This window comes from Nyctereutes procyonoides, unplaced genomic scaffold (genome assembly GCF_905146905.1).
Source record: "Nyctereutes procyonoides isolate TBG_1078 unplaced genomic scaffold, NYPRO_anot_genome, whole genome shotgun sequence".
Classification (NCBI taxonomy): Eukaryota; Metazoa; Chordata; class Mammalia; order Carnivora; family Canidae; genus Nyctereutes; species Nyctereutes procyonoides.
The window spans coordinates 16011270-16129949 of record NW_026575144.1 but is presented as its reverse complement, the minus strand read 5'-3'; the positions used below and the strand labels follow the sequence as shown (position 1 = coordinate 16129949).

General features: G+C 42.0%; 1 protein-coding gene and 1 non-coding gene across 6 annotated transcripts; one reads left to right on the top strand and one right to left on the bottom strand.

Annotated features, from left to right (window-relative positions):
* Nucleotides 1-484: 484 nt before the first annotated feature.
* On the bottom strand, nt 485-107936 carry MTR (5-methyltetrahydrofolate-homocysteine methyltransferase). 5 transcript variants are annotated; one of them, XM_055308781.1, is made up of 34 exons: nt 107839-107936; nt 104419-104633; nt 100104-100193; nt 98450-98519; nt 96585-96677; nt 95095-95201; nt 93557-93616; nt 92709-92803; nt 76675-76775; nt 75286-75347; nt 73624-73691; nt 70653-70732; nt 67041-67153; nt 63545-63685; nt 60566-60751; nt 46245-46424; nt 44276-44392; nt 43850-43990; nt 38075-38164; nt 36612-36764; nt 34121-34228; nt 32922-33022; nt 28143-28210; nt 27461-27581; nt 20638-20719; nt 15885-15983; nt 14784-14859; nt 12170-12325; nt 10535-10731; nt 6642-6842; nt 5666-5858; nt 4444-4556; nt 3731-3813; nt 485-2363 (listed from the first exon to the last, which is right to left on the bottom strand). In XM_055308781.1, exons 1-34 carry the CDS (start codon nt 107870-107872, stop codon nt 2186-2188), a joined length of 3972 nt encoding a protein of 1323 aa, XP_055164756.1. In that variant the 5' UTR covers nt 107873-107936; the 3' UTR covers nt 485-2185. The 5 variants fall into 5 exon arrangements, with proteins under 5 accessions (XP_055164756.1, XP_055164755.1, XP_055164757.1 ...); XM_055308780.1 differs by having other exon boundaries at nt 104419-104629; nt 107814-107934; XM_055308782.1 differs by having other exon boundaries at nt 2226-3813; nt 104419-104629; nt 107814-107934.
* On the top strand, nt 88424-88535 carry LOC129499283 (U6 spliceosomal RNA). The gene has a single exon (XR_008662333.1). It is a non-coding gene; the product is annotated as a U6 spliceosomal RNA (small nuclear RNA).
* Nucleotides 107937-118680: the final 10744 nt, after the last annotated feature.

Here is a 118680-nt window from a genome sequence, read left to right as displayed (position 1 = left end):
AAGGCATGCAAGAGCTCAACTTTGGGAGGTGGAGTTGTTTTCTGAAGCAGAGGTGTCTATTCACATGCCCGTATCATGCAAGTCCTCATAGACTTCTTTGGGATCCATCTCGTCAAGCTCCTTAATTTCTGCAAAACTTACAGATGTAAAATAGGATCTCACTGTGGTCTCAATTCATATTTCCCTGATTGCCAATGCTGTCAAACACCTTTTTTATAAGCCATGTGTATTTCCTCTTCTGTGAAATGCCTTTTCCGGTGTAATTCTGTCCAGAATTATTTTTTCTTAAACCTATTCTGCTTACTAACCCTTTGTCAATTAAGTGTATTACAAATATCTCAAGTCATGGCTTGTATTTTTGCTGCCTTAAATTGTTTATTAGCTTAACATCAGTCTTAAAAAACAGCTGGTCTAATCATCTTTTCTTTTATGATTAGTCCTTTCTGTCTTGAGGGATTCTTTCCTGCTCTAAGGCTTGTCCATGAGGGGAATGATTTTTTTTTTTTTTTGTATTTAAGAACTTAATATATTTGGAACTGACTGTTGGATTAACACATGAGGCAGAAATCAAATTTCACCTTTTCCCTTCGAATACACATTGTTCCGGCACCACATATGGGGTCACCTTGCCCGTCCTCCTGGATGCACCATGCCACCTCTGCCGTTCTTAAAGGTCAACGCATGCACTGGTTATTCTGCAGGCTCCTCGTTTCATGGCACTGCTCAGAATTCCCACCTCTGTACCACATACAACAGAAATTACTACCTTGTAACCTCTTCACATTTGGAAGCACTCAGTCATTCCCAGTCCTTTGCTTTTCCATATAAATTTAAATATCTGCTTGTCACATTGAACAAAACCTCTATTGTAATTTCTGTTGGAAATGGCACTGAATCTATATATCAATTTGGGGAGGTACGATCCTTAATATTCTTGTTCATGAACAAAAATAGCTCTTCATTTGTTCTTATCTTGCTTCTTCACCTTAATCCTCAAGTCCCAAGTCAGGCCTTCATCTAAGCATTGCCTTCCTGAAATATCTCTACTACCATCCCAACTATAGTAGGTTAAGTGTGTCTTTCATATGCTAACTTTTCAGGTAACCGTAAGAATCTAAACCAAAGATGATCCAGGCTGAGTGTGAGGTCTGATGCTGGCATGGTGGCACCATTCATCATGACTGAATTTCACGATTTGAGAGGAATGAGACGAGATATACTAGGTCTGAGATGTTCATCTGTCTTCCTGGCAGGGGCTGCTGGGTGTATGCTGTGCTCCTCAAGACATAGTTGAGATGGGGATATTGGCTCAGTGAGATTGCCCACTGAAATGACAGACACTAAGGAGGCCACTAATGACAGGCCCTTGAGGACACCAGGATTTTTTTTTTTAAGATTTTATTTATTTATTCATGAGAGAGAGAGAGAGAGAGAGAGAGAGAGAGAGAGAGAGAGGCAGAGACACAGGCAGAGGAAGAAGCAGGCTCCCTGCCTGGAGCCTGGTGCAGGACTCGATCTGGGGTCTCCAGGATCACACCCTGGGCTGAAGGCGGCACTAAACCGCTGAGCCACCGGGGCTGCCCGAGAACACCAGGATCTAAATGGGAGGAGGGAGATAAAAATCTATGAAAATGGCTGAGAAATTATCAAAAACACAGGACAGCCAGAGAGTGATGCCAAGAGGGAAGCAGGGAAATGAGAGTTTCAAAGAAGTGGTCTATTTTGTCCAAGCCCATGCAGATGACGATCCCTGGACCTAACCTCGAGAGGTCACTGACGTCAGAAGAGGCAGGTAAAAAACTAACTTCACAGGGTTCAGGATAGTACAGGGGAGAAGGTGTAGGACACAGCAGATACCTGGTATCTGCAAAGGCATGCCAGAGAGAAACAAAAACAGACTATGTGAGTTCAGCTGAGTGCAGGGAGGACATAATTATGGTTAAGGAAGCCACTCTATCACGTACTCAGCTGAGGGAAGAGATAGTGAATACTTAATGAAATCAGGAGACTCTTAGCAACTGTAATCCTGACAAGATACACTCAAATATTTAGAGAAGGTTACTCTTTCTCACAGAAGAATGTACCACCTGCTATAGAACATAAGTCTTCTAAGTATCTTGGGAAATCGAGTCCCATTCTTACGCATACATGAGCTAACTGTACCTCACAAAGCACATGGCTGTCTTCACTCCGACGGCAAGCGATGGCTGAACAGGTGCATTACTCGGTACGTCCACTGCAAATGCAGATGGTTCTTTTTCTGAATGTTTTCTCCCTCTGCCTCCAAGGCACCTGAATGTTCATCTGCTACAACTGCTTTGAAAAGCAAGGCCAGCTTACACCACGGGAGCCGAGGGCGAGGCCTGTCACGCAGATGAGCACTAATGGTTCAGATGACACAAGTAGCTTCCCTGCCCAGTCAGAGGGTAAATGGGGGTCTACTCCAGAAAGAGCGCCTCGTGCAGTTGATCCAGTCATCACCTGCATTTCCCTGGTATCTTCTCACAGTCTCCATTCATCTCTTCCCTTGCCAGGAAGGCTTCCCATGTGCTGAGCTGCAGGCACTACCCACTGAGCTCCACAGAAGCTACCATTTAGCAAGCATGTCCTGTGCACCAGATCCTATACTACGTGCCCTACATGCAACTCTTATTTATCTGCCCTTCAGGTCCATGGCAGAGGAACTGGTATCACTGCCCCCATTTCACAGACGGGAAGATAGTGTTGGAGAGTGTAAGTGATCTGCCCGTGTCACACAGCAAGTAAGTGGCAAAGGTGAAATGTAAATCCAGGTAGGTTTGACCTCAAAGCCCATGTTCTTAACCATTTCCCCCAAAATAACTAAAAGCAAGTCAATGTGCCATTCCTACACTGTAGGAGTTGGGTTGGTGCAGAAATAGGAGAATTAAGTGGAATCAATGCTGCTCATCTGCCCAACTCTGCACAGGACACCACAGCTCATTTGAGAGTTGCTCAACTCCAGAAAACAGCTAAACAATGGTAACTATCCTCAGCAGCCACTTTCTCACCCCACCTCCTTGCTTCCGCTCAGGGCAGGGAATGTGAAAACTAGAACACCACTGTGTTCTACCACACTAGGGCAAACAGCTTGGGCATTTATGAACCATCAACAGTGAGAGCAGGTCTTCTGCAACCATGTGATGGAGACTTTAGAAAATGAGGTCTTCCAGAGGGACAGTAGAGTTATACTTTCTTCCCTGGCAGAGTCTGCTGTTGTAACCATTTAGATGAAAATGCCCCATTTTGCACAGTGTGACTTTTGCCACAGGGCCACATTTTTCGATACATCTCTCTATTCAGCTAAGTTCCAGGCCTTTTTCTAAGGGAGCAAGAGAAAGAAAAAAAAAATAATAGGTGACCTCCTGGACCAGAAGTAAAAATGAAAAACGCAAGTCGACTTGCTTTGAAATGCAAAAGACCTTCATCTCCACCTTGTCCCATCCAGGAAAACCACGAGAGTGGGGGTTACTGCTCTTCATTTGAGGTTCTCTGGAAAGGAGCCACTTGCTTTCCAAGGACATAGGAAAGCCCTGCTCCTGTACAGGGTTCCACTGGACAGTCTTCCAAAGCCTGACACAGAGCAAATGTCAACCAGGTACGGCCGGGCTTGCATGTTGCTGTCACTGCTGTTAATTTTAAAAGGCACTCTAGACTATATTTTTTCAGGGATCCTTGAGGATAACAGAAAGGGATTAAAACAAAGAGTTACTCTGTATCATATCCCAGAATGGGTCCCAGCCATTTCTCAACCTCAGCCACAGACATGTTCTTCCTCAGAGCATAATCTTCAATCTGTAAAAGATTAAAAGCAGCATATCAAACCAAAATGATAAGACTTTCTGAAGTGAAGTTTCCACAGGATTTGCCAGGAAACATTAAAAGCCTTCCATTTCTTGTCTTAATAGCAATCTATTGAGTTACATGGAGATGGATATTTATCTATTCGCCAAGTTGCCTTATTCTCTGGGCAGAAAACAACAAGCAGTAAGTATCTGGTGCTTAGATGCTGGCTGGAGTGTGTGAATGTTGGGGGCTTAGAGGTGTAAATGGGAGGAAAGAATCAGGGTAACAAGCTGAAATCAAATTAAGACATTAACCATTAACTGGGGGTAAATTTCGTCATGCTTTCCCTTTGTTTTTATTCTCATTCACATGTAAAATAAATTAGGTTCTACAGTTCTACTTAAAACAAGACAGGCATTGGGGCGCCTGGGTGGCTCAGTCTGTTAAGTGTCTGCCTTCAGCTCAGGTCATGATCCCAGGGTCCTGGGAATCAGACTCCTGGCTCAGTGGGCAGCCTGCTTCTCCCTCTGCCCCTCCGCCATTCATGCATGAGTGAAAAATAAAATCTTAAAAAAAAAGCAAACAGACAAACAATATAGGCGTCTAGGGAAGCCATAAACAATGAAACCGCTAACTTACCTGGTCCTTGGAAATCTTCCCCACTGCAAAGTATTTGGACTTCAAATTGGAGAAGTAAAGGCCGGATACTGCTGAAGCAGGTGCCATTGCTAAGGATTCTGTTAACCTAATGCCTGGAGACAGCAACATGGGGGAAAAACGCAGATTCATCCCATGCCTAGCAGAGGGCCTGGTGGTTGGTAGCACCCAATAAACTCTTGTTTAGGAGGTAACAGGTGAATGAAAATGAGCTGACACCTTCTAGGTGGACACCCGACAGAAATTCAGGCCAGTGTCCTCTAATCCAGGGGGACAGGCCTGGCAAAGCCTGTCTGTCTGCCCCCACCACAAGACTCCAATACCAGTTACAGAGGTCTCCACATGCTCTGCAGTGCAGGCCTCTCAAGTAAGGAGCACCAGCCCTGGGAGGTGAGCACCATCTGGACCCCAGGCTTGTGCCACTAGGGATGACTGATAGTCGGGCCCTGAGAACGAGCCCACAGCAGTACTCAGAGGAAACACCGAGGCCAGCCAGTCCAAGCCATCCACCTCACGGACAGGGAACAGAGTGGTGCAAGGGTTAAACCTTTGCCGAAGATCACCAGGTAGTCTGTGGCAGGGAAGGACTCTAATCTGCATCTGACGGGCCTAGGAGTCCACACCATTCCTGCCAACTGCATCCGAACGCCCCAGTCTCTCACTGAGACATATGTTCCTGCCACCTCATGGGCACAGACAGCATGCTTCTGATGAGTTCCATGGAAACAGTTAATTGTGCTAATAAAGAGTAAAGGCCAAGACAGCGAAGAGCAGAGGGGTGTGGTGGGTGTTGCACAGAAGCAGTGTCGGGAGACATGGTCTGTGAGCAGAAGGAGGAGGTGACGTGACCTATGTCACTAAAGGCTGCAAAGGTCACTGATGGAGAAATTAAAGCAGCGTGCAGCAGGAGATGAGGGGCAGGGAGGGAGATGTGTGGGCAATATGATGTGCTAACTTCTCATCTGTTGCAGGTTAAGAGAAACTGTTCATTGCAACTGATTGATCTAAACATGGGCATGTGAGACTACCATTCAGTCACATGGATGTGAACTACCATGATCAACAGCTAGAAGGAGAGACAGTGGGATGTCATTCTAAGCCTGTCCCTATTTTAAAATGCTTAGCTCGGGTGCACTGTTGTGAGAGGAGCAGGCCTAGGAACCGCACAGGGGAGGACAAGGGCTCCCCAGCTCCTGGTACACACCTGTGCACTGTTCCACGTTGGCGAGCTTCCACATGGTGAGCTTCTCGCTGTGGTCAGGCTGGCTGGGGTAGCCGGGGGCTGGGCGGATGCCTTCATAGCGCAGCCTCCGCAGGTCCACGACATCCAGCTGCTCACAGCTGCAGTATGCCCACAGCTCCCTGCGGACCCGCTCGTGGAGCTCCTCCGCAAAGGCCTGCAGCCCAGGACAAGGTGTGCGTGGGCCACGGCGCTCCCCCAACCCAAACCCCACTGGCCATCAGACCCCGCTGGAGCACCCCCCTCGCCTGAACCACAGCCAGGAGGAACTGGGCACAAGGGGTCGGACTGGGTTCCTGACTCGCCTGTGGCTCTGTTGGCTGCTCTCTGCCCACTTGTGGCCTCACAGCCTGGGCTATGATGTGGCCTACTCAATGATCTGAGGACTTGAGGGCTGTGAACCGAAACAGTTCCCTGCTCGTGGCCATGAGGAGAAGCTGGGATGATTATAGCTGCCAGCTCCTCCTGCTTGGCCTCAGGAAAAGGAGAGGTGATCTCCCCATGGCTTAGATGACCCTGGCCACGACACAGGAAGATGAGCAATCTATGGAGGACAGCAAATGAGAACAAGGAGCCTGGACATAGAAATATGCTCTGATTTTTCTAGGTTCTTCAGGAAAAAATCACAACAAGCAAAGGGAGAAATCAGAACTGCAGCGAAGGGGTCATGGTTCTAAGGACAGCTACAAACTATAGCAAAGGCTTTCCTTTGCCCAAAAGATGACGTGTGAGAGCAACTCAAGAAGAGCTGATTTACAATTGTGTGTTATGAAGAAAATAAATAAATAAAAATTTAAAAAACAAAGTAAAATTGTGTGTGATGCTAAAGCCAGTCCCATCTGATTCGGTAAAAACAATAGCAGGACATGGATTCCAAGGGCTGCTTAGCATCTGGCACCGTCATGGGCTCCCCGCTCTACCCCCAGCGCCACTGCTTTACCTCAGCCAGCCGGTCTCCCAGAGCCTTGACCATGATGCTGCTGTAGTCATCACACTCCTGCTCGTAGGCCTTGCTCAGCTCTTCCACCCCAAAGCAGGCAACGGCAAAGAGGCCCAGGTAGTCGCGGACGCCCGAATGCAGGGGAGCAATGAAGTCGGAGAGGCAGTGGTAGGGGTCTGTGCTGGCAGAGTCCTTCTCGGCCTTAAAACCCAGGAGGGCACAGATGGACCATTAGCATGAACATGGTAACAACACACAGGGGACAGCAATCTAGGCTCTTTGGACAGATATAAGCTTCAAACAGAGATGTCTGTTTTGTTCACTGTTATACCCAGTACTTGGAAGAGCGCCTGATACGTAGCAAGTATTCGATAAATATTTGTTGAATCAACAAATGAAGTAAGATTCTAAAAAAATACATATGACATAACAGTCAAGAAACCACTGAATTTGCTCCTGCACACACTGAGTGAACATTTCCTGCATGCCTATAGGCTCTGTGCTAGCAACTGGAACCCCAAACATTCATATATAAAAAAAAATTTCCCCTGAAAGGTTTTTCACAATTTAAGATCAACATTAAATCCTGAAGTTATGGCCAAAAGGGATCCACCAAATGCATAAACCTCTACTTAGCATCATAGAAGCAGTTCAACAGAATTGTGGTGAGCAGCCCCGGGTCTGGTGCTGCCTGCCACAGTGGTGGCTCGGGAGACAGCTGGGGACACCCCTGGTCTGGCCTGATACCACAAGGAGAATCCAGCAGGTCCAGCTTCCGAGCGTCACCTCCAGGAGCCTGTCCTTGTCGGCTTCTCACTCCCAGCTGGTGACAGACTCTCTCCTGCCACCAAACTGACAAATAAGGTCACATACATATTTCACCATTGACAAATACTTGCTGAGCAGATAAAGAGCTAATGACTACTATTTACTGAGGGCTTACTATATGTCAGGCACTATTCTTGGGGCTTTACATGAATTTGCTAATTTCATGCTGTCAACAATGCTGTGATGTAAGTGATCCCATCAGCTCCATTTCACAGATGGAAAACCTGAGACAGCGCTCGATCTGCAAGCTCAGAGTCAGACAGTGGAAGGTCTGGGGGTAGGACACCACAACCCCCACTCTTGACTGCTGTATGGCCCAGAACTGATCAATTTATTGATAAGTGCCACACCCTGGAGGCTTTGGAGTTATTATCTACTTGCTGACTCTAGAAACAAGCATAGCCTGACCAACCGCAGGCAGAACGTGGTTAAGTGGCCAGGAGGTATTTGATAATGGACCCCAGAAAGGTCACAGAGCTCAGGGACAGCTATGCAGGGAGGAGCGGCTTTCAAGCTGTACTCTGTCCATCAACCATCCTCCACTGACAAAAGCCAGAGGGAGACACAAAGCTTCCAAGCACCACAAGGAGAGATGGGTCACAGAGCCCCACACAAAAGAGATGGCCACGACAGTGAGACAGAAGACTCCCAGAGCAATGAGAGGCTGCAGCGGAATCTTCCAGAGCACTGGAAGAAAGCACCTCCTCGGCAAGAGCTACCTGAATGTGCAATATATGCACATAGAGACGTCATCCTACTAGATGTCCTAACATAGTTGGCCACAGCCTGCCTGGTCATGAATGGTATTGGACGTAAAAACCAGGCCAGGGGGGCACCTGGGTAGCTCAGTGGTTGAGTGTCTTGTCTTCTTCGGCTCAGATCATGATCCTGGGGTCCTGGGATTGAGTCCTGCTTCAGGCTCCCCACAGGGAGCCTGCTTCTCTCTCTGCCTGTGTCTCTGCCCCTCTATGTCTCTCATGATCAAATGAATAAAAAAAGAAAAAGAAAAAGAAAAAGGAAGGAAGGAAGGAAGGAAGGAAGGAAGGAAGGAAGGAAGGAAGGAAGGAAGGAAGGAAGAAAAGGGAAAGGAAAGGGAAAGGGAAAGGAAAGGAAAAGGAAAAGGAAAAGGAAAAGGAAAAGGAAAAGGAAAAGGAGCCAGGGCAGAAGTCTGACACCTGAATTACACTTGCAGAAGAAAAGTCACCAACTCCTACAGATGCAGTAAAACGTCGGGACACCTGCACCCCGATGTTTATAGCAGCAATGTCCACAATAGCCAAACTGTGGAAGGAGCCTCGGTGTCCATCGACAGATGAATGGATAAAGAAGATGTGGTCTATGTATCCAATGGAATATTCCTCAGCCATTAGAAACGACAAATACCCACCATTTGCTTCAAGGTGGATGGAACTGGAGGGTATTATGCTGAGTGAAGTGAGTCAATTGGAGAAGGACAAACATTATATGTTCTCATTCATTTGGGGAATATGAGTAATAGTGAAAGGGGATATAAGGGAAGGGAGAAGAAATGTGTGGGAAATATCAGAAAGGGAGACAGAACATGAAGACTCCTAACTCTGGGAAACGAACTAGGGGTGGTGGAAGGGGAGGAGGGCGGGGGGTGTGGGTGAATGGGTGACGGGCACTGAGGGGTACACTTGACGGGATGAGCACTGGGTGTTATTCTGTATGTTGGCAAATTGAACACCAATAAAAAATAAATTTATTATTAAAAAAAAAAAAGAAAAGTCACCAACTCACTAGTGAGGAGGGAATGTTAACATTGGAGCCGGCTGCCTTGTGTTCTGTGGGGTCGGAGCCTGGGTGCAGATGGAGTGATGTAGCCGTCCTCCCTGGTCTTATGATGATATTATTGAATGTCCTCAAGTTAAGAAACCCTTCAGATGCTGTTACAGTTCAACTCTGTCATTACAAATTACTTGTTGGGCATGACTAAAAGCAACATTATTGGGTTTTTTTTTTTGTGTGTGTGTGTGTGTGTATGTTTTAAGATTTTATTTATTTATTCATGAGAGACACACACACACACAGAGAGAGAGAGTAGAAACACAGGCAGAGGGAGGAGCAGGCTCCCTGCGGGGAGCCCAATGGGGGACTCAATCCTGGGACTCCAGGATCACACCCTGAGCCGAAGGTAGACGCTTAACCACTGAGCCTCCCAGGCATCCCAACACTATTGCTTTTGAATGACCAAAATCGGTCACAGAATTTTGCAGGGGAATTTACTACAACTCTTTGTTAATGGCTCTGGTGAGTTCTGGCTCCAATTCTGGATGAGGACAGCTATTTTTCATCGTGACTATAGAGACCCGCACATGCTCTTTGCATTCTCCCAGGAAGGGCCACAGGACAGGCAGCCATGTGAAGTGCCTGTTCTCACCACACCGACGGAAGCCCGGGTGGTGAAGGAACAGCCACCAGGTGTGGACAGGCTGGCCTCTCCCCAGCTCCATCAGCCTTCAGTTCCCCTGCCCTGCAGAATGGACACACAAACTGCCTACGACAAAGCTGTGTGGAAAGTCAACAAGACAATCCATCTAGTACCCAACTAAGCATCTGGCACCTCAGACTTTCAGGAAAGGTGCATTCCCACCTGTCTTCCCCTTGAGAGAAGGAGCCACTGGCCTATTTTAATCATAGGTGTATTCACAAACCCATTATTTTTGATCAAGGAAATGTCCATCTGTGTGTGACCACCGATGTAGTAACACCATTTACCACTCACCTGTCCAACACCCATCAAACAGCCCTCTCCTGCTGGTGCCCCAGGACCCAGCCTCTCAACCCAGACTAGCTTCTTCTCTCTGTTGTCCTCACAAATGCATCAGCCTTGGGCCTCCTGTGAGTGGTCATTTGGGGTGAGGTGGGACAGACCTAGCATTTATACATAGCTGTGACTTAACTTAATTCTTATATATATATTTACATATATATTTATATTTATATATATATATACATACATATATATATATATATATATATATATATATATTTTTTTTTTTTTTTTTTTGTAGCACAGTCACTGTCAGCATGGCTCTCTATACCTGCTGCCTTAGCCCATGGAAGGTGGCTATGGGCTCTGTGGCCTGCGGCGCTGCATCCTCTGCGTACAGGTGAATGTCGTCTTGCACACTCTGCGCTGGCCAAAACCCTACCACGCCCCTGGCTTGCAGCTTCTTCTGACTGATGAGCACTTTCAGCATGTTTTGGGCATCATCATAGACTTTTTTGGCCTCTTCGCCTATTAGGAAAACATGGTAAGAACTCACTAAAAACTGGCAATGATAGAAGTGCCTGGGTCGCTCAGTGAGTTAAGTGTGTGTCTTCAGCTCAGGTCATGGTCCCAGGGTCCTGGGATCGAGTCCTGCATCGGGCCCCCTGCTCAGTAGGGAGCCTGCTTCTCCCTCTGCCTCTACCCCCACTTGTGCTCCCTCTCTCTTTTTTTCTCTCTCACAAATAAAATCTTTAAAAATACCAATGATAGCCAGCAAGAAACATTTCTTTCTGAAGCTACTACCCCTCCTCAGCTATCCTCTCCTGTCCCCCTCTTTCCCCTCAAATACGTCACTGGTGCTTGTGAGCACTGAGTATTAAGGGTTTGGGCTGACTGCAGTGCCCCTAAATGCCTCTGTTCAACAGAAGGCAGAGAGCCCAGCCTGGAGATTCCAACACAGTCTGTCAGAGAATGAAACAAAGCTGGCCAATCCTCCCATCACCAACCTTGCTCGTGCACCCATCACTCCACTACCCTCTCATGGCCTTGGGGGCTGTGGAACAGGTGGAGGGAAGTGTGGCCCAGCTCCCATTACGTGGCTTCAGTGTTGCATCTGGGTGGTTGTCACTGCATGGCGGGTGTCAGGCTCCTCTCAGCCCTAATCCCATGTTCCTAGCAGCCCACCCCTCCACCTTGCTCTTCTCTGGCTCTTTTCTAACCCACTGTGACCCCATGGCTCTGGGAGTAGGTAGTGGGGGTGGGGCTTGCAGTTTATCAGCTCGCTCAGTACTCTAGCTTCTCACCTCCCCCAACCAGTGCTCCCGACACAGTGGACTCCTGGGCTTTCCCCAAATAGGCGCAGGTGACTGTGCCTTCCCATCCTGTGTCCGCTGCCCGGGATGCCCTTTTCTCCAATCCCATCTCACATCTCATATCCCCAGTCCCAGTGCTTCCCACTTAATCTTCAAAAAGCACTTCAAACACCACCTCCCTCAGGAAGCCTCTCTTGACCTCCCATTCTGAGGCCTCATGTCTCCTGTCCACAAAAGCCCTGGGCTCAGCCCTGCAGCAGGAGCTTGGTGGGCTCTACAGGAACTGCCCATCGCTGGCAGCTGTACATGCCAGGAGCCATGCACCAGAGGGCAGGGTCACACCATTACCTTCTGTTAATCCCTGGTGTCCAACACAGAGCCTGCCTTGTGACTGAGGTCAATCTGCATTTATCGCAGAAGAAATAAACAAAATGCCAAATTATCCCATAAATAAAGGACCAATCTAGCAGCTTATAACCACTGAAGAGCTGAATAGGTAAACAATACTCTAGTTACACATGAGATGATAACAATACAGTACATCCTACAGAATCCAAACCCTTTGCTTACCACCCATCCTCATTTTCAAAGTCCCAACACTGTCTCGAATAGCCAAGCAGAAAGGAAGGGCTGAGTGAAGGGTTAGTTCTAACCTACAGCTTTGTCCTTAAATATCTTGGGAAAGCTTCGATTTGGGTATTTGCCCCGGAGCTGCCAGACATCAAAGAAGGGTTTCCAGTCGATGTAGGCCACCAGCTTTTGCAGGTCGTAGTCTTCAAAGACTCGAGTCCCAAGGAACGTGGGCTTCACTGTAAAAAGAAGTACTGATGTAGCTGCCAGTGCTAGTAGGGGGGCCTAGTACACACTTGCTCGATGCCTTCCCGCCAGCTCTTCCCTGCTCTGGGGCTCCCACACACTCCCTCCCACCTGTTCTACAAAGTGCAGAATTTTAAATTATCACAGAGAAGGAATAATTCCTGTAGCAAATCTTAAATCAAACCACTCTTCCCAGGCAGCTGACTTCTCTACACCACCCCTTGGAAATTCTTCCCTCAGCCCTTTTTCTAAGAGAAAAGACTTGGGTTCCTCTTCGCTTGCACAAATGAAGACAATAGTACCATAGATGCCACTACAGAAAAACACAAATATAAGGAAAATGCATGGAAACAAAGCATCAAATTCAGGATCCTGCATGGGATGGAGAGGCACTCAGGCAACTTCCACTATGTTTGTGTTGCTTCGTATTTTTTAAAAAATGGGCACCAGGTTATTTCCCAGGTGGCTAGGGGTATACATGGGTGTTTAATATACTGTGTTTACACCCCTTTGTGAATCTAAAATAGATCAGGAGTGAATTAATGACAAAGAATTCAGAAGACAGATGGTTCCCCGGGGCCCTCTGTGACACCACAAGCTGCACTACTTCACCCCGCCCCTCCCAAGCCCACAGTGGGGTCAGGCTGAGTCCAAGATGATGACCACTCCACCAGCTTCCTGGACCCCATGTCCCCAGTTCCCTGCTCTGTAAATAGGATCAGAGAACTTACACTCTCCTACTCACCTCAGGTGCTCTGGGATAACACCAGAGTCTCGAGAGTATTTTTGTGTCACAAGATAGTAAGAGGTAGACGTGAGAGGGAGACACAGGGAAAGTATGAGCTGCTTCTTAACTTTTGCCTAGAAATCTCTATCCTTTCACACATGCTCATAGTAGTGCTTCTCATTTGTGGCTGGCCATCTTTTTACTATGCAGAACAAACTCTTCTGCATAATATCCTATCGCGTTGATTTGTTTGACAATTAAGAAAAAACTACCGATTTCTGCTGATGAATGCTCCTCTTGCCTGGAAGGGCAGGAGAAATGCTCCACTGTCGTCACTGAAGGATGCTATTCTAGAATTCTACCACCAAGGACTTTGAGAGAAGAGCCCTTTTTTCTTCCCTTTACTGATTTCCTGCGACTACTCTAAGAACAGGTCATCCTCTGAAACATCTACCGCAGGGGCCTCACTGCTCCTCAGGCAGCGGCCTCACACTGGGGACAGATGGCTATTTGAACAGTATCAACACTGCTGCCCTGCGCCATGAGCCTTTGGAACACTGTCTCTGCTGAAGCGTGTTGGATGTTCGACTTAGTTAAAATGGGACTTTCCCTTGTGCTATTTTTCTAATTTCATAAGTGAAAGGTAAAGGGAAAATAATAGTTGGACTATACAGTGACTTACATTTTTCAAAAGTTGATCATCTTTTATCCTCACAACCTACATAGGGTAGTTCTTTTTTACACATCAGGAACTGTCAAACATGGACATAAGACACTCAAGGTCATTCAGTGACAGGAGTAGAACATGGACCTCTGGACTTCTGATGTGGGGTTTCCTACTAAACCACACTGAACTCAGTAGGCCTGAAATTAGAACCAAGCTCTCCCACATTTCTAACCTAATGCCCTCAGCTCTGCTGAGCATGTACAGAACACAGATGTTGCGAGCACTGAGAGCAGATTTGAGCTATTACCTTGGAAATACAGATTCAGTGACTACAACCCCTGTTCACCCTGTGGCAGTCCTGCATTTGTACCTTATGCTTCTCTGAGCATGTCAAAATATCTTCTGTATTTGGCTCCCTCATGAACACCTCAGTAAGGCAAGAGAGGTGGCTGGAAATAAGAAAGGGAAAATATAGAATAGAGGGAAGCATTCTGAGAGAGAATGGGAGTGAATAAGAAACAGGAGCTTTTGCTTTGCGGTAATGTTCTCCAGGTCTGTTCAGGGTGAGGGCATCTTTAATCTCAGACACTCCCTGTCTGCACCAGGGCCTGCCCTGTGACCCAGGCCACCCAGGGACAGCACTGCCCAGGCAGGTCTCCAGGGCTCATGTCAAGCTGCAGGGGGCCACTCAAGCCCCACATAGAGAAAGGACAGAGTGTGGATCAGAGGTCAGACCAGAGATAGGATCCCAGTGACCTTTCAAGCTCTTACCTGAAACTCAGGATCTTCACATGTGAGTGGGGCTAATAGCACATTCACTACAGACCCATGTCAAGCTCTCAGAACTGCTGTGGTCAGTCTCGGGACCCCGTCTGGTCCTCCACAAATGGTACCCATGTACTTTTATTTTCAGTCACCACTGTCCTGCATCACTATTATCAGACACAATGAAGAGTCTCTAGCTGCCTATGTGATTCTGTAGCCAAGTCAATGCAAACACCTCTCCAGCTCACATTATCACACATGCCCTCTCTCTCTAACCCACAGCCAGACCAACCTGGAGGCGGCTCTGACAGCCAGTCAATATGGAAACCATTTTTTCTAGCTTGACTTAAGGTTAAATATCTTCTCTCCTATGAGAAAAAGAAAAGTTATTTTAGTCAGAGACTCTTAGCTTTTCAGCTGCTATATGAAAGTATGTCCAAAAACCTAGTATATGACTTTTGTAAAAAAAATAAAAATAAAAAAACAACAACCCACAAATGCTTTAATTAATTTAAATTCATATCATCAAAAGCTCTTCCTTTTCCACCCAATATGGCTTTACATCAGCACCAGAATAGAGAGTGAAGATTCAGCAAATACCCATTAAACATTGATACACAGACACAAGGCTGGCCTGAACCCTTCACCAGGTGGGTAAAGCCTGGCAAGGGACCAGGGTCCTGCCCGGGCTTTTGGAGCACCTGAAGCCAGGGTTAACGGGCCCTGCTGCCAACCAGCCCAAGGACCTGAAGGCAGAACTAAGAAACTGTCAACTATGGATGGACCTCAGGAGACCCAGAAAGCCAAGCATAGCATCTTGCACTAGTCAACACCTCAGAAATACCTGTTCTCTTCATGATGCTTGTCGTCTCCTTTTGTGCACCTAGCCACCCCCAAAATGTACCCCGTACCCCACCACGGACAAGGTCCAACAGGCAAATGGACTGGGAAGAATGGACTTCTCAGGAGTAATTAAGCCTGCTCTCTAAGGATTCCCTGCAGCTTCTGTAGAGAGTGTCAGTTCCTGAAACACTGCTCTGCACAGTCTACATTACGCTGGAGGGAGACAGGCTGACAATGGTCCCCATATGCCATTTCAGTTTCTGTGTTCCTGCTGGGTATGTTTTACATGTTCTCATAATTCTGCTATGTGGCACAGCACCTAACACCTACTGTGTACCCCATAAATGTTTAGTAGAATAAATGGAATTAATTTTAGTATCACCCCACATTACTGGAAACTTAGACACCAGAGAATTCCAACTTGAACTAGAAAACAGGGCTTCTCTAAAATGATCCTAAACCTTTGCCCTCCTTAAAACAATAAAGTCACATAAAAAAATGCAGGACCGTTTTAACGCCCAAACTAGCAGGGACCTGTTTTGTCACTTACCTTGAGAGATTCGTAATGGTCCTGTCTAATATCTTCATATTCTTCCATGATCTCCTCAAAATATTCATCCTTCAGATTCTCATCTAATAGTTGCGAGCACTGAAAATGCAAGATGAAGTTCAAGAACCACAGAGGAGTAAAAAGAGACAAACAAAACATGAGCAACCCTGGTCATTTCTAGTGATGCCTCCTTCAGGAAGCTTTCCCTAGTTAACACCACTCACTCTCTCTTCTCTAGCTCCATTTATTCCCACTGGGCTGTGCATCAGTAGACCAACAATGTCCAACTCTCATACACCCCAAGAAAGGCCTGGCTCTGGATGGCTCCTGAGAGAGAAGCTCTAAGCCCTTGTAACATCCTGCCTGATAAGAAAGTCTTTGTCTACTTGGAGCCCTGGGCCACCCCAGATAGTTTATGCTAACAATGTGATCCTGGCGGGGGGACGTGGCTTATGTTATATCTATCTGACCTCTAGAGTAACTAAGGCCAGTCAGGTGCTTAAAGCATTCCATTCTTCCAGGACCGACTGCCTGTAAAAGCCTGGATACCAAGGCTTGGGTGAGCTTCTCTAGTCAGTGATGCTCCGTACATGGTGTCCTACAGTGCAAGGGTCACGTACTGTCCGTAGGACTCCACTAGGGCAGGACAGCTGGAAGCTGGTTCTTGGTCTTTCTTGGATTCCACCCTTTGTATCTTCTGCCTTTGGTGATTTTAAATCTGTATCCTTTCATGGCAAGACAGCATGATTGTGTGTATAACAATGTTTCTGAGTTCTGTGAGTTCTTTTGGCAAATCGCTGAAACTGAGGGTGGTCCTGGGGACCCACACAACACACTAGTTAGGTACTGCTCTCTTGTGTTTCAAAGATGCTCAGTGCATCTCTCCATCACTGCATTCCCCAGCAACTTGTAGTATCTGTGTATCTACTTGTCTCTATAGAGGACAAGCCCTTGGAGGGCAGGACTATACCTAAACCACCTTTGTGCCCCCCGTTTCTAGCTCTGTGTCTGGCTCATACAAGGTGCCTCCTTCCTAAATGTCTGCTGAAGGAATGAGGTAAACAATCTTCACGGTCAACTATGAGCTTCTGCTAAGAAAAGAAAAGAAAAGAAAAGAAAAGAAAAGAAAAGAAAAGAAAAGAAAAGAAAAAGAAAAGAAAAAGAAAAGAAAAGAAAAGAAAAGAAAAGAAAAGAAAAGAAAAGAAACGAAACCCATCATCTGAGAAATGTGAGGTGACTCAGTAAACTGTAAAATGAGGATCAGCTAAATATCATTTAAGAGTGGGATTATCAAGGTAGTGGAAGAACAGCCATCACCAAAGCGCAAAATACAATTCTAAAGAAAGAAGAAATGGTTGCTGATCACCATCAGTTCAAAGCACTGAGATGCCCCATCTCTGCAGCCTCTAGCTGGATCTTCCAATACAAGTGTTCGGAAGTTCAGTATCATTATATGAAACTGACCAGGTTAGACTGGACGATGGCTGAAGTGCCCACTGGCTTGACACATCCATAATTCTACATGAATGTCGAAGTATCTCTAATAGCCATCCAATCCCCTAAGAGTTCGTATAAAGTCAAATCACTTGAAGGAACTTAGTCAGAGAAGACCACCATGGCAAGCCTAAAAATAGGCTCCTGAATGGTATTCACACCACGAAGTACTTCCCAGCCTTACATCAACATGAGCTCAATGGAGACCTCATTTAGGAAAGCCTGCGAAACCAAATGAAGACAGGGAGGGGATGCAGACCCTTGAGCTCCCTAAAGTACATGGAACCAGCGTTTTAAAATATTGTTTAAAATACCACATTCTGCTAGATTTTAGACTCTGAGAAAGCAATACCCTGTTTTTCTAAACATCCAAGGAACTTTTAACAGTATTTGACACAGCTCCCATTGGGTAGACAGAGCACACCATGGTCTGTGGCACTGTCTACACCCCATGAGGCCCTAGTTGCCAGAGCCACAGTGACCAGCCCATCCCTGTCCATTAAATCTTGCTTGATGTAAACAAGCTCATGGCCTATTATCTGGGCTGATCTTCGTGATGTTTCCACCACAAAATCAGAGCTCATCGTGGGTTTCCACGTCAATCATTCAGACATGTTTTATTCTTTTATTCTTCGTGACAATGACAGCACAATGAGAGGGAATAAGGTGAAAATATATTTTATAATTTAGAAAGAACTAAATATTGGCACCTCAGTTTCTACTTAAAAAGAAAGGAAAGGGGCATCTGGGTGGCTCAGTGGTTGAGCATCTGCCTCAGGCTCAGGTTGTGATCCCAGAGCTGAAGATCTCAGGTATTGTGACTGAGTCCCACATCAGGCTCCCCACATGGAGCCTGCTTCTTGCTCTGCCTATCTCTCTCTGTGTCTCTCGTGAATAAATAAATAAATCTTTAAAAAAATGAAAAGAGGACAGTCCCGGTGGCACAGCGGTTTAGCGCTGCCTACAGCCTGAGGTGTGATCCTGGAGACCCAGGATCGAGTCCCACGTCGGGCTCCCTACATGGAGCCTGCTTCTCTCTCTGCCTGTGTCTCTGCCTCTCTCTTTCTCTATGAATAAATAAATAAAATCTTTTAAAAAAATAAATAAAAAGAAAGGAAAGAAAGCTGGGGCATCCTGAGATCTAAAGCTCCAACGGTCACATAGTTGCCACATTTTGGAATTTTCAAATGCTTGACCCAATGGTCCAGAGCATGGGCCTTTGCCATACCCACTGGAGTTGGATCAAAAAATTCTGAACCAGGGCACCTGAGTGGCTCAGTTGGTTAAGCATCTGCCTTCAGCTCAGGTCATCATCCTGGGTCCTGGGATGAAGCCCCACATTGGGCTCCCTGTTCAGTGGGGAGTCTGCTTCTACCTCTCCCTCTGCCTCTCCCCCAGCTTGTGCGCACTCTCTCCCTCAAATGAATAAAAAAACAAGTAATTTGAAAAAATTTAAGACTCTGAACCAACAATCAACCTAAATGAATTATACTACTGACTCCTGAAAAGTGTCATCAGCCATCACCCAAATGACTTATCATTGCACTTACATTTGAGTCATTTCAGAAGGTGGCCATTTCTTTGTATATGAGAAGAGCCAACCACTGCTGGCTGTCCAGCTAGACCAACTGGAAAGAGCACAAGTGTCCATGTCTCATCTGGCTTTCGGGTGGGCCCTTACTGCTTTAGCTCTGCATGACAGTGAAGGAGTGCCCTCAAAATGGAATCCAGAGGCCAGTTCCTTCCCAGCCAAAGTCCTCCACCTGCCCATGGGGGCAACGCTACCAGTGTATACTTGATGAGGGCCAATGGCCTGGTCTCCAAATGGGAAATGTTCAGTGATTCATTAGCATTTGAAAATAGCAACAAGCCTTAAAAAGAGGCCCATTGGTTACTCAACCATAAACTCAATACAAGCTCCTTATATGAAGCACAATTCAAATATGAGATTAAAAAAAACTGTTTTGAAATTGTAGAAACATAATTTATACATCAGTCTATGTCAATGGCAGATAAAAAACTGCGACTTTATGATTCTAGTCTGATTTCATTATATTCTTTATAATAAAGGAGAATCACTAAATATTAATGAAAGCAAGTTTAACGTGGCATAGAGTAAGACTTGCCTTCACACCGCACACCTGCCACTTGATGAATGTGTGGCCTCAAGAGAGGTACTAACCTTTCCATTCCTGTGTCCTCATCTCTAAAACAGTAATAATTAAAGTATTTGCTTCATGGGGATTAAAAAAAAAATCCATGTAAAGCACTTAGCACAATGCCTGGCATACTACCAATTTCCAATAATGTTAGCAATGATTGTTCAACTTCCATATAAATGAGTTCACACATCTGGGAGGATGCCTTTGGAAAATGGGAACTGTGGTCACCGGAGTTCAGGCTGCATGATGTCACCTGGCAGCCTCACAAATCACCAGACCCCTGGGCAACTTTCCTGGCCTGTGAATGCGAAGGCTGGGCTATATTAGCAGTTTTTAATTGTGCTTTTTTGAGAACTAGGTGTGGGATGAAGGACAGAAGAGGCTGCTCTTACTCATACTGTACTGTACTGGAAGACAAGGTTTCTGTGGCTAAAACAAACTGGGCAACCATAGGACCACATGGTCCCTCAGATTCTCTCCCACTTTATTTCCTGTTATATGATGAAACAATGAAACAGAACAATGAGAGAGGATATTAGGCTTTACTGATGGAGAAAAGCATATAAACACACACTCAGGTAAGTTGTATACTACATTCACTGAGCAAAAGCATCTAGTATTCTGCGTTTTGGACATCGAGAGAATGTTTTTCTTTTGTTGGGTAGGGTTAACTAGTCTGTTCCCGGTCAAATGTCTTTCTATCTGGAAATAGGTCACTTTTTAAAAATTCCACATTCCTTTTAGCTCTGGCTTAGAGTTAAGACAGTATATATTCATATTTGTAAACGCATGTAAATGGCTGGAACCTTTCTCCCTCCAGGCTGGTGTGTCAAGGTCATGCATCTTGGTACCATGTCTCTTACTCAGACCAGCATTCTGGTGCTGGCTCAGGACGTGGTCTTCAAAAGCACAGGGCACTCTTGCCTGGCCACCCTGTTCCAGCAACGGGGGCAGTGACACCATCCAAAGCTATAGGCTCTTCTTCTACATTTTTTAGTAGATTTGAACAAAAATTAAAGATAATCTTGGGAAATACCCTTAACTCTCAATCTTCTCTTCTACAACATATCTGAAATAATGTAAGGCCCCACACTTACCACCACCACACTCTTGGATGCATCCAGGACATGGATTACAGGCGCACTGTATCTTGGAGCTATTTTCACTGCTGTATGGGTTCTAAAAAGAGGGGTCAGGAAGAAAAACATATCCATCAGCGCTGACAGTTCCTACACAACACTTGTTTGGAACCATTAGAGACAATATGTTTCTACACAGTGCTTTCCAGAGGAAGACTTTAAAGTAGTTACAAATACCGAACTTCACATTTCCCTTGTAAAACAAGGGGACTTCCTCCCCACCATAAGATGGGGAAGCCAAGGGGAGAAGACATGGGTTTGTCGGCTCAGGCTACAAAAAAGTCTATACCAAAATGCGGAAGATTTTGTCCTCAGCTCTCTGCCAATGGGAACGAGACTGTGACCTCATACTCATTAGTAGCCTACCTGAACTGATGGCGCTAACCAGCCCAGGCAATTGCACTTTGCTGCCATAAAGGTCAGGCTGAGTTTCTTCCTCCAAATAAGTTGGGACAGCAGCCAGGGCCCTGGGGAACCAGACACCAGACAACAGGCAGGGGACGCATGCACTAGCTGCTGTTCCCCATTCCTGAGGGACACTACCACTTCCCGGCTCCAGCCCCACGAAGTAACACAGAGAGAGGCAAAAGCAACAACAACATTTTATGCTAACATGGGGTCAGCCCCAAACCTAAGGGGGCAGGACTCTTCCCGGAATCAGATGCTTTCATATTTTTCCCCCTCATCTAACATGCATTTTCCTTTGGAAAGATGTCCAGGATATGCTACTACGTGGGGGGGAAAACAAAGTAACGGAACAGTATGTTTAATACAACTCTGTTTTTGAAATAAACAAACACTGCCACCCTTAACCTGCCCTGACCTGCCAACCTTACATGTAAGTTTCTGTATATTTAGAAAAAGAGAGAGAGATACACATCCGGTGTCAATGCTGCTTAAAAAGAAGTTGGAGGTGGAACTGAAGGCAGGGAGAGACTAAATTTTACTTTACATTCCTCTGAAGTGTTTGACATGTTCTATTAATAAGCATGGATTACTGAGGTGACTTTTAAAAACCAAGAGAATATTAAAGGCACAATAGTATATGTGAACATGTTCTTAAGAGGCTTCTCAGGGATGACTAGAAATTTGGTTATAAAAAGACAGACAAGACCCTGACATTTGACTTGCCCCCTTTCTACAGGTAACTCCATACATGGATAGGAAGCAGGGCCCTAAAGCCCAAAGTCACAAGAACTGAGTTTTACAACAGACGTGCAGGCCTAAGGTCTGCAAGTTCAAGAGACTCTTTTGGCCTGGGGGTTAGGGTACAAAGCAACAGGAGGAGTCAGACCATGGCCCCGAAGCAGCCACATGAACTCTCCTGCTTCCTGAGGATAATGTTTGGTGACCACTGTGTGCTCCAGGCCCAAAGATTTGAAAATACCTTCGGTATTCTACAAGGTGGAGATTTTCAAACAGTAGGAATAGTTTGTTGTTGTTGTTGTTGTTTTAAGATTTTTTAAAAATTTATTCATGATAGACATAGAGAGAGAGAGAGAGAGACAGAGACACAGGCAGAGGGAGACGCAGGCTCCATGCCAGGAGCCCGATGCAGGACCCGATCCCGGGATTCCAGGATTGCACCCTGGGCCAAAGGCACGCGCTAAACCGCTGAGCCACCCAGGGATCCCCTAAGAATAGTTTTAAAGCAGAAACTGCTTCCAGTTTCTCAAGAGAACATAAGTGAGACTATGCTTTCTTCCTCTTCCTTCAGCTGGTCAGCTCTTAGAACATACAAATACACCTCAATATATTTTCTGCTTGAAGTTCTGCTAGGAAACTATAAGCCTGAGGTGATTTAGTGGACATTTCTCTTAAAGGGAACCAGTACAGTTTTAAATCTTAAAAGTCAACACAGTTAATATTTATTAAACATCCAATGATTCCCAGTGAAATTCTGGCCATTCTCTCATGGATGATCACTATTTAAAAACAATACCAACAACAACAACAAATAAAATCAAAGTGCTGCCTTCTAGCACCAAAAAAACAAAACAAAACAAAACAAAACAAAAAAACAAAACAAAGCTAAATGAGCACAGACATGATCTGAACTGGCCCAGCCATCAAGAGTACTTCTGGTTTCCTTATAAAATGACATGACATTGATTCTACTTTCTCCTAACTTCCATTTGTGCAACCTTCTCCAGCTGGAAGCAGAATTTTTTCAGAATCTGAAAGGACATAAAACACTGGAATCTCTCCTCCCCTCCTATAGACATGTCGGGCCCTGAGGGTGAATGTCAGCTCTACCTCTGCTAAGTCCCCCATCAACATTGGTGATTCAATGAGTTGCCCCTTCACCTATACTTGCCAAATGGGCATGACAGTGTTAACTTTGGAAGCTCTTTTTTAAAAACTCTGAAAAAGAACAAGTAATCCAAGAATTTTTTTCATGTCTTATCCTTCCAGAATTCAAATGTTCTACATAAATACAGCATGACCAAAAAAAAAAAAAAAAAAAAAAAATCCTCAGAATTTAACGAGAGAAATGAAGAGTCAGAGGAAACAAAGATGGGAGACAATCAGCAGTGGGGTCAGATGCAGAAGTCAGGTCCATGCAATCCTCCACCTAGGCCTGAACTCCAAGCTTCCCTGCAGCCAATGCAAGGAGGAAAACAATGTGATTCAGCATCTTACCCCTAACAATTAAAAACCCAAAACTCAGAAAATTTCCTCTCTCTTTGAGCAATGTGACTTCCTTTTGAATTTTCCACTATTCACAAAAGAATAACTGAAAAAGACACAGAGCAGTTATTGGCTTTAAAGCATTTAAAAAATGAGAGCTAGAATGGTGCTTTTGAGAAGTTGTGCAGCTAACAGGGCCAGATTTCCGTTCAAGTCATTTCTAGCTTGTGATACAAGCACATCTTGTCTCTAGCATTAGAGACATGAGAATATTTCATTTTCTATCCTCTCGGAGCTACAGGTTAAAAAGGGAACTCCAGGCGTATTTCCAGGAACACGTGATGCCAAGTCTATATAGCCCTTTCAGCTTCTCCCAGGATCTGTCAGTCACCCATAAGGCTCATTGCAAGAATCCTGGGAGTACTGTTCTAATTCTATCATGTCACCACAGGCCACTGAGATCTGGAAAAGCCAGGGAATAACAGCCCCTCGTCTTCTTTCATGACAACTTGAAAGTCCTGAGTCGCCATTTACTCAAAGAACAATTAGCAAAGGGAAAAAACAGAACACGGCTACACTCCCAATAGGTCTGTAGCAGGTAAGAATAAGAGCTCAGAGGGCTTCTGAGACATCCAAACTCTCATTGCCTTCCAGCAAAGCTGACTCTCCCAGGGTGAGAAGGTTTTCTTAAATACAAAAAGCACTAACTGTAAAGAAAGAGACTGATAAAACAGACTTTATGAAAATTAAAAACTTTGTGACCCAAAAATACAACTAAGACAGCAAAAAGCAAGCCATGATGGAAGAATCTTTTTTTTTTTTTTGATGGAAGAATCTATTTGCAATATGTATTTCTAATGAAAGGGCTTGCGTCCAATATAAAGATATATATCTATATATATATATCTATGTGTGTGTATATATATATAGATATATAGATCATTTATAAAAGAATCAGTCAGGAAAAAAAGGGGCAGAATACTCAATTAAAAAAAGACCTAGAAAGCATATTCAAGTGGTCAACATATGCATGAAAAGGTACTCAACATCATTAGTCAGCAGAGAAGTCCAAATGAAAACCATACCAAGATACTGTTATGTACATACTAAAATTTAGGATAAAATTGCAAAGGGTGTGGAATAACTGGAACTCTCATGATTGCTAGTGGGAGTGTAAATTAATACACTCACCTTGGAAAATTACCCTGCAACATCTAATGCTGATGATCATACCACAGGACCCAGCAAGTCTCCTTCAGTGCACGAATAAGAACACAGTAGCATTCCATGAAAAAGCCCCAAACTGGAAAAACCCAATGCCCCCAACAGTAGCATGGGTAGTAAAGGCTTAGTATACGATACCACAGAATATTCTATATACCACAGTGGAAAAACAACTACTATAACCACCAGTCTGGGCCTCACAGGCTTAATGGTGCACAAAATTAGCTGGACATGTGAAGAACACACACAACAGGATTCCATTTGTATATGAAGCTGAAATGCAGGCAAAACCAACCTATGGTGATAGGAGACAGAACAGTGGTTTTGTTGTTGTGAAGGATGACTAGGTGGAGGAACCTAGCAAAGTGCCCAGAGTGCTATTAATGTTCTATTTCTTTATCTAGAGGTGTTTATAGAGGGCATCCATTTTTGTAAAACTTCATCAAGTTGTAGATCTCTGATTTGTGTATTCTTCTGCATGACTGTTATATTTCAGTAACAGGGCTTAGCTAATAAGAGGGCTTGATTAAGCAGGATTAAATGAGGCCTCACCCACTGTCACTACTTTAAAATGGAGTCAGAATAGGGAGTTCTACACTGATGTTCTCAGAGATTGCACAGAAATCTCCCACAATGGAGAAGGGAATGGGTATCTGGAAGCACTGTGACTGGCTTTTATTTTCCAAATAATTTCCCAAAAATTAAAATAGGCATGAAGAGAGAACAGAACGAGAAAAGGCAGAGCTCATATGGAATTAAGGCAACTGGAGTGCTGATGGAACTTCACATGGTCTTGTGACCCGGATTTCCACCTTTGGGGAGGATCACATCGCCATTTCCCAGACCCTGAGAAAAGAAGTTTTCCAACAGCAATGGAGATACAGTTGGGTGACTTCTGAACTGCTTAATTCTAACTTGATATATCAGATTGTAACTGCTAGGAGGATTTGTGGCTAATTTTGCATATACTATATCTTGGAAAGTTAGTTATGTTGCTTCTGAATGTTTTTTTAAAAACCCACTTTAATCTGGTGGCTCTTACTTGGTAAGAGATATAACAGGAAGGACTCTTGTGATGTTCCAATTTGCATGTGGTTTTCTGACAATGAACTTCTCAGTATAGGGCCCTACCTTATAAAATGGTTTATTCTGAAACCAGCATCACATCTGTTTATTCTGTTTTAACAACCTTGATCTTAAAAGGTATTTCATCCTCACAATAGTCTGTAAATTCTCATTATCATTATCTTTACAAAGTTGATGAATATTCACATTAAAATCTCAATTACCCAAGACCCTGCTCACTTATGTACCAGTTATCAATGCTTGGTCATGTCCCTGGAGAATAATCTGCTCCACGTCCTAGTGAATAAGTCCTTGGTGGAAAAACAAATTCAGTTTTCTGAGGTGAGCAACAATCACCACAGTACTGAGTCCTTCAAGTATGAAAAGCATACTTTCTTTTCATTTAGTGAATAAATGACACATAACACTACTACTACTTGTGAAAATGATCCATTCAGATTACAAATGGGATGATGGTTAATTTCATGTGTCAATTTGGCCATACCATGGGATCTAGTTTTTGGTCATACATCAATCTAGATGTTTCTGTGAGGATATTTTTTTAGATGTGATTAACATTTAATTTAAATCAGTAGACTCTGAGTGAAGCAGATTATTCTTCATAGCATAGGTGGGCTTTGCCAAATCAGTTGAAGACCTTCAGAGCAAAGCCTGAGGGGCCCTAGGAAGGATCCTGCCTCCATATAGCCTTTGGAATCAAAACTGCAATGTCAGCTCCTACCTGGTCTCCAGCTTGCTGAGCTTCCCTGCGGATTTTTAGTCTTATCAGACCCTAAAATGGCATGTGCCAACTCCTTTAAATAAATCTCTCTGTATACATAATACATAGCATATAGTAATAATATAACATAAGGTAATATATATATAACATACATAAAATAAATATATATACACACATCCTATTGATGTTTCTGTGGAAAACCTTATTAATACGAATGGCTTAATGTGCAGTTGTTACTAGTGTGAAAGGAACTTTGGAATATCTTTGACTGGATTTCTATTGTATTCTTGTATCAGAAAAAAAATACAGTGTGTTCTTGTAGGATCCTCGAGTTCAGTGTTCCACCTGGCCTTATTCCCTCTGCCAAAGTAAGTGATATGGGATAAAAGATATGTCAGAAAAAAATCTAGTAGTACTCATAATTCACGTATTTCTTACCAAATATCATTACAATTATAATCCCAGGAAAAATCGAACTGAATAATGGTCATGTGACCAACTTAGAACTTTCTCCTCTTGAAATTGCTTACCCCAAAGTTTCTCAAAAGGTTCCCTTTTCAAAACCAACTCCCCAAGGTCATCCTTTGGTTCATTCTTGCTAGGTTGGCCTTGTGCCTGAACTATTACAAAACTGAAGTTTCTTCAAGGAAACCTGTAATTAGTCAATCAGACACCTGCTTCCAGACAGAGAATGGGTTAACATTCCAGAAACATATTTGTGTCAAAAAATACACCTTCCCCACTTGGTTTGATTTCAAGAGGAGTATTTCTCAGAAATCTCAGGAACCGAATGGGAGCATGCTGGCTCTTTTCCAGGTGAAGACTGAAAGCTTATACGCTTATATATAAGGAGCCATAGTGCCAAGCATAAAAAAAAAAACTAAAAAACCCCCCCAAAAAAACAGGTTTTATCACTGTTCTTAAACACTGGCATTTAAATGAATTTAAAGGGTGGGGGTGAATGGGTGACGGGCACTGAAGGAGACACTTGACGGGATGAGCACTGGGTGTTATTCTGTATGTTGGTAAATCGAACACCAAAAAAATTAATTTATTAAAAAAATAAAATTAAATTAAAAAAAAAAAAAGGAAAGCAAAAAGTTTGTTAGCATAACTTACCTTGATGTGGTGGCTCCTCCAATCAGCAGTGGAATCTTTATAGCCAGTCTCTCCATTTCCTTGGCAACAAAAATCATTTCATCCAGGGAAGGAGTGATAAGTCCTGATAGGCCAATTATATCTATTTCAAAAAAGAGAAAAAGGACAGTGAGAAGGAGGATGAGAGAAAAAGCAGAAAAATATGCAGGACTCATTTTAAAACCTTTGCAATGAAGACCCTAAGACCTCAGATGAATTCCCAATTTCCAATTCTAAGACATCTTTTCTGGGGATTTTCAATTTATTTATTTACTTTTGGTAGTAAACATGATTTGTAACTTAATGTTACAATCATGTACTTGCCACACTCTGGGGAAGCCATGCAAATAAAATACATTGTTCATGATTTCCCAGATTTGCACGTTACAGTGTCTGAAGAAACATAAAAATGACACACAGGGAAAAATCTAATAAGACCCTATAAAAAGAAGTCTGTTCCTATTCCCCACCTTCAGAGCTACAAGGAGTCTCATGGTCACCCAGTCACCAATTCAACTCCCACTCTAAGTGACGACGATAGCAGCTGGCACCTGACTGAATGCCCCACCAACCCCACATGGGCTAGGGATCACCTTTTATAGACAGACAAACACTGGGGGTAAGGACATCCAGTGGAATTCCCAGAAGCAAAGGTGCACAGTACCTGCTTTGTGGTCAAGAGCAGCTTTCAGAATCTTATCACAGGGAGTCATGACTCCTAAGTCAATAACTCTGAGGTACAGAAACAAGATGGAAAGGAATTAATGTCTCTCATCAGAGACAAAGGAGAAATGAACATTTTTACTTGGCCACCAAATACTCTTCTAATGTAAACTGGAATCACAGGGACATGCTCACTAAGTATCGACAATCATCACAACCACTTATTAAGTACTTAGCATATTTGCCAGGTGCTATGGTAAGATTTTAAAGCAGCTTTTTAAAAAAGATTTTATTTATTTATTCATGAGACACACACACAGAGAGAGAGAGAGGCAGAGACACAGGAGAGACACAGGCAGAGGGACAAGCTGGCTCCACGCAGGGAGCCCGACATGGGACTCGATCCCGGGTCTCCAGGATCAGGCCCTGGGCTGAAGGCGGTGCCAAACTGCTGAGCCACCGGGCTGCCGTTAAAGCAGCTTTATTAATATAATATTCACATAGCCTAAAATTCACCCAAAGTACACAATTCAATCATTTTTGGCATAAGACGTTACTATTTTTTTCAGCTCTGATAAAATATATAAGATATCATCTGCCCTATGAACCAGTAAGTCTCCAGTCCAGTGGCCATAATTACAGTCACAATGTTGTGTACAAACCCACCTCCACTGTCCACAGCTGCAGTATGCTTCTCCCTTCCCCTGCATTCATCCCTCATCTTCACCCCACATCCTGTCTCCCCTACACTTCCATTCCCTACTCCCCTGGGGTTCCCCTAGGTTCTCTTTTTCACCCAGACCTATCTGCCCCATGTCTGCAGACCTCTTCTTACACAATTCTTACATTATGTCACGTAAGATACGAGAAAATAAAAATTAGTGTTATGGGAAAACGCTGATTTTAAATCATCTTTCTAAAGTATGTAGAATCGCTGTGTATGTAAGCATTTCATTTGGGCTTTTAAGTCAGGAAAAAAATGTAAGTTGCGCTAGCTGCTTTAGCAAAGGCATCCAATACTGCCTAAGAATACATCCAATTAAAAAAATACTGTAATAGATAAAGTCCCTCTTACTCTCTGGAAGAATTAAAAAGGAAAAATCAGAGCCGTGCACCCATTCAGGGTGCGCCGTATCTGCTGTCTCTGGAAATGAACTGAACAAAGATGGCATTTTGTTACTGATCCTGCAATTCACATGTGCTACCACCAGATGGCAGGATCCTACCGCTCTGCAGTCCCCATGGCCTGTTTCCAACCTGTGGTTAAGCCACGCTAATAGGGTCTTTTTAAATAACAAACAGTGTATGTTCTCATTCATTTGGGGAATATAAATTATAGTGAAAGGGAATATAAGGGAAGGGAGAAGAAATGTGTGGGAAATATCAGAAAGGGAGATAGAACATAAAGACTCCTAACTGGGAAACGAACTAGGGGTGGTGGAAGGGGAGGAGGGCAGGGGGTGGGGGTGAATGGGTGACGGGCACTGAGGGGGACACTTGACGGGATGAGCACTGGGTGTTATTCTGTATGTTGGTAAATTGAACACCAATAAAAAATTAACTTATTAAAATATATATATATATATAAATTAATTAATTAATTCTGGAAAGTCCCCCTTTCAAATATTACAAGTTCAGCAGAGGAACTTGATATTTTTCCAAAGAAGACATATAAAGGACCAACATGTATATGAGAAGATGCTCAGCTTCACTAATCATTGGGGACAGACCAATCCAACCCATAATGAGAGACCACCTTAAATCTGTTAGAATGGCTGTTATTAAGAAGACACCGCAAAACACACACACACACACACACACACACACACAAACAAGGTAATTGTGAAAAACTACAAAGGCATTAGCTAAAACAACATGTAATAATACTGCAATATGTAAGTGTATCAAATCAATACATTGTATACACCTTAAACTTCCACAATGTTATAGGTCAATTATATTTCAATAAAGCCATAACATACACACACACACACACACACACACACACACGCACACACACACAAGGTTGAAAGCCCCTGAATAATTACCAAGTGAGCACGTGTGATGCACAGGACAAAGTGGATTACTGTGCCCTTGATTTAGTACAGCTGAATAACATTATTCAGTTTGAGAGTATTTCATAGCCATATATTGCTTAGTTCTTACTCATACTACACAGATTAACAACCACTGGTTAAAATATAACCAGGCCTCGGGGATCCCTGGGTGGCTCAGCGGTTTGGCGGCCCCTGCCTTAGGCACCCGTCGGGCTCCCGGCATGGAGTCTGCTCCTCCCTCTGCCTGTGTCTCTGCCTCTCTCTCTCTCTCTATCTTAAATAAATAAATAAATAAATAAATAAATAAATAAATAAATAAATAAATAAATCTTTAAAAATATATATAACCAGGCCTCTGTTATTACCTGTTTTACTAGATCCATATTTTTAAAGTACTAGATATAGAATATCCAATTTTAAAATTTCTGTTGACATATCCTACTCTTTCAATTTGTGAGGTGCTAAACAAATGTTGGGTATTAGTAAACTCTCAGTGGACACATCCCTTAGTTCTATCTAAATTCTCAAACATATACATTCCATTATAACACAGAATCTAATGTGTCATCCCCATGAAAATGTTCTTTGTGTAGACAGGACTATCATCCTTACTCCTCTTTACTTCCTTTTCCTTCACAAAGAAAAAAAGTTCTTACCATTTTATGAGATTTTCCTGCATCAATGACAAAGAACCAGGAACTAGAAAGCTGCATTAGGATTTGGTCCTGAGTGGTTTGCTAGACTCACTCACTAGCTGGGTGGTTCACTCCAGATCCAGCCTAGAGCCCTGACAGTCAGTGAAAGTATACATTTAACTAGGTAAGGTAGATGTTTGGGGCACTTGTCTACTAGTGAATACCATAAAATTATACTGACCAAGGGGCCACATGTTAAGGACCCACCCACAAGATCCAAAAGGGTGTCCAAGTGACAGAAGAAGTTTGCACATTCACTTCGTTTTTATAAAAGGAATAATTACAGTTTGAGCAGAAGATAGTTCTCCAGTTGGACTTAGGATCAAAGGTAAGCCGACTTTCAGTGCACAAGACAGAGGATGTGGATGTGCTGGAGGCAATCCTCAAGTCTTATAAGCAGGCTTTCACAGATGCTGACATGCAGCTCTAGGGGCACCCTAGAGAAAGGCCACCATTCTTCTCGGCCTTTCACAATGTCTTTACTGGAGAGAGAAAACATTCCTAGTGTGGCTCTCTTGGCTACTCATCCATTTCTCAAAACAAAATTATGAACACATGACAATAAGGTCTCAAGAACTGCTTTAGGAAGTTTACCTACAAACTGCTTTTTCAACAGTTTCCATCTCATGATGACAGCTGATTCTATACTTGGCCATTTAGCCTTATAGATAGCAAATTCCTTGAAATCTTGAGAAAAACACAAGACACTTGTGTGTCACCAGTACAATGTGTGGTATGTGGTAGATAGTCTATGAACATTTACGAGTTGAATTCAATTTTACCTAATGGTAATGAATGTAAACAGAAACCAATGACACTGATTTGAAAAGGGGAGAGAGAACAGGGATGTCTTGTAGATTCCAGGAAGCAAACATCTTATCCAAATACTTACTCTGTGGTGAAACCTCATTACAACAACCTCCACTGTATCTCCAATATATTTATCGTTTAAAAAATAATAAATACACTCCAAGAACAATATTCCTCATTTCCAGGACTAGAAGAGAGTGCTAAGTGTTTTGACAGTGAGTATGCATCAAGTAGAAGCATCTGTGAAGACAGTCAGGGGCAAAAAGGCATCATCCTGATACCACACCATCTCCAGCCTTCCTGAGGGCTTCCTGGTTGCATCTTATTGGCCTTGAATGAAGAGATGGTTCACCAAGTTGAGAGTAGGGAGGAACTTGGAGGGTGGCTGTCACAGGGAAGCAAGGGTACACCTGTGAGGGACATAGATGCAGTGCAGCCATGGCTCCTTGCTTCATGGGAGAAAACAGCACACTGTAAAGAAGTCCAGGACTCAAAGGGATGAGTGGTTGGACATGGACCAGAGAAGACATTAGTTGTATGAGGCTTCTTATCATAAAGAACATGTTGAAATCTGGGCAAAACATACACTCACTATAGGTCATCAGCTGTCACATGAAAATAACAGTGCTGAATATTCACTATAATAAGACATATCAGCAAGATATTTCACTTCTATACGCCTTCTGAAATCTAGCTTCATCATTTCCAAGAGGGATGTGTGGTCTTGTTGTAAGCAGAGGAAAGAGAGAATTGTACAGTCAAAGCCTCCTTTTAAAACCCCATTTAGCCGAAGTCTTATGAGAGCTCAGTTACAAAACATGGCAGTTTACTGGGAAGAAAAAGAGAATATGCTCCACACCACAGGCAGGAGCCCAATGTTCTAGTTATCAGAGCTGTGGCCCAAGGTCAATTCTCAAGAAGCTTTTTAATTGTTCTGATGCTACTGGAATAGTTTTGATATTGCTCTTTCTGTCCTTACCAAATAGATCACACAGATTAATTACTAACTTCCTTGATTTGGAAAGTTGTGTTCAATGCAGAAAATGTAAAAACAAAACAGAACACACACACACACACACAAAAAGTCAGGAAACAAATTAAAAATAACCTACAATATCCAAGGCCATACTCTACCTCTCCTAACCAATAAAGAATCATCCTGTTGAAGCTTATATTTTTAAATAAGAAAGCGGTTGAAAGAGGTGGGTCTTGACTTACCTGAAATTATTGCAGCCAAGGACGACACCAACTATGTTCTTGCCTATATCGTGCACATCACCTTTCACAGTGGCCAACACAATGGTGCCCTGGTATGGGTCCTGGAGAGTAAGCCAAGCAGCTGAGCATTGCTGTGGTCACTTAGAGCAAGTCACCTAATTCTCGGGAGCCAGACACGGGTCAGCACAGCAAGCACTTCCATATAACTAAGACAACTCACAAACAGACCCAGAACCCACGTCATGTGCTCTGCAAGTAGAAAGCTGTAAGCCCGAGCAGTGTGAAGGAGGCCTGGCTAGTTGGTTAGCTCAGGGAGCTTCAACCAGGGGTTTCATCAAAACAGTCCCATAGCTGAAGAACTTATCCTTAACTCCAAAAACACTGTCTGACAAATTTTTACTGTGAGCAGTAAGAGAGGAGAGAAGGAGCAGAAGGAGAAGCTGGTGCATGCATACCTCCCATCAGGATCTGAACGATCATCTCAACAGCCCAGTGCAGGGGCATTTAGTTATATTTTGTTTCTTCAATACCATTGTTCTATGCGCTGTCAGCACCCCTTCCCCCAAGTAAATAAATAAATTAATTGATTAATTAACTTTTAAAAAGAAAAGAAAAAAGCATGCCAGGCAAGTGGGATTCTATGTCTGTCAGAGCCATTCACAAACTCATATCAGTATAAGAATTCAGAATTCTACAGGCCAAAGCTGGCTGAGCTCCACCAGGAACAAAACAAGGTCAAAGCGTAATGACTGACTGGCAGTATAGCTAACAGGAATTAAATTGGATCCAGAGGCAGTGCCAAGGACATTACTAGTATACAGAAAAGAGTCAGTGAAGTGGTGTTCCAAAGCCAAACATCACTCAATTACTCAAGGCTAGGGACTGAGCTCTAGGGCTAGTGTGTAGCATGGTATCTTGCACTTAGTAGGAGCTCTGTAAATGGTCAGTAGATGAATGAACGAGCTGGTCTTGATCTGAAATCATAGGCTCTGTCTGAAAAACTACGTTCATATTAAAAATTCATAAAGCTACAACCTAATGGAAAAATCCCAGGGTATTTGGATACTTGATAGAAGAGTTCGTTGCTCTATTTTATCTTCAATGACAAGATTGCCAAGCCTCATGGTGCCTACCCCTCCTAATAAGTCTTTGAGGCCAGTTCCCCATAGGGCCCAGAAGCCTAGGACAAAATGACTTGCCTCTTCTTCCATTGTGCCAGCATGCATCTTATTTTTTTCTCTTTCTTTTTCCATGAAAGGAATAAGGTGGCCAACAGCCTTCTTCATGACTCGAGCTGATTTTATAACCTAGGAAAGACACACAGAGTCAGGTATCTACTTGATCTTGGATGGTTGTTAATGCCCACTTGTGAAGTTTAGCACAAATTAAGAATGTAAGCTTTGACCTCAGATCTGCCACCCTGGAATCCACTTTTGACAGCAAACAAAACAAAGAACAAGTTCCTTGTGGGGAAAGACAGTGAATGAGGTATAGCGGAAGGAAAATGAGTCTAGGAACTGAATGTTGTGATTTCTGTGTTCTGAAGTATCATCTACATGATACTTTTTCTCAGCCTAGAAGGCCATCTCTCATTTCTCCAAGTTCTAGGCATCCTCTTCCACTATGAGCCCTTCTCAGCCTCCTCTTCTCAATCTACTTTTTTTTTTTTAACATTTTTATTTAAGGGGAACCCTCTTGCACTGCCGGTGGGAATGCAAACTAGTACAGCAACTCAAGTGTGGAGGTTCCTCAAGAAGTTAAAAATAGAGCTACCCTATGACCCAGCAATTGCACTACTGAGTACCCCCAAAGAAACAAATGCAATGAAATGCCAGGACACCTGCACCCCAACGTTCACAGTAGCAATGTCCACAATACTGTGGAAGGAGCCTCAATGTCCTTCAACAGATGAATGGATAAAGAAGATGTGCTCTATATATACAATGGAATATTACTCAGCCATCAGAAAGGATGAATACCCACCATTTGCTTCAACGGGAATAGAACTGGAGGGTATTATGCTAAGTGAAAGAAGTCAATTGGAGAAAAACAATCATCATATGGTTTCACTCATACGTGGAATATAAGAAAGAGTGAAGGGATTATAAGGGAAAAGAGAGGAACTGAGTGGGAAAAATTAGAGAGGGCAAAAAACCATGAGAGACTCCTGACTCTGGGAAACAAACAGAGGGTTGTAGAAGGGGAGGTTGGCGGGGGGGTTGGGGCGACTGGGTGACAGGCACTGAGGAGGGCACTTGATGGGATGAGCACTGGGTGTTATACTATATGTTGGCAAATTGGATTTAAATATAATAAAATTATAAAGATTTTTATTTATGAGAGAGAGAGAGAGGCAGAGGCACAGGCAGAGGGAGAGGCAGGCTCCCTGTGGGGAGCCTGATGTGGGACTCGATCCCAGGACCCCAGGATCACGACCTGAGCCAAAGGCAGACACTCAACCACTGAGCCACCCAGGTGCCCCTCTTGATCCACTTCTTGTTTGTTTTTTCATAAAGGAATTTATTTTTATTTTTTAATTATTTATTTATGAGAAACAGAGAGACAGAGAGAGAGGGAGAGAGAGAGAGGCAGAGACACAGGCAAAGGGAGAAGCAGGCTCCATGCAGGGAGCCTGATGTGGGACTTGATCCCTGGACTTCAGGATCATGCCCTGGGCTAAAGGTGGTGCTAAACCACTGGGCCACCCAGGGATCCCCTCTTGATCCACTTCTTTTTTTTTTTTTTTAATTTTATTTTTATTTTATGATAGTCACAGAGACAGAGAGGCAGAGACACAGGCAGAGGGAGAAGCAAGCTCCATGCACCGGGAGCCCGACATGGGATTCGATCCCGGGTCTCCAGGATCGCGCCCTGGGCCAAAGGCAGGCACCAAACCAGGGATCCCTCTTGATCCACTTCTAATGAAGGCTTGTGCTTAAGCAAGAATAGGGCCTTTTACAAAATTCACCAATAAATGCTAAAATTCACAACTGGAAGTCCGGTGGGAAACAGGATGTTGTGCTGCCTCCAAGTTTCTCCTTTTAAGTAAATACATGGCACAGAAACCTAGTAGACATCATAACTAAGTGATCAAAGTCCACAGAACCAGCAATGAGATACAGCAGCATTACGAGCCTCCTGATATGACCCACTGGGGATGGCACAGCCTCACTCTCACTCTTATTCTTGCCAAAAATGAGCAAACATCAGACAAACTCAAACCAAGGGATGGTCTACATAACAGGCACACTACTGAGGAAGGCAGGATAAAAGCAACGTGGGATCCTGGGATAAAAAGAAAACAGGGGTACCTGGGTGGCTCAGTGGTTATGCGTCTGCCTTTGGCTCAGGTCGTGATCCTGGGGTCCTGGGATTGAGTCCTGTGTCAGGCTCCCCACAGGGAGCTTGCTTCTTCCTCTGCCTATGTCTCTGCCTCTCTCTGTGTGTCTCTCATAAGTAAATAAATAAAATCTTATTTAAAAAAAAAGAAAAAAGAAAAAAGATGGTCCTTCCAGACACTCCTTCTAAATACATTTAGAGAAAGAATGACCTAATCTCAATGTCTACGAGCTCTTACCAAAAGCAACACTTAAAAGAAATATACCTTAAGTTACTATTTATTAAAACACAAAGTCTTTTTCTTTTGGTTGTTAAAACTGCACCCAACACCCAACCTGATCTTTTGCCAACCTGAGGCAGAAACATTTTTCCAGCTCCAAAAAGGTCACCAACAACTTTCATGCCATTCATCAGAGGCCCTTCAATGATATTCAGAGGCCGGGGATATTTTTCCTGGTTTAACCTGGCTTCCTCAGTGTCCTCAATAATATGTTTTTCAATACCCTAGTAAAAAAAAGGTTAGGGAAAAAGAGTCACATTAACAACTGACTTAAGTCCAAATAGCCAATAAAGAATGAATCATGAAAATGCTTAAGAGTATAGGTTTTAGATTCAGACTGCATGGGTTCAAATCCTAGCTTCTATCACTAATCTAAGCAATTTATCAAGTCTCAGTTTCCTAAATTAAAATATCACATAGTACCTGCCTCAGGTGGTTATTGTGAGGATTGAATGAAATACCCTATGTAAAGTGCTTAGTTGGCTGTAGTAATATAACATAAGCACTCCATAAAAGTACTCAGTAAAAGTGAGTTACCAGTGACAGAAGGAATGCTAGCAGTAAGTAAAGTTCAAATTCATCATAAAATACACTTTGCATCCTAGGGGTTTCACAGAGTATATGTTACTAAAGATATCTGTGCAATCAGCATGTTTTGTTACTGTAAAGTACACTCTAGGGCTGTGGGAGGAATGACAATGGGCAGGACCCTTAAGTGAAGTTCAAATCCATGAAGCCTCTGAGGACTTTTCCAGCATTCAATGACCAAGCCCTAATCCTCCATGTCCCCAGTTCACCAGCCCTTGGATGTGGCTGGCTTATTCCATAACTTCAAATATGTGAATCTCAAAAGTTTCAAGAAGTTAAATGTGAAATTTGAGAGCCAAAAAAAAAAAAATCCTCTAAAATTCTCAGACAACAAATGAGGACACTGAAGCTACGAGATTATGTTGCCTAAAATTCCAATTGTCAGCAGAAGAACCAGGACTTGTTTGTTGATCAAAAGACAGCAGGGATCCCTGGGTGGCGCAGCGGTTTAGCGCCTGCCTTTGGCCCAGGGCGCGATCCTGGAGACCCGGGATCGAGTCCCACATCGGGCTCCCGGTGCATGGAGCCTGCTTCTCCCTCTGCCTGTGTCTCTGCCTCTTTCTCTCTGTGTCTATCATACATAAATAAATAAAAATTTAAACAAAAAAAAAAAAAAGACAGCAACTTGGTCTAGGAGAGCGCTTCTCAACCTTGGCACCATGGACACATTGGGCTGAATAATTTTCATGTGGGGCCGATCCCGTGAATTATATACAGGATGTTCACAGCATTCCTGTCCACTGGATGCCAGGAACACCTCCCACCCCCTATAGTGACAACTGAAAGTATCTCTAGCCACTGCCAGTGGTGCTGGAGGTGGGGTGGGGGGCTGGGGGCACATTCACTAAGGGGTGCTCTAGGGAATCACCCCTCTAGCACAACACAAGGCAAACACGAGGTGCCTCCAGACCTCCGGTTCACCTCCCTCACCACTCTCACCACTCACCTTCACGAGGGCGTACTCAAGGCGCTCTTCAATGGGGCCATTCCTCCACTCATCAGTCTGGATGACTTTTTTCCCTCCTTTGCCGTGAGTCTGAGTTGAAATTAGGACAGACAGATAGGTACAATGGGCCCTTATTGAACTACATAGCAGCAAAAAGCTATGCCTTACTTTTCTTGAATACTGCCAGTACCTAGTTGAATATGCAGCATGAATTAAGATCTTAACAAATGTTTGCAGGAAGGAGAGACAAGGAGATGTCTAGGGCTTTCAGGATTTGACCGTGTAGCAGAAGGACACAGCAAGGTCCTGTTCTTCCTTTTCTAGAAGAAAACAACTTCATGGGGATGCCTGGGTGGCTCAGTGGTTGAGCATCTGCCTTTGGCTCAAGGCATGATCCCAGGGTCCTGGGATAGTCCTGCATCAGGCCCTGCAGGGAGCCTGCTTCTCCCTCTGCTTATGTCTCTTTCTCTCTGTATCTCTCATGAATAAATAAATAAAATCTTAAAAAAAAAAAAAAAAAAAAACTTCAAAAGATTTTCAGGGCAGTTAGAGATGCTATTCCCTACATGTGATGGGCCTCCAGAGCCTTCCACAAGGAGCATCATTACCCACAAAGAGAGGCTGTGGAGGTGCTGAGTCAGACAGCATCTGGGACGTGGATATGCCAAGAGCCGCAAGACATAGCCTATGCTCTCGAGGACTTCGCCACATCCTAAGGGAGGTGGAGGGGCAAGCCACCAGAGAAAGCACATGCCAGGCGTGGAACGTACTAGTGGATGGTCAGACCACTATGTGATACAAACTAGACTGGGAATGTGAGGAACAAGTCATCATCACAAATCAGGATGGAGAAAGACCTGGAATAAACTGACAGATCCAGCAGAGGCACACAAAGTGAAAGAATCATGGCCCATGAGGTGAACTGCAAGAACTTACCTGCTTTCTCCATGTAAACTGGTGGCATCACTCACCCAAAGAAAAACCTAAGTAGCATTCTGAAATACTCATTCATTCCTCTTATTCGGTCACTCACCGAGTCCTAATGACTACAGTGCGGCGGAATTTCTCCCTGCCCCATTTCCACACTTTCCAAGCCATTGCCTATCTCTACAGCCCAAAATCACCCCGGTCTCCAGTGCACCTTCTGTAGCCAGCTGCAAATCGGATCAATCCACCCCCATAGGAAAAAATTCCTAAGTATCCTATTCCTCTCAGGACACATTGCCTCTCTTTTCTGAGGCTGCTCTCCATGCCATGCAAGGCGCCAACCCAGCCCTCTCTGGAGCTCCATCTTCTGCCAAGCCGAGCAAGTTCAGTATCCCATGCATTTCAGCCCCTTGCACCCTCCACATCCCTTCACCTGACATCCACTTACTCAGCACCGGCTCCAGTGCCAGCCCCCATCTAGATGGCAAATGTCCTTGTCCTGGCAGGGACCACCGCCCAGCACTCCAATACCAGACCCCAGGTTGGCTAACTCCCACTTAGCTTTGAGGTCTCCCCTGACCTGCGCCTTCTGGGAAGCCTTCCCCAACCACCTCTACTTCTGGGTTCTGCATTCTCACAGCATCCTGCACCTGCACTATCCCAGCATGGACTGTGCTAGGTCACAACTGCCTCCACTATTTCTGTATGTCTCATCCAACTGTAGGCTCCATGGGGGCACATCTCTCTTACTGCTTAGATCCTCTATGGTCAGTGAAGTGCACAGCACAGAACAAGAGTTCAGTAAATATTAGCTGAGTGATTTAATGCTAAACAAAGCCAGATTTTCCGGAGCAATGTTTAGGCAGGATAAAAGAGGCCAAATCAGAGAGCACCAGAAATCCATGCTATCCAGTTTGGATTTAACCTTCCAGGCAGTTGTGGGGTACGAGGAGTGCAGGACAAAATTCAAAGTTCTGAAGCTTCAGAATAATAAAGTAATATTTTTAAGAGCACCCTAGAAGGGGGAGGAGATTTTAACAGTCCATGATAAAGGACTGGACTACAGTGGTGGTAACAGGGAGGAAAGAAAATCCAAGCATAAAGACATTAAGTGACAAGCAATGTGTTAGAAGAGAGAGAAGGCTGGGAGAACCCCCAGAACTGCATGGCTGGGGTGCTAATGGCAATACTGAGGACACAAGGGCTTCCTTCCCTATCAGGAAAACTAAAGATGGTGAATTTAAAAGGATGATTTGCAGGATTGTTGCCAGTAGCCAGGCACGGAGGCAGCCTAAACGTCCGTTGATGGCTGAACAAATACAGAAAACATGGTATAATACTATCTGACCATAGAGAAGGAAAAAAAAAAAAAAAACTAGAGCTGCATGGCCCTGCAAAAAGAAAACAAGAAAGAGGAAAAGAGACAAGAAAGAGAGGGGAGGAGAGGAGAGGAGAGGAGAGGAGAGGAGAGGAGAGGAGAGGAGAGGAGAGGAGAGGAGAGGAGAGGAGAGGAGAGGAGGAGAGGAGAGGAGAGGAGAGGATTCTTCTGAAGCTCACATTCCTCTCACTCAGTACTTGTGACGCACCACTTGCCCTATAAGCCACAGCATCAGGCCATTTCTACCCGTGGGACAGAGTCTGAGGAGTACAAACAGGGCAAAAGGATCTGGTGTGTTCACAGAAAGATCCCCCAGTGTGCAGGGCCTCTGGGGCATGGAGGGGTCAACATTTATGGGATGATGAACAGTGGCCAACAAGGATCCAGGGAAGGTCAACAAAGATTTTTCCAAAGCATAAAAACTATCCCATCTGATGACCCTGTTTCAGAAAATCAATACTTAAAAGGTACATTTTAAAGCAACTTTTTTAGGAGTACAACCTTGCATGCTGAGCCCACCTTGCTTTCCAACTAGTCATTCGACAGAAGATTCTCCACGATCTAAGTACAAAATGCTGCAGAGGGGAGACCACATACCAGACACACTGTGGACGCTCACTGAGCACAAAGTCACCAAGCAAACCAACCAGCTACCTGTCCTATGCAGCTGTCTATCCTTGTCTCTGTAGCTACTGCTCTGGAGTATCTTCCTGCTCAGGGGGTCATCCTGGTGACCTGTGCTTTGTTCCTGGCACACAGAAAAGCTGGACAGGCATCAAGGGGAGTATGGTGCTTGGAAGAAAAGGCAAACAAGACTGTGACCTCCAGGGGCAATGAGGAAGATGAAGGCTAGACAAATTATCAAATAACTTTTTTCCCAGAAAAGCATCAAGAGTATTCTCACAAGCCAAGGTCATTCAGGGGCCACTGTATTGACAGCAGAGATCCTTCCAGTCCAAATGAGGGAGGCGAGGAGAGAGAGGGAGGGAGGGAGGGAAGAACTCTATGGAAATCATATGGTACCATGACACCTGGAACTTTTCATTACCAAAACTAATTTACTTACCACAAGTCAGCCTGTGCCAAGCCAAAATAATTATTTTTTGATAAACCTGTGAATTCCCCCAAAGTGGGATTAGAGAGCTTAGGAAGATCAGAGAAAACTCTTTCCAGCTTTTCAATAATGTATCACACAGGAACCTGGGTGCAGACTTCATCATTTAATAACAAAAAGAGATCATTCCCTTATAAAGAAAAAAAAAAACCCCTCAGCCTTTATTTACCTCTTAATAGCACTGCTTTTTACGTTCCATTTGCACTTGGTACATCCTGAGAAATTGCTACCAAGCTGGCAACTACTAGGACTTATTAAAGTATACCTGTTTTGGTTATTAATTCCCTTAATGGTAACAGAAGTCACCTTTGAACGTAGACAGCCTACTTGACAGAGGGGTCAGTGGCTTGTAATAAGTCCCTGTGGTTACACTAAGAGGGAAGAAATTTCTGGTAATTATGGACTGTTAAGCTCTAGAGATGGCTATTAAGATCTCCCTCAGTGTGGCTGTGCCCCAGGAGCAAAACTTCTTGACATCCCAGCATGACACACAGAAACAAAAACTTGTACACAAATGCTAAAAGTGAACTGACCCAAGAGGATGACTGACATAAAATACACAGTCAATAAAACCTTATGTGAGAATAGTCTGACAAATAAGGAGCTTGAACTTTTCTATGTGAGAGAGGGGAGGAAACAACAAAACAGCACATTGTGTGGGTTAAGAACTCTCTACAATGACTTCATGCTTATAGAAGCTGCCACACCCCCTGGCCTTCAACAGAACCCATGTGAGTTATGATTCTACTCAACAGAAGACAGGCAAGGAAGAAACCGGGTAGTGTTTCACACTCAGCGGCCATACACTCTGTTTAGATGAGCAGAAAAAGCCCTGGAGAGAGAGAGAGAAGTCCAGAGGCTGTTTCGTATTCAGTGAGCCCCAAGAGACAGAAAACGATTACATTTGCAATAGTCAAGCCCCAACACATTCTGTCCTAGGTCCACAAGAGAAATCAGAAAAATTTTTTTTTTAAAGATTTATTTATTTATGATAGACATAGAGAGAGAGAGAAAGAGAGAGAGAGGCAGAGACACATGAGGAGGGAGAAGCAGGCTCCATGCCAGGAGCCCGACACGGGACTTGATCCCGGGACTCCAGGATCGTGCCCTGGACCAAAGGCAGGCGCTAAACCGCTGAGCCACCCAGGGATCCCAGAAATCAGAAATATTTTTAAGAAACTGGAGGGGAGGGTCCTTTGCTCACCACACAGTCTGAACCCCACCAGCTCTGCTGAGCCTACGGTAATTTCAGAAATTTAAATCTCATCACCCTTAACAAAGCTAATTAATCCTAAACCATCCTAGCCTTCTTCCAGAACACTCTAGTACTCACGCTACAATGGAGCAGGAGAAGTTGACAGTTCTGCTGGAGTTATAATCAGATTGTAACACAGAAAACATTAACAAAGGGACAACATCCTTGGAAGTGTTCTACCACTTTGCCAACATGCTTTGTGAGAAATATGTCTTCCTTTGCCATGGCTCTTTGCAAAAAATCAAAAAGTTCTTTTTGAGGTAAAGATTTCACCTTTCCTTAAACAATTTCAGGAAGCAGCCCCATGACAGATACTTAATGTACCTAGGACTGCTGGACACTTAGTAAGGGGGAAACAAGGAGCCAGTTTTTGGATTAACTAACACATTCACACGTCTATACATCAAATGCATACAGACCCCAAGCCTTGAATTGTGAACCTTCCCATGGATGGAACAGATCCGAACACAAACAGGCACACATATGTAAACACATTGCAATGGGTATCAGGTAATGAAAGCCACAAAAGAAAATACAAAATAGTCTATTTAAAATGAGGTAGAAAATGTTTCTTAAAATGGAAAGATGCTGCCAATATGCTGCTAAACAGGTTACCCAAAAGCATCTAGAATAGAGGTCTATTATTATAAAAATGCATGTGTGTGCACACACACGTGTGAGGACATAATTATTTTGAAAATAAGCCAAAATCCGTGACTAGAAAGTCATAAAATCTCAATAGTGGTTAACTTTGGGTGATAGGATCCTGAGTGATTTTCATTTTCTTCCTCTGCTTATCTATATTTTGTAAATTTTCTAGAATTAATGTGTTACTTCAGTATGGGACAAGATCAATTTTACATTTTAAAATAAATTTAAAGAAACCTAAATTCAGAATACTGAAGCAGGGTGGCTAGCTATGCTCTGCTTCTGCTCCCTCACCCTTATCTAAAACACCTTCTCTTGGACTCTCTGTAGAAATCTTCAGTGATCCAAAGACATGATGAGATACTTGCTCCTACTCTACAGCAAAGGTCTAATAACTGGAAATGGGTAGTAAGTTCGAAAGAAAAGCCTTCATCAGAACACTTTTCTCTCTACCTGAGCATAGCGTAGGAGCTTCTCCGTGGCCTCAGGGTCTTTATTCCAGATGAGGTCTTCACAGAGCTGGAGGAGTTCCTTATGGATGTCGTCATAGACAGGGAGGCTTCCGGCATTCACTATCCCCATGTCCATACCAAACTAAGGCAAGAAAAAGGAAAAGAAAAGAGAAAATTTCCAGAGATACTCTGTATCAGAGGTAAGCAAACATTTTTTGTACAAAATATTTCAGGCCGTGGTCTCTATCACAACTTCTCAACTCTTCTACTGTCCTATAAAGGCGACCAGGGACAATATATAAAGCATGAATAAGACGTTCTTCACAGAAATTGGCAGCAGGCCGGAGTTAGTCTGTGGGCCATAGTTGGTCAAGCCCTTCCCCATGGAAAAGGTGCTTTCGAAGGGCAAACAGGTGTTCTACTGTACCTTGATTGCGTGGTAAAGGAAAACACCATGCATTGCTTCTCGAATGGCTTCCATGCCGCGAAAGGAGAAGGACAAGTTGGAAAGACCGCCACTTACTCTGACTCCAGGTAATGTTTCCTGGCAAAAATTTAAAAATGTGAAAAGATGTCCTTATTTTGCCAAAAGCAGCAATCACATCCCTTAAGCTTAACAGAGAAGAGTGGAAAGTAAAAAACATGAATTTCAAAGTAATCCAGAGCTTCCTGTAGGTAGACATAAACCAGAACTTGCCACATTATGGTACTGCAAAAGCACTGCTTCACAGATGGTTTTCCCTTCTAGATCCTACTCTCCCTGAGGGGAAAAAAAATTCTGCCTTCCTTGTAAATGTTTACAGTGAACCCGATGAGGTCACAGTAAATGAGAAGTGTGCCATAAAATATCTGCTGAATAAATATCAAAGAAAGAAACACAGACAGTAGCCTGCCATTCACTTGAAGGTTTCCACAGCCTAAATGAAGCAACTCCCTAATTCAGCATGAACTTGACTAATTTTAACAGGACAGAATGAAACTGAGGCTCCCAGCACACCTTATGACAATGTCAAGTATTAGACAATGTCACGTGGGACAACAGGAACACATACGAGAATGTTCACAGCAGCACTACTCACGCTGTCCTCAAACTAGAAACAAACCAAATGTCTATCAACAGTAGACCAGTTAAGTGTGGAAGAGTTACACAATGAAATATTATACATTAATAAAAATGAACAAAGTACAAGCTACGACAACAGAGATAAATCTTTTTAATAAGTTTGGGTAAGCAAAAAAGGCATAAGCATCTTAAGATTCTATTTATATTAAGTATAAAAATAGTAAACACTAAACTGCACTGTTTAGACAATAGATTCCCACTGTTGGTGGCAGTTATGTTGTATAAAGTCACTGTGAATGATGAATTTGGAAATACTGAAAACCCTTTCTCCTAGAGGGAAAAGTAGAGTTTATGTTCCTGTGAACCCCTGGTCACACAATTTTCATCTAGTCCTCAGTACAGAAACTTGTTTTATGTGTGTTTCTGTGTAAAGACATCTTGTTTAATGAATACTATTGATTCACTAACACTGACCGCATGGCCAACTGGCTCACTACGACTCACGTCTAAACAAAGCTTATGTAATGCCAGCATTTTCCCCATAAGGCTCATCACAGCCTTCCCGCAACCAGGAACATTAGACAGCTCTTCGGCACTATACTTGGGGGCCATTTAGACAGAGAAATAAATTACCAAGACAAAGGTCAAAAATGTGAAAAATACAGCACTATTACAGCCATGAATTGGACATGTGTTTACAGAGTAAGAGCTGAAACAAGCAGCAGGGCATGTCTTTGTTGACCTCATCTGGGAACATGTGGGTTGGCCCCACCTGGGCCACGCACCTCTCTGCGCGTGGGTATGTCTGTGAGTGATTGCAAAAGCACCAACAGAATTGATTTTGGGGTCACAAATAAATTTTGGCAAGTAAGTGAATTTGCAAATACACAATCCACGGATAATTCAGATGGACTGTACATAAGTGATAAAATTATAAAGAAAAGCCACAAAGTGGTATCATAAAACAGGAAAATGGTTGCATCACAAAATTCAGAACTGAGGGAATAAGTTGAAAGGGAGAGTCACAGGAGCGCTGGGCATGTTCTATTTCATGACCTAAGTGAAAGCTATTATGTGCTTCACAATTATATATTATAGTTTATATTTTTCGTATATTTTCTCCAGTATGTATGTTCCACTTCATCATGTAAAACATCACATAAAAGAAAAATAATGAAGAGCCCTAAATTTCAGAAAAGTAGTTTAATACCTAACAGTAAACTGTCAACATCCCCAGCCAGTAAACAGATAGGTTAGCTCAAACTACTCACTGGTGCTAGGAGATAAACGTGAGTGATGGCCTGAGTAGAAACAAGAAAATATCTGTACTTACTTTAATGATTTTTGTTGCGTGAATAAAATTAACAGCATACAAGTTGTGCTCTTCCATCCCAGTGCCAATGGTGAGGATATTGGGGTCAAAGATGATGTCATTTGGATTAAAGCCCAGTTTATTCACAAGAAGATGGTAGGCCCGGATGCACACTCTGATTTTTGTGTCTGTTTCTGTCGCCTGGCAAGAGGGGCAAAAGATGCAATTTTAAAAAGAAAATGAAGTGTTATCTATGAAAACACAAGCACATTTCACTTCTCGAAATGCACTTAACTATCGATGCTTAGATTTCATAGAAATCCAAATGCCAAGCAGCCTCTCAACATTTATCAAATTATCTCAGGGGAGGAGATGGTTTAAAGTCGCTTTGTGTTTTCATCCACACAACAGCTATACTGCTTCTGTGAAAATTAAAGCTTACACACACACACATACACACACACATGATAAAAACTCAAACATTACTAAGGAACGATTAACAAATAAGCATCCCTCCTGCTCTGATCTGCCTGGACTGCCATAACTCACCACCCAGGCAGCACCACCAAAGGCTTCTTTGACCTTTCAGAATCCACAAAGATTTAGGGATATGTCCCCAGCTTCTTCCCAACCCCCCAAGCACTAGCTAACTAGCGTGTGCCTTAAGCCATAAATATAAATCAGTACTGCTCTTCAAAATATGATGCTAGAAACCAAAGAACTGACTCCAGCAAGACTCAAACTCCCAGTCGCTTCCCCTCACCCTTAGAATCAGGGCCCATTTCAAGAGTTTTATTTCATACCATTGTCCCTTCCTCTGCCCTCGGCTCCTCTGACAGTCCTTAAACCTGCCCAGTTCATCCCTTAGAGCCCTTTTACTTACTGCTGCCACTGCTCAGAACACAAAACCCTGGGACAGGGCAGTGTGCTTCACCATCACTCACTTCCCTGCCCAGACACCTCTCCCCTGTAAGGCCTTCTCGCTCTCCCTCTCCAACCAGCCCCTCTGCCATCCTGCCTGCTTCCTCCATCTTCTTCACAGCACCTCTCTTTCTAGAAACTATTTATTTGGGAACTCTTTTTTTTTTTTAAATCTGTCTCATTATTTATTATTAACCTGTTGAGCCAAAATACCAGTCTTGCTGTATCCCTTGAGCTGAGAGCAGTGCCTGGCCCAGAACACATGTTCAGTACGATTCACTGAATGAACACATGCTGCTTTTCACTCAAAGCCTTCTAAACTTGGTCATGGTCATGGAGACTGTCTTCATGTCACACTCTGAGTGCTTTCTTGTATAAAAAATCAAATCTGGGGGTGTCTGTGTGACTCAGTAAGTGAATCGTCTGCTTTCAGCTCAGGTTATGATCCCAGGGTCCTGGGATCGAGCCCTGCATCGGACTCCCTGCTCAGCAGGGAGATTGCTTCTCCCTCTCCCTCTGCCCCTCCCCGTGCTTGTACTCTGCCTCACTCTCTCAAATAAATAAAATTTTTCAAATAAATAAAAATTTTAAAAACTCAAATCTGCTCTGAAGAAAAACTGAATACCTGCTATCACTAGAGTCCTTCCAAAAAAATAAGCCACATACAATTTTGAACAGATGTGCAAAATGTTGCTGAAGAGTAGCTACCACCACTGGACCATATGGTGAGTCTCCAAGCTGATTACTTTGAGGGAGGCCTTGGCTAGAGGTGGACACTCAGCATGCTGAAGAATCAGGTCCTGGTCACATCCATCCTGACATCCTGAGAGAGCTCTCTAGGCAAGCACAGAGAGGGATAGGGACACTGCTGTAGCTCCGAATATTTAGGGCAGGTCCCGCCCTCTGGAGAAAGGCCTAGTGGTACAACTACACAAAGAGCTCACTCTGACATCTAGGTTTTCAATGACTTTCCTACTTTGGTATTTGTTGCACTGTTCCCTTCAGCCTTAAATCTCTCCCTGCTTCCTGCTGCTGGTGGGGTTAGATCTCACATCTGGCGAGTCAGTGCCCCCACAATGAAGCAGACCGAGGAGCTAGGGGAAAGGGAGACAGGAGCAGGCTCTGTGACTCCACTGCTCCACACTTCAGGGAAAGGGGCAAGCTCTCATCTTAACTGAATTTTTTCAACAACTTACTCCTTCAGTTAGTGACATGGTTAAGACCAAGATGTGGGTCCGAAAGAAAGCAGTCAGGAGCAGGTCACCCAGGAAAGTCCAGCTGTGCACCAGAAGGCAGCATTGTACATGGGACAAGGAGGAGGGTCCTCACAGGACAGGAATTCTTTTACAGGTCAGAAAGGGATCACCAATTACCAGCCCCATAAGGACAGGGTCTTGTCTCACCAACCCTGTAGCACCTGCCATAGTGCCTACCACATTAACAGACACACAACTCCTGTCTGCTGCAGAAACAAAAGAACCTCAGAATGAAAAGACGTTCAGGGTGCAGGACTCTGCCAGGAGCAGGTCACATCATGTCAGACTTGCCAAGGTTTCCTCTGTCATGTTCCTCGGCCAGGGTTTGAGATCAACTCATTGCTAAGGAGTGGTCATGCCTGAGGAGCTCACAGACCCAGAAGAGAGGTCCAGGAAAGAAGAGAATGGGAGCAGCCTTCCTTTATTTGCTAGGGCTCTCAATTCCAGCTGCACATTATTACCTGGAGGGCTCCTTGCCTGTGTGCTAATACCTGAACCTCACCCTACACCCGTTAGATCAGGATCTTGAGAAGAGAAATGAGCAACAGTATTTTCTAGGAGTCCCCAGTGATTCTAGCATACAGCCAGGATGGGGCACCACCTTCTCAGGTCAAGCTACAAGAAAACCTCAGTGACAATACCATAAACCTCAGCTCAAGAAGGCATACATACTTTTTATGATTTTATGATTTACCCAGTTTACTCCTGAGCTGCACAAAGTTAGATGGCCATCGGTAGGGAGAAGGTTTAGTTAAAAAAAAATCCAACACCCAGGCTTTGCCAGAATATCACACTTGGGGAGAAAGGAGATAAATCTCAACTAATCTTTGATTTGTTCATCAAGGTGGATATTGTGAGGACAAGAAAGAAAGGGTGGAAGACACCTAGATTCTGTAAAAATACAGCCTGACAAGCAACAGGGAAGGCACAAGACCACCTGCGGAGGCCAGCCAAGGGTTGCAAACCCCTCAGAATGTGCTTAACATGGGCCAGGGAATGCAGTAGGAGGCCCACCCTGCCGCCACAAAATTCCCAAGAGTGGTGATGGGAAGAGGCATCTGTGCCACCATCTGGAGGGCACCCACATGTCAGAAGGAAAAAAAGCCAAAGAAGCGAGAGCATGGGATGAAGACAGGGCAGATCCTGCCCATGGTGGAAGAGAAGAGTAGAATAGCTGGGGTCACTGGAAAAACAAGGCCAACCTGGAATGCCTCCTGGTTCACTCTCTACCTGATGGAGGGGAGATGGTGCCCCTGGCACAGCTCATGCTCCAAGCAGGCAACCTTGAAGGGGACTCAGAATCAAGGAGAAAGCAGACTAGATGTCAGACAGGGAAACAAGACTGCGAGGCAGTCTCCATACTATGCCAACAGCAGCCGGGAGAAGTGGATCTCAGCTGTGGCCCCTGGTGACACAGCAAATGAGGAAATCAGAAACCAGACTCCTCTGCACGGCATTATCGTGATCCAATGCCCACCCATGGCTTTTTATCTAGAAACCACGGGTAGAGGCTGCTTGCTAGAAGATCCTACTCTGAAGAGCCCAGGTGAAGCAGCACTATATCCTCACACAGGGCAAACGACTCCATTCAAATCTCTTTCACAAAGAGGAATGCCAGGCTTGTGCTAGGAAACCAGGAACCTGAGCTGAGGAGAGACACCAGCTGTATGCTGTGCTGTTACTCTTGTGAGGTCAGTGAGGATCCCAGGCTCTGTGGAGATCTGGGACCAAGTGGCTTTGGAGGCCTCCTATTCCTCACATCCCTGCCATGAATTCCCGCCTCCAAAGGTCATTTGGAGAAGTCACTTTCTTACAGAGAATTTAAGATCTGGAGCACTGGGCTGGCTCAGTCAGAGGAGCACACAGCTCTTGATCTCAGGGTTGTGAGTCTGAGTCCCATCATGCTGGGTGTAGAGATTACATACATATATACATACATACATACATACATACATACATAAACAAACAAACTTAAAAAATAGTTTCAGATCTATAGTCCATCTTATATAAGGAAAGGCCCAAGAATAAATACTCAATCATGTAAGCTTAGCCAGGGAGTGGTGACCTCTCTAGAGCCACCAAAAAGGAGGCCCCTGAAATGTAGAAATATATGTCAGATTTTCAGAGGGTCAGGGGAGAACATGTGAGGATCATCTCCTAGGTGTGGGTCAACTGCCTCCAGCAAGGTAAAAATAAAGGGAATTTTTAAAAAAAGATTTTATTTATTTATTCATGAGAAACACAGAGAGGAGAGAGAGAGAGAGGCAGAGACACAGGCAGAGGGAGAAGCAGGCTCCATGCAGGGAGCCTGACGTGGGCCTCGATCCCAGGTCTCCAGGATCACACCCTGGGTTGAAGATGGCGCTAAACTGCTGAGCCACCTGGGCTGCCCAATAAAGGGAATTTTAAGAACAATTACTTCTGTTTCCTAGAACTATCTATGATACCATGATGCATATTTTCCTGGAAAATACAAGACATTCAACTGAAACACATCATCAATTTATCTAAATTTAATAAATAAGGTATTACCAAATAAAAATCTAAAAACTCACTGCCAAGGGAAAGGAAAAATAATAATATTTACGAAAGGAAAAATAAGCCAATCCCACCAACAATAAAGCACCACAAAATACCTAAGAATGTTCTTGAGATTTGCTATTTAATAAAAACTACAAAACCTGATTAATTAATAGTAACCATGCTCCTGAATGACAACTCTGAATACTGCCAAGACAGCATGATATTCTAAGTTAGGATTAATTAAATTTTAATCAATAACCCAATGGAGCTTTATTTCTCCATAAGCTGGAAAATTATTTTTCAAATCATTTTAACATAGAAAAATGTGTTGAATATAATGGATGCACTTATAGAATATCAATTTTATATAGTGTGCATAGATGCAAACAAAATTGATATAGCCCATTCTATCATGTGATAATTATATTTCTAAGAAACCTTACATTATCAAAAATTATCATATAATATATATCATTTCAATTAGAAAAGGAAAATTAAATCTAGAAGTGAGTAGGAATAAAGTTATTTTCTCGCAGAAATTTCAATGATAAAGGTGTTCAGGATTGTTAGAGTTAAAACAACTGGGAGCAGGGATGCCTCGGTGGCTCCATCAGTTAAGCATCAGGCTCTTCATTTCAGCTCAGGTCTTGATCCTAGGGTCCTGGGATCAAGCACAGCATCAGGTTTGTGCTCAGCAGGGAGTCTGCTTCTCCCTCTGTCTCTGCCCCTCCCCCTACTCAGGATTTCTCTCTCTCTCTGTCTCTATCTTTAAAAAAAATAAAAAATAAAAAATAAAAAGCCGGCGATCAAAACTACTGACATCAACGAAGACACAGAAATGCTTCCTTGGGATCCCTGGGTGGCGCAGTGGTTTAGCGCCTGCCTTTGGCCCAGGGCGTGATCCTGGAGACCCGGGATCAAATCCCACGTCAGGCTCCCGGTGCATGGAGCCTGCTTCTCCCTCTGCCTATGTCTCTGCCTCTCTCTCTCTCTCACTGTGTGCCTATCATAAATAAATAAAATTTAAAAAAAAAAAAAAGAAAAGAAATGCTTCCTTATTTGCCTTTCCTCTTTCATTACAACATGAATCACAAAGGTCAACTGACATCGACAAACAAATGCAGCAACAAAAACAGGTGTGAGTTACTCTGCTCTCTTCTGTTGCAACAGTGGTTTTCCATTTGAGAGAGCATCTTTCTCCTTAGAAGCAATCCTGTCATGCACACAAAGTGAATTGTGGTTCTTAACTGACTGCTACATCCAAAAGTGTGATGAGAACTCATCGACAGAAGACATGCCTTCATACCAAAATATCTGGAATTACTGGTTTCTGTTGTTTTGCTTTTTGTAATTTTGCTGTTTATAACTGCTTACCACAATCCTTCAGTGAGCATATATAAGTCTATAGTCATATAGAAAAATGATCTCTTAATAGGAAAAGCAGTATTTAAGAGGAATCTTTAGGGACACCTTAGTGGCTCAGTGGTTGAGCATCTGCCTTCAGCTCAGGACATGATCCTGGGGTCCCAGAATCAAGTCCCAAATCGGGCTCCCTGCATGGAGCCTGCTTCCCCCTCTGCCTGCCTCTCTCTCTCTCTCTCTCATGAATAAATAAAAAAATAAAAATTAAAAAAATAAAAATAAATATTAAAAAAATAAAAGGAATCTTTAGTTCTAACCACCTTAGTCTGGCAATTACTTCCCTTTACAGCATTTTCTTCCCATCATTACCAAATGTAGTTTTTACGTAGTCATATACACAGGGTCTAAATAACTTTGGGTTTTTCATTTCTTATTTATATTTTATAAGCACTGTCATCCTGCTCCATAATCTTTGTTATTAATATGTGAATACTCTGAATAATATTCCAACAGAATGACATAATCTAAGTTAGCATTTCTCTCCAGTTGGGCATTTAGGTTGTTTTCTTCTTCAATAAAGCTGAAGAAAACTCTTTGCATATATAGTGTTCTTATGCTGTTGAATTCTTTTATTGGGATAATTTCCCAGAAATGAGATCATTAGCTCAAAGGGTAGGAACATTTTTATATTTCTTGGCAGGTATTATTGTCTTTCAAAAGGACCATCCCAATTGATGCTACGCTCTAGAATGAATAAAGCTTTCTGTTTACTATTGCTGGACCAGCACAGATCTTGATAATTTTTAAGTTTACTTTTACTTAGTATGGATAAGACACTATCTTAATATTGCTCTAATCTGCATTCTTTCATAACTAGCAAGTTAACATTTTTTTTCCCTACACTTTTTTATTTGTAGTCACATTCAAATCTAAATTGGGAAGACTTATTCTCAGAGAGGATCAAACACTATTCAAGGCTAACAGACAAAGCCTGGGGATTATACAAGACTTGGAAACACACATCAGTTTTCAAGCTGGCAGACCGGGGATCCAAACTTGGCTCCAGCATGTCCTAGCCATTTGACCTTGGCTCACTGTAAAATGGGACCACAGCTACCCCAGGTGGTTGTTATGAGGACTGAGATACAGGGTTTCCGATTTTCAGTCAGGGTATACATCACCTCTACAGCTTTAAAATTCCTGAAGCCAGATTTAAGAAACAAAACAAACTATCAAAGAAAAAAAAAGAGACAAAACAAGAAACAGACTTTTAACTGCAGAGAACACACTGATGGCCACCAGAGAGGTAGTAGGGAACAGTTGAAACGGGTGATGGAATTAAGGAAGCTGCCTGTGGTGATGAGCACCAGGCAATGCCCAGAATTGCTGAATCACTATACTGTACTCCTGAGATTAATGTAACACCATACATTAAATATGCTGGAATTTAAATTTTTTTAAAAAATTACTGAAGCCAGGTCTCACCCTAGACCAAATGAGGCAGGAACTCAAGGGGTAGAGCCCAGGAATGTATGTTTTTTAAAAGCATCAGCAGAGACTACCATTCCCCACGGGAGTGTTTCTGCCTCACACTCCTGGTTAAGCACCACAGACACACAAAGCACACAGCACTGCTTTCTCATTCTCACTCTCAGAGCTGACCTTGCTTCCTACTTCACGGAGGAAACAGAAGCAATTACAGACTCCCACCTGCACACGGCTCCGCCTGCCTCTGGATCCACACTCGTACTACGCCTTCTTTCCCGCAGTGGGAGCGAACTGCTACCCCCTCCACTTGCAGACTGACTGCCATCCCTCTCCACTTACAAGGTCAGGGACATAACAAACACTCCCTTTCTCTGGTACATCAATTCCTCCCTCTCTCTCTACCAGATCATTCCCATCAGCTTACAGATACGTATTATCACATGATCCATTTTCTCACACATATGCACACCCCTCCTTAACCTCCTATCCATCTCTGGCTTCCACACTATTTCTGTTCCCTTTTACAGCAAAACTCCTCAAAAAAGGCTGTTTACACCTGCTGCCTCCAATTCTATTTTCTCTTGAACCCACTCCAATTGGGCTTTCATCTCCTTGGAAACAGTATAGCAAGATCATAAACTACCCCATTCCTAATCCAGTGATAAATTCTTTGTCTTATCCAACTTGATCTACCACAGCTCTTTGAAATAGCTCATCATGCCTTTCTTGAAGCTTGATCTTCTCTTGACTTCCAAGTGAACCTGTCCTCTGGTTCCTCTCCTACCAAAGAGGTTGCTCCTCCTCAAATTCTTCTAGTGATGTTGGGGTCTCCTCTTTTCCCCAGCCCTGAGCACTGCAGCTCCAAGATGCACTCCTAGGAGCTCTGCTCTATAGTCATTCCTTTGGGAATAGAGTCAGTCTCATGACTTTAAATCCCATCTATGTACAAATTAATCCCAAGTATATCCATCATATATCCATATATGTTAGATGATATGTGTGCTTTTATTTCTTACTCCGTTTGCCCTCTAAGAATGCAAATTGCACAAGGACAGAGATTAGGTTTTATTCTCTGCTATCTCCCCATGGCTAAGGCACACAAGATATATTTGAAAGAATTAAAGCCCGTATCTGCCTCCAACAAACAATACCAGATTTCTGTACCGATTTTTTTTTTAATTTTTATTTATTTATGATAGTCACAGAGAGAGAAAGAGAGAGAGGCAGAGACACAGGCAGAGGGAGAAGCAGGCTCCATGCACCGGGAGCCCGACGTGGGATTCGATCCCGGGTCTCCAGGATCGCGCCCTGGGCCAAAGGCAGGCGCCAAACCGCTGCGCCACCCAGGGATCCCTCTGTACCGATTTTTAAATGACCACTTAAGGTAACAACAACAAACAGCTCTTAGAAAGAAGAAATAAGACTAACAGAGGATTTGGAGAATATATGTAGGTGTAGAAATCTCATATCAAGCAGAGCAAAATGCTAGAGCTGAAAAAACAGGAAAAGATAAAAAAAAATTAGGCAATCTTTCCAAAATATCTAATATATGAATGCCACACATGACAAAAGATAAAATCATTCAAGAAAACTTGCTACAACTGTGACCATTTCATTTGTAAAATTTGGTTTCCCAAATGAAAGGGCCCACTAAGCACCCAATATAACTGATGGCTCACTGTCAAGTGATTTCAGAACACTGTTGACATATGAGGTCCCAGAAACATCCAGAAAGTGGGAAAATAAATAGGTTTTGCAAAAAAGAACCAATGGTTAGAAGAGTACCAGTGGAAAAGTAAAAACACCAAATCCGTCACCACTACAAGGAGGCAAGGAATATAAATGTCACAAGCAGAAAAGAGAGTTGACAGCGGTGGGCTCTGGGGGTCTGCAGGGCTGGGGCTTCTGGTTTTCATACAGAGCCGCACAGAACTATCTGTAACTACCCATATATATATATATCTTAAGGAAAAATGAAATTTACATTGGAAGGTCCCCCCAAACTGAACCAGCAGTGGGAGATGACTGGATGACAACTTCACAGAAGCACTATTTGGCAGCATGTGCCCAAATGCTTCCTGGGAACACACTTTGACCTCGCAGCCCCACGTCTATGAACGAATGAGGAAAACCACTGCGGGGCGGGGGTGGGGGGTAGATAGCTGAATGAGAGTTCTGACCACACTCATTCTACTAAAAAATTATAAACCACTGTAATTTCATTTACTAGTAGACTAAAGAAAACATGCAACTGGAATCTAATGCAACCATAGACGATGGAGTTATAACACAGATTTACTAAGATGGGAAGGTGCCAACATTCTGCTGAGTGGGAGTGAAGAGTTCCAGAACGGCAGGTGTAAACTCCTTTATACAAAACTTTCAATTTGGGATAACTTCTCCTCTTTTCTTAAATGGGCACACGACTTTCTCATGTTATTCAGGTTTTCAATGTTTCCTCTTCGGAGGGGTTTTATGAGACCACTTTTTCTAAAACAACCAATTCTTCCTGACAGCAATCCCCTGGATTCTTTCACCCAAACATTTAGCAGAGTCTGATGAATGATACCAGATCTAGGCTCAAATCCTGGCACTACTGCTTGCTACCTGTGTGACAACAGTGACTCAAGAGCATGGAACACAAAAATAACAACATACATCTAACAGGGGAACCTGGATGGCTCCGTGGCTGAGCATCTAACTGTGGCTCAGAACGTGATCCCAAAGTCCTGGGATCGAGTCCCGCATCGGGCTCCCCACAGGGAGTCTGCTTCTCCCTCTGCCTATGTCTCTGCCTCTCTTTCTGTCTCCCATGAATAAATAAAACCTTAATATATATATATATATATATATATATATATATACACACATATACAAATACCTAACATTTATATATTGGGAAGAAAAGCTGATGTAATGTGTGTAGTGTGTGTGCCTGCTTAGTATGAGTAAAGGTTCATTATTAAAATGATCTCTTGTAAGTCAAACTCTCCCTCTTTGCAGATGACATGATGCTGTACATAGAAAACCCAAAAGACTCCACCCCAAGATTGCTAGAACTCATACAGCAATTCATCAGTGTGGTAGGATACAGAATCAATGCCCAGAAATCGGTGGCATTTCTATACACTAACAATGAGACTGAAGTAAGAGAAATTAAGGAATTAGTTTCCATTAGTTCCAATTCCAGTGCAATTAGTTCCACAATTGCACCCAAAAGCAAAAGATCCCTAAGAATAAACCTAACCAAAGAGGTAAAGGATCTATACCCTAAAAACTACAGAACACTTCTGAAAGAAATTGAGGAAGACACAAAGAGATGGAAAAATACTCCATGCTCATGGATTGGCAGAATTAATATTGTGAAAACGTCTATGCTACCCAGGGCAATTTACACGTTTAATGCAATCCCTATCAAAATACCATGGACTTTCTTCAGAGAGTCGGAACAAATCATCTTAAGATTTGTGTGGAATCAGAAAAGACCCCGAATAGCCAGGGGAATATTGAAAAAGGAAACCAGAGCCGGGGGCATCTCAATGCCGGATTTCAGGTTGTACTACAAAGCTGTGGTCATCAAGACAGTGTGGTACTGGCACAAAAACAGACACATAGATCAACGGAACAGAATAGAGAACCCAGAAATGGGCCCTCAACCCTATGGTCAACTAATATTCGACAAAGCAGGAAAGATTATCCACTGGAAAAAGGACAGTCTCTTCAATAAATGGTACCGGGAAAACTGAACAGTCACATGCAGAAGAATGAAACTAGACCATTCTCTTATACCAGACACAAAGATAAACTCAAAATGGATGAAAGATCTAAATGTAAGACAAGAATCTATCAAAATCCGGGATCCCTGGGTGGCGCAGCGGTTTAGCGCCTGCCTTTGGCCCAGGGCGCGATCCTGGAGACCCAGGATCGAATCCCACGTCGGGCTCCCGGTGCATGGAGCCTGCTTCTCCCTCTGCCTGTGTCTCTGCCTCTCTCTCTCATTCTGTGATGACTATCATAAATAAATAAATAATAATAAAAATAAACATTGGAAAAAAAAAGAATCTATCAAAATCCTAGAGGAGAATACAGGCAACACCCTTTCTGAACTTGGCCCCAGCAACTTCTTGCAAGATACATCTACAAAGGCAAGAGGAACAAAAGCAAAAATGAATTACTGGGACTTCATCAAGATAAAACGCTTCTGCACAGCAAAAGAAACAGTCAACAAAACTAAAAGACAACCTACAGAATGGGAGAAGATATTTGCAAAGGACATCTCAGATAAAGGGCTAGTATCCAAGATCTATAAAGAACTTATTAAACTCAACACCAAAGAAACAAACAATCCAATCATGAAATGGGCAGATCACATGAATAGAAATTTCACAGAGGAAGAAATGGACATGGCCAACAAGACATGACAAAATGCTCCGCATCACTGGCCATCAGGGAAATACAAATCAAAAACCACAATAAGATACCACCTCACACCAGTGAGAATGGGGAAAATTAACAAGGCAGGAAACAACAAATGTTGGAGAGGATGTGGAGAAAGGGGAACCCTCTTGCACTGTTGGTGGGAATGTGAACTGGTGCAGCCACTCTGGAAAACTGTGTGGAGGTTCCTCAAAGAGTTAAAAATAGACCTGCCCTACGACCCAGCGATTGCACTGCTGGGGATTTACCCCAAAGATACAGAAGCAGTGAAACAGCAGGACACCTGCACCCCGATGTTTCTAGCAGCCATGTCCACAATAGCCAAACTGTGGAAGGAGCCTCGGTGTCCATCGAAAGATGAATGGATAAAGAAGATGTGGTCTATGTATACAATGGAATATTCCTCAGCCATCAGAAACGACGAATACCATTTGCTTCAACGTGGATGGAACTGGAGAGTATTAAGCTGAGTGAAATAAGTCAATCGGAGAAGGACAAACATTATATGGTCTCATTCATTTGGGGAATATAAAAAATAGTGAAAAGGGGAAAGGAGAGAAAATGAGTGGGAAATATCAGAGAGGGTGACAGAACATGAGAGACTCCTAATTCTGGAAAACGAACAAGGGGTCATGGAAAGGGTCGTGGGTGGGGGGTTGGGGTGACTGGGTGATGGGATGAACCCTGGATGTTAGGCTATATGTTGGCAAATCGAACTCCAATAAAAAAAATATACAAAAAAAAAATTATCTCTTCTGCACCCTTTTGGATTATTTGAATTTTTCTCCTGATGAAAATATATCTTTTGTACAAATACAATAACCCTTTAGTAAAAACAATTTTATTTTAAAAATACACAAAGCAGAGAAAGAAAAAGGACATATAATACCACCACTTGTCAATTATATAAAATAAAAGTCAGTATGTCCCATCTGAAACCATCCTTACCCTCTAGTTAACTAGCTTTCTTTCTCTGCTTATACAGACACACATACACCCATATAAACCTTTATTAAATAAAGTCAGGATCATGTCACCTGGTTTTTTTCCCCCCACTTTTCAAAATATTATAGACATGATTCCATCACCTCATTCTCTTTACCTGGTACAGTGCATTCTGTGTGGCATGTAGCAAGATTTAAGCATTCCCCTATTAATGGACTTGCAGAGTGTTTCCCATTTTGTGCTACCACAGTGCTACAATGAGTGTGAACACATACCCTACATATCAACCCATTATGAGATTCTCAAAGAGGGCTGAATAATAAGGGATGGAGGTTTTATCATTGTTTTTTAAAAAATATTGAATAGACACAAAAATAGTTATAAAAGTCATGCAAAAGGGTCCCTGGCTCAGTGGGTTAGGTGTCCAACTCTTGGTTTCAGCTTAGTTCATGATCTCAGGGTCCTCAGATCAGGTCCAAGTAGGGCTCTGCACTTAGCAGAGAGTCTGCTTCTCCCTTTCCCACTTCCCCTCCCCTCACTGCATTTTTCTCTTTAAAATAAATAAATAAATCTTTAAAAAAAATAAAGTGACAATATAATATAGTCACCACACACCCATCACTCAGTTGAACTATCATTATGTTTGAAGCTTCCCATTGCCCCTCTGTGATTCCATGGCAGAGACATTATAGGAGGTGCCATCTATCAACGTTTTACTTCTCTCTTTGATAAAAGAAAGAAATATCTCACTAATACTTCCTTTTCCATATCTTTAATTATTATAAAATAGAGTATCTTCTCATAGGTTTATTGGCTATTTGTATTTCTTCTTCCATAAACTGCTTATTCATTTCCTTTGTCTTGTCTCCTTTTGGATTGATTTGGGTGTTTTATTTTCTGATTTGAGGAAATGCTGCATATTGGGGATATTAACCCACTGCTACTACTCATGCTGCAGACAGTACCACATCCTTCACCATAGAAAGTGTTGTTTCCATGCAGATGGCTCTATTAATTCTCCTTCTGGCTTCCCAAGTTTAGATGACTATTTTGCCCATATACTCTTCAGAATTTTGTTTTATACATTTAGACTGTTAACTGACATAGACTTTATTTTAGCATATGGTGGGAAATAGGGCTCTATTTTATTTTTTTCCAAATGCACAGTCATTCTCATAGAATTTACTGAATAATTCCTTTCTCTATAAAGACTTCATTATGCATCTAATTTTGACATGCATATATAAATACAAGTATCTGTACATGTGTATGACCTGTGTGTGTGTATGTGTTTGTATGGACACATATGGCACTTGTGGTGTTTACACGGCTGTTGTGGAGTCTGTTCTCTTCCATCATGCTGTTTAGACTGTGCAATGCCATAGAGTGAGGTCAAAAGAAATCACTCACCTGCCCTTCTTCATCAAAAGCCATGACCACCACAGCAGCTCCAAACTTCTTAATCTTCCCAGCCTTCTCCAAGAAGTCATCCTCTCCCTCCTTCAGACTAATGCTGTTGACAATGCATTTTCCCTGGCAGCACTTCAAGCCAGCTTCAATCACAGCAAAATTGGAAGAGTCAATGCACAGGGGCACCTGAGATCAGAAGGGCAGGAAAAATTCACGGAAGATTTACAAGTCACCACCCTCCCCAAGAGTCCTTATTTATTTCTTATTTAGGGAAACAATACACAAGAGTAGTGAGGCAGAAAAAGGACTTTAATGTATTTGTTCTTAAAGCCCAAAATACTTGGAGTAATTCCAGTCTCACATGCATGAGAGAGAAGTTGACAAATCAAAGATCGCAGCTAAACACCGGAATGAAATCAGATGTCAGTTCACAGTGTCATCACCAGTTTGCACCTTCAAGTGCCTAAACCTCAAACAGGATTCAGATATCCCTGACCTGACTCTGGGGTTAGTGTTTAGCCTCACATCCCCAGGAACAGCTCTCCAGCCAAGTTATTCAAATTCAATCCTGGGCTCCTGGGTGACTTCCTGGTTGGGCATCTGCCCAAGTAATGATCCCATAGTCCTGGGATCGAGTCCTGCATCAGGCTCCCCGCAAGGAGACTGCTTCTCACTGAGCCTCTGTCTCTGCCTCTCTCCGTGTGTCTCTCATGAACAAATAAAAAAAATCTTAAAAAAAATTCAACCTTCCCTTTAGAAAATCAAATTCCTAACTGGAAAAAGCAAACAAAAAAAGTTTTACTCCGAGGAAGGAAAAATGTAATATTTAATAAATGCATAGAACTACAATAAAGGACAAAACTGGAATGCACAGAGAGGGTAGGCTTATTTCTCACAGTCTCCATGCATTCATGCCTCTATTCTAGAAAAGGTGAAAGTTAAGGGTTTCAAAGCAAGACTAGAGTCAAGCAAAGAAATGAAACAGGGCCGCTGATCTAAGCTCCAGTACTGCAGCCACTCAATAAATATACAATTAAGTGACGACTACACTGGGCCCCGTGCTAGACCTGGGGGCAGTGACAGAGTAGGCGGCTCCCTGGCTTCCCCAAGCTTTCTGGAAGTAAGTGATTTAACAAATAACAACATGAAGCGTGGGTAAAGCGAGGGCATGAGAGGGACAAAGCTGCCATGACAGCCTGTTTCAGGGCAGCAGACCCCCCCACCTAGGCACAGGGAGAGCCAGGCAGGAGAAGTCAAGGAAAGGAAATAAGTCAATCAGGGAAGGACAAACATTATATGGTCTCATTCATTTGGGGAATATAAACAATAGCAAAAGGGAATAGAAAGGAAGGGAGAAGAAATGGGTAGGAAATATCAGAAAGGGAGACAGAACATGAGAGACTCCTAACTCTGGGAAACGAACTAGGGGTGGTGTAAGGGGAGGAGGGCAGGGGGTGGGGGTGAATGGGTGACGGGCACTGAGGGGGGCACTTGAAGGGATGAGCACTGGGTGTTATTCTGTATGTGGGCAAATTGAACACCAATAAAAAAAAAATAAATTTATTATTTAAAAAAAAAAAAAAAAGGAAAGGTTCCCGGGTTCCCAGGACCCCTGGGGCCTTCCTACCGCCACGCCTCCAAAGGGGAGAGAGCACAATGGAATGCGGGATCCAGCGATTCTACCCTTTCTAACCACGCTGGGTTTCCTAGGTTTTCTAGGAAAGGGATCGGGTACCAGTGACAACACCAGACCAATGTTTTGGAGTCCCAGCTCTGCTGGTGAAAATGGGCTAGTCCCACCTTTTTATGCTTGACTCCAGCTGTTCATACTTTGATCTCAAATAAATTTTGGTAGTAGGTCCAATCCAGGAAAGATACAGAAAAAAAATTACTGGAGCAGTCATAACAGTAATTAATTAATAATATCTTGTTATACAAGGCTGTTCATAGTTGAGGCACTTTTATCTTCACAGTGTGAGTCAGCCACAGCAGGTATGACAGCTCCCACTTCAGGGCAGAGGAAGGAAACAAGCCAATAGTCAGCCAAATTGTCCAGGACCAGAAGAGTCTCCTACTTCCAGCACAGCCCCCTTCCCACTGCTGAACAACTGCTCTCCCTCTGATTCCGGCAGACTTAGAACAAGTCCTTTGGCTTCTCTACACCTTAAATTCTCAAAATATTTACTCCCAAAGGAGAGATGAGGCTTTTTACTGAAGAGGTTTAAGACACAAATGAAAGATGGGTTCATGTTTTCTAGTGCTTACCACAAGACATCTAACATAAGCATCTGCTGAAGGCCTAATGAAAACCTGACAGCCCCATCTCTCAAAGCATGAGGAAGTTTCTTTAAAAAAGAACTTTACAGCAAAGGGAGAAGCAGGCTCCGTGCAGGGAGCTCGACATGGGACTCGACCCTGGGTCCCCAGGATCATACCCTGGGCTGAAGGCGGCGCTAAACCACTGAGCCATCTGGGCTGCCTGAAGTAAAAGTTTTTAATGATTTTAGAATCCATCTAAAAAAATTGTTTCAAAAACTAGACGCAAAAATTAACTTTCATCTTTTAAAGAACAAATGCAAAAGCTGACATATACTATTTTGATTAAATCTTGTTTTATAGTCTTGTTTACTCTGATAAGCCACGGAAGGTCTCTTCCTCCCGCAATAAGGAAGAACTGTCTGAGCGCCCCTACACTAGGAATGGACCAATGCCCTAGTAGGAAAGGGCCAGTGTATCCTTCAGAGACGTGGGAAGCAGGTTCTTCGTCTGGCTAGACACCAGAGGAAACCACTCTTGTAAGCAATTCCAGAAGCTGAGCTGAAGTCACAGCTCTCTCTAGTTTATATTGGAAGGCTAACATTAAGGGAGAAAGTGGTGGTCAGAAACCATTGGGGTTTCACAGTAGGAAAGCATGAGATGACAGATCCCTGGGACAAGTGACAAAGTTGAAGGAGTGACAGATGAGGTCATGTAAACAACCTTGGCAATGTCAGGTTCAGAAGCGATAAAGTTGCAAAATTTGGTCATGGCACTCGAACCATCAAGCATGCCATCATCCATGTTGATATCCAACACCTGCGCTCCCATTTCCACCTGTGCTTTGGCAACACTCAGTGCTTCCTGAGGAAAGAATGCCAGAGGAGGCAGTATTAGGAGAAGGTGACTCAAGAGAAGGTCAGCAAAAGTCATCCTCACCTCCCCAGCAGTCCTTTCAAATCAGACTGGACTAACCAGCCTCCCCAAGTCCAGGCGTGCTCTTTGCCCAACAATCATTGCAGACTGACAACTGGCCTTTCTTCCACATCTCCTCCCTCCCTCACAATCCACCAAGGCTCTGTTTGCCTGATGTAAAGAAGCTAAACTCCCCAGCCTGGTGTTCAAAGGCCCTCTGTGACCTGGCCTTGTCTCCTGCCCTCTGGTTCCCTCCACCTGGCCGTGTCTGTTTCCACTTCAGGGTCACAGATCACATTGTCCCCTCTGCTTGGAATACAGTACCCTTCCCTTCTATACTGTGTACAACCCAGCTCAGGCCCCATTTCCTCCAAAAAAAGTCCTCACAGAAACCATCCAAAACTTCTGTGACTCTTCAGTGTTTGCCAAGACATGCAAAGTGTGTTGCAGGCTATTGGTAAAAGTTGCATGAAATAGGAGTTAAATAAAATCCAGCAGGTTTTTATACTGGAAGGCTTTTCAAATCCTTTCATACACTGTTACACACTGTAAATATCCAAGAACAGAATACACAGCATTCCCCACTTATGACCACTGAAGGAATATCTTATAGGATCACTGTTCCAGAGAACATAGTTTGGGTGGGAAACACTGCTTATTCCAAAATGACTGCTGCCTCTGAAATATCTGTAACAACTGTGATCATTATATCACCATGGTTTATTAGATCATCATATCCTTGTGATTTCATGTGTTGGCTTATTCCTCAAAACAGAGTGTAGGTGTTTGGAACTGTGGAAAGGTCTTACATTTCCCCTGCTCTCCTTTGGACAGTACTGGGCAAAATATACATGTTCCATGATGCTTTCCAACTAACTGATAAAACAGAGGTTATTTTAGGTCTTCACTGTACACTTTGTAATGTAATAAAACAAATAAGGATAAAATGAATAGCAATGTCTGATGTTGTCCTAATTTTTCCTTAACTTAAGAAAACCACATGGACATCTTAAGCAATCATGATAGAGCAGGGCTGAGACCCTCTAGCAGATGCCACAAGGAAACACCGTTCATAATGACCCAAGTTTACACAGGAAAAAGCTCATAATACACTTCAGCACATCAAACAATGTTTTTCAGTTATCAGCAATGTGTTAAATATTATAAAAAATGAAAAGCATGCATCCCAATCCATGTTCTTGAAGGGCTCACATCTAGCTGAGGCACATGACAAAGTCAGGCAACAGCTAGCAGCGCTGCCATATGTGATGTGAGTCAAGGGCAAGATGGCCTACACAATAGGAAAGGGTCTGTCTCTGCAGACTGAAATGGAGAAAGCCACCTCAGAGCGACAGTCTGCAGGCACGGGAGGGAGCAGAGAGGAGACAGCCAGCAACCTGGTGAGACCAGAGATCGAAAGAGCTGGAAAGCAGAGATGCCAACATCGACCTTTCTAGGCCAGAAAAGTCACAGAGTAAAAACTTGCAGGTCCAACCTTCCCAAATGGGCTCACTAGGAGGAAGTTATTTGTACAAGGTGAGCAAAAATCAGCACTGGAGCTTCCTCCAAAGTCAGTTCCCTTTCCACCAAACCACAAACCTAGAGGGATCACTAACTCAAGGAAAACTATAATGAAATGAGGAGTCGCCCCTAACAACCTCCTGCCAGATTCCACTGTCTCCCCTTCCTGTGTCCCCTGCAGAGTCAACTTGGGATCCATCACGTCCTTGCTTTGAAACAGAATAGCTTACCTTCCCCCACATATACATCCATAAAATGGGTGCAATGATGGTTAACTGCCTTACAGGCCTGTGAAGACTCAGTGAGTAATGATGCCTCATGCCTCATGCTGTGACCAGCACACAGTGAGACCTTACTAAAGGCTAGATAGAGGGGCACCTGTGTGGCTCAGTGGTTGAGCATCTGTCTTTGACTCAGGTCATGATCCCGGAGTCCTGGGATTGAGTCCCACATCAGGCTCCCTCCCTCTGCCTATGTCTCCGCTACTCTTTCTGTGTCTCTCAAGAATGAATAAATAAATAAAATCTTCTAAAAAATTAAAAAATAAAGGCTAGATATTATTCCCATCCACTTTCATCTTCCTAAAATGCCCTCTGTTCACAGTATCAAATCAATCAAATCTGACAGCTCAAAGGGACACCAGAGAATGACCATAGGAATCAAAATGTAAATAGAAATACGGCCATTTGAAGCAGGCTATGTAACTACGAAGGGTCATCAGGATTTCAGAGGAGAATAAACATGAAAAGAGGGCATAGTGCAGAAGCAAGCCTCCTGGAATGTGTGGATGGTGGATTGGGATGGGTGTCTAAGTGGAGAGAAATTAATGCTGCCCTAAAGAGTCTGGATTTTATCCCATCTGCAAAAAAATTGTGACCCTATGAAAGCTTCTGATCTGGGGAAGACAGTGACAAAAGCACATGATGGCAGCAAGCAGCAGCAGGAATGCAGGGAAGAGGATGGACGGGATCTGGCAAGAGCCAGCAGACCAGCTAACCGGGTGCCTTTGAGGGCTACCGAGGAGTAGGAACTAATAAGTCCATAAAGGATAAAAAAGGGGTCCTTTCTTTGTGATTAAAATCAAGTCGGCTTTGATCCTGTTTCTGGATAACCTATTTCCTAAAGATTGTGAGACTTCCAAGTGGCAGTTGATGCCAAAATAAATCATCATGAAAGCCCAGACTAAATTCCTCCAACCTTAACTTCCTATTTTAATAAGGAAAAAAAAACGTATCTGGCTATTTAGGGTGGTCTCTATTGGGATTAGATTTTGCTCACCCACAGAGTGACCAAGCTTAAAACTACTATGGCTAAACCGTCATGTAAGCTTTCAAAGGCAGGGGTCTAGTCCATCTTCTCTGTGTGCTTGCTTATTTTAGTCTACAGCTAGCAGAATGAAGAACACCACACTAGTCAGTTGTTAGATGTGGTCATGAGGAAGTGAGTAGGAATTCCCCTGGCTTCTCCTTCCCCTGGAGGGATTTGTGAGAAGCCAAAATGAAGAGTGTTCCCGAATTTTTAAACTCAGTTCACAGTTACTGCAAGAGCCAGACTCTGGATCCCTCCCACCTCACCCCACTTCAGATTCCAGATGCAGTTCCTTTTGACAAATATTAGTAACAGCAGCTTTAGTTCCAAGGGTGATCATCCTCCCACCTGCCCATTCTCTTTTTAATCCCCAGGATCTCTGCTCAGAATACTCTCGAAGGCAGAGCTGTTTCATTTACATGCTGTCTAGCCAAGAACATGGCAGATGCCTCAAGGGTCCTAACGAGATGCTCACTTCATAGTTTCCTGCCATGACGAGTTTAGCAAACTTCCTGGATCCTGCCACGTTACAGCGCTCTCCAATGTTAACAAAGTTGGTGTATGGTCCAATCCTGAAGGGTTCTAGACCTTAAAAGGAGAAGCATTTTGATAATTTCCTGAAAATTCATATGATGACATTAGACAGAAAGAAACCAAATGTTTTCATGAGAAAGAAAAGACATTTCAGTCACCCAGCCCACATGACTAGACAGGATCCCTGATGTAGGATTAGGACCATGGTCTTCTCCAGGGATCTAAACACAACAAAGGCTATATGTCACAGCTACATTTACAGCCAGAACTCCCAAAAGAAGTATTTTAGGAATTTAGATTCAAAATTTTTCTAAAGAACTGCATCATGCCAGCTCGGAGAAACAAGAAAAAATTATCGTCATATCTCTATTTAACCAAGACTGTGGGGCAAAAGCCATGAAGTTAGAATCAGAAAGATTGCTCCACAGTGGTCCACTCAGACATCAGCTTGAAGCCAGGGGGAGCAGGCTTTCATAATCTCCCCAGCAATGCATTTAGAGCTTTACCTTATGTCTTTGATCGAGAGGCCAAGAATCCATAACCAGCAAGGACAAATGGGGTCACAAGGAAGGACCCAGCTGAACCCTGGGAGACAGAAGTTGCCATGGCACACACACCATGCATGAGCTGAGTGAATGCTGGGAAAAGCAGGGCTCTCTGCACCCCTTTCCTTATTTGCAAAGGGGACATAACATCTCCCCTGTTACAAGCCAGTTGGGGAGCAAACACCAGCTTTATAATTATGAACACATTAACAGAGATAAAAAGCAATATGTAAAGTATCACTACAGAAACACCCTGTAACTGTTTTCGTTCTACTCATTATATTTAAAGTATGAGGAGAGGGAAACTTGCAGGGCAAGTTACAGACAGGATCTAGGGACGGCCGGCCTCAGGTTCAAAGCCTCGTATAGCTATCTCAGTGCACAATCCAGGGCTTTCTTTCATCATCTCTGACCATATAAAAGACAGACATGAAAGGATGTTTTTTTGTACTTTTTTCATACATTTCATAACACTATTGTAAAAATGAGACTAGAGAACACTAATAAGCATATAATTAGCACAGCAATCATAGCTATTGTTGTCAATAAAACAAAACGGCTTTGGAGTCCTTTGCCAAAGTATTGGTTGAGGATGTACAAAATATCAGGGAGAGGAAAATAATGAATATAAGATGAGGAATTATGAAAGTATCCCAGATGCTTAACAGACTGGGGAGACCATCACTTTCCTGTTCTGTCCTGTGATTTCTTCCCATTGGTAGTGACCCTCCATGTGAGCCTGAGGGCGTCCCCGATCCTTAGTCAGACCCTGGGGTTTGCCGGGCCAGCAACACATAAATACTGAAGAGGTCCCACATCATCACTCTATGAGCACGGCATACAAAGTGCTTCTCATCTGTTATAAATGCCAAGTATCTGATATAAAAACTACATTTTTGGGATCCCTGGGTGGCGCAGCGGTTTAGCGCCTGCCTTTGGCCCAGGGCGCGATCCTGGAGACCCGGGATCGAATCCCACGTCGGGCTCCCGGTGCATGGAGCCTGCTTCTGTCTCTGCCTGTGTCTCTGCCTCTCTCTCTCTCTCTGTGTGACTATCATAAATAAATAAAAATTAAAAAAAAAAAAAAAACTACATTTTTTTCTTAAGTGTGCTATCTATAAAAGAACAATTTAAAAGAGTATGTTTGATGTCATTCTTTTAAAATCTGATTGAAGGTGATTTTTAAAGCTATTAGAAATAGCACATGAAAGTCAAACCAGAAGAAGAGGATTCTTTTATTCTTACATATAAATTCTTTTTAAAAATCCTATCTAGGGGCACCTGGGTGGCTCAATCAGTTAAGTGTCCGCTTTTGGCTCAGGTCACAATCCTGGGTCCTGGGATGGAGTCCCAAATCAGGCTCCCTGCTGGGAGCCTGCTTCTCCCTCTCCCTCTGCCCCTCCCCCCTGCTTGTGCTCACTCGCTCTCTCCAATCAATAAGTAAAACCTTAATTGAAAAAATAAAAATATGGGGATGACTGGATGGCTCAGTGGTTGAGCATCTGCCTTTGGTTCAGGGCGTGATCCCAGGGTCCTGGGATCAAGTCCCACGTCAGGCTCCTTTCAAGGAGCCTACTTCTCCCTCTGCCTGTGTCTCTGCCTCTCTTTCTGTGCTTCTCATGAATAAATAAAATTTTTAAAAAATAAATAAATAAAAATCATACCTAAATGGTTCTCTTCTTGTTTCAACTGTGGCAATGGCTATTTTTTTTATTTTTTAAATATTTTATTTATTCACTCATGAGAGACACAGAGAGAGGCAGACCCAGGCAGAGGGAGCAGCAGGCTCCCTGCAGGGAGCTGATGTGGGACTTGATCCCAGGACCCTGGGATTACACCCTGAGCCAAAGGCAGATGCTCAACTGCTGAGCCACCCAGGAGTCCCAAAGGCTGACTACTTACACTGTTAGCCCTTGGCTAAAGTCAGTCAATAGTTTTAAGATCCGAGGATGAAATAAACTATCCTACCACACCTCTCTCTGACAAAAGCCACTTTCTGGGGTAAGGGATGTGTCATCACTCCCTAAATCTCACTTCCTTTAGTCTCATTCTGTTTTCTGGAGAATAAAACGAAAACAAGTAAGACTGAAGAGGATTTTTAACCCTATTTCACACTCACTCACTGGGATGAATTCAATGAAATAAATTCTGAATGAGAGAAGGAGGTGTTCCTTTTTATTTTATTTTATTTTATTTCAATTTTCTTGGAGGAACATAAGGAACAAAAATATTTCAATTCAGAGAAATATTAAATTCTAAATTATCAGGGTGCATAATTTCCCATGTGTGCTATTTGTAGGTTTTCTAAGGGTCTGTTTATATACATATAATTTTTTATTGTTTTGCTTAAAAATACTACCTCAGAATATATCATTGAAATATTATGGGGAAAACATAAAATTTAAAGCTATTTTTCTAATGGTTGGCATGTTCCTTTTATTATTTTTTAATTTTTAATTTTTTTCTTTTATGATTGTTTTTATTTTTTTATTAGTTCTATTTTATTACTTCTATTACTATTCCTTATTGGAACATCAAAGCAACAAACATAATAGTCAATGTCACACCTATTTGTCAAGTCTTGAATAAGTGGCAAATCTAAGATCAAGAACAATAATATTTTTGAAGTACTATTTTCTACAAAGAGGCTGCCATCATTACAAACCATAGAGCCCTGGCAGTCTGGAATTTTCAATAACCAATAGCAAGTCTGAGGATTAAAATGGTTAGCTTGTGGCCAAAAGTATGTTTTCAGAGCAGTGTCTAATAGAGCTGGGGCCATATGAGTTCTAAATCTAAGCAAAGGCGCTGCCTGGGCAAATCACCTGTGTAAATTTCCCACGCCTCATCTCCACCAGAATTCATTTAAATGTAAGAAAAACATGTACACTTCTTTGACCTAAGAAACAAATTGCTTGGCACACACGTCACCACCACTTAGAATAAACATACGAAATTAACCCACAAATGGTTTCTGAAATCATAAAAATCATATCTTTATCACTTACCAGATAGTAACATATGCTCCTCAAAAACAGTGGCTGGTGGAACTCTAGGCTTACAGTTTTTCACAGCTTTAGCAATCTCCCTAAGTTAAAAGAGAAAACATGACATCCATTAATTCAGAATAAAATAAATTTAATTAAACTAACCTCCAGCTATGAAATTAAGTCTATTTAACATAAGTATGCACATAATTATATACCTAATTCCAAATGTGCAGCAACAGTTAGGCCATTCGGTTTCCTCAGCAATGTAGAAAATGAATGTGTAAACTTTAACTTTTTTGTATTTTCCCAGTCTGGTGTGTACTCACTGCACCACTTTTTGCCCTCAGAGATATAAACCAAGGTACCTGACGGTTTATACAAATGCAAACAGCAAATCTCCTCCTATCTTTCCCAAGTCCATGAATTTCCTTTACTCCCTGAAATATGTGCTTGCTTCTTAGTGGCTTAAAAGGAAAAAAAGGCTTCATCATTGAGGAGGAGGAGCATATGGGAGAGGAGGTACCAGGAACAGAGGCCTGTATTTTTAGGTCTGTTTTCCCAAACACAGAAAGCACATAGTAGGGCGGGTACAGAGTAATAAATCACTAAGGTCATTACTCTTAAAAATTTGCATTGATAATGCATGTACTTCTTTTTTTATTTATTTATTCATGACAAACACATAGAGGGAGAGGCAGAGACATAGGCAAAATGAGAAGCAGGCTCCATGCAGGGAGCCCAATGAGGGAGTCAATCCCGGGACTCTGGGATCACACCCTGAGCCAAAGACAGACGTTCAACCACTGAGCCACGCAGGTGTCCCATTTTATGCATATACTTTTTAACCTTATTGGCTGTAGTTAATTAGGTCTTTGATCAACCTGGAAAATTCTGGCTCCTCCACTAATTTATCAGAGCCAGCACGAACTCCACTCTGCTGCCCCCTAGATTGGCATGCAGATGCCAAAAGCAAATGCAGCAAACACACACACACACACACACACACACACACACACACACACACACACACAGGCAGACAAGTACCTTAGGTAAATAGATAACAGATAAGACATATATATACCTGCATGTAGATAAACCCATACAAAGAAACACAAATACACGGGTATTTTTAAAACAACTTTTTAAAAAGAAGATGATAATCTTATAAACAAAAGGAGATCCAAAGATAAGCTACATTCAACTATTGACAGCTTTTAGATATTATTTGGGGTGCCTGGGGGGCTCGGTCAGTTAAGTGCCTGACCTTCAGCTCAGGTCATTATACCAGGGTCCTGGGATGGAGCCCTGCATGGGCTATCTGCTCAGTGGGGAGTCTGCTTCCCCCTCTCCCTCTGCCACTCACTTGTGTGCTTGTTCTCTTTCTCTCTCTCAAATGAATAAATAAAATCTTTTTTTATGCATCTTTTTTTTTTTTAGATTTTTATTTATTTACTCATGAGAGAGAAAGAGAGAGAGAGAGCGGCAGAGACACAGGCAGAGTGAGAAACAGGCACCATGCAGGGTGCCTGATGTGGGACTCGATCCCGGGTCTCCAGGATCAGGCCCTGGGCTGAAGGCAGCGCTAAACCGCTGAGCCACCCAGGCTGCCCAATAAAATCTTTTTTAAAAAAAGATATATTTAAAAATTACATAGGCTCTTAAGAGAGCCCATCAGAAACCAACAAAAACATTGAAATGTTAGGTAATTAATTCAGAAACAGTGGACATATCGCGTGCATGAAAACAGACTCAGAACAGTGAGATGACTGGCTCAAAATATGATCATCAATCTCTAGAAAAAAACAAACTACATTAGAAATGACAAATACCCACCATTTGCTTCGACATGGATGGAACTGGAGGGTATTATGCTGAGTGAAACAAGTTAATCGGAGAAGGACAAACATTATATGGTCTCATACATTTAGGGAATATAAAAAATAGCAGAAGAGGAAAAAAATAGTAGAAGGGAATAAAGGGGAAAGGAGAAAAAATGAGTGGGATTTATCAGTAAGGGGGGCAGAACATGAGAGACTCCTAACTCTGGGAAATGAACACAGGGTGGTGGAAAGGGAGGTGGCCGGGGGGTGGGGGTGACTGGGTGACGAGCACTGAGGGGGGCACTTGATGGGATGAGCACTGGGTGTTATGTTATATGTTGGCAAATTGAACTCCAATTAAAAAAAAAAACTATAAATAGTTCTAAACTATACTCTATTCCACTGGACTGTAACACTCTTATAAGCCACAAAATGGCAAGGATCTGGACACATCCTTTACCAGGCTCTTCTTCCACATCCCTGTGCTTTATATGTTTTGTATGAAGCCATTGCTTAATCCAATGTCTGTGTGACTTCTCTTGACCTTAAGGGACTTGGCTGTCTTACCGTCTTTTCCTTCCACGAGAGAACTAATGGAGACATGTATTTTTCACAATATAAAGGTATCTGAGTTTGCTGGGGCTGCCAAGATAAAATACCACAGGCTGAGTAGCTTAAACAGCAGGAATTTCTCAAGGTTTAGAAGCTAGAAGTCTGAGACAGAGGTTTTGGCAGAGCTGGTCTCCTCCCAGGCTTCTCCACCTTGTAGCCAGCTATCTTCTCCCTGTATGTTCACTCCATTCCTTCCTCTATGTATCTGTGCCCTAATCTCTTCTTTTTTAAAATCTTACTTAAATGTAATTTATTAACATATTATAATGTATTATTGGTTTCAGAGGTAGCGGTCAGTGACTCATCAGTCTTATATAACACCCGGGGTTCATTACATTATATCACATGCCATCCTAATGTCTTCTTCAAAAGACACCAGTTATATTGGATTACGGTCCACCTATAGAATCTCATTTTACCTTTATTATCTCTTTAAAATCCTTTAAAGTCACACTCAAAGGAACTAGGAGGTTGGGACTTCAACACACGAATGTTGGTGGGTGGAGGACACCGTTCATCTTGTAAGAAAAGATAAAATATTTAGAAGTGATTATTACCTGATATGATCTGGTGACGTACCACAGCAACCACCAACTATATTAACCAAGCCATCCATAGCAAAGTCCTGCATTTGGGGGGAAAAAAAGAGTTTCACAGAGTCCCTATGAATTCTTTTTTTTTTTTTTTAAGATTTTATTTATTTGAGAAAGAGAGAGAGAGAGCACAAGTAGCAGGGAGTGGGGGCAGGGGGCAGGCAGAGGGAGAGGGAGAAGCAGACTCCCCACTGAGCAAGGAGCCTGATGCAGGACTCAATCCCAGGACCCTGAGATTATGACCTGATCCAAAGGTAGATGCTTAACAGACTGAGCCACTCAGTCATCCCAAGTCCATCAATTCTAAACTCACCTCTACCAATTCAGCACAAAGAGATTACATTTCCTGAATAATGAATTTTTCATTAAAAAGAGTTAAACATACTTAACCCAAGACATAAAGCTTTCATATACCCTGAATGGGAGTTTAAAAGCAGAGCAGGGATCCCTGGGTGGCGCAGCGGTATGGCGTCTGCCTTTGGCCCAGGGCGCGATCCTGGAGACCCGGGATCGAATCCCACATCAGGCTCCCGGTGCATGGAGCCTGCTTCTCCCTCTGCCTGTGTCTCTGCCTCTCTCTCTCTCTGTGACTATCATAAATAAATAAAAAATAAAAAAATAAAAAAAAATAAAAGCAGAGCATAGTTTAGATACTATGAAATCCTTTATATCATTTAAAGTGCAATGACAATCATTTGCCTACTTGATCATAAGAAAGTTGTTTTTTGTTTCTTTGTTTGTTTTTTACCCTTATGCTGAGCTGAATGAATGTGAGTTGGATAGTGTATTAAATAATGCATAAAGTGGCCATTAATTTTAACACTTAATTTTAAGTTTTAAAAAGTTAAGAATTCAGGGGCATCTGGGCGACTCAGTTAAGTCTGCCTTCGCCTGAGGTCATGATCCCAGGGTCCTGAAATAGAGCCCTGTGTCAGGCTCCTTGCTCAGTGGGGAGTCTGCTTCTCCCTCTGCCTCTGCCCTTCCTCCCCCTCATGCACGTGAGCATGCTCTCTCTAATAAATAAATAAAATCTTTAAAAATAAATAATTAAAGACCTAAAAATTCAGTTCCTCAGTCACATTTCAAGTTCTCCATAACCATATGGCAGTGGTAACCTACTGGTCAGTGTGGGTCTAGAGCTCAAACACATGCTAGTTAGCAAAGGGCAACCTGACGGAGCCAGGAAGTCAAGAAACTGAAAAGTCAGAGTACTAGAAAGATCATCTACTAAATAAGGCACTGAAATCACAAGAATTAAGTCAGAAATCAGAGATAATGTTAGTGAGCCAGAAGCTAAAAGTTCAAGGAAAGAGGAAGAGACCCAGGGGTTAGTCTGGTTGGGGCAGAGTCTGGGAGGGGAGCCACCACTTGGGAGGGTTGTAGAGGACAGCCAAGTCTCAATTAGTTTGGGTTGGATCTGACTGGGGACTTTCCCAACAGCCACCAGTGCAGGATGGGGAGACAGGGAGCCCCTCCCTCTGCCTCTATCATCTTAACTCAGAGTGTTAAGCCTTTGTTATCTATACACCAGGATTTCTTTAGGAGAAAAATCCTCTTCTAAATATTCTAAATCTAAGATTCCATTTCTCTATCTCTTAAAAACCAAAGTGAAAGACCATCCTTCACCTTTAGCTGCATGGCCATCATTTGCGGAGTTTCATCGTAGTCACCAAATGTGTTGGGAAGACCTAAAAAATCATATTTCAAGCATTACTGAAAGCCATCTTAACAAATAGGCTATGGTGTTTGTGAAGACGGTAGTTAAGTTTAAAAGTCAGAAAATGTTATATTAAAAAAAAGAGAAAATATTACATTTATAATTAAATGGTGATTACTTGCAAAAACAATAGTTTCTAATATTGACCATAGTAAACAGATACCACACCTCCCCTCCACACCCCCAAAAAATCACAGAGGCAAAATAAACTATTTCTCTTCCATTTGATAGAAGAATCACTATTATATGGGACAGAATTTCTCCATTGCCACCCTTCCCACAAAGGAAACTCAACCTTGTCAGCTAGCTGCTTGGGGTAGAGGTTGGGGGAGTATTACATACCCATTGAACTAATGAGCACCTGATATGTGATTTAAAACAAACGTAAAATACAACCAGTCTTCTTTCAAATAAATTTTCCCAAGTAAAATTCTGGCATCAAACTAACCAATTTCCTGTTTTATTTATTAGCCCTTTCCAGTTATCTTACTCCTTGTGGGAAATAAAATTTGCTGAGCATTAAAATATATATATTAGGAGAAAGAAAGCTGGAAAATGATTTTTTAGCCCTAAGTAGCTAAGCAAATGCTCAAATACATTTACCAGGATATCTGGTTAATCCAGAATAGATTACCAATTTCTGGGAACCCTGGGTGGGGCAGCGATTTAGCACCTGCCTTTGGCCCAGGGCGCGATCCTGGAGACCCGGGATCGAATCCCACGTCGGGCTCCCGGTGCATGGAGCCTGCTTCTCCCTCTGCCTGTGTCTCTGCCTCTCTCTCTCTCTCTATGTGACTATCATAAATAAATAAAAATTAAAAAAAAAAGATTACCAATTTCTAATTGGATAGTTTGAGAACTGTCTATAAATATCTTAAAATATAAATAGTAAACTAGAAGTGCTAACTTCTAGAAGGGAAAAAGCTGACACATAGATTGTTAATGCAGCAGAACAGAGAAGAGGGCCCTCTCCTCTTCTTTGCACTCATCTCTTTGGCCACATTCACAGGGCCAGCGCTGTCACCTAGAGCAAGGTTGTGATCAGTTATGTAACTAGGCTTCATTCCCCCAAAGTTCTTTCCAGTCCTGAAGCTCTTAGGGTGAGTCAGACTATTCCTTCAAGTCTAGAGGCAAGCAGTAGTCTAGACCCAAATACCCTTCATTTGGAAAACTGCCATTGCATGTCAACTATGTAAAAGACCTACAAAAGAAACTCTTTAAGCCAACTCTTTTAACTCTACCTACCTCTGTCCTGTGTATCTGGATTTCCCCATGTGCAACTCCCTAGAAATACATACCTGCATTGGGATAACAGAGGACATAGGCTGTTGTACATTTTCCAATTGTTTCAATAAAAGGTCTCATTTCAGCCGCACCCAGGGCACAGTTTAATCCGATACTGTAAAAACCAAAAGAAGAGATGAGGAACATCATCCTATATCCAAAGTATTTATGTTAAGTTTATTTAACAAACACACAGAACACCCATTCATGATAAAAACTCTCAGAAAACCAGGACTAGAAGGGAACTTCATCAACTTGATAAAGAGTATCTAAAAAAAACCCTATAGCTGACATCATAACCTAAGGATGTAAAACTAGATGCTTTCCCCCAAGATGGGAAACAAAACAAAGAATGCCCATTTTCAACTCCTACTCAACATCATACTGGAAGTCCTGACTAGTGTACGAAGAGGAGGAAAATACAAGGTATACAGATTGGAAAGGAAGACGTAAAACTGTCTTTGTTCACAGATAAGACTGTCAATGTAGAGGGGGTAGGGAAAGATGGCGGAGGAGTAGTCACCTGTCAGCTCTAATCAGGCCAAAATTAAAAATCAATTAAATGAGATGCAATCCAAACTGGAGGTCCTAACGACGAGGGTTAATAAGGTAGAAGAGTGAGTGACATAGAAGACAAGTTGATGGCAAGGAAGGAAGCTGAGGAAAAAAGAAAAACAATGAAAAGACCATGAGGAAAGGTTAAGGGAAATAAATGACAGCCTCAGAAGGAAAAATCTACATTTAATTGGGGTTCCAGAAGGTGTCAAAAGGGACAGAGGACCAGAAAGTGTATTTGAACAAATCATAGCTTAGAACTTCCCTAACTTGGGGAGGGAAACAGGCATTCAGATCCAGGAGATAGAGAGATTTCCCCCTAAAACCAATAAAAACCGCTCAACACCTCAACATTTAATAGCGAAACTTGCAAATTCCAAAGAAAAAGAGAAAATCCTTAAGGCAGCAAGAGACAAGAGATCCCTAGCTTATATGGGGAGAAATATTAGATTAACAGCAGACTTCTCCACAGAGACCCGGCAGGCCAGAAAGGACTGGCAGGATATATTCAGGGTCCTAAATGAGAAGAACACGCTGCCAAGAATACTTTATCCAGCAAGGCTCTCATTCAGAATAAAAGGAGAGATAAAGAGCTTCCAAGATAGGCAGAAACTGAAAGAATACGTGAACACGAAACCAGCTCTGCAAGAAATATTAAGGGGGACTCTGTAAAAGAAAGAGGAAGTCCAAAGAAATAATCCACAAAAACAGGGACTGAATAGGTATCATGATGACACTAAATTCGTATCTTTCAATAGTAACTCTGAACGTGAATGGGCTTAATGATCCCATCAAAAGGCACAGGATTTCAGCCTGGATAAAAAAGAAAGACTCATCTATTTGCTGCCTACAAGAGACTCATTTTAGACCTAAGGACACCTACAGCCTGAAAATGAAACGTTGGAGAACCATTTATCATTCAAATGGTCCTCAAAAGAAAGCAGGGGTAGCCATCCTCATTTCAGATAAATTAAAGTTTGTCCTAAAGACTGTAGTAGGAGATGAAGAGGGACACAGTATCATACTGAAAGGATCTATTCAACAAGAGGACCTAACAATCACGAATATTTATGCCCCTAATGTGGGAGCTGCCAAGTATATCAATCAATTAATAACCAAAGTCAAGACATACTTAGATAATAATACACTAATACTGGGAGACTTCAACACGGCGCTTTCTGCAAATGACAGATCTTCTAAGCACAACAACTCCAAAGAAACAAGACCTTTAAATGATACACTGGACCAGATGGATTTCACAGATATTTACAGAACTTTACATCCAAACGCAACTGAATACACACTCTTCTCAAGTGCGCATGGAACTTTCTCCAGAATGGACCACATACTGGGTCAAAATCAGGTCTCAACTGATGCCGAAAGATTGGGATTGTCCCCTGCATATTTTCAGACCATAATGCTTTGAAACTTGAACACAATCACAAGAAGAAATTTGGAAGAAATTCAAACACATGGAGGTTAAAGAGCATCCTGCTAAAAGATGAATGGGTCAACTAGGAAATTAGAGAAGAATTAAAAAGATTCATGGAAACTAATGAGAATGAAGATACAACCATTCAAAATCTTTGGGATACAGCAAAAACAGTCCTGAAAGGGAAATATATCGCAATACAAGCATCCCTCAAAAAATTGGAAAAAAATCAAATACACAAGCTAACCTTGCACCTAAAGGAACTGGAGAAAGAACAGCAAATAAAATCTACACCAAGCAGAAGAGAGTTAATAAAGATTCGAGCGGAATTCACTGAAATAGAGACCAGAAGAACTGCAGAACAGATCAACAAAACCAGGAGTTGGTTCTTTGAAAGAATTAGTAAGATAGATAAACGATTAGCCAACCTTATTAAAAACAAAAAAGAGGGCAGCCCCAGTGGCACAGTGGTTTAGTGCCGCCTGCAGCCCAGGGCGTGATCCTGGAGACCCTGGATCGAGTCCCATGTCAGGCTCTCTGCATGGAGCCTGCTTCTCCCTCTGCCTGTGTCTCTGCCTCTCTCTCTCTCTCTCTCTCTCTGAATAAATAAATAAATCTTTAAAAAAAAAGACTCTAATTAACAAAATCATGAATGAAAAAGGAGAGATCACAACCAATACTAAGGAAATACAAACGATTTTAAAAACATATTATGAGCAGCTATACGCCAATAAATTAGGCAATCTAGAAGAAATGGACGCATTTCTGGAAAACCACAAACTACCAAAACTGGAACAGGAAGAAATACAAAACCTGAACAGACCCATAACCAGGGAAGAAATTGAAACAGTCATCAAAAAATTCCCAAGACACAAAAGTCCAGGGCCAGATGGCTTCCCAGGGGAATTCTATCAAATGTTTAAAGAATAAACAATAACTATTCTACTAAAGCTGTTCCAAAAGATAAAAAGGGATGGAATACTTCCAAACTTGTTTTATGAGGCCAGCAAGACCTTAATTCCAAAAACAGACAAAGACCCTACCAAAAAGGAGAATTATACACCAATAACCCTGATGAACACAGATGCAAAAATTCTCAACAAGATACTAGCCAATAGGATCCAAGAGTACATTAAGAAGATTATTCACCATGACCAAAAGGGATTTATCCCCAGGATGCAAAGCTGGTTCAACACTCATAAAGCAATCAACAAGATACATCATATCAACAAGAGAAAAACAAGAGCCATATGATCCTTTCAATAGATGCAGAGAAAGCATTTGACAAAACACAGCATCCATTCCTGATCAAAACTCTGCAGAGTGTAGGGATAGAGGGAACATTCCTCAGTATCTAAAAAGCCATCTACGAAAAGCAAATATCATTCTTAATGGGGAAACACTGGGAGCCTTTCCCCTAGGATCATGAACATGACAGGGATGTCCACTCTCACCACTGCTACTCAACATAGTACTAGTCCTAGCCTCAGAAATCAGGCAACAAAAAGAATTTTGGCATTCAAATTGGCAAAGAAAAAGTCAAACTCGGGAACCCTGGGTGGCGCAGCGGTTTAGCACCTGCCTTTGGCCCAGGGCGCGATCCTGGGGACCCGGGATCGAATCCCACGTTGGGCTCCCAGTGCATGGAGCCTGCTTCTCCCTCTGCCTGTGTCTCTGCCTTGCCTCTCTCTATCTCTGTGACTATCATAAATAAAAATTAAAAAAAGTAAAAAAAAAGTAAAAAAAAAAAGAAAAAGTCAAACCCTCCTCTTTGCAGATGACATGATACTGTACATAGAAAACCCAAAAGCCTCCACCCCAAGATTGCTAGAACTCATACAGCAATTCATCAGTGTGGTAGGATACAGAATCAATGCCCAGAAATCGGTGGCATTTCTATACACTAACAATGAGACTGAAGTAAGAGAAATTAAGGAATTAGTTCCATTTACAATTGCACCCAAAAGCAAAAGATCCCTAAGAATAAACCTAACCAAAGAGGTAAAGGATCTATACCCTAAAAACTACAGAACACTTCTGAAAGAAATTGAGGAAGACACAAAGAGATGGAAAAATACTCCATGCTCATGGATTGGCAGAATTAATATTGTGAAAATGTCAATGTTCCCCAGGGCAATTTACACGTTTAATGCAATCCCTATCAAAATACCATGGACTTTCTTCAGAGAGTCGGAACAAATCATCTTAAGATTTGTGTGGAATCAGAAAAGACCCCGAATAACCAGGGGAATATTGAAAAAGGAAACCAGAGCCGGGGCATCTCAATGCCGGATTTCAGGTTGTACTACAAAGCTGTGGTCATCAAGACAGTGTGGTACTGGCACAAAAACAGACACATAGATCAACGGAACAGAATAGAGAACCCAGAAATGGGCCCTCAACCCTATGGTCAACTAATATTCGACAAAGCAGGAAAGATTATCCACTGGAAAAAGGACAGTCTCTTCAATAAATGGTACCGGGAAAACTGAACAGTCACATGCAGAAGAATGAAACTAGACCATTCTCTTATACCAGACACAAAGATAAACTCAAAATGGATGAAAGATCTAAATGTAAGACAAGAATCTATCAAAATCCTAGAGGAGAATACAGGCAACACCCTTTCTGAACTTGGCCCCAGCAACTTCTTGCAAGATACATCTACAAAGGCAAGAGAAACAAAAGCAAAAATGAACTACTGGGACTTCATCAAAATAAAACGCTTCTGCACAGCAAAAGAAACAGTCAACAAAACTAAAAGACAACCTACAGAATGGGAGAAGATATTTGCAAAGGACATCTCAGATAAAGGGCTAGTATCCAAGATTTATAAAGAACTTATTAAACTCAACACCAAAAAAAAAAAATAATCCAATCATGAAATGGGCAGATCACATGAATAGAAATTTCACAGAGGAAGAAATGGACATGGCCAACAAGACATGACAAAATGCTCCGCATCACTGGCCATCAGGGAAATACAAATCAAAAACCACAATAAGATACCACCTCACACCAGTGAGAATGGGGAAAATTAACAAGGCAGGAAACAACAAATGTTGGAGAGGATGTGGAGAAAGGGGAACCCTCTTGCACTGTTGGTGGGAATGTGAACTGGTGCAGCCACTCTGGAAAACTGTGTGGAGGTTCCTCAAAGAGTTAAAAATAGACCTGCCCTACGACCCAGCGATTGCACTGCTGGGGATTTACCCCAAAGATACAGAAGCAGTGAAACAGCAGGACACCTGCACCCCGATGTTTCTAGCAGCCATGTCCACAATAGCCAAACTGTGGAAGGAGCCTCGGTGTCCATCGAAAGATGAATGGATAAAGAAGATGTGGTCTATGTATACAATGGAATATTCCTCAGCCATCAGAAACGACGAATACCATTTGCTTCAACGTGGATGGAACTGGAGAGTATTAAGCTGAGTGAAGTAAGTCAATCGGAGAAGGACAAACATTATATGGTCTCATTCATTTGGGGAATATAAAAAATAGTGAAAAGGGGAAAGGAGAGAAAATGAGTGGGAAATATCAGAGAGGGTGACAGAACATGAGAGACTCCTAATTCTGGGAAATGAACAAGGGGTCATGGAAAGGGTCGTGGGTGGGGGGTTGGGGTGACTGGGTGACAGGCACTGAGGGGGCACTTGACAGGATGAGCACTGGGTCTTATGTTGGCAAATTGAACTCCAATAAAAATATATATACAAAAAAAAAAAACTGTCAATGTAGAAAATCCCAAAGAATCAACTAAAAAATTCTTGGAACCAATAAGCAATTATAGCAAGGTTGGAAAATACAAGGTTAATATACAGAAGTCAACTGTTTACCCATATACCAGCCATGAGCTACTGAAATTAGAAATTAAAAACACAGTACCATTTACATCAGCATCAAAACAAATTAAATAGTGGGGTATATTCTAACAAAATATGTACAAGACTACATAAAGAATACTATAAAACAACAAAACTCTTAAGAGAGAAATCAAGGCAAATCTAAAGAAGTGAAAAGATATTTCATGTACATGAATTAGGAAGACTTAGCATTGTTAAGATGCCAGCTCTTCCCAATTTTATTTATAGAAAATTCATTCACACAAATCCAATGAAAATTTTAGCCAGTTCTTTTGTAGATATCAACAGCCTGAGTCTAAAGTGTATATGGACAGGCAAACAACCCAGAATAGCTAATATGATATTGAAGGAGAAGAACAAAGTCAAAGAACTGACACTACATGACTTCAAGACTCACTAAAACCTAAACTAATCAATGATATTGGTGAAAGAGACAAATAGATCAATGGAATGAAATAGAGAGTCTAGAGAAAGAAACACACAAATACAGTCAAAGATAATTATCACTGACAAAAGAGCAAAGACAAGCCAAGGGACAAAGGACTTCCTTTTCAACAACTGGACATTCACATCTAAAAAAAAATTCAACAAGATACAGACCTTACATCTTCCACAGAAAAGTAACTCAAAAGGGATCACAGACCTAAATATAAACAGCAAACTATTAAAGATATAAAGATATATTAAAAGATAACACAGCTTGAAGCTAATACTATATGTTAACTAACTGAATTTAAATAAAAACTTCGAAGAAGAAAAAAAAGAAAGAACACAGGAGACTTAGATGGCCATGAGTTTAGCCATGAGTTTCTTAGATGAAACACTGAAAGTGGGATCAGTGAAAGAAAAAACGGATATACTAGATTTCACTAAAACCAACAACTTCTGCTCAGTGAAAGACACTATACTGTTAAAAGCATGAGAAAACAACCACAGATTGGGAGAAAATATTTGTAAATCATATATTTAATAAAGAAATAATAACTAAAAGTAAAAATTCTTAAAACTCAATAATAAATATACATGCATCCAACATTGGAGCAAAAAAATATATAAAGCAATTATTAACAGAGCCAAAGGGAGAAAGTGACAGCAATACAATAAAGGACTTTAACACACCACTTCCATCAATGGTGATCATCCAGAGAGAAAATCAATAAGGACACATTGGCCTTAATACGACATATTAGACCAATGAGTGTAACTGATACCTATAGAACATTTCACCCAAAAGCATCAGAACACACTCTTGTTCTCAAGTGGACACAGAACATTCCCTACAACACATGGTAGGTAGGCCACATAACAAGTCTCAAGAAAATTAAAGAAGACTGAAATCATATCAAGGATCTTTTCCAACCACAATGGTATAAAACCAGATAAGATCAATTACAGGAAGAAAACTGGAAAAACAATAAATAGGTGGAGATTAAGCAGGTTACTGAACTGAGTCACAGAAGAAATCAAAGGAGAAATTTAAAAATACCTAGAGACAAATGAAAACAGAAATACAACACACCAAAATCTATGGGCAGCAGCAAAAGTGACTTTCTAAGAGGAAAATTCAGAGTAATAGAGGCCAATCTCAAGAAATAAGAGAAATCTCCAATGAACAATTTAACTTTACATCAGAGGAACCAAAATTAGAGTATACAAAGCCCAAAGTCAGCAGAAGGAAGGGAATAATAAAGTTCAGAGTAAAAATAAATGGAATAGACGAGGGACCTAGGTGGCTGGGTAGGGTAAGCAAGCAGCCAACTATTGATTTCGGCTCAGGTCATGATCTGTCAGGGTCCTGAGATCGAGCCCCGAGTCAGGAGTCAGGCTCTGTGTTCAGCAGGGAGTCAGAGCTGCTTGAGATTCTAACTCACTCCCTCTCCCTTTGCCCCTCCCCCACTTGTCCACGCGTGCTCGCTCTCTCTCTCACCTAAATAAATATTTAAAAAAATAAATAAATGAGCTTAAAAAACAAATAGAAAAGATCAATGAAACTAAGAGCTGGTTCTCTGAAAAGATAAAATTGACAAACCTTTAACTAAACTCACTAACAATAAAGGAGATGGCTCAAATAAATAAAATCAGAAATGAAAGTGGAGAGGTCACAACTGACACCACAGGAATATAAAAAATCATGAGACTATTATAAATAATTATATGCAAACAAACTGAACCTACAAGAAATGGATAAATCCCCAGAAACTTACAACCTTCCAAGACTGAATCACAAAGAAAAAGAAAATCTCAATAGACTGATTACTAGTAAGAAGACTGAAGCAGTAATCAAAAACTTCTCAAAAAACAGAAGTCAGGGACCAGAAGGGTTCACTCGGAATTCTACCAAAACATTCTAAGAAAATTTAATACCTATCCTTCCAAAACTATTTCAAAAAACTGCAGAGAGGGTACAAAATCAATGCCCAGAAATCGGTGGCATTTCTATACACTAACAATGAGACTGAAGTAAGAGAAATTAAGGAGTCAATCCAATTTACAATTGCACCCAAAAGCATAAGATACCTAAGAATAAACCTAACCAAAGAGGTAAAGGATCTATACCCTAAAAACTATAGAACACTTCTGAAAGAAATTGAGGAAGACACAAAGAGATGGAAAAATATTCCATGCTCATGGATTGGCAGAATTAATATTGTGAAAATGTCAATGTTACCCAGGGCAATTTACACATTTAATGCAATCCCTATCAAAATACCATGGACTTTCTTCAGAGAGTTAGAAAAAAGTATTTTAAGATTTGTGTGGAATCAGAAAAGACCCCGAATAACCAGGGGAATTTTAAAAACGAAAACCATAGCTGGGGGCATCACAATGCCAGATTTCAGGTTGTACTACAAAGCTGTGGTTATCAAGACAGTGTGGTACTGGCACAAAAACAGACACATAGATCAATGGAACAGAATAGAGAACCCAGAAGTGGACCCTGAACTTTATGGTCAACTAATATTAGATAAAGGAGGAAAGACTATCCACTGGAAGAAAGACAGTCTCTTCAATAAATGATGCTGGGAAAACTGGACATCCACATGCAGAAGAATGAACCTAGACCACTCTCTTGCACCAGACACAAAGATAAACTCAAAATGGATGAAAGATCTAAATATGAGACAAGAATCTATCAAAATCCTAGAGGAGAACACAGGCAACATCCCTTTTTGAACTTGGCCACAGTAACTTCTTGCAAGATACATCCACGAAAGCAAAAGAAACAAAAGCAAAAATGAACTATTGGGACTTCATCAAGATAAGAAGCTTTTGCACAGCAAAGGATACAGTCAACAAAACTCAAAGACAACCTACAGAATGGGAGAAGATATTTGCAAATAACATATCAGATAAAGGGCTAGTTTCCAAAATCTATAAAGAACTTATTAAACTCAACAGCAAAGAAACAAACAATCCAATCATGAAATGGGCAAAAGACATGAAGAGAAATCTCACAGAGGAAGACATAGACATGGCCAACATGCACATGAGAAAATGCTCTGCATCACTTGCCATCAGGGAAATACAAATCAAAACCACAATGAGATACCACCTCACACCAGTGAGAATGGGGAAAATTAACAAGGCAGGAAACAACAAATGTTGGAGAGGATGCGGAGAAAAGGGAACCCTCTTACACTGTTGGTGGGAATGTGAACTGGTGCAGCCACTCTGGAAAACTGTGTGGAGGTTCCTCAAAGAGTTAAAAATAGACCTGCCCTATGACCCAGCAATTGCACTGTTAGGGATTTACCCCAAAGATACAGATGCAATGAAACGCCGGGACACCTGCACCCCGATGTTTCTAGCAGCCATGTCCACAATAGCCAAACTGTGGAAGGAGCCTCAGTGTCCATCAAAAGATGAATGGATAAAGAAGATGTGGTTTATGTATACAATGGAATATTACTCAGCCATTAGAAACGACAAATACCCACCATTTGCTTCAACGTGGATGGAACTGGAGGGTATTATGCTGAATGAAGTAAGTCAATCGGAGAAAGACAAACAGTGTATGTTCTCACTCATTTGGGGAATATGAATAATAGTGAAGGGGAATATAAGGGAAGGGAGAAGAAATGTGTGGGAGATATCAGAAAGGGACACAGAACATAAAGACTCTAACTCTGGGAAATGAACTAGGGGTGGTGGAAGGGGAGGAGGGCGGGGGGTGGGGGTGAATGGGTGACGGGCACGGAGGGGGACACTTGACGGGATGAGCACTGGGTGTTATTCTGTATGTTGGTAAATTGAACACCAATAAAAATTAATTTATTAAAAAAAAAGAAATTAAAAAAAAAACTGCAGAGGAATAAATGCTTCCAAATCTCCACTAGAAGTCAGTATTATCCTGATACCAAGACCAGACAAAGACACTCGTCTCTTCAAAAAAGAAAATTGCAGGCCAATATCTCTGATGAACACAGATGCAAAAATCCCCAACAAAATATTAGCAGACCAAATTCAACAATACATTGAAAGGATCATACACCATGATCAAGTGGGATTTATTCCAGGGATGCAAGGATGGTCCAACATCCTTGGACAAGTCAGCCAATGTTATATACCACGTGAATACAATGAAACATAAAAATCATAGGATCATCTCAAAAGATGGAGAAAAAGCATCTGCCGAAATTCAACATCCACTTCTGATAAAAAACTCTCAACAAAGAGAGTATAGAGGCAACATACCTCAACATTATATGGCAAACTTACAAGTAATGGCATAGTCAATGGTGAAAAGCTAAAGCCTTTCTTCTAAGATCAGGAAAAGACAAGGATGCTCACTCTCTCCACTTTTATTCAACACGGTATCAGCCTTAGCTATAAGACTTAGTTACAAGTCTTAGCTATAGCAACTAAAAAGAAATAAAGGACATTCTATTGGAAAGAAGTAAAATTCACTATTTGCATATATAATTCTATATATAGAAAACCCTAAAGACTCCACTAAAAAACTGCTAGAACTGATAAATGAATTCAGTAAAGCAGGACACACAATTCTTGTCACCAAAAAAAAATTTGTTGCATTTCTATACACTAAATAGCAAACTATTAGAAGGAAGAATTAAGAAAACAATCCCATACAATTGCATCAAAAAGAATAAAACACCTAGAATAAATTTAACCAGTAGGGTGGAAAAACCTATATACTGAAAACAGTAAGACACCGATGAAAAAACTGAAGATGACACAAAGAAATGGAAAGATATCCATGCTCGTGGAATAGAAGAATACGATTAAAATGTCCGTAGTACCCAAAGCAATCTACAGATTCTATAACAATCTACGGTGCAATCACATTAAAATTCCATTGCATTTTTCATAGAACTAGAACAAATAATCCTAAAATTTATATAGAACCACAAAAGACCCTCAAAGCCAAAACAATCATGAGAAAGAAAAAGAAACCTGAAGATATCACATGCCCAGATTTCAAATCATACTACAAAGCCATTGTAAACAGTATTGGCATAAAAATGGACACAAAGATCAATGGAAGAAAAGAGAGCCCAAAAATAAACCCATGTCAAGTAATTTACAACAAAAGAGGCAAGAATATGCACTGGGGAAAGGACAGTCTCTCCAATAAATGGTGTTGGGAAAACCAGATAGCTACATGCAAAAGAATGAAACTGGACCATTTTCTTAACACCATACACCAAACTAAACTCAAAATGGATTAAAGACCAGATCATAAAACTCCCAAAAGAAAACATAGGCAGCAAGCTCCTTAATATCAAACTTAGCAATGGTTTTTTGGATCTAATTCCAAAGACAAGGGAAACAAAAATGAAAATAAACAACTGAGACTACATCAAACTTAGTTCTGCACAGTAAAGAAAACAATCAATAAAACTAAAAGGCAACCTATGGAATGGGAGATGTCTACAAATCATACCTCTGGTGCTCGCTTCAGGAGCACATGTACAAAAACTGGAATGATACAGAGAAGATAAGCATGGCCCCGGCACACAGGTGGCATGCAAATCATCTATCTGATAAGGGGCTAATATCTAAAATATTTAAAGAAATCATATAACTCAATAACCAAAAAATCCAATTAAAAAGTGGACAGAAAAAAAAAGTAGACAGAGAGCTGAATAGATATTCTTCCAAAGAAGATATTCAACCAACAGACACATGAAAAGAAGCTTAACATTGCTCATCATCGGGGAAATCCAAATCAAACCCACAATGAGATCATCTGACACCTGTCAGATTGGCCGGTATCAAAATGGCAAGAAACAAGTGTTGGCGAGGATGTGGAGAAAAGAGAGCCTTTGTGCACTGTTGGTGGGATGGCATACTGGTGCAGCCACACTACAGGAAACATTATGAAGGTTCCTCAAAAACTTAAAGATACAAATATTATATGATCCAACAGTTCCAGTACAGGGCATCTATCCAAAGAAAATAAAAACACTAATTCAAAAAAAAACAAAAACCCACATGTATCCCTATGTTCACTGCAGCATTACTTATTAGCCAATCAGGGCATTATGCCAAGTGAAATAAGTTAGACACAGAAAGACAAATATCACATAATTTGACTTACATGTAGAACTTTAAAAAAAACAAAACAAATAGGGCATCTGTTGGATCAGCCAGTAAGGCATCTGCCTTCAGCTCAGGTCATGATCTCAGGGTCATGATCTCTGGGATTGAGCCCCACGTCAGGCTCCCTGCTTCACAAGGAGTCTGCTTCTCCCTCTCCCCAACCCCCTGTCTGTGCTCTTTCAGATAAATAAATAACATCTTAAAAAAAACAAAACCCAGATTCACAGGTCTAGAGAACAGACTGATAGTTGCCAGAGGGGAGGGGGTTTGAGGGTGAAATGGGTACAAATCAAGAAGTACATACTTCCAGTTACAAAAGATTAAGTCACTGGGATGTAATGTACAACATGAGGAATATAGTCAGTAATACTGTGTTAACTTTGTATGGTGACAGAAGATAACTAGATTTATTGTAGCAATCATTTTGCAATGTATACAAATGTCAAACCACTGTGTTATATATCTGAAACTAATAAAATATTTTAAGTCATGACTAAGTTACAAGCCTCAAATAAACCTGTTCTGTTGCACCAGTTTCCAGCTCCACTTGGAATGCTTTTACTCTGTTTATCTTGTGCTACTGTCATCCACACTCAACACCAGATAATAAACTGAAATTCTTTTATCATCACATTATCAGTAGAAAGGATCCTAGACTTTTGCTAAACTTCATTCCAATCCTAACTCATCTGGTTCAATAGTTAGGTGGCTTCAGTTCCTCATTTGCTGCATGAGAAAACTATGCCCAACTGGCAATCAGGGTCAAATGAAAGTGAAATCAGATATGTGAAAATGTTTCAGGAGAATACAGTCCTTATCCTATCTGCTCGTTCTGATATACCCATCTGCCTTTGCCTAGCAAATTCTGACTCATGCTTCAAAAACCAGCTCAAATGTTACCTTCTCTACAAAGCCGTCCTTGCCGCAAGGACACCATTATAGGTGGATAGGATGGATCCTATGTACTGCCAGATTTTTGTTCATATTTTTATATACCAGTTGACATTTTACATCTGAATTCACTTATGTATTTCTCCTAGTGTGGACTGTTTCACATTTGCCTGTATTCCAGGGCACAGAGTAGGATTTCAATTAATGCTCAATGAATAAAAATTATATAAAGGCTCATTGTTACTCATTATTTTGTTAACATATGTACAGTTTGCAATAATCAGGAATTAATGAGCAACAGTTTCTCACACAGTCACCTTGTTACATACTATCTGTTTATATATGTGTGCGTATATACATGTGTATATATGTGTATATACATATATACACAAATTTATTAAAAATCATCATATATTTGTTAACAGGACTCCTCTCTACTGAGATTGACCCTCAGTACTGAACTAGAAAGAAAACCAGTAGGCACTACTCAGAGTTCCAAACCTGGAACAATATAAATAGGACCTGATACAATTCTCCAATTCCTGGGCTGCCGTCTATCTGCCTACCTGCCCCTTCGGTCTGTAAGATTCACAACAAATTAGAGACCAGATATATTCTCTCTGTGAAAGGGGTACAGATGAATGTTGAAGACATAGACAGACTTATAGGATAACAATTTTTAAAAAATTAACCGCTGAGGAAATCCCTGGGTGGCTCAGCGGTTTGGTGCCTGCCTTTGGCCCAGGGCGTGATCCTGGAGCCCTGGGATCGAGTCCCACGTCGGGCTCCCAGCATGGAGCCTGCTTCTCCTTCCACCTGTGTCTCTGCCCCCTCTCTCTCTTTCTATGTATATCATTAATAAATAAAATCTTTTAAAAAAAAATTAACCACTGAGTGGGTCAAAAGTCAAAATTAACTTCATGTTTGCTTAAGGAACAAATATAAATTTTGGAAACTCCATAAAAATACCATCTGTGGATTCCTGCAAGTGAGGCAGGGCCAGGAGAACATCCTCTCAGGATGTCTTCTGAGAACATGACAGTTGGGGCAATGTACATGTTCATCTACATATCTAGGGGTTCCAATCAGATCATGAATTAAGACTCAGTAAAGGGGGTGGGGAAGAGAGCCAGAGAATGAAAGGAGGAATGCTCAGAGTATATGAGGAAAGACAAAAAAAATTCAAGAGTAAATTAGATATTGTTTGTCATCAGAGACCCCTACACTTTCCTATCTTTAGTTTTTCTGTTAAACATTTACTGCAGCCACACTACATGCCAAGGACTTGATTAAGCACTAGAGCAACAAATGATTAAGACATTGCTCTGAAAAAGCTCATAGGCTGTAAAGGAGTCAATCACAGGCAAGTTCAATAGTTACTTTCTTAATTATCAGCCCCAATCAACCAGATGACAACACACTCTAAATTAACAGCAATTTAAAAAAAAAAATTCACATTAACTCAACTGTAAGACATGTCATGAAACCAGAAACATTAAAACATGAAAAAAAAAACATCAAATAATTGATAAAATGTGGTATGGCACCGTGGCTACAAGCGTGCTCCTATCACCAGATTCACTACTGACTGACTTGATGTTGGGCAAGTGACAACCCGAGTGTCTCTATTCCCTTTTCATCAAAATGAGGACATGAACAGCAGTGCCCACCTCAAGGTGTTGCTAGAATTAAAAGAAATAACTCACATAAAGCACTTAAAATAGCAAGCTCTCAATAAATGTCCATTACTATTATTTTTGTGGCAAAAATTATACTCAAACAGAGTGAGAACATCAACCTGCGCTAGTCAGAAAGGGCAGGTTCCCTAGAAAGGACCCTGGAGATGATTCTTAAATGCTAACAAGGAGCCAGCAAGAGTATGACTGTGTGTGTGTGTGTGTGTGTGTGTGTGTGTGTGTGTGTGTGTGTGTGTTGGGCAGGGGCAGGCACAGCTTCCAGGCAGGAAGATCAGTAAATGTATGGAAAAGGCAAAGGTGAAAATAGTACATACTGTTGGAGGTTCCATTTCACTCATGGTATGTAATGTGAAACATTTTTGATAAGATAAATGGAAGATATTTTAAAATAGAATGCAAAAGCCAGGTTAATTTTTTTTTAAGATTTATTTATTTTAGAGAGAGAGAGAGGAAGCACAAGCAGGAAGGGAAGGAGAATCTCAAGCAGACTCTGTGTTGAGCATGGAGCCCGATGCTCCATGACTTTGGCTCATGACTTGAGCCAAAATCAAGGGTCAGACGCTTAACTGACTGGGCCACCCCAGCACCCCAAAACCAGGTTAAATTTCAAGATAAAAAATCTGACCTTTAGAATTCCCACCTTACCCCAAGCTGGACTGCTTCTGTTTGCCCCATAAGCAGGAAGTGAAAAAACCTTGCAAAGTACTGCCCTAAGAACGTAAGCACTGGCAGCAGTTTTATAGCATTCCAACTGAGCCGAGCATAGCCTTACATTGTGAGGGGCACATTTACAAATAAACAGACAACCATGTGCCCAATCCCAGGGGTAAGAGCAATCTCCCAGTCCTTCAAATTGACCCCTTCAGGCAGTGGTCTTCTGATGTCCTTAAGGAAAGTCTGAATGTACTGCCCAGAGAGCCAGCGTCCCATTCAGGCAGTTCAGCAGAAATATGCAGGAATGATACCCTCCCAGGGAGAGTTCTGTAGGTATCAGGGAAGATCCCTCTAAAAGGAATGGAGTCAAGGAAAGAATGATCACTTACCAGAGTGGGTTTGCATGAGACACACTGATGACAAATGCCTCTCCTGTCTGTCCAGAAAGAGTTCGCCCACTTTTATCAATAATTGTCCCCGAAATCTGAATTAACAAAGTAAACACAGTCCATGATAGACTCAAGTTAAGAACATGGTCACAAACATGAAATAAAATGAGTATGCTAACTTTGTTGTTTTACAAGGAAGAAAAGTGTAGAGCTCTCCCCAAGGAAGCACTTTTCATCACAGTCAAAAAGGACACAGGCAAAGTGATTGTGGGGAGGAGTCGATAAGCCAGGGAAGTCAGGAAGTCAGGGAAAGTCACTGAGGCAAAAGCAGTGACCAACAAAGATTTAGAATTCACACATCCAGTGCCACTGCAGAAGGCTTTCCCAGGGACCTCAGGCTGTCCTGGCTGTCACACCTCTGGTTCATCTAACACCCCTTGATTTGATTCTATTCTTTTCCCAACAAGAAATCCTGGGACTCTCCGGTGGATTGGCCTCCTTGCAGGTTGGTGTTGTCATTTCTGGGTACTTTGGTCAGCATGCAAGCCCCCTCTCCCGGGGCTCTTATCAGTGGGAGTCCCTAAGACTTTCACTTCAGGAGACCAATTCATCCGGGCTTCTTTGGAATGGCCTGCCTTTCGCCAAACATTTCTGGGTTCATTTTCTTAGCATTTCCAGAGCTGAGCCTGCCACTGGTCTACAGCTGGTGAACTGGGGAGAGGAAACCGAAATGGGTGGTTCCTAATACATTACTAAAGATAGTTCTATGTTGGGAAAATGAAGACCCTACCCTCAAAATGACAGTATTAATAAAAGACAAAATTCAGCATGCAAATTCTCGAACTTACAAAGATAGGCCTGGGGGAATACTCCTCTTCAAAAAGTGTTTGGAGTGCAAACAAGGCTGCCTGTCAGAGGTAAAAAGAAGACAGCTTTATTTTTGAGAGACTGTATCCCTGGCCAGTCTAACTGGCTAATCAGAATGCCGCCTCTTCCCAAAACTCTCTAGATAAGATAGACATCACATTCTCTGGGAAGAGGCATGTCCTCCCTGTAAGGTACAATCCCAACACCCCTTTCTTAAGGAGAACACTGTACATACTGAAACAAAACAATATGAGGGTTTACAAACTAATATTAGTTTACAAACTAATAATTTCCTCCGAAGAGGAGCTCAAGAGCTATGCTCTTTCTTCCTTTTCCCAGTCAAAATTAAGTGAGAATGCCTCCATCTTCCACATCCTCATATATACACAGTCGGTACAGAGCGAACGGTGTGTGTCATTACAAACAACAGTGTGAGCTCAGAATGGTCTGCAAAGGTACAAATGCCAAGCTACTCTGTGCACGCCCATGATGTATTAAGTTCTAGGGAACATCTTCTTTTTATCACTATATTTCTTGATTCCAAGAGGAATTTTCACATTTTTCTGAAGTCAGAGTGCAACCTACCCTTAGTGTATACCTTTAGTGTGATGGTGGGGTTCTTTTGCATAGAAAGTTATTAAATCAACAATATGAGAATTTCTTTTCCTTTTTTCCCTTTTTTTTTTTAGAACTAGCCAAGTTGATCCTAAAGATCTTATGGACAATAAACAAAGAAGAATAACCAGGAAAATTCTGGGGGAAAAATAGAGGGGGAAAGAGGTTAATGCAAGCCTACCAGCTACTCAGATGTATTTTAATCACAATGCTACAGAAAATAGCAGGAAGGGGGTGTGATATCTGACAGATTACTGGAATAAATTCTACCCAGATGCACTTCTGAATTTAGGATGGTATGGGTGACATTCCACATGGTTCTTACCACTGGGAAATACTAGGATATTTAATAGTGTTAAGAAAACTAGGTAAACTTTAGGCAAAAAGAGTACCTAGTTAGATCTCTACCACATTCCTCACTCCAAAATAAATTCCAGATGCATCATGGGGGAAACCCATTCCTCAGTAATCAAAAGAATGTTGTATCACACTTCCCTCTACCTGTCTGGCATCTCTATCAGGAACCCCATGCCAATAACAGTAGCCATACCAGGAAAGACCTGGATAACCAAGGAACAGAAGGAAGGATACTCCACACATTTATATACCTTTTAAATTTAGAACCATACATATATATTTACTACATCTGCATTTGTGCACCTAATAGCTGTATGTGTACATGTGGACATGTACTTTCATAATTTAAAAAATGCTTTTGAAAGTTAAAGGGAATCTTCTGAAGTTTTTCTCATCAACTAGATGGCCTCAACTAGAAATCCTCAAGAACAGAATTGAACAGAAGACTTTCATTTAACTCTGACAACAGCTGTGATGTTCATCTCATCCCACCAGGGGACTCATCACAGCCCCCACCCAGCTGTCCCCTTCATCTCCCTCAACTCACCTTGGCATTGGCAGTATCAAAAATAGTTTCAACGAGTAAGATATCAACTCCACCATCCAGGAGCCCTTTGGCCTGCTCTTTGTATGCTTCAACAAGCTCATCGAATGCTGCAAAAAATAAATCACATCCAGGACATCAGTCATCAAAATCCTCTCAATGACCAGGACATGCTGTGTTTAGGCTTGGTACCTGTCAACTCACTACTATTGTTGGTTTATAATACTTAATTCACAAACAATATCACCTTTTGTGAGAAACTAAATTAAAAAAACAGGGCAGTGATATTAATTAAACCTATAGACTAAACACTATTTCTCCCTAAACACTTACCACACAACCTCTGCTTCCCATGGATAAGCCAAGAATGAGTGAGTGAGCAAGAAGGTACGTGGTTTCTTGAACACTGTCCCTTACTTTCCACATCTTTAAAGCAGGTCATTCCTTCCAGGATGGTTTTAATCAGTCAGTTAAGGGATGTGTGTGAGGAACACATAGAGAAACATGTCACCCTGACTTGGAAATATGGGGGGGAGGGGGTCTAGTCACATGCCCTCACACTCACTGTGTTAAAAGGCTTCAGTCCTGTGGACTTCATCCCTGCCCAAGAGGAAACCTGACTGAGGAGCAATTTCAGTCTGAAACCAAAGTGTTCAATTGTTCCTGGATAAAAATTTTGTTAGAAACATCTTGAGTTGTCCATTTCCATTTGAGAGGTCAACCCTGTTCCCATTTTCCTTCCAATAAAAAAAGAAAAAAGCTTAGATATTCAGTAGAGAAATCTAAGTAGTACCTTTATCCTTGCTATATATAGCACAGGAGAAAGAAAAAGTTTGCCCCCAAGGTCATGCCTAGACCAGAGGCCATCGACCATGTATAAGCCCCATATGAGTAATCCCCTGGTGAAGAAGTACAGTAGCACCACAAACCATACTTGCCTGAACCTTTCATCTACACAAAATTCTTCACCATAAAAAGTATCAGTATCATCCAACTAAGTCTAATTCTTTTTTTTCATTGTCTTGATGCTTAAGAAACTGACCTAGATTTTCAATAAAATCTCAATATGAGTATGTTTCCATACACTAGTTTATAATGTCAACAATGCTAGTATGTTTATGTAGTTTGGACACTTTCTGCCATAAAATGGAAACCTAGTGGGTTATTCCATAATAGACCAAGGCCTGGTGTCCAAATTTGCTCAACTTCTCAGTTTAAAGCTTTCTCTTTATTAGTTTTATTTCCTCAGCTGATAAAGAAACACTATCACAATAACCAAGCACATTTGAAAGCAAACTCAAAATAATAATAATAACAACAACAGCAAGAAGATCTGACTTTTGATTTAGATGTTTACTATATTCTAGGGACTGTTATAAGCCCTTTATGCCCATTAAGTCACAGTAACCCTTTTAGTGATCCCATTTTACAGATTTTAAGATCACTGAAACAGAGGCACTTGCAGAAGGTCAAAGATCATATATGATACTCACTAATATTCCTATAATCTGGTTTTTCCACCGACGGGGACACAGACAGTGTCTTATTAGTTGGACCCAGCGCTCCTGCCACAAATCTCTTAATTCCTTTGGGAAAAGAAAAACAAGTGTAAAGAATCTCTAAATAGCTTGACCTTTTTGTTGTGACTCAACAAAGGCTCTAAGATTTTTCCCTAGAACATAGGTCTATAGTCCTTGATCCACAACTGAAATACAAAAGCACAAATTACGTTCTTAATTTAACAAAACTTGACCCATCCTGGACCAACAAGAGGCTAGTTACAGTCTATCACACTCAGTGAGACAATGACCAGATTTGACTGCAAATGTGTCTGTGATGATGGGAGCTATCCTGGGCCCCACTGGGAAAATTATGAAATACAGGGAATTGTACATATTATTGCCAAGCCAATCCAAAAGACAACAAATTCTCAACTCTCTGGCGTCAAAGCATTTCAGAAACTAACCTTTTTCTATCTCTACAGCCATGTTTGGACAAATTATCTCCCCTTATTCTTAAGAAATCCTGAACTTAATACAGATTCTAACACAACTTGCGATGCTTGCCAGTACTGTGCTGCACACCCTTCGCTGGGCGGGGTAAGGGTGGGGGATACTAAATCAAGATCAGCAATTATAAAGCCTAAAATTAAAGTATGAGACAGACCAAATCTTACTTTAAGAGCTCTTTTCATAATTATTTAATAACCTTTCCTCCAGGCTAGAGTCTAGGTGCTTCTAAGAGAGCCTCAATAGTTAGGTTCATTTACATGTCATAACCAAAGCCAGGGGGAACACCGCCCATCACTTCCGGTAGATGGTAACTACTCAGTAACCTGGGTTACTTAACACTTTTCAATTTAACTGGAGAAGACTACTGACTAGTTGATAACCCAGCCTTTGAGCAGGTGACCTTCCCCAAAGCTAAATAATGTGCGTTTCAGAAAAATGTCCTCATCTTTCCCTGCTTTGGCAGGTTTAATATTCTCTGACCTGTGGCTCTGTTGGGGTAGCAGTCCACGCACATTCATGGATTTAAAAACTTTCTCTCAGAAGCAGAGTTCCCAGGAATGGCTTCAGTCTTTGTTAGTATGCTGTGTCCAACTTAGCCACTTTGCTTTATATTTTCTCCTGTTGGCAATAATTTTACATTTCCAAATCTTGAGGGGCTCTATACATTTCCTCTATTCCTTTCCCTCCCTCAAAGCCTCCCCACCAGCTGGTGCCCAAGTCATGTTATGGCAGTCAGCCAGGAGGCTAGTTATTTCAGGGAGCTACTTTTCACGTCCCAGCAAGACTGAATCTTAACACCATGCTCCTGCGCGGCACAGAGCCTTCAAGGACATTAATGATAGGAAGTGGAAAATGCTCTAAAGGCAGTGTCTCTTTACCTAAGTAAGCCTATCTCAAGGATGAGGGTAGCTTTAAAGAGATAAAATCAAATATCTTAATGTTAATCACAACAACCAGAACAGACAGCTGTCAACTTAGTCACCTAATACTGTGCTTCCAAAAAGGAGGAAAATCACGTTAGCTGCAAATATAGGAAGAAGCTATAACTATAAATATACAAAGTAGCCACAGTTACAAAGTTAAGCTAAAACCCCCACTAAAGAAAATGCAGAGTAAACCCTGAGCCTAAGGCCCAGAGAGACAGAATCAATTCAGAGAGATGTGGATTTCTGATTATGAAACGGCAAAGGAGTAACCTACACACAAGTACAAATCAGTGTCTGCCATGTTGTTAGTGGGCCACTTGTCACAAAAGGAAAAAGTGCAATAAGAACAGCACATTATAGCTGAGAATCTCAAAAGAATTATTTTTGTAAAATAAAAAAGAGGAAGAAAAAGTCCCTTACCCGTCTGGAAAGATACCTCCTCGGCTGCTTTTCTGGCCACTCCTGCAGAGCACTTGTTCATCTGGTAGGCCTAACATATCAACCACAAACATTAGATAGAACTTTTTTTCCTCCACATAATAAATAAGGAATTCATGACCTTATAAAAGCCAGTTTTACTCAGTAAATCTTAGCCGAGAAGGTCTATCAGCTGCCACAGGTATGGAGGCAGCAGGAAAGCCAAGAGTCCTGGAGAATTGCTTTTAGCTTCTTCTCTTAAGCTATGAGCTAACTGGTAAAAATGGGCAATCTCTTGGACATCTGGTAGGTCAAAGAATAAGCTGATGCCATTAAATACTCTGTTAGTTCGAAAAAGTAAAAGCTTCAGAGGCAAGAGACCTGAGTTCAAGGACCAGATCTTCTCAGAGCCTGCTTGGGCAGTTCCCTTAGCAACTTCTCTGAGCCCTGATTTCCTTCGCTGTATAGTGATTGTACTCAGTGGTTCTGAACTTTTTGGAGAGGATTATCAACCTCTTTAGAATTCAGTAAAGGTCTCACTAGGAAATAAAAAGTAAGCACACATAGAGTAATGCTTATAATTTAAAGAGGTTCCTAAGCCTCCTGAAACCCTTTCCCATAGCAGGTTGGAAGGTTCTAGACTTGCAGTCCTCAGGACCCCTTCCCAGATCCTATGCACTGTGGATTTTCATTATTTAGTAATTAAGAAACCAGAATATCCTAAAATAGGAGTTGGCAAATTCTACAGCTCCCAGGGCAAATCTAGTCTGGTCCAGTTTTATAAATAATGTTTTACTGGAACACAATCAAGCTCCTTCGTTTACATATTGTCTATTGCTGCTTTTGCACTACAGTGAGAAAGTTGAGGAGATGCTGTATAAGCCAACAAAGCCTAAAATATTTACTTACTTGGCCCTTCAAAGAAAAGTTTGCCAACTCCTGCCCTAAATTACATAAAACTAATCATTTTCCTTGATAACCCAAAAGACATGAGATTCCCACAAAGTCCCAACATCATGAGAGAAGACAGAGTTGTGTTGAAACAGAGGCATGTCTGGAAAAATCCCACACTGGAGTACCCAGAGGAGTCAAATTCATAATAAAAGCAAGTAATGATGGTGGTTTCTGGGGCCTAGGGGCTGAGAAGAGGATGGAGAGTGATTATTTAATGTAATGGGTATAGAGATTCAGTTTTACAAGATGATGAGAGTTCTGCAGATGGAAGGTGGTGATGGTTGCAGAGCAACATGAATGTACTTAATACCACTGAACTGTATGTATGCTTAAAAATGGCTAAGATGTCAATTTTATATTACATGTGTTTTGTCACAGTTAAAAAAAAACAAAAAACAAATCTGCCACCCAGTACATAAAAATGGTGTGCACAGAGCCAATTGTTATACCTTTATCAGCAGCTGCTGCACAACAAGCTCATTTTCACTTGGTCACTTGCCCGCAAAAGAAACCAGTTAGAAAATGAATGGTCTGCTGTATTCATAACCAGAAGAGAGATTCAAATGTTTTTTCCAGGCTGACCACAAACAGACAGCTAAGCATTAGCCTGACTCTGCAACTTCTGGAGGTTTTCTCACTAGCAACCGTCAATGCAGCAAATGCTCAGGAACATCTTAGAGATATGGCAAAATGGAACTCTTACCAAGTGTTCGAGGCCATAGTCAGCTTGGGCAACATTAGTGCTACTAAAAGTATTTGTTTCAATGATATCTGCCCCGGCCAGCAAGTAATCCTGCAACGAGATAGTTATATCATTTGCTCTGGAGTTTTAGAACTTGTCTCTCCACAACAGACACGTCGGCTCACCACCACCACCGCCACCACCACCACCACACACACCTTGTGACCATTCACTGAGCACAGGCACTGCAACTAGGGACCAGAGACGCAGAAACAGATAAGTGTTTCACAGAAAGGAATGTGGTGTAAATAAACAAACGCAGAGCTTGAATTCAGATGAAGTTCATATGCTAAGCCGTATGAATGGAATCAAGTTCCTTAAACTCTGAGTTTCGCTTTCCTCTCTGGAAAGTACTAGAACCCAACTCCACCGGGTGGCTGTACAATGACACAAGTAACACAAGTTCTGGCCTAGGATGGCACTTTCCAGTCTCAGCACAATTTGATCCCCGCTGGCAACAGCGCTGTCTCCGAGAGCCCAGGTCTGCCCATAATTGTCTCGGTCCCAATCTGCTGGTCCATCTGAGCCAGATCCGCACTCCTCCTAGAACCCTGAGGATCTTGGTGCCTTCCGGTCCTCCCTGTTTGAAACCTGTCTTCCTCCTTTTGCCTTTTGGACAACACCTTCTCAACCTTAATCTGATGAACACCCTGGAATCTCTCAATTCCCTTGATCGTCCAATAGTAAATTAACCCAACCCCTCCCAAAGTGATAAACACTGTTTATAGAATATCTGGGAAATGAAAACCAAGATTTACACATATTTATAAGTGACAAACATTCTGAATATCCACCAATTAGAAAAAACTGGAGAAGTGAAAATATAACCATTTTGTAACATGCTTTGTGACAGCTAAAAACATTGTGTATATCTACATATACTGACATGGAAAGATCTCCAAAAGCATTGTTGAGTAGAAACCAAAATTGATTGAAATGTAAAATATGAGACCAACAAGTTTAAAACATACATGTACACAAACAGTTGTCTTCTACAGATATTTTTAAAATCCCAGTATAAAAACTAGATTAAAATATAAGTTAAACAATGTGAATAGTAGTTAAGTCTTGTTATTGTTATGTCCTGGTTTTGATTTTCCCTTTTATGGCTTTCTATAGTATCTAGTTACTTCTTTTTTTTTTTTTTTAAATTTTTATTTATTTATTTATGATAGTCACAGAGAGAAAGAGAGAGAGGCAGAAACACAAGCAGAGGGAGAAGCAGGCTCCATGCACCGGGAGCCCGATGTGGGATTCGATCCCGGGTCTCCAGGATCGCGCCCTGGGCCAAAGGCAGGCGCCAAACCGCTGCGCCACCCAGGGATCCCCTAGTTACTTCTTTTTTAAGCACTAAACACATATTCTCTTTACAATTAGATAAAAAAATTTAAATTCAATTTTCTCCAATTTTGTGTAGATTTGAAATTTTCCACAATATATAGTTTAAAAGGTGTTTCTTCTAGCTCTCCATCCTTTCTCTATGCCTTTTTTCCTGGCTCAATATCCCACGCCTAAACCCTAGGCAGGACAACCCTCAATTCTAATCCTACTCTTGCTAATTTAAAAAAATGTGTGATGTGAGGCACGCTACTGAATTTCTCTGCTCCTCACTTCTGTCAGGATTAGAGGAGGATATTAAGGACAGCATTTCTAGAGGCTAACAGAGGTTTTGAATTCAGTTTTGTGACAGTGATGCCACTAGAATGCCCAAGGCACTCACCTGTCCTCCTTGAGGCCAGCTCCCACAAACGTTTCCCTGGGCAGAGTCCAAGTTGTGGTTCTGATAATTGCAAAATGCATTTCAGCAACAATCATAGGGAACTTTGGGGAGAAAAAAGTGTACTACGCAGAAGTCCTGAAGGGAATAGGCCCAGGGCCACACTTGAAGGGGCAAGAGGCAGATGGGGGGATGGGGTGACCACAGACACAGGCTTCTGCCTTCTCTGAGGTACAAGGATGGGACACCTAGGGTTTGACAGTTTCACTCTTTATTGCCAAATTTAAAACATAAGAGTGGGAGTCAGGGTGTGGAAAGAAAAAAAATAGGGCCACTCAAACAGTCAGTTGTCTGGGTCATCCAGAGCATCCAAAAGCAGAACTTCATGGGTGGGATTAGCCTGCTATATAGTTGTTCAGCTAGTAGGTGTCATGTTTAATAGGAGATGGATGTCTTTGAAATGAATGTCTTGGCAACCAAAAGCTTAAAGTCAGGCACCTACATTACAACCAAAGCAGCTTACTGTCATTACATTACAAGTATAACTTGGACAGTCCATTAAAATTAAACATCAGGGAATCTGATTTATGTCATGTGTGAAAAAAAAGAAAACCATTCTGTTTCCTTTCTTAATCCATGAACACAACATGTTCTCCAGTTCTCTAGAAATGGGACACCCAGGCAGACTTTACTGTATTTACAGCCATTTTTGCTTCATGGACCTATCATGGGAACCCTGTTGTTCCATCTAGATGCCTACCTAATACAAAGAGTAAGGATTCTTTCCTTTAACAAATATTTATTGAGCACTTCCTGTGTGGGAGATAATGTTCTAGGCAGTAGGGATTTGGTCGTGAAAAACAGGCATAAATTCCTGCCCTGCGGAAGCTTCTAATCTAGTTATAATCTACATGAATAATAATGATGAAACCACAGGGCATGATAGTTCACGTGATTTCATCAGCTGCATTATATGAAGTGTATTTGTAACCATACCAAGCAATTCATACCCATGATGACGTTCCCAATCTACAAGAGACTAGGATTTTATAATAGGATTTAATTACATATTCTCAAGGCCTACCAGAAAAACTTAGCATTCTTCCTGCAGAATCACACCTTTTCGAGGACCAATTTTAAATCTTCTAGTACCTAGAATTCCCATTATAAGCAAAGGCAAGGCATTCTTTGCTTTTCTTTGAATGAATGCCATTCTGCATCTTACCTAGAACAAAGTCTTGACCACACAACAGAATGATCCTTTCCATTCTTGATGGATCAGTTAATCACAAAATGATTTGTTCAGGTGATTTACCTGGGTGGCTCAGTGGTTGAGCTTTGGCTCAGGTCATGATCCTGGGATCCTAGGATTGAGTACTGCAGTCCCACAGGGAGCCTACTTCTCCCTCTGCCTATGTCTCTGTGTCTCTTACGAATTTATAAATAAATAAAATAAAATAAAATAAAAGAACCTGAAACACCTATAACAATGCCCTTCTCAAGAAAATAACACTTTCTCTCTTCACTGGTAAATATGCTTTGTCCTTCCAACTGAATTCAAACCAGGAAAATAGATTCAATCACTTAATATCTCTTCTGGTTGTAATTCTATGAAATTCTGATGACAACCTATCAAACAATTCCATTTTGTGTTTATTTCCATTTTTTTTAAGATTTTATTTATTTATTCATGAGAGACACAGAGAGAGTGAGTGAGAGAGAGAGAGAGAGAGAGAGAGAGAGAGAGGCAGAGACACAGGCAGAGGGAGAAGCAGGCTCTATGCAGGAAGCCCGACGTGGGACTCCATCCCAGGTCTCCAGGATCACGCCCTGGGCTGAAGGCGGCGCTAAACCACTGAGCCACCCAGGGATCCCTATTTCTAAATTTTAAAAATCTACTGCCCCCAGTTACTTGTTCCTGATTTCTTTATGTTGACTAATTTTTTATTGCAGACAGAAAAATGGAATGAAAGAGCATGGAATTTCAAGTCAGGAATCCTCCCTAACATCAGGGACGTTCCTTAACCTCCGTGATCCTGAACTGCCAAATCTACAAAATAAGAATGAATAGCAACCACCTTTGTAAGGGCTGCTGTGGTGACTTAAAGTAGCATATGTGACAATCTCAATTTGTCCAAGATTTTTACGGTCTTCCACTGGAGTTGAACTGCCTTGAAAGCACAAAAACTATGTTTCTCATCTCCTTATCCCAAATGCTCATCACAGTGCAGGACCTGTATTTGATGTCCAACACCTTCTTTGTGAATGGATCATTTCTTTCAATTTTTTTTTAATTTTTATTTATTTACGACAGTCACAGAGAGACAGAGAGAGAGGCAGAGACACAGGCAGAGGGAGAAGCAGGCTCCATGCACCAGGAGCCCGACGTGGGATTCGATCCCGGGTCTCCAGGATCGGGCCCTGGGCCAAAGGCAGGCGCCAAACCGCTGTGCCACCCAGGGATCCCCATTTCTTTCTTCTGTATCCTCCAAAGCTCTTGGTACAGGAAGTAGCTCACAGAATAATGGATAAGAACAGAAAACGTGGTGTGTACTGTACCTTATGGATTTGGTAAATGACATTGGGTTGAGTTATACTTAAAATGTCATTGTTGCCTTTCAGTGACCTGGCATGATCTTGAAATTCGTGACCTCGGAAGTCTTCTTCACTCAGCTTGTGCCGCTGGATCATGGTCCCCATCCCTCCATCCAGTACCATAATCCTCTCCCGCAGAATGGCTTCAATCTCATCCTGCAGGCTTTTCTTCACACTTGCTTTAAAGAAAGTGAAAATCCAACTTTCAAAATCAGGGGGAAAAACGATGTGTGGAGAAAGTTTCTAAGAATACTGGAAAGCCACAAAATTGTGCTAACTGGAGTCCCTGAGAATTTCTAACATTGAGCCTCCTCCTTGGTTCACTTTTTCTTGGCTACCTTCAACACAGCTCACATCTGCTATCTAAACCTTTGTTTTAGCTCCAAATCCTTCTCCATCTGTAGGAGATTCCACAATCCTGTCCAAAGAAGTCTTCTGTTGGGAGCTCCAAAATTCACCCTCCTCCACCTCATAATCCTCTTACAGCTTGGACTCTATTTGCCTTCCCTCTGCACTCACGGAAGAGCACTTCCGTACCCACTGCAGGTCTGACGGTAGAGCACGCCTCTCTTCTCGTCCCATTTTCATAAAAAGTCTAAGCACTTTTCCATGGGTCCCTGCTGTAGTCACTTCTCAGTCCAGACATATGAACTGTTTACTATTTGCCAAAAACAATCCCTCCCCCACATATACAAATTCTGATATGATGTGAAAGGAGTCATCGTATATGCAAGAGATCAAAGCTTTTTTTTAAACTCTAAACAAAACATCTGATTTTTAATTAGAAATCTGACAAACAAAATAAAACAAAAAACAAAAACAAAAAAAAAAGAAATCTGACAAACATATTCTATGTGGAAGACTAAAAGTCCAGAAAAACCTAAATTAATATTGATAAAGTAGAAAGAGGTTGTTTGTCCCACTAAATATTATAACATACTATTAAACTATATCCCTATAAAATAAGGAAAAATAAAATATAGAATATCTTCATTATTTTAAAGTAGGGAAAGACATAGACTCAAAAAGCTCAACCTGTAATATTAAAAAAAGATGAATTTGGTTCCATAAAAACTAAGGATTCTTATGAAATGAAAGTTACCAAAAAAAAAAAAAAAAGAAAAAGAAAAGAAAGTTACCATAGACAAACATAATAAACAGATTATGGCTTGGAGGAAGATTCTGCAATGTCTAAAACTGAAAGGGACCAACAGTCATAATGTACAAGGAACTCCTATAAAGACACGAATAGTCAAGGGAGGGGAAAATAATACCCAGCAAATCTATGAGGAGATGCTGAAACTCATTAGCAATCAGATGTGAATTAAAACAAGATGATACCCGTCTACACCCAACAGATGGGCAGAAATTAGGAGACTGGATAATGCTAATGAAAATCTGAACCCAAGTATGCTTGCTGGACAGAGCCATTCTGGAGAGAGGCCTAGCAGAACTTGGTAAAAAATTAACTATGCAGAAAACCCAGCAATCTCAATCCAGGATAGATTCCCCAAACAAAATCTCAGATCCATCGAGAACATGGAAGAGGATGTTCATAGGAGTGACACACTGGAGAGAGAGACAAGTTGGAGACAACCTTGGGAAATGGCCACGTAAAATGTGGTGGATGCTCCTGGGGAGTACTGCACTGCTACACTACGAGGATGTAATACTGAGTCCAAGAGTCAGGAATTGGTAACTACCAAGATACGATTTATATCAATTAAAAATACCTACACAGACAAGAGTACTAGGAAATGTACCAATACATGGCAATATGGGAAACAGGCTACTTGTGGGACCAAGAGAAGTGTGACCATCGAGTGACATGAAAGGAGATAATAATAAAATGGGAGTTACATGCATTGAATACAAAACTCCCCCCACCCAAAAGGAGGCCCTTAAAAACTGACTGCTTCTACATCGTCCACATGCTGATTTAAGCCCCTTTAGGGCTTAAGATTTCCCTTTTAGGGAAACTAAGAGGCCTTCTGCCCAGATTTGTTGGTTTTAAGTGTTCACTGTTATCCTTATGTACTCCCCAAGCTTTTCCAGTAGGGGGTTATCTCTCACTGTTTCTAATCACCGCTGCCCCTCCAGAACCTTTTCATAACAGTAGGTCACCTTAACAGTTCTCATTTCCCCTGGTAAGGTGAGCAGTCACTGAGAGCCCACGGAGAGCAACGATAACCAAAACACCTTCATATCTATCTATATATTCGGTTCACTGTGCACAGAACATTCTGTCCAGTTTACCACTGACTAATCAGGTTCTTAAAGGGCAGATTCTCCCCAGTATCTCTCACAGTGAAAACAGAAGTATGTTGCTTTGCATTTCCCTCATTTAGCTAAGGCATTGTGCTGCTGATATATTTAGATGAAAAGGAAATCGTGTATTTCCTTTTTTAATTAAATGGGAAGGCAAGACGTCATGAGGCAGAGATATTATTCAAAGAAGTACTACCTCTTCTTTTATGGCAACAGTGATGAAGTGTTTCTGTCACATTTCCACTGGTTCCAAGCACAATTTTACCAGTCCCGTATCAGAACCCTACAGTATCAGTAGGGTCACTAGCTCACCTGTTTTGTCCTTATGACTGATTCTCTCCTTTCTACATCTCCTACCTCATTCGTCCCGTGTTTTTATGGCTATGTCTGACCCCAGATGTCAACCAGGGATGACCTCAGAGACCCAGCGCCCATTATGAAGCTGAAGTGGCTGCCAGTTCTTGAGCTAGACCAGTTTTTTCTCGGCGTTGATCTCAGAGCCACCAGGTTCAGAATCACCGGAGATGACTACTCGCCATCACGACCTACTCTCTGCCCATTTCACAGTGTTTCTCTGCACACTGCACTTTGCGGAACTACTGCTCTACCCCTGGTGTGGAAAGGAAACGTTCGCCTAAGTCTTAAATAGTTCTTGGGTTCCTTATCGGTCTCCCAACAGGTAAGGAAACTCCCTTTGGATGAGCACAGCAGGTGCTCAACAAACACGTATTCAGCAACGACGTTAGCTCAGGGCAATCTCCCACCGCGCCCCGCTGCAACGTGCTGCCCCGGACCGCACAGCAGCTCGGACGTGAGGAGCGTGCGTCGGGCACGGGGAGAGCGCGGGGCTTCGCGGCCGCCGGCGGGCGGGGGGGCGGGGGGGCGGGGGGAGCAGCGCAGCAGCGGAGCAGCGGAGCAGGGGAGCAGCGGAGCAGGGGAGCAGCGGAGCAGCGCAGCAGGGGAGCAGGTGCGGAGGCATCGAGCGGCACCGCGGCGCCCCTCCGCGCTCCTCCGCGCTCCTCCGCCCTCCCGCCTGCGGGGAAAGCCCCAGGGATGCGGAGCCCCGGGCGGGAGCCACCAAACAAGCGCACCCCGGAGAGCGGGCGGCAGCGTTACCGGAAGGCGTCAGCGCGGGCAGCGCCGGGGACATGACGCCGAGTCTCCTCCTCCGCAGGCCAGGGGCGAAGCCGGGAAGTCGCACTCTGCACAGGAGGGCACGGCCAAAAGCGACGCCAGCCAGCGACGCGGAGCCGGCCCCGAGGCCCAGGTCGCTGGAGCCACCGGGGGTCCCGGGGCCCTCGGCGCCCCGCACGCCGCGCGGGCACCTCCCGTGGACCCGGGGCGGCGCGGCGGGGACGGGCGCGTCCTCGGCCTCCGCCACGCTACGGCACGTGCTTTCCCCCCGCTACCCGGCCTGTCCTCGGCGCGGGGCTGGCGGCCACGCTCGCGCGACCCGAGGCCGGCTCGCGAGGAAGGCGCGGGCCGGACCCGAAGAGGAGGACGACGCGGCGCCCCGGGCACGCGAGCAGGACCTCAGCCCCCCGGGGCTTTGGGACACCTTACGACGCTGTTAGTTTCTGCGCTCAGTCTAGCCTCTGTGCGGGAGGTCCCGCCCCTCCGGCCTGTGATTGGTCAGTCCGAGCACGTCGCGGCTATATGGGTTGAACTATTTCAGCCAATCACCTGAGGGCTCGCCCCACGGCTCTATGGGAGATGTAGTCCAAGGTCCAGCGCACTCGGTGTTGCCGGAGCCCAAAAGTCCCGCCGAGGTTGGACGCACCTCCGAGCCCGATCTCCGGAAGTGCGACCTCCGTGGCCTCTCCGAGTTCAAGTCCTGCTGTGAAGTTGGCGCGGGCTTGGTCGTGTTGTGGCGTCAAGAGCCGGGAATTTGGAACCAGAGGAGCAAGTTCTAGTCTCGTTTTGCTATTGCCTGGCGCGGTGCAAGATAATTAAACTCGGAGTCTCGCCGCGCTACGAGCAGGAGAGGATAGGGCGGCAGTTACCGCTGTTTCATCAGGTGGTCGTGGGAAGAAAAATGGGATCATGCGAATACGCTGTGAAGACTCTCAAGTACTAGGCACATGTTTTTTTTTTATTTTTATAAATTAATTTTTATTGGTGTTCAATTTACCAACATACAGAATAACACCCAGTGCTCATCCCGTCAAGTGTCCCCCTCCGTAGGCACATGTTTATTGTCACTTACTGACAGTCTAACTACTGAACACTTAGCGATCGATGTGTGGTGCATCGGGCTACTCACTTGCAATGCAAAGAAAGGCGAGCTGCATCGCGCACACACACCCCCCCCCCCCCCCTCTGTCTTGGGGAAAGGACTCACAAACTGGTAAAAACTAGCCATGGAACAGGGAAAATAAGAACCACTTTGTGCCGAAAGAGCTGCGGTCCTCCACGAGTGTTGGGGGAAAGCTTCAAGGACGGGACTGAGACTTGAAATAGGAGCATGTGCCCAGCAAGTAAGGCCATTCCAGAGCAGAGAAACTCCCTGAGTAGAACACAGTACTTGAGAGAATTTGAAAATAAAGGATGCCTCTGGAAGGAGGGGCATGGTTGATGGGAGGAAGACAAATGAATCTGGAATAAAATGGGGACCAAATTGTGTAAAGTTTACTAATCTTTTTAAGGTACCAGTTTGCAGGCCATTTTCATCTTACTGTATGTAATTATACCTAAGTTTCGTATATCTAAAAAATTAGGGCAACCCCGGTGGCTTAGTGGTTTAGCGCCGCCTTCAGCCGAGGGTGTGATCCCGGAGACCCAGGATCGAGTCCCACATCGAGCTCCCTGCGTGGAGCCTGCTTCTCCCTCTGCCTGTGTCTCTGCCTCTCTCTCTCTCTCTCTCTCTCTCTCTCTCTCTGTGTGTGTGTGTGTGTGTGTATAAACAAATAAAACCTTTTAAAAAAAGGAAGTTCTGTTAAAAAAAAAAGTATAATAATGATGGGTCTTTAGCATATTTACTGAAAATGGTCCGACTTGGAGAGCAAAAACTGATGTGGGAGAGGATGGAACAAAAAAGAGTGTGGGAGGGAGAGGATGGCCTTGAAACTGAAGATCTTGTTAAGATTGTAAGGTTTTAAATTATCACTTGTCTCACAGGTTTGTTGATGTGTCCCTTGGGGGAAAAAATCTTTTAGGCACCTAGTTATGTAGTATTCTCTATCTTAGCAATTCCTCTTACTTAGGAATTGTGGATCAGGCTCTGTATTTAGCTAGTCATCAGATGTTCACTTTGTCAGCTAAAACTGACCAGACCCGGTGTTTTCTTGGTCTTAAAAGGGTAACAAATAAGGGTAAAGGGGCAGTGAATTCCTCCTACAAAAACTCACACAACTTAAAAGTTCCAAGGGGCTCATGGGTGGCTCAGTCCGTTAAGCATCTACCTTCAGCTCAGGTCATGATCTCAGAGTCCTGGGATCGAGCCCTGCATCCAGCTCCCTGCTCAACGGGGAGTCTGTTTCTCTCCCTTTCTCTTTGCCCCCCTGCCCACTTATGTACTCCTTCAACACATGAAATCTTAAGAAAGAAAAGTTCCAAGAATACTGTTAGTTGAAGTGTGTCCCCCAACAGATATATGGAAGTCCTAAACCCTAGCTCTTCAGATTGGAACTTACTTGGTTGGTGCACATATAACTAGTTAAGATGAGGTCCAGGTACAATGGACTCTTAGTCCAACATGAGTGGTGTCCTTATTGGAAGAGGAGAGAGACTCAAGAAATAAACAGCCACATGACAGCAAAAGCTGAGGTCAGCATGACCCTACTGATACCTTGGTTTTGGACTTGTAGTTTCCAGAACTGTGACACGGCACATTTCTGTTGTTTTAGGCCACCCATCTTGTGGTATTTTGTTACACTAGGCCTAGGAAACTAATACAAATACATCTATAGAGGACGTAGGACCACCAAGGCAAAGAAAGCCTCAATTTTTCCATCTCTGTAGTAAAGCAGTTTTTCTTGTCATAGTAGAGCTATTATCTTATTTTGATAAGAATCTGCTAGCCCACCCCCCACCCTCATCTCCACCCTCACTCTCATCAAGCTCACCCATCACACACCCATTATGTAGAAGTAAGTCTCCAAAAACCCCTCAATAGTTTTGGGCTTCCCAGCAGGTTTGTCTTCACAGAAAGAAGATCTGATTGGTGAACCTAGATACCCAACTCTTATTGTACGCCAGGAAGTGAACAGTATTCCAGCTTAATATGTTATTCTATGGGCTTGATTGTGCAGGTCATACCCATTGGGTTGCTTTGGTGTCCTGCTCGTCAGAGTCCTAAGAATGTAAACTGAGATCCAGTTCTGGAACAAGGTATTGCTACCCCTGAGGGGCGTGTCAAGGTGACCATGAGCTTTTCCCAGAAATCCCTGACTTTGTCCTCCTTCCTTCAATTCCTTTATAATCTGAAGATTTTGACTCACTGCCCCTTCCAGAGTCCCATAGGTCAACAAGCCCTTTGATTATCCACATGGCTTGTACTAACTGAGCTGAATTTACTAATGCTGTGATATATGGTCTTGTTGCCAAGCACAAGGTAGTGACAAATATAAAGGAGATTTGAAGTTATTTTATTGTCACCAATAGCCCTAGAGAGGCCTTGCCCCACCTTTTTTCCTACACAGAGAGAATCATCATCTCTTTCTGTGACTTGACACCCGGGGAAGTCAGTTGGCTCAATCTGTACCACCTGTTCCACTAACTCCAAAAGCATTCTTAATTATCAAAAGGTAGTTCATCTTTGACCTGGCTAATTATGCCAGCACTTCTATGTAGACATCACTTGGCTAAAAGGAAACACAAAAAATGGGCTTGATCTGCCTCCATGATAAAACTGGCTGTCATGTATGGAACACAAGTTCTTATGTGGCATCTCTTATTTTAATCTTCATTCTTATAAAATAGGATTCATATATTTGTTCCTATTTTAGAGAGACAGAAATTAAGTGAGAAAGAAGTACCCAAGGGCTCATACAACTAAAGAGCAATAGAGTAGGGACCCAGAGCCCAACACAGGAAGTAATGGGTTAAACAAAAACTTAATTCCAAATACTGAAAATATCAGCATTCAGAAGACAGGAGAGGAGAACATTTGTGGATTTAACTGCGAGGATATTGAAAACTTTTTCAGAAAATCCAAGCAAAGTGCAGAGGGCTTTGCTTTTATGATCACGGAAGGGAAGAGGGAAGAGCAGAGGGAGAAGGAGAAGCAGACTCCTTGATAAACAGGATGCCCAATGTGGGGCTTGATCGCAGGACCCTTGGATCATGACCTGAGCCAAAGGCAGCCTCTCAACCAACTGAGCCACACAGATGCCCAGGTTTTTGCTTTTTAAAATTTGCTTTGGTTTGGATTTTTGACTTTGGGTTTTTGGAGGATGGTTGGGTTGGTTTGGGTGGTGTTGGGTTTGTTTGCTTTTCTGTAGGTATAGTCAAATATTTTTGTTGAATAGGAATATGGTATTTAATCAGCATAAGATGATGAACTGAGAGCTAAACTTTTAAGTAACTGCTAAATTTTTACTTTTATAAATGAGATATAGAGGCACCTGGGTGGCTCCGTTGGGTTAAGTGTCTGCCTTTTGTTAGGTCAAGATCCCAGCGTCCTGGGATTGAACCTGCTTCTCCCTCTCCCTCTGACATTGCCCTTGCTTGTGCTAGCTGTGTCAAATAAATAAATAAAATATTTTTTAAAAATAAGAAATGAGATATAAAGAGGCAAAGTGACCTGACAAACACTTTTTAAAGTCTTATCTTTGAATTCTAGAAATTTATGGTATAGGCCTGGAAGGAAATCAGAAATAATTTTTAAGTTGCAAAAGGTTAATTGAGTACAAATTCTTTTCTCATAACGACAAAAAGAATTGGTTAGGGCTTCAGCGCCTTATAAGTTCAGCAATTTTTGCTAAGTTAATATTCTGTTTTTGTTTTCCTCTGAAGGGCAAAATTATTTTTTAATTGACAAATTTTAAAATAGAGATGATTTAAAACATTGTTTTCTGGCCCTGCCTGGGAAACTGGGAGGCAAGATCCAATTAAGAAAGTGAAGTTGAAGCCTAGAATTTCTACAGTATTTGGGACATGATTCAGAGGTATTAGAAGATAAGAGTTCTTGGAGTACTGGCATTTAGAGATCCGATTTTTGGAACCCTATGAATTATTGGCATTATTATTTGTTTGTTTAACAAGTATTTGTCGACACCAGCCAGGCACTGGAGCTAAAATACGGAGACAGACTCAGGTCCTGCAGGCTAGAGCATAGGAAAAATGATAATCACATATATCATTATAAAGCAAGATTAGTGCCATGTAGAAGGATCTCCTTATTTTATGATGAAAAAAACCAAGGGAAAGAGAATTTGGCTGGTCAGAGTGCAGTCGTGTTTACACAATTGATCACAGCCAGTTACAGATTTCTTCATTCCTTCTCCGCTAAAAGAAAAGGAAAAGAAAGGAGAGAACTTAAACATCTTGCCTAAGGTCACATTTCCGGTGCCTGCAGCTGGTCCTCAAACCTGGAAAAACTGGTTTCAGCATTTGTGGACTTTGTCTCAAAGGTAAGACCTCCCTGTGGGTGGCTAATGTCAGAGTCCTCTCCCCAGAAAACTGGATGTCCCAAATTGCTTGTAATTTTAGCTGTTACTCAGGTGCCCTGATCCTCATTTCCAATATAACATGAGTTTGTAAAACACTACCGCTTTCTTAATAGTTAAATAAATGCCATTCTCATTCCTGAAACTCTGGAATTTTAAGTGTGCTACATTTTCAATGGGAAATATTCCTATGTGGATTTTGGTGCTAGAAAAAATTCAGTACAGACTTTTTCTGGCTCTGCCCTAACTACATCTACAGCACATCTACTAACTGGGCACACAATGACAAGTGAATAAGTGTTTGCAAGAATAAATTACTGGGGAGTGCCTGGCTGGTTCAGTTGGTAGAGCACACGACTCTTGATCTTGGGGTTGTCTGAGCCCCACACTGAGCATAGATTCCTTAAAAATAAAATCTTGACTGGATAAAGAAGATGTGGTTTATGTATACAATGGAATATTCCTCAGCCATTAGAAACGACAAATACCCACCATTTGCTTCAACGTGGATGGAGCTGGAGGGTATTATGCTGAGTGAAGTAAGTCAATTGGAGAAGGACAAACATCATATGGTCTCATTCATTTGGGGAATATAAATAATAGTGAAAGGGAATAGAAGGGAAGGGAGAAGAAATGGGTAGGAAATATCAGAAAGGGAGACAGAACATGAAGACTCCTAACTCTGGGAAATGAACTAGGAGTAGTGGAAGGGGAGGAGGGCGGGGGGTGGGGGTGAATGGGTGACGGGCACTGAGGGGGGCACTTGAAGGAATGAGCACTGGGTGTTATTCTGTATGTTGGCAAATTGAATCTCCAATAAAAAAATAAATTTATTATTAAAAAAAATAAAAATAAAGGGTTAAAAATAAATAAAATAAAATAAAAATAAAATAAAATAAAATAAAATAAAAATAAAATCTTACCAAAAAAAAAGTTACTGGAGGAATACAGTAGTCACCGTATTTCAGACCTTATCAAATGAACACTGCTAGCTCAAATTTCACGGCGGACTCTATAAAAGGCACAGAGAGGATTTTGTGTGCTTGTTTTGTTTTAACCAAAATGTAACTTGAAAGCTCAAAAATTCTCTAATATTGGAGAGATTGGGATCCCTGGGTGGCGCCGCGGTTTAGCGCCTGCCGTTGGCCCAGGGCGCGATCCTGGAGACCCAGGATCGAATCCCACGTCGGGCTCCCGGTGCATGGAGCCTGCTTCTCCATCTGCCTGTGTCTCTGCCTCTCTCTCTCTCTCTCTCTGTCTCTCTGTGACTATCGTAAATAAATTAAAAAAAAAAAAAGAAAATGTTAATATTGGAAAGATGATTCTTTTATTTTCCAATGGTAGGATAAACTCACAGAGTTAACATTAAATAAAGTAATCCCCAGATGAAGCTGACTGTAATTTAATGAAAAGTGTTAATCCTGGTAAAGAAATGCCCCGTTCCTTAGATAATGGGGAGGTTTGGGGGCAGCTGAGTATTGGTTAGAAATGGAGGCACAGAGAAAGGATTCAGAAATATACAGCTTGCTAAGGGCCTCTTTGCCTTTGTTTCTGGTGTAGGGGATATGTATACTAGAAATCCATACCTCAGGCTGTCATGGTTTGACAACACTAGCTTTCAGAGTCATCCAACTAGCTGGGTGGCCAGTTAGTCCTCTGGCAACAGACAACCATGCTGGAATAGTTCTTTCCATTTAAGGTAGTACAATAGGGGCACCGGGGTGGCTCAGTTGGTTAAGTGTCTGCCTTGGGCTCAGGGTCACGATGTCAGGGTCATGGATTGAGCCCTGCATCAGGCTCCCTGTTCAACACGGAGTCTGCTTCTGCCTCTCCTTCTGGTGTACACCCTGCTTGTGCTCTCTCCCTCTGTCAAATAAATAAATAAAATCTTTAAGAAAAATAAGTAGAACAATAGTATACCTGGTATATGATTGAGAACACCCATGTGTAAGTATCATGTACATCTAATAATATTTGAGGTAGCTTTTATATTTGGATGGCCAGTTGGTATTAAGGACCTTGATATAAAAGACTTTTTAAACTATTAATTTGGATGTCTCTCAAAAATGAAATATTGCTTCAAAACATTGCATAATGCATGTTTTTCTTCCAGTAAATATTTGATCAACAATTACTTCTTCATTCTATGTGTCAAACACTATTAATTTCCATCACAGGGTTAATTCTGTAGTGTGTTAAACCTTGGAATTTTTTTTTATTAGGAGCTAATTTAATTTCAAAGAAATTGAAACCTATGGCATGAATCAGACTATCAAAATGCATAATTAATATCGACAGCAGAGCTTCAGGAAATCCAATAAAACAAGTGCTAATTCAGTGTCAGAAGTACATAAGTATTATGTCAGGTACTTTGGGGGAATAGAGATGTTCAAAATAGGATTCTACACCAAAGAGCCTGCAGTATAGATGAAGAGAGATTATAAATGAATTAAGACAAAGCAGAAATGGAATAAGGGAAATACAAACGAAAAGCTACTGACCTAGAGAAAAAGAAGGCGTTCATTCAAAATACAAAGAACTAATTCATGATGTGATGGTACTGGAAGGTGGGGCCTTTGGACGGTGCTCAGGTTATGAGAGTAGAGCCCTTGTGAATGAGATAGGGCTCTTATAAAAGAGGACAAGACAACTTCCTTGGAAAAGGGTATTAATTGTTCATGAGTAATTGTTTGAAGAAAGGCACATAGATGTTCTAAGCTCTGCCACATGTAACATGTCTTTCTACTGCTCATATGCTTGAATGGCTGGCTGATTACCTATGAAATTCTTGAATTACAGCCTTTTTCCTTCAAAACTTTGCTGTCAGATTGCCTGGGTGGCTCAGTTGGTTAAGCTCAGCTTAACTTTTGGCTCAGTTCATGATCCCAGGGTTCTGGGATCAAGCCCCATGTTGGGCTCCGGCTTAGCAGAGAGTCTGCTTCTCTCTGCCCCTCCCCCTGCTCATGCACACGCACTTTCTCTCTGTCTCTCATGCTCTCTCTCTCTCTCTCTCTCTCTCTCTCTCTCAAATAAATAAGTAAAATCTTTTAAAATTAAATTAAGATTTAAATTTAAAGATTTTTAAATCTTTTAAAAAGCTGATTGCTGTGTTGTCTCTTCTTTCAGAGAGCTCTACCAAGATAAAATTCATATACCATAGAATTCACTTATTTAAGGCATACAATGCTATGGTTTGGGGTGTATTACATCATTTTTTAAATTGCATTATAATTCATAAATGTATTTTTATATAAATGTATTAGCAACAAATACAAAATTTGCCATTTTAATCTTTTTTAAGTATACAATTTAGTGGTATTAATTACAGTCACAATATGGTGATCACCATTATACACTTCCAAAACATTTCTTGCCACCCCAAACAGAAACTTTGTGACAATTAAGCAATAACTCCCCATTCCTCTTCATCCCAGTCCCTGGTAATCTATAATCTACTTTCTGTCTCTGTGAATTTGGCTACTCTGGGTACCTCATGTAAATGGATTTTTTTTTTCACTTTATGTACCCAAGTTATTTCATTTAGCATAATGTTTTCAAGGTCCACTCACATTGTAGCATATGTCAGAGCTTCATTCCTTTTTAAGGATGAATAGTATTCCATTGTATGAATATACCACATATTGTTTATCCATTCATTTGTTCATGGGTACATGGATACTTTCCACCTTTTAACTCTTGTGAGTAATACTACAATGAACATAGGCAGACAAGTATTTGCTCCAGGACCTGCTTTCAACCTTTTGGGTTAATACTTGGGAACTAGAATTGCTGGATCTTTTGGTAATTCTATGTGTAGTTTTTTGAGGAACTTCCCAACTGTTTTCCATAGTGGCTGCAGCAATTTACATTCTGACCAGCAATGTAGAAAAGTTCTAATTTCTCTGCAGCCTGCCAACAATTGTCATTTTTCATTTTATTCATAATAGCCATCTTAAGAGGGTAACATATCTCATTGTGGGTTTGGTTTGCATTTCTCTAATGATTAGTGGTGTTAAACAACCTTCAGTGCTTATTGGCCATTCATCTATCTTTTTTTGGAGAAATATCTACTTAAATCTTTTGCCCATTTTTGAATCGGGTTGTTTGTTTTTTGTTGTGTTATTTATATTTACATTCTGGGTATTAATCCCTTATCAGATACACGATTTGTGAATATTTTTCTCCCACTCTGTGGGTTCTTTTCACTCTCTTGATAATGTCTCTTGAGACACAAAAGTTTTTAGTTTTATGGAAGCCCAATTTATATATTTTTTCATTTTATGACTTGTGTTCTTGGTGCCATATCCATTAAATCATTGCCCAATCCAATGGCATGAACGTTTTCCCCTATGCTCTCTGTTTTCTTCCCAGATTTTTGTAGTTTTAGCTATTAAGATTAGGCCTTTCATTCATTTTGAGTTAATTTTAGCATATGGTGTAACATAAGGGTCCAGATTTATTTTTTGCATATGGAATCCAATTTTCCCACCACAATTTCTTGAAAACACTTTTCTTTCCCTATTGAATGATCTCAGCATCCTTGTCAAAAATCAACTGATAAATATGTGAGGGTTTATTCTTGGGTTCTGAAACTTATTCCATTGGCTTATATGTTTATCCTTATGCCAGTACCACTGCATTTATCTTTGTAGGACATTTTGAAATCAGGAAGTGTGAGTCCTTCAACTTTGTTCTTTTTTTTCTCCAGATAGTTTGACTATTTGAGGTTCCTCGAGATCTCAGAAAAATGTGGGGGTGTTTTCTATTTCTATAAAAATGCCACTGGGATTTTAGTATGGATTGCATTGAATCTGTACATTGTTTTGGGTAGTATTAACATTTAACAATATTTCAATTCATGGATGTTTGATATCTTTCCATTTATTTAGGTCTTCTTGAATTTCTTAAGAAGCGTCTTGTACTTTTCAGTGGGCAAGCCTTTTATCTCCTTGATTAAATCGATTCCTAAGTATTTTATTCTGTTTAACACTATAGTAAACGCAATATTTCATAAATTCCTTATTAGATTGTTCACCACAAATGTGTAGAAATACAATTTACTTCAGGGTATTGATTTTGTGTTTGAATCTTTACTGAATTCATTTATTGGCTCTAATAATTTTGTGTGTGTGAATTCTTCATGGTTTTCTACATGGAAGATCATGTCATCTGTGAACAGAGACCATATTACTTTCTTTCCAGGTTAGATGTCTTTTATTTGTTTTTCTTCCCTAATTACTCTGGCTAGAACTTCCAGTACTACGTTGAATAGCAGTGGTGAAAACAGACATCCTTGCCTTATTGATCTTGGAGGAAAAGCTTTCAGTCTTCATTAAATATGATGTTATCT

What these genes read in the sequence shown, in the direction of transcription:
- MTR (XM_055308780.1), bottom strand. Translation starts at nt 107,872, where the DNA reads ATGTCCCCGGCGCTGCCCGCGCTGACGCCTTCCGGTAACGCTGCCGCC. An exon ending in TCATTTACCAAATCCATAAG is followed by an intron (nt 100,194 to 104,418) that starts GTACAGTACACA and finishes ATCTCGTTGCAG; the next exon opens with GATTACTTGCTGGCCGGGGC. An exon ending in ACCATTACGAATCTCTCAAG is followed by an intron (nt 14,860 to 15,884) that starts GTAAGTGACAAA and finishes TTTTTCTCATAG; the next exon opens with GAGAGAAGATATTTAACCTT.